Here is a 112,329-nt window from a genome sequence, read left to right on the forward strand (position 1 = left end):
CATTTAGTGAACGTAAGACTTTGAAGTAAAAGCTATAGTTGAATTTTCCCTCATTCTTACACGATTTATCCTTTCCTGGCCTGTTGATTAATATCCAAGCCTCGCAGTGGATAAATATGGTATTACAATTGATACAGTGGAAGAACCTATATAGTACATGGACATGGGGCATACTAACCATCAGTAGTATCATCTATATGTAAAGACATTGGGTATGATTAAAATATGAAAATATAAGCATTCTATTTCTATAAAATGTTTATTGGTTGTAAAGTTGTATATCTTGTACAAATAAGCCAATAGCTATATATAAACTAACAACTGGGTAAATATGAAAGACTATCTATGGTATTGCAAGTCATTGCTAGTGTACAATTTATATTATTGACCTGTAAGATTCAATTAATTTTGTTTTTCAATGTTTAAAAATCAAGATTGCTTATGAAATCACAATAAATTCAAATTAAAAAAAAATAGTGAAAGGAGGACAACACAATATTTACTATAGTTATATCAAAAGTTGCATCAAAGGAGACTTTCTTTTCACTTAGGTAAGGTTAACAACATCATAGTTAGGTGGTACTAGCATCTACATATGCTTAATATATGATATTTTAATATATTCCAAAACACTCTATATATATTTTAAAAATTAAAATGTGCCACTAAATTTGCTTTTGTGAGACAATAGGTCAAACTGTATCTAAAACAACTCATAAAATTACACAGGAACACTTTTTGTAAACTGAGAATTATGTTTTTATGAAAGATTTTTAATACCCAGACAAAAGACTGACTATATGCAAATATTTTTTCTTATTATGATATTTATATTCTAGCTTTATCAACACATAAAAATACTTCTTAAATGTTAACATTTCCTTTCCTAAAGTCTGCAATAATATCAAATGGATCTCAAGAGGTAAACAAACAGAAAAATAAAAACAGAGGCACATCCAGGGGACATGCCCATTACAGCTGAAATATTTCATTTTTGATTGACACATACTTTTTTATTTGAAATAAAATTTAAAATGCAATATTTTATTCAAGATACAATTCTTTCCATTAAATATTTTCAATCTTTTCTATAAACAATCACTAAACTTACAAGCATTAAATCAAATATAAAAGAGAACTTTAGATATTTTCAAATTTTAGTACTACATTTTGCAGGACTCAAGTTTTTTAATTAATATTGCTTAGAAAAGAATTTTCTGGACACAAAAACAAATAACTGTATACTCTGCAGGCAGATTCCTGATACCAAGACAGTTCGTTCATCATTTCAAAAATTATTTAGTAAAAAAAAAGTTCATAATATCTATTATTAAGTAAAAAAAAATCCTATCAAGATATATCCAATCAAAAACAAAACAAATTATAATTAATTATAAAACCAAACAAGCAATATATTAAATAAAACTAAAAATAATAACATCTCAACATGTTTTGTCTCAAAATGTACACTTTATCTCAGTAATACAATTCATCCCAACCAACCTTACATTATCATTGCAGATTAAGTCTTTTTTTTTAATTATCCAAACCTTAAGGAGAGGAAAAGTTGCTATGTATTTCTGGTAAAGAAATAATGTATTATGTCTATTTCAGTGATAGAGGTCTTAAAAAACTAAAAAAAAAATAATCAGATTTTTTTTTTAAATTGTTACTAACACCAGAATGCCTAGTTTATACAATCCTATGTTAATAAAAATAACTCTTTTGGTTATCTTTGCTTTACTTTCCATTATGGCAAAACAGATTTACATAGGACTCTACTCTTTTCATTCAATTTGAAAAAAGCCATTTCAGATAGAATAGACATTAATTATCAAAAGCGGTTAGGATTTTATCACCTTTTACAAATACCATACTTGTAACTTGAATTTAAAGACATTCATGACATACAAAGATTTCTGTAAGAATTTACACAAAAATGGCTTCTGATTTTATCATAATAATTTTACAGACATGTATCATCATTCATTCTCTTTAATATATAAAATGCATCAAATTTGATATCGATAGAAATCTATGTAAAACTACATATTTATTTGCATATTCTATATACATAGCACCATTTATTTTCACATGTTTAAATGAACTAAAACCTCTATATACTATTAAATAAACATACCAAACTTTCCCAAATAAAGCATGTTCAAAAATCAAAATGAAACTATTTCACAGGTGGACTGACATTCAAAAAAACAAAATGGTAACTAATATGAATGATGGTATCTTGCTCTATCTAACTCACTTATCTTTTTTAACTTACTGACACTATCTGAAAAATAGTTTAAGTACTTTATCTTAAAAAAGGGAATGATAATTTTATCAAATTTTTCCTTCAGAAATCTAGTTCCAACAACTGAAAACAACTTTAGAGTGTAGATACATTTGGTAAAAACCTATTTGTTCACATGATTGAGGACAAAGTTTAGCCTCATGATACCAGGCTCATAGTCACGTTATCCAACATATTGCAGTTATACAATTAGCAATATTTAAACTGACATTTGGTGTTAAAGTTAATATTTCATAAAGAAATCCCACGAACAGACAGCTGTATATTAATGCTGACAATAAACCCAAATACATGTTATATTCATAATGAATGAAAAGTGTGAATAAATATACAGTATATGTACCATGCAAAACATTTACACATCTAAAAATGTGGAAAAAATATCAGCAGTCACTAGGTGTGCATATTTTGCTATATCTAAAAAAGCACTAATTTTACATCAAATTAGATGTATTATTCCATGATTACATTTATCAAATTTTTTTATTACTACAAATATAAAAATGCTTGACAAAAAAAACCATTCTTCCTTGTATATTCAACTTTTTTGTTAACAAATCTAAAACAATGTCTTAAATACTTCTTCTAAGAATATGTAAAAATTATTGCAAAATATATCGCTGATCTTCAGTTGTAATGTCTATCAATTTAAAAATCCTAGCATTGGTTTTCTTAAGAAGTAGTGGTGTACCATGGTCTTCTACGATGCCAACGAATCTGGTACCCAGAGTCTACACGGATCTTGATGGAGGCAGCTTCAGCAGCACGAACTGTTTCCTTCACAGCTTGCATCAGATTCTGGGCATTACCAACCAACATTTCAGTGGCTTCTTGATCCTCTTCTGAACCTATAATCAAAGAAAACTTGGTATGATGATTAGAAACAAGAATATTTACTATAGTTAAAAAAATTTTTTTACATCAAAGCAAATTGCTACATTTACAAATGTTGGTCAAAAATAAATAACAGAAATTTGATCATCATTTTAAGGTCATATTATATTGCTTGAGTGATTCAAGTTTAAAAAGTGCTCCAGTCTAACACTTCATGCTAAATATGTGAAAACAACAGTAAAATACACCTGTCCTATAGCTGATAAACAATCTCCAAGCAATAAGCTAAGAACTCACTGACTGACATCAAAGAGGTGTTGCTTGTCTATAAATATTTATCACATGTGCTTCAGTTGGCCAAGATTAAATAGAACTGAGAATTAATTATTATTTTCTTTGAAATGCACTAAATAAAACTTAAAGTTATTGGTTTAAGAAATATTTGTAAAATTATTGACAATTTTGTGACTGAAAGAATACATTATCCATGGTAAATAACTTAGCATAAATTAGTTCAATTCTGAGGTATTTAAACTGGATATTTCGATACTTAAACTAAATTTTTGAACTATTTTGAAGAACAAGAAATCAAGATTGATTCCCTTTTATTTATATTTTTATTTTTAATCAAACTTATATCAAAGGTTTATATCAGCAATTTATTAAACAAATTCGAAAATCTGTTTTTCTTAACTATTGCCCTTGGACAGATGAAATTAGAGCAACACAGGGGCACATGGACTCTGTTCTTTTATTTCACTTGTAAAAGGATGGTTTTCTTAATGGAATTTTAGAATTTTGAACCTGATATTTCTGAATTTTTGTTTTTATATTTATTGAATCAAGAAAATATCAAAGCATTCTAATCTAAGAAACCTTTAATATAAATTGATAAACTTAAAACTGCTTCAGAATTTTCCACTTGAGATTTATTGTAGGTTGTAATAAACTACATGTCTAAGTTTTATTTCATATAAAAGCTTGGTTCTGTTTAGGTGTAAGGATTGTGTACTGAAAGTGAAATATAAACTTTGAAACCCTTCATTTTTTTCACCGCAGAAAGGCAGAAACCTACTGTAAAGGAATTTGTTTTTTAAGGACTTGGTTTCACAAATCAAAATGTGAAATTATTTACTTTATATTATACAAAGCTGAATAATATGTGTATCAAAGTAATTTCAAAGCTGAAAAGATAAAAGATTTAAATCCTTTTGGTCCAAATAAGCTATTTTATCATTGAAAATTTAAAGCTTCTTACATACATTCACTGTAAATAATAAACCACTTGCAAAATTGTTCCATATTTGCAATCATTATACCATTATTAACCAAGCCCAATCTATATAATACTCATTCTTATATTCAATAATGTAGACTATACTCATAATGAGATATAGAAATGGGCAAATTTTTAAAATCATTCACATCAAACAATGCAAGTATAATCTTGATGAAGACTTATCTATGTTAGTCACAATATAGAAATATTCAAGTACCACGTCCAAGTCAAAACAATGCATCATGCTCAACAACAAGACAAATGACATAGCATGCTGGGCCTAGAAACTGCAGTTTTTAACATATACATTGATATATGTCCCTGCTAGAGATCTTTAATGTGTATGATTGGTGCTTAAGGTGGTACATAACACTACAGGGAGATAACTCTGTAAAAATCAGCCAAACTTTTTAATCACGTTCTTTAGATAGGGAAATATCAAGCTTCTCAACGAACAAAAATTAATGTTTGTCAAATTGCTATATATCAAATGATATTTTTCTGACCAAGTATGTAGTTTAAGTTTTTTGAAATTTTCATATTTTTGTCAAAGGGTCAAAGTAAATATTTTATCAAAATATTATGAAAAATGAAACGAGGCAAATTAATTTTAGTCGAGGTGTTTGATGCCACCTTAGCTTGTTTAAATCATATTTTTTTTAAATAAACAACATTCTCAGCAGACAATACATTTATAACTTAACATATACCCATAACCACAATATGTAATGATAATGATTCAGGGTTCTACAATATGCATATCAATATTAATTCACTTTTTTCTTTTGGCAAATTGCATCATTTAAAGTGTATAACATTTACTATAAACCATAACCTCAATAAATTTTACTCCCATTTTCCTGCATACCGATGTAGAATTAAACTGTACAACAGTCCCACACTGTTGTAAAGGTATTTGCATGAAATATGAAGTAAGTAATTTTTTAAATGATAAGAATGCATTTGATTAATGAAATTTGTTATCATCTGATCCCAACAAGCAGCGATAAGTAAAATTAGTCAAGTTATTGTAGAAGCCTGAGTTCTTGATATTCTCCTTTCATTAAATATTAAATACATCACTTGTGGCTTAAACTTACTGGATTCTGTTTCCATGGCAACAGGTTACAGAAGCAGGCAGAAATAAAAACAAAACAAAAAAGCATATATTAGTTGTCAATCAATACAAAGCATTGTACTTTAATGATAAACCCAGCTGTATATAATTTCTGTTTTAAAATTCTGAAATACTTTAATAAAATTTCAATAATTTTACTATTTCAAATTAATCTAATAAATGCAATGGAATTAGTATGCATTTATTAAAACTGATATCTAAAACTTTGAAATCATAAATTAATCTTCTGTTGCTTAAATTTTTGCTAAAATTCATGTAAAATGTCTTGTTATTTTTTCAAGTTTGACAATTTTTAGTTCAATGATAAAAACAATTTGCATAAAGGCTTGATAGTAGGTTTATCATTTAAAGAATTGGCAAAATATATATCATGCATTTAACAAAGCAAAGGCATTGTGTCATTAAAACTGTAGAGCTTGTTGAAAGAAAGTAGTCATCATGATGCTTAATATGCAATGTTGGTTAGTAACATTTGTATTGTCCTGGGTCAACATTCGGGTCAGAGAGTTTCAGTAAAGAATTAAAAAAGCATTAAAATATAAAATTCATACACTCCTGCTCTGTTCATAAATAAAAGACATAAATTATTACTTATTATATACAAATAAGAATATGATATGGAATAATTGCCAAAGAGACAATTACTCCACAGAGACGAAAAACATAAAACTTACAACTTACAACTGACACATAAAATTGGTCAGTTACTATATTTTTTTTTGGATCCACACCAACTGTTTATTTCGATTAACTATTCAGAAATCTCTTCATTCCAATTTCCCTGGTAGATTTTCTATCTTGTTTTAACTTTTGTGTGTAGTAAAACACTGCAACATTTATATCAGTTTATTTTGCTGGGATTGAATATAAATATTAGAAGTGGTATGATTGCCAATCAAACAACTCTCCACTAGAGACCAAAACACACACAAATTAACAGCTATAGGTCACCATATTGCCTTCAACAATGAGCAAAGCCCAGACTATATAGTCAGTTATAATGACAAATGTAAATCAATTCAAACAAGAAAACTGACTATTAATGTACAAAATAATGAACAAAAACAAATATGTTGCACAGCAACAAACGACAACCACTGAATTATAGGCTCTAGACTTGGGACAGGGATATACAGAATACTTAAAGTACAGTAGTTGATATCAATAGAAAATCAGAGCTTTGTCATCGAATATAGGGCCACTTCAACCATGTATTTAACTTAACTAATTTTGTTTGTCTTATTAAAAAGCAACCAAGGGATATAACTAGAACTGTATGATAAATAAGTTACATTACTTGTGTAAGCAGATAACCTGATAGTACCTGTACATAGTGAACTTAATATTTCTTGTTTTTAAAACAAAATTTGAGCAAGCAAAAGTTATATCATTAAGATTTACTTATGACAACTTTTTTTGTGACTCAACACTCTTATTTCTTTATGATTTATACTATCATGCAAGGTGTGTTCAATAAGTGGAATTGAAAAGGCTTATCAAAGCTTTTGATTCCCAAACATTTTGAAACATTTTAGCCCATGCATTCAAGAATTATACATCTTTGCCATGACGGTATTGGATCTGAACATTCCTGATAAAGAATTTCTTTTTTGTATTCCATTGTAGTCAATGACCTTGATAAGGGCAAGATTCTATAGGGGAAGAAAAATATAAATAAAACTCAGGAAGTTGGGAGTATATATTTGTATGGAACAGATGGTTCTTTTGTTTATAAGTTCCTAACTCATGTTGGTTATAGTAATTAAATCAGTGCTATCACATCAATAAAGTCAAATCATGTGAATATTGAATTAGCTGAATATGTAGGAGAAATCACACAACTTAGTTGTTTACCTGATCGCCTGCTGTCTTTGTTAAACTTGGAGGAGGGGAGATAATGTAAAAGGAAATGACACCCACAAGATTTATTTGATTTGTTTTAAGATTTCTTCATATGAAAACAAACAATTAAAGGTCATATCAAAAGCCTGCATCAAAACTTAAGATCAGCTCTAAAAAGAGGACTATTTATATTAACTTAAAACGCATTCAATAATTCACTATTTTTTTTGCTCAACTAACTAGAGCTATTTAAACATTTGTAATGCATAAGAATCATTATTGCTGGGAGGAAACTAAATACTTCTGTTGAATTTACCTTACATTTAACAAACTAAAATAAACTTCATAGCTTTGAAGAGAAAATGCCAAGTGATTCAATACCTAATTAGATAGGAATGATACTGAATATATTCCAGAAAGCATAACAACAAAGGGCATGTTCAGACTATAGCAATAATCAAGTCAATATATCATCTTGAGGTACCCCTAAATACAAAATTTGAACAGTAGGAACATATTTGAAAAAAACATCACATCACAAGGATTAGTGGTGGTCATTATAACGTGCTGGAAGAAAAATCACTGGTCAAAATTGCATTCATTGGTCAACTCTAAATCATCACTACTGACAAACTTTAGGAAAATCTCAATTATTAGTCATCAACTACAAGTCAGGGTCATCCCATGCTAAATTAACTTTACCGCAAGATATTTCACCACCGTCTGGGGCTGGTACAGGTTCTATGGTATAAATAAATCATTATGATATTTTCATTGGTTAAACAACTTTAAAAGTTTCCTTGAAATACAGTAAAGGTCCTGGAGTCCATTTCACAAATAAACTTACAACTAAGATTGATTGTAAGTATAATGCATTGTTCATGACTTACGTTCAATCCTAGTGGTAAATTTTTTTGTTAAACCGAATCCTGATGTTGTAATGGGACATGCCTGCTCCATATTGGCATTTCCTTAAATCTTAAATATAACTGGGTTTATATAAAAAAGAAGATGTGGTATGATTGCCAATGAGACAACTATCCACAATTAATTATTTTCTTTCATTAAAAGTATACTTAAGGTAGATTCATGGTATACCGCCATCTTGGATTGTACAATCACAGTACAAAATTGGTCTAGTTATTTGCCCAAATCAGCAAATTTGGAAACAGATTTGCAATTTAATGGTTAGACTGTTTATTTATATAAAGAAAACTTGCTAATTTATTGTATGATTCAAAATAGTTTAACAAATATCAACCTTTTTGGTTTTTAAAATCATTTTTTCAAATGAGCCATTTAAGGGGAGATAACTCTTTTAGCACAAAATTTATACTGGGCTAATAGGGAAATTTTTTATTTTTACTTGTGGCAAGAAAATAAGTTCGGTGACACCATGTTTTCTTTTTATTTTTTTAAAACATATTATAAAACCTATCTTCTCAAAAAAAATTTCAAAATTCTGTCTCATAGAATTTTTTTTATTCACTGTTATGTGTTTTTTCATGAACAAACTAACCAAATTTAGGCAATTTTCAACGACTCATAGCTTGTCAAATAGCACGGTGACCCATACTTTTTATTATATTTTTGAAAACAGCATAGGAAAATCTTCATTTTGTCAAATTATAAGAAAATTCTGTCTCAAAAAACATTTACTTATGATCTACCTTAAGGAGACTGATTCATTACTTCAGTACATGCAATTTACAAAAACAAAATTCTGATGATTACTTTTTTTTTTTTTTTAATCTTGGTTATAAGTTTGTATGGTAAATTATTCTTTTATATAGAATTCTTTTTATCTTCAGCAACTGCCTTTTTAATTTTCTAGATATATTATGTAACCTGATACACAGAATTTTATGGGAGCATCATCAATACTGACAATAAATAAAACATGGTAAAATAAAAGCTCTATCCAATCACAGCTTAACTTAATAATACCTACAAAACTTCTAATATTTTAAAAGTAATACTAACAAAACAAATATAAATTTTGCACTGTGGTATATATTAGAACTTAGCAAAGATTTAAAATTAATGTAAAAATATTGAAAAGTACAATGTTGATAAATAAGTGTATACCTTGTGCTCCCAACATGGTTGCCTTCACTGTTGATAAAATCTTTAGCTGGGTACCAATTGTCGGAATTCTCTCACAAACTTGCAATAAGTTCTGTTTAAAAGAAAATATATATTTAAATATTTATCAAAGCTTAAAACAATCTTAATGTGATTACTGATATCAAAAACATTGATTAACTTACCAGCAAAATTTACTCAACTGAGAGATTCTTTTGGGATTTAGTATATAAATTAGGTAATGGTGTTAAACTCCATCAATCAAAATTTAACATGGCCAGAAATTCTAAAGGACATTATTTGACTAATTTATCATACTTTATGTTTTTATGCAAATTTAGGCCAAAAAGGGGCCTTTCTCATACTTTTTCCTTTGTCAATATTCAAAAATAGTTCTTCAACATACTCTAGTTGCATGCAAAATCTCGACATATTGCTCTTAACATTTCTGTCACCATTAGAAACAGAAATAATGTAATTTCACAGGAAAACTTCCTTTTTATCCCCTTGATTAACAACCATGATACAGTAAATTTTTATGGGATACCAATTTTCGTGGATTTCGTGGTCTGAGTTGAACCACGAAATTAAATGTTCAACGAAGTAGAAATTCTCTTAAGGCTTGTATAAAGACTTTGGTAAAACCACGAAATCAAATATCCAACAAATTACAATATTTTCTCAATCCACGAAAATTGGTATCCACAAAATAAATGAATCCACAGTATACGATTTTGCTTTTACAAAATATGGCCGACAAAATATTACCAGTCTCATCCTTTTATCTGTACATTCAGCAGCTAACTTCTGTGCCAGTTTGGCCACCTCTGTTGATGACTCAGCTATATTCTTAGCTGTGGCTATCAGATCTTTCTTAGAACCACCTTCACCTCTACAGAAATACAGTCAATTAATTATATAATGCAAATCTTTTTAGATGTTTTTTCAATAATAATCATGAAAAGTAACAAGACAATACATTAGGCACTGAGCAATTTTTCACATTGGTATATATATATAATATGTGCTACACTATGATGAATGAAAATGATTACAAAAATAATAGCACTACTCTATGATATATGATTCAAATAAAATATACAATAATGTACAAAATAAAAGTGGACATTGCCCACATGATAAGTTTTATGAATCTTTTCTTGTTTAAATACTTTTTCTGTGACATTACTTTTTAGCAGTAAATGTATTCTAAGATTTGTATATTTCATATTTATAGCCTTTATGTTTTAGCATGTTTTAACTGTAATTTTATTGTATGCAAAGCCAGAGTTGAGAACAGACTATGACAGAAAGAAAGTTTAATGTACATTTCAAGAAAATAGCCAATCATGTAATAATCGATACAACATATTAAGATGAAAGATTTTCATTATGCCATTCATTTTAAAGCATGTAAAATGTCTTTACATTATAAACAAGACTATATTTGCATATTTTTAAGATTTGACAAACTTTTTCTGCATCTCAAGCATGCAAAGATTTTGTTTACATTTTTCATGTATTTAGTTATTTACAGATCCTCAGATCAATTGATTTAGGGTTCTAACAAGTATTGTGTGTCATGCATAAGTAAGATGATAAAATTTTGAGTCTTTGCATTGAAGTGTACAAGTGACATGTTATTTTTGCTGCATTATTTAATAGTTAATGAAATTACTTTTCAGATTTGTTGTCCAGAACTGTTGACTGGTGTCTACCATTATTGTTTGAGTACTCATACAAAGACATTATCATGTAAGATATAAATACTGAATGTGCACCTGATTTTACACGATGCTATTGTCGTGTGCCTTATATACATTGTTTACACTATTAATCAAGATATATACTGTCTAAAATATTGCCTTCAGAAAATGTAAATTACAGGTTATTTGTTTACATGCTCGTAAGGAGTATCAACTTGTGCTGTTTCCTGGTAAAATGATTGTGACTGGAAGGAAAATCAGAATCAAAGGGAAAGACTAAAACACTTTTTTTAATAATCTAATTTTTCAAACTTCTGTCTAGCTGAAATGTGAAAGGTGGTGGATTTTTAATTCCATAAACGCAACACAGAATATTACAAAATGTATTTTTAGATCACCTTAGCAGGGTTCAACAAAAAATATTTAACCAATACTGAATCAATGGACATGTATTATCATCAATATATGCATTTAATAATTTCTTATTGAAAAAAATATATTAACACTTTGATAAAAAAAAAAAAGCTTTTTTCTGGATTTACCATCTACTAATAGTAAAATAGAATTTTAAATTTTCTTACAACATAAATTATGCGGTATTTAAATGGAATTTTTAAAAATCTTTATGTAATATTCTGAGATGACTCATAAAAACTATTGATTCTTGAATATAAAAGTAAACAAATCACTGCATACTGATTTTATCAGAAGAAATGGCACCTAGTAGATGCTAAATTTGTAGAAAATCTGTTGGATTTTTGTCTGGAAGGATCAAACAGTTTGGGTTTTAACTCTTGTTTTACCGATAGAAGTACAACAGGCTTTGATAAGCATCATGATTTTTCATCTGAGTGAAGAAGATATGTGTGCCACAGCTAAGAAACAAAGAAATTATGATGTTTCGATGCATATATGTTAAATGAGACATTTCAAATAGAAATGTTAATGAAAGACAAATGCCTGAACTAAAGAAGGCAAAAGATTATTAATTTAACCTTTACCTTTCCCAACTGAAAGACATATATATACATATATAATTGACTATAAGTACATGTACATACTAAAATGGTGTGATATAAATCATAGAGAATCATTAAATATCAATCTAGCAATTGTTTTTGAATGTGAGAGCCCCAATATCTCCTCTTTTACTTGGATTTGTACTGAACATGATTTTTTAATGTCATCTGAGCATATACATTAGTAGGCTTCAGTGGAAACTTCTTTGATGCTGTACTACTTAGAGCATTACAAGTTATTGTGTAGGTCTTTAATCACCTCAAACTAAATCTTCTTCACTTTATAATACGCATTTTTGGAAGTAAATCTATTTTTAACCTTAACTTTTAACAACATAAACTTTTTTTTTTGGTATCGATTTGATAAAATCAATATGTACATACAGTATAGTGATGAAAGGCAATGATTTTGAATATCCCAAGGTACACCCTTAACCCTTCATCCCTGAATCATGATCTATAAAGTATTACCTGACCAACTGACTAAGTTTGGCCATAAGGAGAGCCATTCTTTTGGCTGCAGCTATTATCTCATTATCTTTACTTGACCACTGCTTTGTCTCCATATGGAGGGCATGTGCTGCCATCTACAATATAAAACAATATATGATCATTACATAATGATTAAAGAAGCTTCATGATTTTTCTGGGTTTTTTTTTCAATCTGAAATTTTAGAATTTGTGAAATAAATGTGTTCCTTTCACACTTGCAAGTTAGTAAATGTAGTTTCTGTAAAGAAACAATTAAGGAAAAATAGTATTGTTGTTGAAGAGCTGCCACCGTCAATGGTCGCAAATACAGTTTTAATGGTGACGCGTAGCGGAACCGTTAAACGAAAATTTACGACCGTCAAATCAAAATTAACTGTGGCAACTCTTCAACTACAGTATTATTATTCGGATTTTAATGCATTAAAAAAGAAATAATACCCTAGAGTTTGAGAAAATGTATAAATTTGAAATAAAACAAATTCTGTGAAACCTCATGAATGAGTTTGGGGCATAGACGTCATTGCTAAACATGATGTCATACAACTTACAAACTGAAGGTAAATTTGTTACTTTTGCCGTTCAAATTTGGATAAAATCACATCAAAGCAGCCATTATTAGGTTGTTGCTGTTTTATTTTCAATAAGAGGTAAGATATATTGCAATACTCACCATGATGGGTTGATTAGCCTGTGGGACAGGGAAATCTTCTTCATCATCTGTATCAGGGGGTGGGGGTCTGGCAGGAGCAGTCTCATGAGGCAGTGGTGGACGAGGTGGTATATCCCCATCTGGAATTAACATTAAATAAACAATCATATTTCAATTAAATGCTGATTAATCAAATAATGAAATTGTAAAAAGTATACACTGGCTGATGGGGTATATGAAGTCACAACTTATCCCCAATCATAATAAAAAATAAAGACAAAACATTATGATCAAAAACATAAGTAATTCCTATAAGAATTTTTTAGCAATACTGACAACAATCCTATCACATATATTAGTTAAATGTTATATTTCAAAATCACAGAAATTTACAACAAATAAAATTTAACATGAAAATAAACAATATATATTTATTTGAAAATAATAATTCGCTTTTTGCAGCCACTTTGGTTTTATTTTGAAGATGTATGCTCAAAAACATCACTGAGACATCACAAGACAATAATTCAACCTCATTTGGAACTGTATTCATGCAACCTTCACTGAAACCGGTTGCACATTTGTTCGGCACATCCAATGACAGAAACAAAGGTCAACTAACAAAAGTTAAACAAAAAGCCAAGGGAATGTAGCAGCAGGACAATCATTTTTGTTGATTGAATCATTTTTTTAATTTATCTTACCATTATACAATTTTGAGGAAATGTTAACACTTAATTTAAACACTGTTATTTTTTTTTTCTGTAATAAGATCAAACAGAACTAAGAAAATTGACCTTATACTGATGGACATGTTTGTCTGTATTTCTTTATTTACCAGACTTACCTGTTGGTATATATTTATAATCAGAAATGAACATCAACAGTTTTGATGGGTAATGTTGGTTGTTATTAGAAAACATTGAGGTTGGATCGAGTTTTGATTGACTAGGTAGGCATGAATTTGGCAGCTGTTGTCCCTTCAATGCACGTATGTGCTTATCTAAAACAGTGAGTCTAGGATAACCATAAAAACATGGGTATTACTGTGCTTATACAGAATTTATGCCATTTTAGAATATCAATGGTTAAAATACTTTTTAAATAATCAGTAAAAAATTACATTCTAAAAACTTATCCACTAGGCTAAGTAAAAGATTTCAGATCATTGCATGAGGACATTTGGACTAAGTTTTCTTTAATACCCTATAACATACAACATATTAGAATCATTCCTGATTTAATCTTTCTTGAAAAGAATAGCAGAAACACATGGGCTGAACCTTCAACTGAAACGAAGGTAATGTTATATCTCATACTATATAATGTAATGCTCCATCATGAATATGATCCAGACATTTTCATTATAATATAATGTATTTGACTCTTCTGTATCAACAAACAAAATTAATACTACATTAAACTGAAAGGTTAGCAGTATGGAAGCATTACGATATGGGAGGGAGATAGGAAGAATTCATTATATGCACTACAACATGTTCTACTGTTAAAAATAATAAGTAAGTGTCAATATTTGCCTTCAAGTATAAAACAAAACATTCACAAAATTTAAACAAAAATTAATTTCAACCAAACACCTTCTTTTAACATCATGCAAAGTTGTTATGAACAACATATATATCAAGAAGCAGCAAATTTAAAGTCTTTAGTTTACTGAGCCTGAGTTTAAACCCAGGACATCCCATACTCAATTGCATTCTACTATCATATAAAAAAGAAGATGTGGTATGATTGCCAATGAGACAACTATCCACAAAAGACCAAAATGACACAGACATTAACAATTATAGGTCACCATACGGCCTTCAACAATGAGTAAAGCCCATACCGCATAGTCAGCTATAAAAGGCCCCAATAAGACAATGTAAAACAATTCAAACGAGAAAACTAACGGCCTTATTTATGTAAAAAAAAAACCAACACTATAGTTTGTTGATATTGGTGTAAATAAAACATAAGATATTATTTGTTAGATACCAATTTTCGTGAGTTTCATGAATACAGGTTAACCACAAATTTAAATGTTCAACTAATGGCAAATTTTTTACAGGCTTGTACACAGACTTTGGCAAAACAACAAAATCATGTGTATTTCTAACTTCACTTCATTATTGATAAGGAATTGCTATTATGGTTGAACAACCTGCACAATTTCTCCCCTTGGTCCCACTTATGTTTACATTAAAAAGTCCAAATAACATGCCATGCTTTTAAAAAAAACTTCTTGTAGTTTACACATTTACCCTTCAATCAACCTTTCTACTATACTTATAAAGTCTCCTGGAATCCTGCTTTTGTTGGGAGTGAACAGATATGTCAAATTACTGTTAAAGTCACATTTCAATTTGGGGTCCTTATTGTGGTCCTCCTTTAAGTCATGTCGATTTCTTTCAAATACAAATTCAACGATTGGGATCAATGGGGAAAAAAATTGTAAGGATTGAGGAACCCAGTGTCTCGCCTACTTTTGCTGTTAATTGCAGGCAACTAAAATGAGGGAAAAAATCAATAAAAATATTCCGCTTGATGCTATCTTTTGATTGTAAGAAGCTTCTGTCCAAGTTTGGTAAAAATCCAGGATAGTTTATGAATCTAATAAATAATTTAATAATTAAATGCAGACTGGACGTAATGTTAACTAGAAGAAAAACTAAGTCCATTTAAAAGTAAAATACAGATACACAAGTATTAACAAAATTTCCTTCTAGATACTAGCTTTTGATCATAAACAAGCTTCTGTCCAAGTTTGGTACAAATTAAATAAATAGTATAAGAAAATAATCATATTTTTTTTAAATATAACCACAGAGTGAATGTGTTGATTCCTGGCAGAAAATCTAAGTCCATTTAAAGTACCGGTAAAATACGGAAAAAATGGAATTTTCATTTTACAAAATTTACTTCTGGATATTATCTTATGATCGTAAACAAGCTTCTGTTCAAGTTTGGTAGAAATCCAGGATAGTTAAAGATAGCTACTAAAATTTTAAAAACTTTAACCACAGAGTGAATGTAATGTTTTCACACAGAAAAACTAAGTCCATTTATAAGTAAAATACGGAAAAAATGGAATTTTAATTTTAGAAAATTTACTTCTGGATATTATCTTATGATCGTAAACAAGCTTCTGTCCAAGTTTGGCAGAAATCCAGGATAGTTTATGAAGGTATTTAAAATTTTATAAACTTTAACCACAGAGTGAATGTAATGTTTCCCTGCAGAAAAACTAAGTCCATTTATAAATAAAATAATGAAAAAATGGAATTTTATTTTTACAAAATTTACTTCTGGGTACTACCTTATGATCATCAACAAGCTTGTGTATAAGATTGGTAGAAATCCAGTATGGTTTAAGAAAGTTATTTAAATTTCAAAAACTTATCACCACAGAGTTAATATTTGTGGACGCCGCCACCGACGACAACGGAATGTAGGATCGCTTAGTCTCGCTTTTTCGACTAAAGTGGAAGGCTCGACAAAAAAGGACAAATTTAATTGCAGGATAGAGACAATAAATTTTAAGTGTCTTTAAATATTAGCGGTCTTTGTACTAGGCTTGAAACAGGCATAATAGCTCACTGAAGCTAACATTAGTCATTACACTTATTTCGTAGCTACACTTATTTCGTAGCCTCGTACACATACAGTTGATATTTACAGGCACTAAACAGTTATTGTCTATATTCAGAACCAGGTAGTAGATAAAATTACAAAATATACCATGAGGTTTCAGAAGAATTAAATGGATCATTCATTAAAAAAATATGCCTTTAACTTAAAATCTTCAAACCCAATATATAACATAAATATTTTCAAGAAGTTTCTCTCAAAAAACAAACAACAGTAAAGTAAAAATCATCAGTATGCTAAATTATCCTTATTAAATCATTTAAAAGTAGAAATTATTGTGCTTCATTAATTCAACTTTAACTCAAAAATATTTCATATACTGTAAATCTCAAAAAAATCAATTTTTCAAGTTTGCTGAATGTTTCAAGTGCAATGTAAGTTTTCTGCAATCTCAGCAACAGTATTATTGAACACTTTCAAAATAAATCAATTGTCACATCACCTACAATTTCACACATAATTAGCCAATTCATAAAATGTCAAAGATTTTCAACGCCTATAAATTAACACAGGTAGAAAAACAAAAATGTTAACCCACCTGCACAATTTATAAATATATTTATGAATGGAACTCAGAAAAACATGCATTTTTTTACTAACTGAGTAACAGCACACAAGGTTTAAGTATAAACACGTTTAAGTTTTATTCGTGGGATCAACAATTGGTCAGTACCTGCTCATGTAAATATAATAATTGACTAATTGTAGCTAGAATTTACGTGCTTAACTATTGTATAGGTAGCCTAGAATTTGCTTTTAAGACAGTACAGTATCAGGTCCTAACCCTTAACCATTTACAATAGTAGATCAAATTTAAACATATGTTTTCATTTTTGTTCCTCAACTTATAGAATCCCTTTTTCTTTTATTGTAGTTCGTGTTTTGGCCATTTATAACTTATTAAAGTCTATTGACCAACTACTGTTATATAATATCTATAGTTATAAAATTAGTATCTTTTCATCTAAATAAATATTGATTCAACTTTATTAAACCATTGAGGTCCCTGGATAATGATTAAATCAGGTAAAAAAATCAAATCAGAGCGTTCTATCTACCAAAAAAAGATTTGCTAGCTCTTCTTTTTTCTTTAAATGACATTGTTTATAAAAAGATTTAACAAGCTAACCTATTTTTTTGTCACCTTCAGTATTATATAAAACATCCCACATACTCTCACCGTAAAACTCTTTATAACCTTTAGATAAATAATGAGTGTACCGGTACTTTTGTAATTGCACTTTTAAAGGTCACTCAAATATCAAAGAAAATATCAATGTCAAAAATAGCAAAAACATGTCATTTTTAAAATTGTGTTCAATTGGTAGCAACTTTTTTTTCCAACTGACTTCTTGCAACATATTCTATAATTGAATTCAAAAGAAATTTCATTATTATTAGTGGAATAACAAACAATTCTTGAACATGGAAATGTTAAAAGGTCAAGATGCACAAGATAACCTACTCTAAAACCATATCTACCATCATAATAGCCATAATATGGATCCCTTGGGGGTGGGGGAACTGGTGGTGGGGGGACAGGAGGAGCAGCATGTTGCCCCTGATATCCCTTCTCTTGCCTCATTGTAGCTGCAAAAAATTGACAATACACACATACAATTACATTGTGCTAATCTTTACATTGAAAGCAGTATAAGTTGCCTAGAAACATTTCAATATTATTTAACATATAATTACATGGAGTTGTGCATTTTAAAACAAATACAATGCTCTACAAAAATTTGGACAAGTTACAATATAAATAAATGATTCCATATATAAAGCTGAACTATAATAATCTATTTATGTACTAAGACAATTCACTTTTTGTACATGTTTTACGATACAATATTTATGTGCTCAGCTGTTATTAAGTGTCCTTTAGTCATTAAAATTCAATTAATTTCCTTGAGTATTTCATTTCTAAAATGGCTAAATTAATTACTCTGTTGCTGTTATTGATTTGTTAATAACCTGACATGCAAAACTTTTGAAACAAGAGGCTCTCAAGAGCCTGAATCGCTCACCTGAATTTTTTTGGTTTAATCTCTCATCAATGATTATTTTGGCTTTTCAATTTATTTAAATGTTCTTTGAATCGTCCTATTTTCTTCAAAAGCAAAAAAAAATCATTTTCTTCTATGTTCTATTTTAGCCATAGGAGCTATGTTTCTTGACATACAAGGAAATGAAATATAAAATTTATACTAGATACTCTGAAACTCTGAAACTCATTTAGCCTAAGTTTGGCTGAAATTGATACAGCAGTTTCATAAGAGAAGATTTTTTAAAGTAAGTCAACATGATGAACAAATTGTGAAAAAAGTCTTTAAAGGGCAATAACTCCTAAAGAGGTCAATTGACAATTTTGGTCAAATTGACTTATTTGTAGATCTTACTTTGCTGATCATATTTGCTGTTTACAGTTTATCTTTATCTATAATAATATTCAAGATAATGACCAAAAACTGGAAAATTTCCTTAAAATTACCAATTAAGTGGCAGCAAACCAACAATTGGATGTTTGATTCATCTGAAAATTTCAGGGCTGATAGATATTGACCTAATGAACATTTTTACTCCATGTCAGATTTGCTCTTAATGCTTTCGTTTTTGAGATATAAGCCAAAACCTGCATTTGACCCCTATGTTCTATTTTAAGTAACGGCGGCCATGTTTTTTGACGGATCAAAAATCAAAGCACACACTTTGTGCAGGATAATCTAAGGAACAACCATGCTAAGTTTTAACCAAATCCATTCAGTAGTTTCAGAGGAGAAGATTTTTTAAAGTTAGCAAATATGATGAACAAATTGTGAAAAATTGTCATTAAAGGACAATAACCCCTTAAGGGGTCAATTGACAATTTTGGTCATATTAACTTATTTGTAGATCTTACTTTGCTGATCTTTTTTGCTGTTTACAGTTTATCTTTATCTATAATAATATTCAAGATAATGACCAAAAACTGCAAAATTTCCTTAAAATTACCAATTAAGTGGCAGCAACCCAACAATTGGATGTTTGATTCATCTGAAAATTTCAGGGCTGATAGATATTGACCTAATGAACATTTTTACTCCATGTCAGATTTGCTCTTAATGCTTTCGTTTTTGAGATATAAGCCAAAAACTGCATTTGACCCCTATGTTCTATTTTAAGTAACGGCGGCCATGTTTTTTGACGGATCAAAAATCAAAGCACACACTTTGTGCAGGATAATCTAAGGAACAACCATGCTAAGTTTTAACCAAATCCATTCAGTAGTTTCAGAGGAGAAGATTTTTTAAAGTTAGCAAATATGATGAACAAATTGTGAAAAATTGTCATTAAAGGACAATAACCCCTTCAGGGGTCAATTGACAATTTTGGTCATATTAACTTATTTGTAGATCTTACTTTGCTGATCTTTTTTGCTGTTTACAGTTTATCTTTATCTATAATAATATTCAAGATAATGACCAAAAACTGCAAAATTTCCTTAAAATTACCAATTAAGTGGCAGCAACCCAACAATGGTTTGTTTGATTCATCTGAAAATTTCAGGGCTGATAGATCTTGACCTAATGAACATTTTTACCCCATGTCAGATTTGCTCTAAATGCTTTCGTTTTTGAGATATAAGCCAAAAACTGCATTTGACCCCTATGTTCTATTTTAAGTAACGGCGGCCATGTTTTTTGACGGATCAAAAATCGAAGCGCACATTTTGTGCAGGATATACTAAGGAACAATCATGTTAAGTTTCATTCAAATCCATTCAGTAGTTTCAGAGGAGAAGATGTTTGAAAAATTGTTAACGACGACAGACGACGACGACGACGACGACGACGTCGACGGAGACGACGACGACGACGGACGCCAAGTGATGAGAAAAGCTCACATGGCCTTTTAGGCCAGGTGAGCTAATAAAAAAAAAGTTAAACTGGATTTGGCGAACTAAACAAAAATCTTTTACTTTTTTTTTAAATAAATTAAAATAAATTTAAAATAAGTTTCATGCTGATGTTACATATAAATAAACCTAAATGTTATAAACTAAAATAATGTGAAACTAAAATATGGAAAATATAAGTGTAACTTAATATAAATTGTATCAAGAAGCTGAACCTAAGTAAAATAAATGGGTGTCTATAAAGGGAGGTAATACCTTCTGGAGGAACCATGGTGTAATGGCTATCAGCAAACTGATCTGGAACTGTATGATGTAAAGTTGAAATGATTATACAATAAAACACAACAACTAACAATACTGAATTCTCAATGTGCATTTACAAACAAATTACAATTGTCTTTGTCAAATGTGATTGGTTATTTGACAGCCATAAAAAACAAAAAACATTTACACTGCATTGAACCAAGAAGGAACTGACACATGCATATTTTTCAAATCAAGTTGATAATTCCCTATTGTTTATATAAAAACTTTAATATTTATCAACTAAAATAAATTTTCAAGTTTAAGGATGTACTATGGTGAGGTTTTACAAATTTATGTCGGATATTCGTACTCCTTGGTGTTTTTCCATACGATACAGGGTGAAATATTTTGACTGAATTTTAGATTCTTTATTTATTTAATTTCACTTAGGTACATCCTTAAGGCTATCTTGATCCACACTATGTCCGGTACTTTTATCAAATCTTGCATCTATCTTTTTGCGTAGCCAAGAAAGATTGTGTATAATCATCAAAACTTAATGAGTCTAATTCTGCATGGAATTTAAGGTTTAAAATGTAAAATAAAAAGTTCTGCAACACTTTTGCATATCAAAATCTGTTATGAATATGGAAATATGGAATGGTTCAGGTAGAATATTTCAGTTCAAAACTTGTTTCATTATAAAGCAATCATCTGATAAAAAAAATTTCGCGACCAGTCCAATTTATTTTTATCTTGATCAAAAACTGTCTACAAAAATATAAACTCAGGTTCAAGCTGCTTCTGTTGTGAGACCTTGTGTTGTAAGATTATTTGTGATTGAGTCTGAAATAGTTTAACAATGTTTATGGCAAACTGATACTACTCCTGTCTGAGAAGATGATTATCACATCCTTTGGCAAACATGAAGCTTTGGTAAGCTTTATTTCCCAGATATGTGAAAATAGAATTCTGTAAAATACACATGCAAAAAAGGATATTATACTGAAATAAATCTATATATTTTAAGATATATGACAATTACAAAGTATTTAATAATCAAATTTGTAAAGAAAGGTTTGAAAAATCACTCAATCTTTGTGAGAGAAATTCAACAAAATAAAATGTAATAGAATTTTATGTACTAGGATATAAGTTTACAACATATAACAGAATGTATAGCTTATTATCACTATTTTACAAAACTTTCCTTTGATCTTACTGACTGATAATTTCTTTTCTCAGCACAGTAGAGTGATATGAAAAATTATTGCTACAAACTAATGAAGCACGTGCCCGTTGTCAATCAAATTATCAACATCGTCATATGTAAAATAGCGATAAACAGATTATCATTGGTCTTCTCAACTCTATTGCTTTTCTCACTTTCAATGATTCGGCTCAAGGGAGAAAAATGATCTCCTTAATATGAACAACAAGAATTATAGATTATCGTTGATCATCTCAACAAGATTGATTTTCTCGCTTGAGCTGGTACAGCGAAAGTGAGAAAAGCAATCGAGTTGAGATGACCAATGATAATCTGTTTATCGCTATTTTACCTATGACGACGTTGTCAATTTCAATGTCAATTTCGTTAGCAACGCCACGTGGCCTCCTTAGTTTCTAGCGATAATTTTTCCATCTCAAGCGAGAAGCATGATATGAAAATTATCACAAAAAAAGATCAAAAGAAAAATGCACAAGATAGCGATAATCAATAAATATATAATCATATTATTGATATTGTTTACACCTTTAGACAGAAACAGTGATAATTTTCTGTCTTTTAAAATTAAAATGGTAACAAAACATAAACATGCAAAAACACCTAATGAAAAATAAAGGCATGCCATCAAACAATGCTTTAATGTAGAATATCATTTGCTGGTTGAAATGGAATAAGTTAACTGATTTTCATTTTGATAGAAACTCTTAAAATGAGTTATAAACAAATATCTTTTTTTTTAAAGTTTTCTTTGCAAATCAATTTGTGATTCATGAATATTAATATGAAATGACGAAGTAATACACTTCACATGTATATGTTAGCCTCAGATCTATGTTAGTCTTAAATCTGTGTCTTATTTTATTACGTCATAGACGTCACAAATCTATGTCCTTTATTTTCTCAAATCTATATCCTTTTCAAAAAGTCATGAACTGTAGTATGTGTTGAGGTCACAATGTTCAAAACCTCTCCCAAAAAAAGATTTTTCAATAACATCTTCAAGGTCAAACAGTGAAATAAATTTGTCTCTTTTATTTATTTATTTTTCATTTCTATTTTGTGTTAAAGACGTCACAAAACTATATATATCCTCTTCAACAAGTCATACACTGTATTTTTTGCTGAGGTCACAATTTTCAAACCATCTTACAGGAAATATGATTTGTCAATAACATCTTGAAGGCCAAACAGTAAAAGTAACACTTGTCTTTCTCTTTTCTTTCTAGTCTAAGTGCATCATAGATATCCAAAATCTATGTCCTTTCTTTTCTCAAATCTGTGTCCATTTCATCAAATCATGAAGTCTTGTGTGTTGACGTCAGAAGACATCAAAATTTCTTCCAGGAAATGAATTTTGTCAATAACATCTTCAAGGCCGAAAAGTAAAAATAGTTTCATCTTTCATTTTTTGTTTCATAATTTAATTGTGTGCTTTATGTCCATTTGATGAGTCTAGCTCTTTCCAATTAGTTTTTAACAGTTTGTAATAATGTGTTGTTAAACAAGTGCCAGATTATAGTAGGATTGAGCTTTTTAACCCTAAGACATTCTATTTTGCCTGTTCAAGGTCAAGTCATATTACAAAAAATCTCCTTTTTAAAGGAAAAGGATTGGAAAAACAAAAGGCTATAGATTTGAGTGTCATAAAGTCACATAACACAGATCTAAGAAAAGGGGAAACCATTTTGAGACCAGACATAGATTTGACTCTAACATATATATATATGTATGTACAGAAAATTACAATGTGGACAATATGTCTTATACTGTGAACAACACATAAATTAAAAAACACAATGTGGTTTGTTAAGACAAAAAAGGGGTGTGGCACTCAGTGTACACATGCTTGGATTCTACCTCTAGCTATCACCCTCGGTGATTTGGGGGCTACCGGTGGGGGTTTTGGACTATATGCTGTGCTAGGCACTGCTGAAGCTTGTACTGGTTTCTGGCGGTTCCATATGTCACCAAATTCTTGCAAGTCTACGTTTACAACATCAAAACAAAATAACTATCTACATTTATACATTAAATATATATAATAAACATAAACTATACATAAACTAAAATATTTAAATACATAAAAATATACATCAATGGCTGAAAATTGCAAAGACTTCTGGGAAGGCAAAATATCAAATATTTCAGCAGGATTTATATAGCTGCCCAATAGGTAATTTGTGCAATAAAAAAGTTATAGTATTGTTACCAGAAATAGAAATTGGAGAAATTGTCCTCCTTGCTGCTCCTGTAAAGCCATCTATGAGCAATAATATTAATATGAACACAAACAGATTTACAACATAAGACTGTACATTTTGTCAAGCTTTCTGAACATGTTTCACAACAATTTTAAATCCATTACTTAAACAGGATGACAACATTCAATTATTGTTACAGGGAAATATAAAAGTTTGAAGCAGTGAAATGGAATGAAAATTCCCAAGTTAATATCTAAAATTCATGTGTCCATTTCACAGTATTGCCATTTTTAGTTATTATCTAGTTTTTCAGTGATAAGGAAGGTATTCACATTTATATATAGATGACAAATTTTAGATATCAAAAGCTTTCTTTGTAAACATCAGATACATTTTAGTTGATTTGGAATACATCAATCAATTTATAATTGTAAAAGAAGTTAATAGATAATGTGTTTAAGGTGACCATAAAACTTATTGAACACATTTAGTGAATTTTACTTTCCATACATAATTGAAATGTTTAACTTTTTACAACATCAAATTCCGCTAATATTTGTAACACTCCATATTTACCCATAAAGCGATGTATTTAATTACAATGTCTGACTGATATTTTTGACTTACCATATTTGTTTTACGTTATGCTACAAAAAGATCTTACTATCTAGACATAACGCTGCTATTGAGTTGATAGATTATTGAAGATTCAGCCACAAAACACTAAACGGGTTGAGAGAAGGATGGAAGAAGAAAGGGAATTTCTAATATGGAATTAAGACTTGTCATTGAAATGGAGTTGAAATTATAGAAGATACAGATATACCACACTGAATGTATTGAGAAAAGTCTTGGAGAACCAAAGGGAGGGTTCATTATTTCATTTAGACTTGACAATTGCAAGGAGTTGAGAGAACACTTGATATAAGGAGATATGACGAAGAGAAGGGATTTGTTATACTTAATTTAGACTTACCATTGAAATTGAGTTGAGAGAAGGGATTTGTTATACTTAATTTAGACTTACCATTAATATTGAGTTGAGGGAAGGGATTTGTGATACTTAATTTAGACTTACCATTGCTATTGAGTTCAGGGAAGGGATTTGTTATACTTAATTTAGACTTACCATTGATATTGAGTTGAGACATGTCTGGAGGGGGAGGTGGAGGGAACATATCTTCTCCCCTACTCACAGTCACTGCATCCCTTACACCTGCAACACCATTTATTAACTGAAAGGAAAAATTAATTATACATTTCCAAATCTCTTTGTTTAATTCTTACATCTTCCTGTTGACTAGCAAGATATTCCATACATGCTATGCACATAACAAATACAATTAAATTTAACTGCAGCAAGAATGTGTCCATAGTACACAGATGCCCCAATCACACTATCATTTTCTATGATCAGTGGACCTTGAAATTGGGGTCAAAACTCTTATTTGGCATTAATGACACACAGACCGGAAAACATAATGCCCATAACTGAGGCATAATAAATGGGGCATAAAAAAATCATTTTCTAACAGTTAAAGTTACATAACTCTGGAATGACCACCTAAAATAAAATTTCCATATCAAAAGGAATCTTTCTTCAACCAATATTCTTATATGCATTCTTTATCATGTATACGCCTTGTGAACAGACCAATGGATAGTAAAATGGTATATTATAATATGTCTGATCTAAAAAGGATGTACAGAAGTCATTATATATACTATGTTGTGTTGCACAAGGATAAGGGAAAGTCATTTCTTCTTATACAAGAAACTTTAATAAAAGCATTAATAAGAATAGGGACTATTTTCAAAAATATCAGAATAATTTAGTTCAAATCCTTAACACCTTATTCTAATCAATCTGCCAGATGTTTATTTTCTGTTCTTATTACTTTTAAAGTATTCAGTACTTTCCAATGTATATCAATTATCTCATATTCCAAACTAAAAATTTTATTTTGACAGTTACAAAGATTTTGGCGTCAAGCAACAATCACTTTTTAGTTATGATGTCAAATGTTTTGAATTATGATGTCAAAGTTTACGGGAACCTGTGTGATTATATGTAATGGTGGACAAATTTGCATACAAGTGTCTATTAACATATTCATAATATTATCAATTCAAAGTTTCACTGGGTGTCAAACAAACAAGAAATTTTGCTGACCTTATGAAGATTTTCAAACTTGCTAGCCTTTCAATCATTCAATATTATTTAACTGTGTGTCATATTATTTCTGAAAAGTTGTCTTTCTGATATTTCTCTTTAACAAGATAGTTACATATAAGTCAATATTCCCTGTCTATATAATGGAATTTGCCATTAGATTTGTTGAGATATGACTCTCAAAAACAAATTCATCATCCCCAATTTCAAATTATTTTAGATATTCCTGATGCAAATTCTAAATTTATTTTAATCAGTTTAACTATACAAAACTACAACAAGAAAAGAGCATACTAGAGTGCTTTAAATGTAAAATTTCCAATGGGAACAACTTTTTCAAATATAATCAAACCGTGCTGACTTTCCAACCTGTCTGATGAAAAGCTGGTAATAACTTTTGAGAAAAATCTTATCGATCTGATCAATGAAATGTAGATGTTACAATTCATTCATGGATAATTTTACATATGATTTACTTTTCAAAGGTGCAGAATTCTAACTAATCAATAGGAATATGGAATTTTAAAAAAGTAGAAAATAACAACCATTGTTTTGAATATAATAAGTTTTTATATTTCTCCACTTCCTGTTTTTGATTACCATACTATATGATAAGCAATACTCACAGCTTGGTTAGCTTTCCTCCAGTTTGTGGCTGCATTACTATCACCAGGGTTCATGGACAAGTTCTTTGCATGTTGTACCATTGGTGTTATGGCTGAAAACATTTTAAAAAGCTCATTTTTTATACTATTCAATAGTGATTTAAACATTTGTAGGAGTGTTGTAATCCTACTGCAAAGACAATTACTTATTTCACCAGTCTTAAACATGGAATTAGGTAACATAACATAAAATCCAACTGATCAGGTAACTGGAACTGTATTTAGCATGAAATTTAGGCCATAAAAAAAGAATAGGTTTGTTTGCCCAAACGCTACCTACCCAGAAAAAAGCTGCCTACTCAAATTCTTTTATTGTCCTGATATGAAAAAGATTTTTTTTCAATTAGATAGGCATGCATGGCATGAAGACTAATAAACACCTGATACTTTAATTTCTCTTTTAAAAAAAAAAAGAAAATGCCTACCTACCTACCCACTGTCTCAACCTTTGGGTAGGGTTTAGGCAAACCAAAATATTTTTAATTGTGGCCTTAACTGTTATAGTAACGGACCTATATTTAGCATGAAATCCAACTGTTCAGGTAACAAAACCTGTTCATACAAAGCAATCTTTTTACAAGCATTAATATTTAACTGTGTGCCAAGTTAACTTAGTCATATCCCCTCAACCTTCATGTTTGAAAATAATGTGATAAAACTTACTATCTCTCAGTGTATTTGCAGAGTCTCTGACCCTGTCAATGTAGGCAGGATCTTCACTATTTTCTACTTCCTTTTCTCCTACTTGTAATACTCTGTAAGCTCGTCGGGCAATGTTTGAAGCATTTGCCACAATCTTTGGTGGATCTTTTCCTCGGATACCTTCTTCAACCCGATCAGTGTCTCTTAAAATACCTTCCTCTGTAAAACAAAAGTATACAATGCCATTATAACAGATAAAATGTTTTCATTTTGGATATAATTTATGTTTTAATTTAAAGATGATATTAAAAACATATTGCCGGATTCATTATTAGTCATGAAAATTTATATGTATAATGGAAAACATTTTAAATCAATGAAATTAAAATCCACAAAAATACAATTTATCATCAATCCACAAAAATGGATATCAACTAATTTAAATTAAACCACATTATTGAATGGTTTGTAATAACAATAACACTTTGACTTCTTTCAAAGATAAAAAATAAACAAAGATATGACCCAATGTCACCATCATTTCAATTCTTATCGAAGACAAAAAAATAATCTGTCAGCAACACAAAGAGATCTTTCAAATAAATTAAACACAAAAATAAATACCATAAGGTATATATAACTTACCTTCAGCCTTAATGAGGGCAGGAGTATCCACAGCCTCATCAACAAGTGCTCTGAGTCTCTCAACATTACCAGCCCAGCGATTCTTCATCTGATCAAAATGTTCTATAGCAGCCTGATTGTTAGGATTAGCAAATAGTACTCTGGCTGCAGTGATTACTTGTGGTGTCAGATCATTTACCTATTATCATAAGAAATATAAAATTCAAAATTCAAGTTTGGAATTATTGTTATAAAACATGCTTTTAACTTTGGTTGAAACAAAATCATCCGTTTTGATAGATAATTCTAAGGCTCTAACAGCTGTTGGAACTTGTAAAACTCTATAGTACTTTGTTTGAATGATGTGTCTGTAGATATCATAAAAATATGTATTTCAAACTTATAGATATCATAAAAATATGTATTTCAAACTTATAGATATCATAAAAATATGTATTTCAAACTTATAGATATCATAAAAATATGTATTTCAAACTTATTTCACAAGCTTGTCAAGTAAATATTTATCAACTGAAAGATAATTTTTAACTTTATTATTCTAAGTATGCTTACTTAAATCATTTCGATTTTTTTTTTACATTTAATGGCCATGTTAAAAATAATAAACTACAGCAAAGACAATTTGAACCAGTTTACTCTACCTGATTAGAAGTTTTGAAGATTTCCTGAACTGTATGCTTGTTATTACAACCACCCGCTGTGGCAACCATGTTGGCAGTGTCAGCCAGTTTAGAAGCATGAGATTCAAAGTTCCTGGCTCTATCATCAAATTTCTCCTCCCTTCCTGGAACACCTGAAAACACAAGCAAATTTGTTTATTACATTCCAAAATCTAACAACTGTCAACCATAGTCCTTACACTGGTTGGTTCAATTTGTATGTAACTAATTAAAGCGACATAGCATTTGTTTGGCATTAACCCTGCCTCATTGTGTACCTTTACAAAGTCAGACTACACAACAGCCCATGTGGACTTTGCTTTTTCCACATGCCCACTGTGGGCAGCCTAACCATGCCAAACCTAGCTATAAACTCTCTCTTTTTTAAATTGATAACAAATGTTTATCCCCTTTTTTCAATTGATTGTACTTGCAAGTCTTTTGATTCATCGATAAAAATTGCATGCCCACTTCTATGGGTGGGCAGGGTGGACAAGCTAGAAATTTTGCCCACCCAGTGCCCACTCCCACTGTGGGGGAGTGGACAAAGCAAAATCCACCCGAGCTGTAGTGTATCTGGACAATGTGATGGTTCTTGTTGTTTTTCTGTTTGTATGGCCTCTATATTCTTTGTGGAATCAAGTGTTGGCAGTTTTTGTGATTAGTAAAATGTCTACTTTTTTTGTTATACTTGATATTTGTTTGAAAGTCTCCACTTACATTAAGCCTGAATATAAAGAATGCAACAAAGAAATATTATTTGGTTAAGAAATCCCAGCTTGGTTATTTCTTTAAATATATATACTAAACAAGGCCTTTCCCTGGAAAAAAGTACAAGGAAACATTTTTTTGTATAAACTATTGTCCATAATTCTTATTTTCATTTGTAAATTGTAACAGAATTTCATTTGCTTCCATCCTTTTTTCCTCAACAAAAAAAAATCATTTAATGTTCAACCCTCTTACATATTTATTCAATGAATAGCCCTAAACAAGTCTAAAGTCTTTGTCCAAGCATACATTTATCGCTCTATCTTACCTAGTGGTGTCAGAGAAGCATCATGAAGTTGTTTCAGTGGTCCTGTTATATCTATAAAGTCTTCTGCAACCTGTCAGGATAAATACAGGCTGTATCATTATATGTTTCTGTGTAAAAAGTCTTATATTTATAAATTATTTCAAAGAACTTTAAGTCAAATATTTTCTATGTTCAGTGGACGTGAAATTATGTTCAAAACTCTGATATGGCATCAAAATTAGAAAGATCCTATCATAGGGAATATCTGTACTAAGTTTCAAGTTGCTTGGACTTCAATTTCATACAAAAACTACCTTGACCAAACTCTTTAACCTGAAGAGGGACAGACAGACAAATGGACGAACAAACCCACTGACCATAATGCCCCTCTACTATCAAAGATGGGGCATGAAAATAGCAATAGTAAAATACTGCAACAGTTTGGACCTTAAATATCAAAAAATTATTCTGCTTTGCTTTTTTTCACAATGTTTCTGTCAATTCAAATTTACATTGGAAAAAAAATTTGCCATACCTGATTAACAAGTGCCTCCTGTATTTTAGCCTGTAGGTTGTGAAGTTTCTCAGTAAGTTGTCTAGCTATGGCTTTAGCTTGAGGAGAGTCACCCTGAAAACAATTATACATTACTTATTACATGAAACATTTCTATTTAAAGATATTATCTTTCAACACTTTATAACGTAAGCATACTATTACTTATATACATAATTATAAATGATACGAGAATAGTAATAAGGTGTGTTACATATTTCAAAGAAAAGTTTTGATTTAAAGGTGTTTCACAATACTGAAGAAGAAACTGTAAGAAAGGTACTTTATCCTTGCTAATATGCATGCAGGAAAATAGTATGCATGTAATTAGTTAATGAAAAATTATGACAGCAAGTGCCTTGAAAGTTGACACTCCAACCTCAATTTACCTTCTCTACATCTTATCAATGAATTCAATCATAAAGGATACCACTCGAAATGAATGGTTTAAATTCCATGTTTTTGGGAAATACTCTTTGGGTTGAACTTTTCTGGCAAATTTTTGATAAACAAAAAATGACAAATTTTAAAATCAATCAATGGAAGGTTTGGATCAATAAACACTGACTTTACTGATGATTGCTTTGTGCAGAAAGGTTTTATCTAGACAAGAGCTATATCTCTAATAGTTGTAAGGCAAAGCTCATCAGGAAAATACCTGTCCTCTTCTGATTAAATCTGATAACTGATTAGTCAGTATCTCTGTCTCATCACAAAGTCTCAATAATTCAGATCTCTGGGGCCCAGTACAGGAGTCTGCAACCTTGCGACCTTCAGCTACAACTAGTTTAGTTGCTTGTTCACCTGTGGAATAAAATATTATTTCAATGTTTTTATTGTCATTTATTGCTTTACAACCCATGAAACCGTTTTATAAAAGTAATCATTTTCAACATTTAATTCTAAAATTGATTTAAGACCTGAACCAAATTCCTTATTGGCATTTAATAATGACTTTGTTTTGATAGAGGTTTTTTAATAAAGCTCCTAGTCTTATCTTGGTGACCCATATGATAATTGACCAGTAATTGGCCAATATTAAAGAAGTAAACTAACCTAGACCTCTATCATCCAAGGCAGGATTTGCCAACCATTGCCTTGCCTGTTCTACCTTGCCTTCTACTGTTGGTGCAGGTTTACGAATGCCAGACCTTTCTGTTTTCATGGTTCCTGCTTGTGTTAGATTCTGAAGATCCTTCAATTTGTTCTGTATTTCTCTGGCAAGAGACATGGCTTGAGGACTACTTCCCTATAAGCAAAATAAATTTTGAAAAATTATAAACTTCATACTATGCAAATTTATTGATAGAAGTCACATAGCAAGTTTAAAGTTATATGCAAAAGAGAAAGAAAATATAAGCAATGTTAACTGTCAATGTACTGGGTTGTTTAAAATAAATAAAATTATAAAAAATATAAATATGAAATGAGATTTGAAACTACCTTTTATATATTTGTATAGAAACTTGTTTATTGTTGAAGACCATACATTGACCACTTATGTTGTTGCGTTGATGTCTACCAGTAATTAACTATAACCCCACATCTTACTTTTTTCATTTTCAAAATAAAAGACACAAGAAAATATTTTTTTTAAATGTCTGCCTAATTTTGAAATATATACAGTATATGAAAGGAATACATATGACTTTATTGTCATATCATTAAAACTGTACATTGTGGAAAGAATATATGACAACTTGAAATTGCACTAATATATTCTCTTACCTTTCCTTGAACTCTGAGTTCTGACAAGGCATTTTTCATAGAATCAATGTCTCCTACAGTTTTAAGAATTCTGTCCCTATCAGCTGGGTCTGTACATCTCTCTGCAACTTTACGAGCATCTTCTAAAATCTGACTCAGAGCTTTGTCACCTATTTCAAAAGATTAAAATGTTCAGGTTTTCAAAAAGGTCTGAACAGATGTTTAAAAATTTCTTGGGCAAGATAACAAAACAAATTTCAATGTTTATTAATCAGCTAAAAAAACTAGAGGCTCTAAAGAGCCTGTGTAGCTCACCTTGGTCTATGTGAATATTAAACAAAGGAAGAAGATGGATTCATGACGAAATTGTGTTTTGGTGATGATGATGTGTTTGTACATCTTACTTACTGAACATTCTTGCAGCTTACAATTATCTCTATCTATAATGAACTTGGCCCAGTAGTTTCAGTAAAAAATGTTAGTAAAAATTTACAAATTTTATGAAAATTGTTAAAAATTGACTTTAAAGGACAATAACTCCTTAGGGGGGTCAATTAACCATTTTGGTCATGTTGACTTATTTTTAGGTCTTATGTTGATGTACATTATTGCTGTTTAAAGTTTATCTCTATCTAAAAAAATATTCAAGATAATAACAGAAAACGGCAAAATTTCCTTAAAATTACCAATGCAGGGGCAGCAACCCAACAACAGGTTGTCCGATTCATCTGAAAAAATCAAGGCAGATAGATCTTGACCTTATAAACAATTTTACCCCACGCAAAACTGCATTGTCCCCCTATGTTCTATTTTTAGCCATGGCGGCCATCTTGGTTTGTTGGACGGGTCACCGTACACATTTTTTAAACAAGATACCCCAAAGATGGTTGTGGCCAAGTTTGGATTAATTTGGACCAGCAGTTTCAGAGGTGAAGATTTTTGTAAAAGATTACTAAGATTTACGAAAAATGGTTAAAAATTGACTATAAAGGGCAATTACTCCTAAAGGGGTCAACTGACCATTTCAGTCATGTTGACTTATTTGTAAATCTTACTTTGCTGAATATTATTGTTGTTTACAGTTTATCTCTATCTATAATAATATTCAAGATAATAACCAAAAACAGCAAAATTTCTTTAAAATTACCAATTCAGGGGCAGCAACCCAATAACAGGTTGTCCGATTCATCTGAAAATTTCAGGCCAGATAGATCTTGACTTGATAAACAATTTTATCCCTGTGAGATTTGCTCTAAATGCTTTGGTTTTTGAGTTATAAGCCAAAAACTGCATTCCACCAATATGTTCTATTTTTAGCCATGGTGGCCATCTTGGTAAGTTGGCCGGGTCACCGGACACATTTTTTAAACTAGATACACCAATGATGATGGTGGCCAAGTTTGGTAACATTTGGCCCAGTAGTTTCAGAGGAGAAGATTTTTGTAAAAGTTAACGACGACGGACGACGGACGCCAAGTGATGAGAAAAGCTCACTTGGCCCTTTGGGCCAGGTGAGCTAATCAAAGCCTTAAAGGCTGTAAAAGCAATTGCTGCCATGTTAATGTTTGGGGACTTTTATTTTTCATCCACATATATACAAGAATTAAACCTGACATGAGTGTTGTCTAGTTAAAAGTAAGAAGGTTTTAACTTTATATAAATAAAATACTTTAGCAGAAAGTCATTTTTAATATGTTTTATATTTCACAAGGAGACAACACGTTTACCAGGCTAAAGTTGGGGTCAAATATACATGTGCTATAACATATAACTCAAAAAGAAATCATCATGGATTATCCCCTGGTAGTGTTTGTAACTGGGCAATAATTTCCTTTATTGATTTAATTTTAACAATTTTCATTATTAATTTATATTTAACCATTAACACAAATGATTAAGTTAAAACATTTCAACTTTCCAGATGCAAATGTTAAAAAACGGGAAAGAAATAAAATATCTTACAAGACATAAACATGTAAAGAATAAATGTATATTTCAGCTTAATAAAAATATTTTCATAATGTTACTTTGTCATCATTTTTAAAACTAAGTTCCAAACATTATTGCTCAGTTGATATGTGTCCTTCTGATGCGGTACGAGCACAGGCACTTATTTCTATCCATAGGAAGGTTGATTATCCATATAAATAGTTTTATATGGATAGTCGACCTTCCTATGGATAGAAACAAGTGCATGTGGGTACGAGATAACTACAATTCTCATGCAATCCCGAAAAGGGGGGTCATCACAGACAAACATGACATTAAATCGTTATCACTGAACTAGTATATATATTGTATAGGGGCCAGCTGAAGGACGCCTCCGGGTGCGGGAATTTTTCACTGCATTGAAAACCTGTTGGTGACCTTAATTCTGCTGTTGTATGTTTTTCTAGTGTCGGATTGTTGTCTCTTTGACAAATTCCCCATTTCCATTCTCAATTTTATTATACGAACAAGAACAAACAGCTCTACGTTGCTTTGATATTTATCAATTTTCAGGAAACATTGCGAAAAATAATCTTCAATATTTCGAAAACATGTGAAATAAAATTGCTAACACGGTGGACCGTCGAGTGTCAACAAACGTAGTAGACTTGTTCACTGAAAAGACGAGGATAATAGTTTCATCTGACATTTGTTATGCAAACCCAGTTTTGATCATGATATTTAAAAAGACGTACTTTTTTTCAATCTATGTATTAATAAACTAGAAAATTCCAAATTGTAAATATCTCTTCATCTGGACCGACTTGGCATCTACTACGTTTGGACGAGTCCATTTCATTAGTAAGGTGATCGATAAATATTACAGAGTTTTGACCGAAAAGGAAAACGAACTTATTGTTATGTGTTTTCAACAAGGGTTTCGTTCCGCTAAATTATTTGCGCAAATAAAGTTTGTCTATTTTTAGATTACAGGTAATAATTTGACACTACGCATTAACCTGTGTAGTGATTTTGTTTTACGATAAATGTATGAATGAATGATAATTTTATGAATGAACAAGAGCACCTGACCTCTTAAAGAAACACAAATTAAACATAAAAAACCGTATTTATTAGGAGATAATTCAGTTAAATTTTCAATACTAAATCAACAACTGAAATGAATCCATATTTTGTTGAAACATCGTACGAACGGCGGAAAACGGAATCGCATTTATAAAAATGTACTTTTTTTCACTCGGACTTCTATGTTATTTGATAGTCAAACGGTTGACCCTTTAAATACAAAAATACATCTACAAGAACATATTCTGAAACTTCTTAAATCCACTAACTTTTTTTTAAAGTTTCAAGCTATGTACTGCATTAGAAAACATAAATAGGTGTTAAAGAATGACTGACCAGGAGCCTGTTAAACAAAATACTATGGCTTGATCTGGGCGGAGTCTCTGATCTGGGTCACAAAGATGGCCATACGTGACGGCATAAAAGCAATTGCTTTAAAAATGTGTTTCCACTGCCATGTTTGAAATAATTGAGATGAAAGGCAGATAGGTAAGTTAGTTTTTTAGTTTGTTTCTTATTTTTATCAAAGTCCCTACACTTTATCAATCTCAACTTATACACTGCTTAATAAACAATGGTCATATTAAGCTTGCACTATGCACCAAAAGTAGAATCATTCCTGATAGCGCTATTCCAGGGGAAAATGTATGGTAGGGAACTACACTTTTTATAAACACCAACCACTGGAATAACCTTAAGAAGAAACCTAAGCCTATATTTTTCCATACCTGAGCTACCAACTAAAGCTGCTGGATCAGCTAACCAATCAAATGCTGGCTTCATCTTTTGTTCTATTGCATTCTAAATATAAATATTCATTAATTATAACAATCTTTGATTTATATTTGAATCTTTTAAAAAGATGAAATATCAAATACACTCAAGCATTCATAAGAAATAATCCTAGATAAGACCTAAAAACTTATGTGACAGTTGTAGAGCCTTCCACTTTTGTAAAAAAAAAAGCGAGACTAAGCGATGCTTCATTCTGTCGTCAGCATTGTCATAGTTGTTGACGGCGTCTAAAAATATTCACTCTGTGGTTAAAGTTTTTGAAATTTTAATAACTTTCTTAAACTGTCCTGGAATTCTACCAAACTTGGACAGAAGCTTGTGTATGATCATAAGATAGTATCCAGAAATAAATTTTGTAAAAAAAAACAGTCTAATTGTATTTTACTTATAAATGGACTTTCTGCCAGTTAACATTACATTCACTTTGTGGTTAAAGTTTTAAAATTAGAATAACTTTCTTAAACTATTCTGGATTTATACCAAACTTGTTTATGATCAAAAGCTAGTCTCTAGAAGAAAATTTTGTGAAAATATATTTCCTGTTTTTCTGTATGTTACTTATATATGGACTTCCAGTAAAAATTACATACAGTCTGCAGTTAAATTTCTTTAAACATTTATAAGATTCATAAAGTAGGTGAGACACTGGGTTCCACGGAACCCTTACAAATTTTTTATCAATGGAGCATATATTCCACAATCTATAAGGTCATATTCATGAATGGTAACTTCTTTAAGCAGAATTTCCAATATTAGAAAAATGTCACAGTAAGACATATTTGCAAGATCCAAGAGTTTTAAGCAAAATATCTGAAAAACCTTGACAAGCTTTTATCAAAGTATGGTACTGGAAATAACTTTTCACAATGAAATACTGTATTTTGAAAATTTTAGTGATGAAATTGACGAAACTGGTTTGAAATACTTTCGTCTTTTTTTTAAACTGTTTTGTAAATTGCGAAAATGATGAGCGCTAGCAAATCACTGAAATACAAATATTAGACCAGTAATTGTCACATATTAATGGTTGATGATATGGCATTGCTTGTTCAAAATGCTGCATCCTTTTTAAATGCTTAAAATGTTTCACTTTTTGAACAAGATATGTGTTATTTTTGTATTTAGGCATGTCTTCACAATTAAGATTTCACAAAAGAGGCAGTCTTTTATCATTGACTTCAAATCCAATTACTTGTATGTTTAAAATTTTTTTTTTTAAATCATGGACTGGGAAAGGAAATGAACAAGACATTATACTAACCACTGATTTCTTCATGACAGTGACATCATCAGCATCCCATTCATCTTCATCGTAAGTTGTCAGCTGTAGGACACGGATTATCTCCTGTACCTCGTCAGACATCTTACGGACAATGTAATCTCTGTTGGACTGAGCTTCTGGGGCACCAGCATCTATTATCAAACATTGAAAATAAAAATTATGCTTCTTAAAACATAAGACTGATCAACAATGCTACCGAAAGTAACAAAAAAATGCATTTTTATTTAAACAAAAGAAGATACAGTAATCACTACTAACTAAAACTTAGGTAAATAAGTGTATAAATAATATATGAATAAAATAAGAATAGAAGAAATAGATAAATGAAACAATAAAAACAAAAAAATAATAAAAAACTATAAATAGTAACAAAATTAACTAAATCAAACAAATCAAACAGATAAACACTCATATGCATCTAAAATATTTATGTTCCTTATTTTGTTCATTTTAAATGACACAGATCTATATCAGACTTGTGCTGCTAATTATTGATTTAGAAAAAAACAATTAGCAGTGTTAACTGTTCAGTATGAAAATTATGTACAAAATTAGAACAGATATTTTCTGGAAGATATTTCATAAACTTAGTTCATGTTTTCTTGTAAATATTGTTAGTTTAACATTAAAACAGCCATTCAAAAACTTAAGCTCATTTTGTGTATTGAAACATTTTGATGTGTGGTTTACATAATACAAACAGGCTAGGTTCAGCACCTCCAATTTTTATTAACAAGATAATAGAAAGAAGATTAACTAAAAATACTCTTGTTTATTAAGAAGGGTCAAAAACTATTTAAAACTTTAAAATATCATTTTCTGATTAACAAAACAAGGTTCATCTATAAAGAAAACAACTAAATCTGGCTACTAAAAATTCATTCATGCTTTATATGATTCTGTAAAGATTCTAATTGAAATTAGCAAATTTTACATGAGAATGACTTGTTTTTGTACGACTTCAATAAAGGAATATACTTCATCAATCTCCATTAGAAGGGATAAATTCTTACTTAAGGGTATTAAAGGATTTTGATCATTTGTTGAATTATATGTTCTATACCCCAAGTCATTAGTCTATCTTGGCATATTAGCTATGGCAGTATGACACATTGTTCATATCAACATAAGATCATAATGTTGATGGTGTAGAACACATCATAATTCACAAAATTTTATAAATTTCAAGTTCTTTTTATGATTAACTTAAGGTACACAGGGTGGGTCAAGGACAATCAGCATAAATGATGGCAGCTGTAAACAAATAATTTTTAATTTGATGTAATAACATAAGCATTGTGACAAAGGAAATGAACAGGAAAATGCATGAATATGAAAGTGGTCTGTAGTTAGGCTGTCAGATGATTTAAAGATTTGAAGACTTATATTTTTCTTCTTTTATAAGGCAAGCTTAACGTTAATTCAGTAAATACATATCAAATCATAATGAAGAGAAATATGTATCTTATCTTAAGGAATATAAAATCAAATTCATTAATCTCTAAACAAAGAGGGACAACTCAATCTGAGCTGAGTAAAACTTGCAAGATATTAAATTTCAAATACTTCCACAAATCCCACTTTCTTACTTTAAAGTCTTCCTGAATGCTTTGCAGCTTATAAAATTGAATGTATTATTTAGTATAATTTTTTTTTTAAACTTGTTGTACCAGATGAACAAATATTAATATATTTATTCATATCTATCAAGGAATGTCCATTTTCTTAATACAGGGAACTACTCAAGAGTCAGAACATATTATTCAAACTAACATTATTTGATACTAATTTTATATTATTTATATACAATGTACTAGTTGCCTTATCATATATGAGCCTAAGTTGGGGGCAATTTGACCACTTGTATGGGCTATTCTAAAAGATGGACCAGATGTTTTATGCTTATTAACTCCATGCTACTTACCAAGAGAAAATTCATCAATGACTGGCACTATCAATATTGTTATAATGATAAAATATTTAAAAACAAAAATAAATAACCATGATAGTTCATTTATTTTCAAGTTGAACTGCTTTCACATGTAAAAGTATAGAGATTTTCTTAAGATTTATAAAACTGTACTGTGAAATAAACTACTGAAATAAGGAAATTTAGGATTGGCATCCTGAATGGAGTTCATCTATGAAAACTAAAAGTATAAAATGTTTTTCTATGTCAAGTTCAGAAAGGTCTGCACTAGATTTATTTACAACAAGTTCCTAATCTGTATCATATTTAAACTTACTTGTGTGTTTGGCAGTAATAAACATCTTAACAGCACTGATTAGGACTGGTGTTAGATTCTTGACTTCATCCAAAGAACGGATCAGCATCATACGATGGACTTGATGTGTTAGTTCCTTTTCTCTACCATCCACAAGTTTTGTCATGTTAGTTAAGACTGGACTTAAATTCTGAAAAAAACAAAAATAACACAATATCAACAACAGTGGGGAAAAATGCAGTTATAGATAACCCAATAGTAAAGTTTAGGCCTAAAAACAACAAATTTGTTTAGTGATGGAAAAATCAGGGTACATGAATCAGGATTTTTTTTTACCTCAAGTCTACATGACTTTACATGAATTGGGAAAACATAGTCACTTTCATATCTACTGCCTAAACATACTAAACGAAAATTGTAAAAAAGAATAGGGTACTTTTCTATTCAACATAATTTCAATTTTGACCTTACCAATAAACATGATAAAGACATTCTGAGTCTATGACTATGTATTATCTTGAACAATTGATAAAATATCCAAACATGGTTATTCAGTAAAAAATAATGTGCTGGTAACTCTTCACAGAAATACTGGTTATTTTTAGCGATTCACTTTGAAGAAAATTTTGTATCTCTGTTATAATATTATACATTTAAATTTAAAACTAAATATGTAAATTAGAGTGTTTTTACACTCCATCACCAGCAAACCTCCAGTTTCACAGTGGTTCAATAAACAACAGCAAAAGTGATTTTTTATACAAACCCCTTGTGTGTGCCATTATGCCATATTTTAATCACTTGCTTGATTTATAAAATTAACAGCACTACCCTAAGTTAATTCAGTAACAAACTTACATTACTACCATTATATTTAAATCTGTTTAATAGATCATTCAATTATCTTTAACTTATCTCATCACCATTTCAAACTGTACATAACTGAAGTATACCTTTACAAATGTAACTAAGTCCTCCATACTATCCACCACTTCTGTAATAGCCAGGTATTCCAGTACACCTTTACAAGTACGAATTATCTTCCTTACTTCAGATTCATCAAAACAAAATAAAAGCTGAGAAGTACCTTGTAATATACCTGTAATTCATACAACAAAAATTATATTAAATGTTATTACAATGAAGTATATTTTTGTAAAATACCTAATTCTAGAGCCTTTTTGAACTGTTTAAAAGTTAAAGATACTTTCAAACTCTTGTTCCATTTTCTTTTTCTTATATATTCGTTCCTCTCCAATTATTTCCACACAATATATCTTGTTGTAACGCTTTATTTTATTATATAAACTGTAACTTATTCTTAGTCAGCATGTGTATCATAATTAATCTTTGAGCTTTGTATTATCATTATTCAGAATCAGAACTTTTTTGGTAGAAACATTTATTCATACCCACATTCGAAACCACAAGTTTGTTCCATCATTTATGGTACCAATTCCAACTCTCTATCCCTATCTGCTAAACCACAGATACAGCATTCATCAAAACATAAAGCCCCCTTTTTGTTTGGATACCTTTTATCCTAAATTACTTTTTCTTATGTTTAAATTTTAAAGTACTCATTACCAATGTGTGCCTTCTATAATTACAAAAATATTTACATCTATATAAACAGGCAGATAAATGTTAAAATAATAAGTTATTTGAAGGATATCATGGAACATTAGTCTAGTATTCTTTACAAAATCCAATATCTCTATCGAATCTATAACATTTAAAAAATATTTTAAATTTGTGATTCCTTAGAAGCTGCCTGTTTTCTTGACAGTTAAGATAAAATTGAGAATGGAAATGGGGAATGTGTCAAAGAGACAACTCGACCAAAGATCAAAAAACAGCCGAAAACTTTCTCATACCTTCTAGCAATTTTGAAGAGTTTCTTAACCTATCAAATGTATATAATAATACTGACCTCTTGATCCTTCAATCAGCTTTTTCCTGGCAGCAGCAGAGAAAGGGTCTGACCTAAGCATATCTGAAGCCTGAAGAAGGAACAGGGAGGCTTCATCCACACGATTAAGGCATGGTGGCATGTCTTGTTTGAGAATCTGGTCATCACTGCTATTACACGTATCATAACCAACCTGTCAAATAAAACATGTGAAATGCAAACTTTTTTAACAGTTTAAATGAGCGTAGATGTAAAATATTACACTGATATAATAGTCCTACATTTAAATACATTACAAAATTGTGCATAAGAACTACAAAATCACTAGCTAGTTTAAATTGTATTTTGAATGTTGCATACAGGTACCTGAAAATACAACCACTGAATGTCTATAAGCATAAATTGAATAAGCATTACCAATTGTAGATCAGTAAACTTTAAAACATTCAACTGAAGTGGCTTCAGAATAATATATATGTAAAGAATTTCTTTTCTGTTTATTAAAACCAATAAATTGACCTTCTTGCACTGCCAAATTTTCATGTTTTCCTTCAGCAGCGTAGGTTCCCATTTTTTTCTCTATAAAATATCCAACTTACTCGAACTAGATTTTCTACTGCAGTCTTTACTGTCATAACAGGCTGACCGAGGTCTGGCATGGCATTCCCATCTTCTGCTTCCTCGTGTAAAATAACCAGTCTTGAAACCTATAAATAAAGATATGGAACTGATGAAACAGACTTTGTATTTATTTATTTTCGTGGGTACCAATGTTCATTGATTAAGGAAAACTTACATATTTGTTGATATTTGATTTCCTGGTTTTGCCGAAGTCTAAATACAAGCCTATAGGAAATTTATTATTCATTGCACATGTAATTTTATGTTTCTCCTTACCCCCGAAATCCACGAAAATTGGTATTGAACAAATAATAATACTGAATCCACAGTAGTTACCATGTTTATTCATGGTTCTTAAATCTTGAAAATTGATAACACAAATTTGAGTTAAACAAGTTAAAAGATGTTCAACTTTTTTCCAGTGTTTTCCTTAAGACCGTGCCTGAAGTTTAGAAACTGTTGGAACTCCTCATTTTCAGAGATATTCAAATGCATCAATAAAACACCATGGCAAAAAAAAATTAAAAAAAGAGGAGAAAAAGACAACAGTTACAAAAGCAGAAAATAAACTTAGATTGAGAAAAACAGAGTCAGACCACAAAAAAAAAAAAACAGGGAGTGATCTCAGGTGCAACAGAACTTCAAGAGAAAGAAGGGTAAGCAGATCCTGCTTCACATAGGGCACAACAATTTAAGTTGAATATTTGGAAACGACATTATAAGGATTTCACAGTGACAGTTCTAATGACATAACTGTACTTAAGGTTACCAAACAATGTTGAATTATTCATTATCTATTATAGGGACTAATCCCAGAACCTACAAAAGGTTAATTCTTTACAGTATCAAGGGGTCAAATAATTTACTCCCATCAAACTACCTCCTTTAAAATTTTAGTAAATTTTGAATATGCTAAATTTGTACTACTACATGTACATATATGAGGTTATATATATAAAAGAGGAAGGAGTCTTGTATAAGAAGCTACTTAAAATAGCATTACTTTTTTTTCAAAATTACCTCAATATTTACAGTTAAATAATTTTCAATCTTATAAATATAAAAATGAATTGTCCTACATGTACATCATCAGCTTCATAATCTAAGTATTGAAATTAAAAAAATGTTGTATTTTCTAGTTTCCAGTATATTTTACACACTACATATACTGATTTTTATATAGACAGTTCATTTTCAAAATACAAAAAATAATAAAAAATACTACATTGTACAATTATGATAAAAATTCATATAAGCAGGTTTAAATGCAAACAAAAAAATAGATAAATAAGTGTTAGTGTGACTTGAATGCAGAGCTGTCTTATTGGCCCCACCTTCTTATTTATATTAACATGTAAGCTACAAGGATATTATTTATGTATTTATCTTTTCCATTTTGTATGTGGACTAATTATGAATAGGATGCACTTAGTACAGGCATACCACAAAAATATAAATTATTTAGTGGTTTTTTAAAATGTTGAAAGTAGACTTCCTGAGTGTTTCCTTCTGAAATATTTATCTGTATACAACCAAAATTCTTAGCATGAATAGTCAAGAACAAAAAAATATTTTCTTATATATGCTAAAAAGAAATATTTTATTGTATCATTTAACATTCAGCACAAGAACAATTGTTTTATTTATACACAAAAAATCCTGCCATGGAACTTTCTGTTTATAATAAATTTTCTATTTTCACTCAATTAATTGCAAGAATCGGATGGATGAATATACACTTATTTGTTTTATTTGGAGTTTTAAATTCAAATATATAATTTTTAATTAAATCTAACTATTTAATTTTTTATCTAAATCTTGCTTTATTCAGAGTTTAAAAGAGAAGAAACCATGTGATGTATATCTCTATACCTAAGAGTTTTTAAAACACGTTTTCTAATGTACAAGAATACATGTATATGTATCGATATTGCATGTATTGGTCCTAGTCTATTCAATTTAATGACTATACGTAAAGATCAAAATGATATATACAAACACATACAAAAAATTATCTATAACACATTTAAGAACTGAGTAAAGCTTTATTTGACTAAAAAAAAAGGTTGGTCAAGCTTGAGTAAGAAGTTATTTAAAAACTATTTTATCATCTATTTTGGATCAATGTACAATATATATAAATATGTAAAATAACCAGATTTCCTATTCATAAAGAAAGTATCCCACAGATTTAGTGAAAAAAAACTCTGTTGGGGTATATCACAAGTTTAACTGTACAATAAACTTATTCAAAAAAAAATAAACAAGTCTGGATAATAGCCTCAGGAGTAATTCCCATATCATTATTTCTGACTGACCTAGTATGTTACAAATGTGTACTTCTATTACAAAGATTAATTCGTAACTTTCACTAATAGAAAATATAAGGTGTGAAAAACGCATGTTTAAAACCAACAATTATTTGATCATTACGCATCCTGAATTAATATTAAACACAGCAATAAATTTAAATTCTTTAAGAGTAGAAAGTTCCTAATCTTTTAAACTTCTTTTGAAATTGACAATAAGAAATCTTTTTAATGACTGGTTTGTTTGATCATACACAATTCTAATCTGTTATTTTTGTAAATGACAAATAAAATAATATTAGGATCAAATGTCAGTGGTTATTTAACAGTCCAAACCTAATTCACACTGTAACACTCCATGAAGGGATACAGTCAATGATTTAACAATTACCTTTTGTGTATTTATAATTTTTGGGCAATAACATGACTTTCAACAAAATTCTTGGTCAACTGCCTGAAGAAATATTTCAGAACAACTATACATGCATGTAATTGTATGCATGAACTTTGGAGCTGCACGAACAGAAGCAAATCTGATATACAAATAGTAGAAAAAACTTTAAAAATATACATGTATGTAACATTCAATCTTTTTTTAATTTATAATTTCTAGGCTTGACCTTCTAAATTTTAACTTTTTTAAAAGATCCATGGAACCCTGCATCTTACCTGCTATTGCTGCTGTCAGCTGACTAGAAGTGTATTGTTTGCCACCAAAAACTAAGATCATTTATCAGTAAAATACTGTTACATTAATAAATAAATGAAATTCAATCTTTGTTCTTCAATGTTATTTCTTGATGATCATTGTTGAAGAACCATCTGTCAAGTTTCATTACACTCCATAAAAGTTTGCCACAGTATAAGTAAACTATTGATGTCTAAAATATTTATCCAAGATTTAATCTAAATTTAAACAGCAAAAATACAATGTCCATTTATTATTTATCATACATGTAGTTCAACCTTGAGGATCCATTTGTTCATCATTACAACATTTTCTTAAATACATTACTGTGTTGTTTTTTCTATGGGAAAACCTAGCCAAATTAAATTTCAAAAGAGGGTTAATGAACCAGTTTCATGGGATTGGGGTGGGTTACATGTATTATAAAAGTAATCTCAAGAGGCAAGTGATTGTGATAATGTGAAGGCTGTGAGAAGGTAGAGGGGCAAATTAACTCAGCATATTATCGGTTGCATATACATTTTTTTTAATTCTTATTTTATTTTTTGGATGAAAATTCATCTTCTTAATTCTTCATCAAAGGTCAATATACGGGCATATAAATCAACATGAAATACATAATGTAGCATCCATTCGCCAAATCAACTGCACTATATCATGAAAAACATACACACTACTTTAAACACTAGAAAACAGGGTTCTCGCTAAGGATTTTTGAAGGCGAGTCCAGGGACTCATCATTTTAAGGTATGATGAGTCCAGCAGCAAGAAGAAAATATTTTATTGCAATATAAAGTAATATTTTAGTCTCCATTTCCTAACAGAGCTATGAAATCAAATCAAATTCAGATCACTTTTAAACTTTTGCTATAAAATGATGATATTTGTGTTTTAACTGTGTTCAGTTTATACAAAATATTTTAATCTTGATGCATCTGTGGACCCACCAGTTTTGAAAATGGTGATTCCAGACAGATTTTGATGAGTCCAGGACTCATGGACTCGCCTTAGTGAGAACCCTGAGAAAAGAAGTAAAATATCATGGAGTTCCAACTTCAAATAGGGTACAATGGAAATTAACCGAAAGAAAAACACTTTATACTTCAAGCTGCTTCTTGCACTTTTAGGAGCACAGTAGTACTTCAGCAGATTTGGAATTCTTCAAAAACTCCAAGCAAAAGTAGGTAAATCCCAAATATCATCAAAACTGCTCAAAACTAATCATAAATTATTTTACTTCTTGCTCAGAATTAGCCTGTAATACAATGTTTGACATGCATCATTTGCCTTTAAGTCTTCAGACAAAACCGAATAACATGTCTTAAAGACGGGCTTTAATTTTGAAAATCAAAAAAACTCTCCAACTGAATATCATGCATAATCTTACATTTTTAATTAATGTATTTAAATCACTTTAACAGTTATCATTTGCCACCAATTGAAAGATAATATTTAGAAGTTTGGACCCTATAAATTGATACCTGCCATAGGAAAATTAATTTAAATATAATATGAACAAGAATGTGTCCTTACTTCACGGATGCCCCACTCGCACATTTCATTTTCTATTTTCAGTTGACTGTGAAATTGGGGTAAAAACTCTAATCTGGCATTAAAATAAGAAAGATCATATCATAAGGAACATGTGTACTAGTAAAACTACCTTGACCAAAAACTGTAACCTGAAGAGGGACAGACTGACGGACATGTAAACAGAACCTGATGCTCTGCAGGGTGCAGCTTTATACGACCTCAGAGGTCCAACCCTGAACAGTTGGGGCAAGTATGGACACAACATTTAAGCTTGATACAGCTCTGAATTTGGATTGTGACTAAATAGTTGAGTCAAGTTGACACAACATAGGTTTCTGACACAGAATGAATGTGGTCTAAGAACTTAAACTTAATCAAAGAGCAGATTGTTCTGAGGGATACGATTGCCATTGTTTTCATTGACACATGTATACATGTAGCTGGATAATATTATTTTCAAAACAGATTCAACTGCACATGTAAAATATAAGTAATCTAAATAGTTACAAAATAGCCAATCCCGAATAAAAGTATGTGAACAATATACTTAGGCCTATTGTGTTTTAGTTTGTACTATCAATTCTAAGTTTACTCAGTTTCCTCAGCAGTCACTGAGACTCAGAGTGAGAGAAGGTATTTCACTTCGTATCTTACATGTATCACCTATTTTCCTACGTTAATTCTAGGAGGAACCCCATTCCTAACTCGTTAAATATTTAATTTCCTTTGGGTCGGTGATCATGACTTCTTTCCATACACATTCCTTCATGTCCTTGGTTTAAATTGTGATCGTTTTTCAACAGAACAAGTTTATTTTTCTCAAAGTGTTGTTTTGATTCAGAGTTCACAGAAGTTACTTCCGGAAGGGAACATAAAACAAAGTTTAATTTTGGACCCTTTTGGCCCCTAATTCCTAAACTGTTGGGACCAAAACTCCCAAAATCAATCCCAACCTTCCTTTTGTGGTCATAAACCTTGTGTCAATTTTCATAGATTTCTGTTTACTTATAAATACTAAAGTTATTGTATGAAAACCAAGAAAAATGCTTATTTGGGCCCTTTTTGGCCCCTAATTCCTAAACTGTTGGGACCAAAACTCCCAACCTTCTTTTCTATTTTCATAAACCTTGTGTTTATATTTCATAGATTTCTATTCACTTATACTAAAGTTACAGTGCGAAAACCAAATGTCTTCAGACAACGACGACGCCAACGTCATACCAATCAATATACGACCAAAAAATTTTCAATTTTTGCAGTCATATAAAAACAGCTTGACAAACAGATAGATGAATAGACTTTCAGAACAGAAAACATAATGTCTATAAATGGGGCATAAAAACCAATAATCATACATGTCATAAAATCTTTGTAAATTGTACAGTACTGGTCTTTCACCTAATGGGACCCTGTACATTGTACAATTTTGTATGAACTTATAAATTACAGTGTACATATACATTCAAAAAATGAGGATGAGTTTTCCCACATCATGCACATTGTGCAAATTATTAATCATTTATTATTTGATTGTGTATAAATGATGATTGATCACTTAATTTCTTTCCATCACTTTAAAATGCTAGTGTTACCCGGTATCAGGTCCGTTCGCGCCCAATACACTTTCGCACCCTACACATTCGCACCTCGCACGTTCGCTCCCAAGGTCCGTTCGCACTCTACACGTTCGCGCCCAATTTTAATTCAAATTCCATTGAATAATTCGAAAATCATGATTGTTGTTTTAAATTGCTTTGGTGTAAATACTGAATGTATTTATAGCTTGGTATGAGTAAAACATTGAAGATTTTAAATGAAAAACACAAAAGATAATTGTTTTTAACAGCTTGGTCCCTTTGATCTGAAACAATGAAACAATAAAATATAGCAATACACAAATTATAACCAAAACATGATAAAATTTATTCAACACCCCAAAAAAAACGTACTAGTCAGAATCTCAATTTATTTTGAAACAAGTCAGTGAAACAAATTTATAGCAATACACTAACCAAAACATGATTGAGAGTTATTAAACACAAAATAAAACTTTGACAGAATCCCACTCATGACTTTTTTTAGAAAGGATTTTTTTTTTTTTAACAATACACTTTCCGAAACATGATTAAGATTTATTCAACTAAAAAAAAAAATGCTATCGCACTTTATTTTGAGACAATGGAAACAATTATACTTATAAGAATACACTTGCCAAAACTTGAATACAAAGTTATAAAACACAAAACCAATTAAAATTGGGCGCGAACATGTAGAGTGCGAAAGTGAAAGGGGGCGAACATGAGTGGGTGCGAACGTGAATGGGTGCGAATGGACCCGGATTCGTGTTAGCCTAAATTCATAACAGCTATTTATATAAACAGCTTTCAAAGTTATGTGCATTTTCCCATAAATTTTCTGTTATAATATCACAGAAGGAACTATGACGTCATTAATGCTCATTTACCTAGCATCCATGCTACTGGTGCAATTCAATCATAACAACAACAAAAAAAAAGATTGGTCTATAAGGTTTTGGGTACCCAAATTAAATGAAGACTTCTGAACAAACCAGCCAATTTAGTTTACTTTAAAATTTGATATTTTTTAATCTCAATAAATGCATTCATCTTGTAATGAAGGGGGAATTGAAAATATTCCAAGAGGATTTGTCCAAGTGGGTCTCATTTGGGTCTATAAGCGTGATGTGGGATTAGTTTTTTTTTAGTTTGCGTGACTTGTGAAAATCAAATTATTGTGAATGAAAATGGGTAATGGAGTTGGGCGGGACATATGAAATTACAAGCGTTAACATAACAATAATAAGAGGGATAGGGTAATCTGATAAAAAAACAACAAATTGAATTCTGGATAAGACCCCCTTCCAACACTAGAAACAGACAGTCCAATATCCAACTGGCAGCAGACAGTTGAATAATGTTAAGGATTACTATGTTACTTTAATCTTTATTTCACACTGGAAAATCCGATCTAGATTTTAGAAAAGAAGAACATTAAAAAAGAGAAAATTAATAATGTTAGTATTTGTATACAAGTATATACTTGAGATGAAACATGAGTCCCCAATTAAAACTTCTTGAGATCCCGGTAGCTGATTTCTCAAATAATATTTTTGCGTCTGCAACCAGATACCGACGCCTCAGATTTCAGCCGGTTATTTTCTTGTAATTACCTGTTGTGCAACTGGTTCAAGAATGCTTTCAATTGTCTTTGTGTGAAACACCGGCATTTTGCCTGTTTCACTTATTTACGCTGTTTCTCCTGTAAATAATCAACAATATTCTTGGTCCGATATTGATGACAAATCTGTTCTGCTCCGAAGTTGTTTCCGGAAGTCAGCAGTAAAAATTTTACGGTAGTTTCGTATTCCTTTACGTGGAAAAAACCCATTTACTTTTTTTTGAATGTGCTTTTCCACTTTAGCTTTAAATCTAAGCTTTTATAATGCATTTTCTTTATTCTCTCAACATTATGACAAGTATTCAATGATTTAAATTCATTTCCGTAATTTGAGCCCTTGAAACAAGAGGCATTCCATAAAAGGAAAGGAGTGACCTTGATTGTGAATAATAGCCAGTTGCCTACTGTTTATTGTTTTTAATAAAAAAAAATCTTTATTAATGAGTCACGAATTATGTAATTAAGCGTCGGGATAGTATCAACTAATTAGAAATTTATTATTAAACAACAGCCATTTATAAAGAAGGAGAACAGACACCTTGAATAAAAAGAGAGCTAGACATACTAATTTTAGCAGTTTAGAGGTGGGAAATGTACTTAAATATGATTTCGGCATCATTGCGCAGGTATTTTTCTTTCTTCAATAATTTTCTAAATTGGCTTGATTTGTGTCCATATTCATTAAAGATTTATATAGAACAATATCAACTCTCAGTGAATTTTTACTTTAAAAAAAAACTGAAACGAGATGTTACCTGCATCAGAGACATAGATACATATGTCTCTGCCTGCATTTGATAAATTCCCGGTCTATTATCGCATTACCATTTTAAAATACCCTTGTTCCCTTCGATTTACCCAAATTAAAATGCGGTAAGGCAGCTAGATCTCGAAAATATCTTATACTAAAATAAATAGCCTGAGCCAGCTAGGTAACTGGGCCACATAGCCAGAAACTGTTGTGACTGCATAGATATGTTTGATGGCCGTCCTTTAGCTGTTTAGTGTTAAACTGACTATCTATTGATGTCATACTCGATAGCTGTGGCATAGACAGTTAAAAAACGTTTAAATCATAAAAAGCTGGGACCTGGGACTAATACATTCACATAATAGATAATAGAGTCAATTAAAGTGCCGGCAATTTAAGAGAATGCTAAAAGTAGAAGAAAATAAATTACAAATCGAATCAATTCATTTGCCGATAATAGTTTTTTTTATTATTATTTTGAAGCTACGGAAATATGTGATTGATTTTGTTAGATTGTATAACGGTTTTATCAAATTTATATGCAATGCGATTTTTAACTTTTATTTTTATACAACATTTGAGAATTTTTTTATTTGCATTAAACTGGGTTTTAGAAGTACGTGGTGATTTCAAATGCATGTTTCGATACGATTTCATTATGACTGCAAAATGGATGCTCAAGATTTTTATTTCTTTTTACAGATTCTTATTTTCACTTTGCCTAATAAATAGTTTTAAACGATTACCGTATATGTTTTTAAAATAGGGGACTCGGTGCCTCCTTGGTCACAGTAGTCGAACTACTACATCTGTAGCCTGTTAATACTGATGTTGTGAGGTTCATCGGGATTTCGCATGAAGCAGGTGCACTAGAATGCAATCTTTACTGACTAGGCCGGATTGTCAGCTTTCCTACCTAAAACCCAGTCGGTGCATGGTTCTCTACGGGCACTTATGGCTTGCTCCGTCAATATGCACTAACCGACACGAAACTGTTATGATCTTATTTTACTATTTGAGTAATAATTTGATTGTTGGTGGCGCTGGCAAAATAGCGATATCAATAGAAATGTGCCTTTAAATGTTTGCTTGCTTTAATTTATTTACTTTAGTCGGAGCCGATAAAATAGTATATTTTTTTTCTATTTTGCCGGCACCGGCATAGTAGTCACTGCCTAAATATTTAATGAATGATCGTGGCTTCTCACTTTGTGTTTTAAAAATACATTATACATTAGTAGCAGGCCATTACTAGTAATGGACTTCTAACCTAATACAGACTGAATGATTTATACAAAAGTCTCTCGATAAAATAGACGATGTACGCAGCTTATTTTTCTCCGTTATAGTAGTATTGGAAGAAGTTTTGTTGACGCTAGTTTTTCTATTTCGAGAGTCAAGCTCTAGATATAATTCATACTTTGTATAAAAAAATCACTCTTATTAATTAAAAAATTGAAAAATTCTATTAAACTGTCAATTTCACTGAGACACTTGATTTCTTGATTGACAACATATCTCTTCCAATAGGAACAAATAGTGCTTCTCTTCATGCTGATTTGTTTCTTTCCTTATACAAGAGCTTCGTATATGAAGAACGAAAAAGAATCCGTTAACTCGACGTTCCGCTTCCAATCTAATTAAAATATAGATCTCCGATTTCGTAAAATCAGAGATCTATATTTTAATTAGGTGGTTCCGCTTCTATTACTAAATTAGTCAAAGTTAGGTGATTATGTTGAATTAAATTAAGAATGGAAATGAGGAATGTGCCAAAGAGACAACAACCAGACCAAAGAGCAGAAAACAGCCGAAGACCACCAATGGGTCTTCAATGCAGCAAGAAACTCTTGCACTCGGAGGCGTACTTCAGCTCAGTGGCCCCTAAACGATAATGTATACTAGTTGAACAGTGGTAACGGACGTCATACTAAACTCTGAATGCATCTTTCTAATCGAACTTACATGTAACTGAAGTAATAAATACAGTTAAGTCTGTCTCATATCTTGACTTACATCTTGAAATTTACAATATCAAATGGTAGTTTGGGTGCAAAACTTGACAACAAAAAAGATGATTTCCGCTTCCCGATTGTGAACTTTCCATTTTTATGTAACAACATTCCAACAGCACCTGTATATTTCGGAGATTGTTTTTCCTATTAAGATCTGCTTGATCTATGTTGAAGGTTGCTTCTTATGAGGAAACTATTGAACCAAGAATTCCAAGTGGTGAAGTTGAAATCATCCCTGCAAGGATTTTACGTTCACAATCATGAGGTTTTTTTTTACTGTTATGAAATATTTGTTTTACAGACAACGGATAAGTTCACATTTTTTTAACCATGCACAATCCAGTCCTCTTTTTCTCGAATGTGACCTACCGAAGTAGACTTATAACCATGCAGGTTTGAACTAACATGACAGACACGACGGGTGCGACATGTGGAACAGGATTTTCATACCTGAGATCAAACCCGTTTATTTTTTTGTGGATTAGTGTTGCTTATGCAGTCTTTAGTTTTATTTTGTGTACTGTTGTTTGTCTTTACGTCATTTTGCATTACTTGTCATTGCATTGTCAGATTATTTTTCACTTATTAGTAAAATTGAGAATGGAAATGGGGAATGCGCCAAAGAGACAACAACCCGACCATAGAACAGACAACAGCCGAAGGCCACCAATGGGTCTTCAATGCAGCGAGAAACTCCCGCATCCGTAGGTCCTTCATCTGGCCCCTCAACAAATACATTACTAGTTCAGTGATAATGGACGTCATACTTAACTCCGAATTATACACAAGAAATTAACTAAAATTCAACATCATACAAGACTAACAAAGACCAGAGGCTTAGTTTGAATATCTCATTGTTATTTGTTGCTTGACTCTCCCTTCAAAATGTGTTTGCATTTACTTTTTTCTAAACGTCAGATTCCAAACCTAAGTGTATATCCTAAACAAAAGTTCAATTTGAACTCAGCAAACTATTTGCTTCACCTCATAATCCCTTTTGTTACACTTGTGTTCCTTGTTCATAGTCTCAGACTATCTAGAAACTTTACTATTTATTCTGTCGTAACTTAATTGCGACAGTCTACACCAGTATATAACAGAATTTCATTTCACATTATATCCGCTTGGTATGAAATTTATAGACAACAATAGTTTGTCAAATTCTCACTAAATTGCCAAGAAGATACAAGTCAAGGTAACATAAAAATATGATACTAAAAGAATTGCATTAATTACAAAAGAGACAAGACCAAGTTCATCGACAAGGTAAATTGTTCATGCATTATCCGCATTCAGTCAAAATTTCACAATTGGGAACATGAAAAACTAGTATCCAACACATATCTCATTTTATCGCAGCATTTTGATGCGTAAAATTGAGAATGGAAATGAGGAATATGTCAAAGCGACAGCAACCCGACCATCTTTGCAGACAATTTAGATTCGTACATACATTTTCTAACTCCTAGAAAACATCTATATCTATACATGCACGGTATTGAACATATTTGTGCTGTAGATTTTTTTCGTACGCCATATTAAAGCACCATCCTCAAATACTGGGCTAAAAAAGTTGAATACTGTGGGAAAAAATATACATTGATAGCGATAAATTATACCATGCACCACTCGAATCCTTTCAGACATGCATTACGTTAGGTTTATGAACAGCAACATACCATAAAAACGATATATTATAAGCTAAAGAGACACAGATCTGAAGGACATTTACAAAATTTGTTACTTAAAAAAAAAAAACTAATGTAACTTGTACACAGGGTAAGCGTGACTGTTTCTATTTTAAAATGAGTCCGTTACCAGTTCGATACTGGATCCAAAATTGTTCTATTTACAAAATATATATGTAACAAGTAAACTTTACCTATGAAATAACGCCAATGAACCAAAACATGTACAACTACTCTTTGCGTTCTCTAATAAATTATCTATAAACAATTCTTCCTTAAATATATACAACTGGTACAAATTTGTACTATGAAAAATTTGTCCTAGGTCAGAAACAAACTTGCGTTCTCTAATAAATTATCTTTAAACAATTCTTCCTTAAATATATACAACTGGTACAAATTTGTACTATAAAAAATTTGTCCTAGGTCAGAAACAATCTTGTCCTCCTGGTACAATAATGTACCCTACAAGTTTACACATTTGTCTTTGTTCTGTTAGTACAATTATGTACTTTACAAGCTAGTCACACAGACTCACACTTGTCCTATACGGTACAATAAGGTTCAGCTTGTAAACGTACAAGTCCGTATTTCTAACAGACACCAACCTGTTCTTTATTACCTAAGTGTATTAATAACTCTTTACTAATATATAAGAGACAGCGATCTGGTATATATATCCGCGTATCGTACCTTGGTCTTCAGACTTATGACAATCGACCCTGAGAAACAACTGGAAGTGTTTAACGACCTTGACTGGCTATACAGCCCTTGCACGGTCGGCTCGGTGTCCGAAGGCGTTTGGTGAGCATTTAAATATTTTCTGCAGTGGTTCAGAATCAGGTGGAAGACGCCATTTTGGTAGGTCGGCATCTTGGTTGTGCTGAGTAGTTTTTGGTTTGTTTACTATTTTGATGTTTCTTTACAGTCGATACTCCACAACGGCTATTTTCAGGGCCAGTTGATCAGCTGGGCAGCCCGCTAACCACGACGATGTGTTGTTGGTAGATGAATCATTGACTCTGTAGTAGATGACTGCAATTCTACAGTTTACAATTGCAAAACTACTACCCCGTTCACACTATGCATTACAATAGCCCTCGGACGTCTCGGCAGTACGTGACACTCACCCATCCACAATGGTTTTCAGAGTGTCGCTCACACGGGTCTACTGTAAGGGACCGTTCTCAAGCCTACTAGTTTGTCGTTGAACCATCTGAGCAGCGTAACATGTTGTAGCCAACGGGTAATCAGGATCTGATCCAGCACGTCATTTCAGCTGTAAGGACTGAGACGTGACTGTGAGTGATGACCCTGAGCAACAAATGGAAGTGTTTAACGACCTTGACTGACCCTGAGCTAGGAATCTCTCCTGCTTATATACCCCGATGAAAACTGTACCATTCTTGGTGGAGGGGTGTTCTGCCAAAGTGTCTCGTTACTCGTTTGGACAGTTGCCTCAAATTTACCCGCGAAACATTTTATTCTTTTCTATGTTTATTTAGATATATTCAAATACATAAAATTAGAATTCTACGGAACTGTTACTAATGTAAACAATATAACCTAAGATACAAAATCATCACACGTCTAACGTAAAAGCTATTTAATGCAAAATATCACTGACTTTTTATTAAATTTACGCTGTTCGAATCATACTTCCTTAATAAATCTCTCAGTACTCTATATAGTTGTGATAAAATCTACAAAAATTATTTTAAAACAAGCATGCGATCTATCTCCCTGTTGTAATTGATAGTACAGAACACAAAATTTCATGGTGACTCAAGACTTCAACGCCTCCAAACAGGCGCCGATTGAATCAAATACAAAAAAAAAATCACTAGGTTAGATGGAACCAAGAGATCGTCATTACTTAGAAAAGAATACTAACAATAGGAATGACAAGTATTCTCGTCTATCATTATTTTAATTTTGGTATGGAAATTTTCATGTAATACTATCTGTATTTTTGTATTTATAAAGACTGTCTGAGTTCTCTGGTTGGTACAACTTATTTGTATATTTTTATTTGTATATTTAGAAAAATATCAACAAAGAGAACACAATGGTCATCATCTAAATATCTGGTTGTATTGTTGCAGTTATGGAATCTATATGTTTCAAATTATGAAAATATATTCTGTACTATGTTTTTTTAAATTGATAAACATGGACAGAAAGTAAAAAGTATAGAAAGTATTAGTCAAACAGATCGTATGGTGTCGAGGCCCTTATACAAGTTACAGTATTTTAAGATAAAGTGTCACCACGCAATGACTTATATGATACCCCTGACGGTGGACATTGCCATGCTCAATTGGCCTATTCTAAATGTCTAAATAAGTGTTTAATACGCCTTGTGGTCTATGGAGTGCTGGGATAGGATTTGGGTCCGTGTAACACTTATCAATTCAAAGTTTTAAAAAGTTTTGAAACTTTAGATTTTTGGAATTTTGATCAAAGTTTTAAAATATCAAAATTTCAAATTGTGTAAAAGTTTTGAAATTTTGAAATTTTAACCAAATTATCAAAATATTAAAATTCTAAATATCGTTTATAAATTTGATAGTTTAGGAATTTGATCAAACTTTTAAAATACAAAACCCAACGTGCAATTTTGATTATTTCACTTTTTGAAAGTTTGATTTTTCAAATTTTTGATTAAAATATCAAAAATAGAAAAGGGGCGAAAAGAAGGGTGCCTGTAAACACTGATGTAAACACGGCTCTGATAACAATCATTCTTAGTTATAGATAAATAGCGCGAAATATATCAAATCATTTTTAATTACAAAATAAATAATGAAAAGCCTTTTTTTTTTATATATAAAACATATTAGACATCACATATGATAACAGTATCCTGAAATTTTAAGGTTGTGCATCTATCAAAAAAAAATTGTTAAACCTATTTAGAGGGGGGGGGGGGGGCAAGGGGGTCCCAATAACAGCAAAACAGCAAATTGATTTGGCTCATAACAGATAACAAGGAATTAAAATGGACAAAAACAGATAACAGTAAATGAAATATTAAAATTATTCGGTCTTTGACAAATCAGTATTTCTTATTACGGATATAATCCTTTGTAATGCTTTCCATTTTTTATGACTATGTTTTTAGTATTAATTTATGTATCTAGAATGTGTTTAAATTACTACTCAATATATTATAATATTTTTTATACGCTCGTTTACGGAACGTATTATGGTATATTGTTGTCCGTCTGTTGTCAACATGTCGGACATTAGCTCAAAAAACTCTTTAACCATTTGCATTAAACTTTGGGAAATTGTTTATATCTATTGACGTGAGCTCCCTTTTTTTTTTTCTTTTTTTTTTTTTTTTTATAAATTTTAGATTTTAAGTTTCTGGGTAATGGGTTTTTATTCAATAAAATTGGTGTTTTTTTTCTCAATTTTCTGATAATATCTCAAAAATGCTTTCACAAAGCAAGGAATTTTGGTGAATTGTTTATATCTATTAACATGAGGTAACTTTCAATTTTTATAAATTTTAGATTTTACGTTTCCGAGTGAACGGGTTTTATTAATTAACAAGAATGTGTCCACAGTACACGGATGCCCCACTCACACTATCATTTTCTATGTTCAGTGAACCGTAAAATTGGGGTCAAAACTCTAATTTGGCATTTAAATTAGAAAGATCATATCATAGGGCACATGTATACTAAGTTTCAAGTTGATTGGACTTCAACTTCATCAAAAACTACCTTGACCAAAAACTTTAACCTGAAGCCAAAAACTTTAACCTGAAATTTGCACTATCATTTTCTATGTTCAGTGAACCGTAAAATTGGGGTCAAAACTCTAATTTGGCATTTAAATTAGAAAGATCATATCATAGGGCACATGTATACTAAGTTTCAAGTTGATTGGACTTCAACTTCATCAAAAACTACCTTGACCAAAAACTTTAACCTGAAGCCAAAAACTTTAACCTGAAATTTGCACTATCATTTTCTATGTTCAGTGAACCGTAAAATTGGGGTCAAAACTCTAATTTGGCATTTAAATTAGAAAGATCATATCATAGGGCACATGTATACTAAGTTTCAAGTTGATTGGACTTCAACTTCATCAAAAACTACCTTGACCAAAAACTTTAACCTGAAGCCAAAAACTTTAACCTGAAATTTGCACTATCATTTTCTATCAGTGAACCGTAAAATTGGGGTCAAAACTCTAATTTGGCATTTAAATTAGAAAGATCATATCATAGGGAACATGTGTACCAAGTTTGAAGTCGATTGGACTTCAACTTCATCAAAAACTACCTCGACCAAAAACTTTAACCTGAAGCGGGACAGACGGACGAACGAACGGACGAACGAACGGACGAACGGACGCACAGACCAGAAAACATAATGCCCCTCTACTATCGTAGGTGGGGCATAAAAAGGGGTGATTTTCCAGTTTTCAGACATTAACACAAAAATGTTTTCAGCAGTTCTCATGAAACGTTGGTGTATTGTTTATATATATTGACTGAAGCTCCCTTTGTTGCTAATCAAAAAAGTGACCTCAAAGAGTTTGAATATTCTGACTTTTTCTAAATGACCATTTAATGAGGTGTGTGAATTTTTCTTAATAAAACTATGAGGCAAAGTGGTATATTGGGTAGAAAAATCAAAATCACCAATTATAAGCATGCAATTTATCAAGTACCTTTTGACACTCTAAAAGCAATTTATTCCACTATTTTCAAAGGCCTTATTTGAACAATTTTTTATCAGCTGAGGTTTTTGATTGTACCAAGTGTACTAGTAAGTAGAATACATATAGTTTAGTAGGGAAACAATGGCTTGAAACGAAATAAATCTTTGTTTGTAATGAGTTATGTGCAGCTTCGGACCCAAGTACATGGTTGGAACTTTCATTGTACAATGCATTTGGTTCTGCTTTGAAAAGAATCACAGAGCTGAGTCTATGTGCCATATTATATAAAAGGTTAAGTGGTTGTTAGGACCTAGTCCTTAATTGAGATCCTTGTCAGATATTCCTGGCCATATGTTTTCCTTTTTGTCATATTAAGAATTGTTTTAATTTAATATGTTCGTACGGAAAACAAGGAACATTATTCTCATACAAAAAATTAATATAATTCTAAATACACATTCATAAAAAAAAATGGAATTTATTACAAAGGATAATCATAAGATATACTTGAATTGTCCTGGACCACACTTCTGTGATGGGTATATGTTAATGGAATCCTTCTCTGAATACGAGACAAACATATCAGTAGTGGTAGACCCCAATGGCCAATGATCTTCAATTTATACCGAATATTGACTGTCAAAAAAAATGCTAACATTCCAATTTTCAATAACAATTAACAGCAAATACATTATCACAATAACAGATAACAAAAAAATTAAAAGCCCAATAACAGCTAACAAAGAATAAGACAATAACAGCTAACAGCAAATATATTTTCAAAATAACAGCTAACAGCAAATATATTTTCAAAATAACAGATAACAAAGAATTAAATTGCCCCATAACAGCATAACAGTTAAACCCCTTGCACCCCCCTCGTGTATGGCCAAATATGGAAAAATTTAACATGCAGCTGACACTTTGGCTTCTCTTTACTCGACCCATTCTGACTGAATGTACCTGTGTATTTTTAGGTTGCTAAAAGTCGATTGTCGTACGATAACTTTAAAAATGTTCAAATAACAAAATGCAAATACGGAACAATAATATCCGTTAATACAAAAAAAATCCCTTTCCTTTTATTTACCATTTAAAAACAGTGGTTGATTTAGGACCCATATTGGAGCTACATGCACGTATATGATAACCAGTCCAAACGTTGTCTATAAAGGAGCAACCATCAGTGGCGGATCCAGAAATTTTCATAAGTGGGGCCCACTGACTGACCTAAGAGGGGGCCCGCTCCAGTCACGCTTCAGTGATTCCCTATATAAGCAACCAATTTTTTTCCCAAAAGGGGGGGGCCCGGGACCCCTGCCCCCCCCTAAATCCGCCTCTGACCATTTAACTTTAAAAGTGGGGTGTTGTTGTTTTGTCGAAGCGCTAACAATTTTATTAAATTATGTATATCGCTGATATAAACTTTAATTTGAAAAGAATTTTCAATTTTCAAAATGCCGACACCTACAAATAGATAGATGGGCGTTTAATGTAGTACAGCGGCAACAATTACATACATATGAACGCTGAAAATAATGTTTATGGTATACGTTTATATATGATATGAATGGTAACATTGGTTTCAACTTTTACAAAACCATAGCTATAAGTTTGATATAAATAAAGGCAACAGTAGTATACCGCTGTTCAAAACTCATAAATCCATGGACAAAAAACAAAATCGGGATAACAAACTAAAACCGAGGGAAACGCATTAAATATAACAGGAGAACAACGACATAACACTAAAATGTAACACATATAGACAAAATCCCACGAGAATAACAAATATAACATATATATATAACATCAAAACCAAATACATGAATTTGGGATAGACAAGTACCGTGACACGTCTTATCGCAATGTGAATTTACACTCAAAAATAAGAGAAAACAAACGACACAACGTAATAATGTAATACACACAGAAACGAACTATAATATAACAATGACCATATTCCTGACTTGGTACAGGGCATTTTTAAAGGAAAAAATGGTGGGTTGAACCTGGTTTTGTGGCATGCCAAACCTCGCACTTTTATGGCCATGTGAAATATAACATCAAAATGACAACACAGGACTACAATATAAATAAATTGGAGAACACAATTGACAAAGAATCACACGAACAACAGCCAACAAAAGGCAACAAGTTCAAAATTTTAATACGCCAGAAGTGTATTTTGTCCACACAAGACCTATGTGTGACGCACAGATACAAAAGTTTGAAAGCCGAAACGAGTACAAAGTTGAACAGCATCGAGGACCAAAAGATCAAAAAGGTTGTGCCAAAAACGGCAAGGGTTTTCCGTTAAGTTACCAGAAAATCCCTATAATTTAGAGTAATTTATACTTTTGCAAACAGTAAATTTAAACGTTTAATTTATTTGGCCTTTTTAATTTTATTTGACTTTATTTGCCTTTTTAACTTGATTTGAATCGAGCGTCACTGATAAGTCTTTTGTAGACGAAACGCGCGTCTGGCTCAAAAACCGGCAAAATGTATATCCCGGTATCCATCTATGATGAGTTTATGTAGATACCTTGTAACAGTACCTTGGCTCCAATCTACTTATATTATGATATTATTACGTAAGTATTTCTGTATTGGCCTTGTTATTGGTCCGAGGCTTGCTGTATTGGCCTGAGGCGAAGCCGAAGGCCAATACAGCTGGCCGAGGACCAATAACAAGGCCAATACAGAAATACACGTAATAATATCTTTATTAATTAACTACAGTGTTACAATATTTTTTTAATTTCATTTCAAAAGAGATAAATATTTTTACCTTGAAGTGGAACTATCCAAATCTCAGTTTGTTTCTTTTTATTAGATGCAATACATAATGATCTGGTGCTGTTTCCAGGTGTCTTCAGCATTTTCTCATCTGATGAATTTTTCTACCCTTTTCAGTTACTATAAAGTGTTACAACTTAAATTTAGACGCAACACATAAATAGTAATTGGAAAGGTACTGCCATTGCATGTGTAATGCAGAAATTAATTTAAAATCGATGTGTACAATCGTGAAATTATGAGGTCGTCAAGAAATGAACTTTGGGATAATCTACTCGTTCCCCAAACCTGAAATAGTTTTATCGTCACGTCACGTCTGCTTTCAAAATACCTTTTAAATGAATGTGACCGTCTTTCGCCTGAAATGTATGCCATACTGACATTTTCAGCATGTTTAAGATAACTAAATGACAACTGCGTCTTCAAAACAACTGTTTACTTTCAATTTGTGTTTATCGTGACTTTCGATGTAAAACCTAGAGACGTTCCGAAATCCTGCACTTGTGTCAACTCGGCCAATATAGAATAACCCGGCCAATACAGAAAAAATCTGTATTGGCCTAGTTATTCTGTATTGGCCCAGTCTACACATTATATTGCATAGGCAGTTTTCATCATATTAAGTCCAATAACAGTGCAGTTAATTAATAATTGGTCTTATTACTCTTAATTTCAGCGTAAATAAAATATAAATATATCAAACACCTCCCACATTGTAGACTAGCACAACCTTATTTGGGACACCATGCATTCAGTATTCCTACCGTACCAAAAAAAAAAAAAAATATTAACTAAAATCATTGATACAAGGCAATATAATTATGATCGTCATAAAATCGATAAAAATGAAAACATAACGTTAAAAGTTACGACCGAAACTCTTTTCTGGATCGACCTTCTTAGGGAACGCTCAAAGCTGAATATTAAGGGCCAACAACTTACAAAGAGCAGATTAAATGATATATTCTTTAGCCAACATGATAGCAGAAAGTAAGAAGTCGTAGAGCAAAACAGAAAAAATTGAAATCAAAAGAGATAATACACCGTGTATTGAGCCTTTCTATTGCTTAGAGTTCAGTAGAAAAAAAATATATACATGCTCAACCTAAACATACTATTTGACCTACTGCGAGTTGTTCAGTTTTTACTGTTACTCCTGTTTCTTCTTAAATATGGGTGCTAGAAAAACCAGCTAGTAAAATGGCCAATATCAGATCCGTACGTCTTGTTTTGAAATGAATTCTCTTCTTTTGAGAAATATTTATTTTGTCATCCAATTTTTCACCGCTTACAACTGTCTGTCTGGGGTTTTATTTCATACATTAACTTTTAAGTATCAGTATGTTTTCAATTCATATTGTTTCGTTTCGTTCCGCTTTTATTTCGTTTCGCTTTTTACAGGCACCCCTCTTTTTGCCCCTTTTCTGTTTTTGATATTTTAATCAAATATTTAAAAAATCAAACTTTCAAAAAGTGAAATAATCAAAATTGCACGTAAGGTTTAATATTTTAGAAGTTTGATCAAAATCCTTAACTATCAAATTTAAAAACGATATTTAGAATTTTAATATTTTAATAATTTGGTTAAAATTTCAAAATTTCAAAACTTTTACACAATTTGAAATTTTGATATTTTAAAACTTTGATCAAAATTCCAAAAATCCAAAATTTCAAAACTTTTTAAAACTTTAAATTGATAAGTGTTACACGGACCGATTTGACTGCCGTGAATGATTCATTGCAATATTAAAATTGGAGTAAACTTTTTGCATTAAAAGGGTAGCGTTTTCTGCTTTTTGCAATAGACCTGCGTTTTTTTTTTTTATTGTTGAAAATTCCACCCTATTGCCACCTCCCCCTCTTTTCTCATGTACTATTGTGTATTGTAATCTGAAAAAATAAGTTGAGACTTTAATATATATTTATTTTTTAATAAAACATAAACACAAAACACGGAAATATCTAGGGGATCCATACCAAAACGCATGTGTTGCGAAATTATTGCATGTAGATGAGTTAAAAATATTAAAAAATACAAGCTGATTCAAGTGCATCCTACAAGTTTAGTTCCGAGAACGGTTCCGAGAACGGTCACGAATTTACTATTACTATTGATATTTCCGGTTGGAATGCCGGTTTGACTTTCACAGAAATATTGACGTCTGTTTACAACATATTGTGATTTCAGGTGGCACGGTAGTATTTCCTGGCCCATAGGGATAATGATAGCCTTTTTAGAATTTTCACCACTTTCTAACACTGCAAAAAATTCTACATTCACAGTTAACTGAAGTACTTTCATTTTACTATTTAGAAATGAATTTGAATATGTATCATGACCGTTTACTTTTTTTGCTATATTTAAATACCTAAGGCCACTAGTGTTTTTAGGTCTTTTATGGTGCAGTGAATACAAAATTAAAAAAAATTCTCAAAAATTCATTTTCATCTGTATGTAAAAGTATTTCATATTTTTCTACACCTGATTCATCCCTCAGTTTGGGAAAGTATGTTCAGTTGATACTGTATTTTTTGTCCAATCACACTGTTTAGATACATTAACCTAAGTAGGGTACACAAACGAGCAACCTAAATTCTGGAATGCAAATACTACCGTGCCACCTTAACCAAGACATAACAAACCTGAAACCAGTCATGACACCTATGATGCATAGACTTCTTACTTTTGAACATAGTACAATAAAGAATACTTGTCTGCACTCATTTCTTACCAAAAAAAAAATGAAAGATTACAACCCTACCCCATCTGGCAGATTTTCACTTTTTTTTTATCTTACCATTTTAACCTAAGGAGTGCACAAAACCCAAATATATGATGTTTCAACAAAACACAGAAGGTAAACCTGGTGATTCAGGAGGAATTATTGGATTGCCAACTCTATTTATGGTTAATCTGACTAAAAGAAACAGTTCAAGCACCAAATCATGAAAAATGATATTAAAGTCCATTCCACATTTTACAGCATGCCTTATATTACTTTAAGCATTTCCAGATTATAAAGGCAATACAACAAGAGTCTTTAGATTACAGTTAACTATTATTCTAAAATGTTTTTGACAATACATGTACTAGAACACATCTCTAAGTTGACTGTTTGTCTATTTCTCATGTATGCATTAAGTTAAATTATGTCCCCTTACATAATCAAATTGCCTTTATTTTGCTTTTCACTGTCAGAAAATCTTAACAATTAATGGTATTTGCATGGAAAATGAATCAACCATTTAATCATGCTGATATAACATTATAATTACATTCTTTGTCAAAAATAATGTCTTGTTAATGTAAAGCAACCCCTATTGCTATCTCTATTTCAGCCAAATATGAGGGCTAAATGAATAAGAAGGACCCCTTAACCACTTACTGGTTCCCAAAATGTTCCTACTGGTGTCATGATACCTCAGAACTACAAATAAAACCTGAAGAAAACTAGTATAGCTGTACTTGTGTTGAAAAAAATAAGAAATTATGCAATTTATTTATTTCGGTGAAAATAATAGGATGTACATGCAATCAAAGAATGTCGCGTCTCAAATTCCAGTGGTTGCACATGTGTCAGACACTGTGAAAAGTTAAACCGAGCCTATATAATTAAAAATGTATTGAAAGTTACATAAAAACAATGAAGTCCTACTTTTTAGGTAAATTTTTACATTATTACCAACAGATCAGGCAAAATTTGCTGAATCAGCAATTTTTACTCTCAGGGTGGAATTTAAGGCTTGTTTTTATCATAGTTGCCCTAAATCAAATTTTTATTGATAAACTTACAAATTGCATAGGTAAAAAAATTTCTTTTATTGATTTAGTGTAAAAATAAATATCCCCCTTAAGGTGGCACGGTAGTATTTCCTGGCCCATAGGGATAATGATAGCCTTTTTAGAATTTTCACCACTTTCTAACACTGCAAAAAATTCTACATTCACAGTTAACTGAAGTACTTTCATTTTACTATTTAGAAATGAATTTGAATATGTATCATGACCGTTTACTTTTTTTGCTATATTTAAATACCTAAGGCCACTAGTGTTTTTAGGTCTTTTATGGTGCAGTGAATACAAAATTAAAAAAAATTCTCAAAAATTCATTTTCATCTGTATGTAAAAGTATTTCATATTTTTCTACACCTGATTCATCCCTCAGTTTGGGAAAGTATGTTCAGTTGATACTGTATTTTTTGTCCAATCACACTGTTTAGATACATTAACCTAAGTAGGGTACACAAACGAGCAACCTAAATTCTGGAATGCAAATACTACCGTGCCACCTTAATGGGAGCAGTTCACGCAAAAGTAAATACAATATTCTCCCTCAAGAAAGGATAAGGTCCATTGGCACTACAAAGTGTCGTTCCGTGACTGATGAACGATTAGATAAAGGGGGGGGGAGGAGGGGGTGGGGGGGGGGGGAGGGGGGGGGGAGTCAATTAATCTTACTAATTTACTAATTTTCAATTACAGTTTTTCATAATCATTAGGTAGTCTTGATTTTAAGTACCCATTATTTACTTATTAGTATTATATAAAATGGTTATCTGATTTGTAGTAGAGCACTGCAAAATCATTTTACTATTTACTTAGTATGAGAAGTGTTTCATCTATGTGTCGATGTGAGCATGAATATTTTTTTTTTTTATCTAGGACTGTGATCATATGGATTTGGCAGCTATACAGTCAAGTACACATTGAGTTGAAATGTTTATATCTAGGACTGTGATCATATGGATTTGGCAGCTATACAGTCCAGTACGCATCAAGTTGAAATGTTAATAGACATTTCAACTCGATGTGTACGCTTTCATGTCGATCCGGCCCCACGACGATCCGGCCCAACGTCGATCTGGCCCATATTTAAAGTCGATCCGGCCCCAATATAAAATATATTTTTTTAAGGAATAAAAATAAAGATATATATTAATTGTAATTCATAAATGTTTATGAATTTTATTATAATGTAAAAGGTGTATGGTAAAAAAAAAATGTTTTCACTACAAGTTTTCTAGATTATTGGGTATAATTATATTAAAAAAATATAACAGAATTTAGGACAATCAACATTAATCATCAGTATTAAATTATCAATTTCTTTCAATTGACTGTGATCTTAACAAGTCTTTAATCCTGTGTCATAACAAGTCTTTAATCCTGTGTCATAACAAATAGTTACAGTCACAACGGTACTAGCCGATCCCCAAGCTGATACATACAAACTTTGTTTTTGTTTGAAGTTCTGAAAATTCCTCACACTTACCTGTTGTCATCCATCATTGATACTTTTTACAAATTCCATTTATACTAATTAAAAGTCTGTATAGTTTATTCCTTATCATTTATTATGGGGCCGGATCAATGTGGGGCCGGATCGACGTGGGCCGGATCGACTTGGGACGGATTGACTTGGGGCCGGATTGACTTGGGGCCAGAACGACCGGATACTGATGTGTACATGCCACTATCCAACCTCATATTATGGATACACTTACTTTTTTGAAACACACATGAATGATAATGGGCTATGCCTATGGACGACAACATGGGCTTTGTCTTTTTAACTTATTTTGGTTTGGGAACTACATTTAGCTCATGAATCAGTGATATTGTTTGCCTCAAATTACAGCCGAAATTCGGCCTTTTCCCCTAGAGAAAATTCCCAATTACTAAAAAAAATGGCTTAAAATTCCTCCCAAAAAGTTTTACGTTTTCCCCAAACAGTGATGGCATTGGTAGTAGTGTTTGTAAATATCGTATTCATGTTATTATTTTGATATTAGAAAGCACTTTTGAGATCCGGTTTTCTGATCAGAATCATCATGGTGTTTGAAACACATGTAGTTTTCAATGCATTAAGTACCATCATTGCTTCTGTTTCTTTCCCCTCTCCGATAAGTACCTTTCAGGTGAAAATGTCTGACAACCAAAATATACATGAAAAAACAGTGCAAAGGTCAGCAAAAAATCGAAGATGTGTTTAGAATAAAATATACAAATTTCTCAATTTCAATAAAAAAATATGCATTTTTCCCAATAAAAAACGGTAGAGGTAGTTTTGAAAAAAGACAACAATATCACTGTGAATAAACACAAGTCTTATGTAAACAACATTTTAAAGCCAGAGAGAAATAAACAAAAGGTGTTTCTGGACATCATTTGTACACTTTCTGTATAATAAACATATTAAAATAAACTGAATGACACATACATTGTATATATATATATAAAATACATATGTATCTAATTATCTAACAATATGTTCTGCGTGTCCTGTAGACAAGTCCTAATGACTGCACTGACCTCCAAAAAAGATATCGTCGGGAAAATTCCAACTTATTTTTTTTAAATGTGTACTCAAAATTCAAGGCCACCTATTGATTATGGCAAAAAGGAATGTGATAATCATTTTAAGTTCAATGATATGGTACATCTTTCAAAGAGGAAAGTTTTGCCTGGGTAAAAATAACAGACCAAGGTTGCTTCTTTAAACTTATGTCAAAATAAAATAAATCTGAAAAAAATTAGATGAAAAAGTGCCCCTCTGTCGTTAGATTCTAGCTAAAATATATATAAAAAAAGAAGATTGAGACAAATCTTCAGAAAAGACCAAATGACACAGAAATTAACAACTATAGGTCACTATATGGCCTTCAGCAATGAGCCAAGCCCATACTGGATAGTGAGCCAAATACATGTAAGGCCCCAAAATGACAAATCTTTAATGTAAAACCATTCAAACTAAAAAATATTAAATGGCATAATTTATGTTCAAAATAATGAATGAAAACAAATTTGTAAAACAGCAACAAAAGAAAACTACTGAATTACAGGCCCCTGATTAAGAACAGACACATTCAGAATGTGGCAGGGTTAAACATGTTAGCTGGTTCCAAACCCTCCCCTTACCTGGGACTGTGGTGTAACAGTACAACATAAGAACAAACTATGAAAATCAGTCGATAAAGGTTTAACTGATCAAATGGATACAAATAGAAATACATCTAAGATTGTTCAATAGAGAACTACATACATGACATTTATATTACTAGTAGTAACTTGAATATAATTAATGAAACTGGAAAGAATATACGGTTTGTTTAACTAAGAGTCAAGTTATTTTCTGTATTATTTCAGGCCCCTGAGACCACAATGGATTCACACAGAACACAGTTTGAGGGACCATCAAATGACACAGATCCAAATTTTAATTTTGACATCAGAACAGTGCCAGTAAGTTGGTTTTTTTTTTGTCGGAATGAGGGTTCATTCATTCCTTTTAACATTCATGCTATGGACCTATTTCTTAATTTTAGTACCAATTTGAATATTTGGAAAATCTTAAAAGACATGAAGCTGAAAAAAGATTCTGGAATGAAATTGGCTTTGGTAAAACATTGCATGCAGGGTCCAGAGGAGTTTGTCTATTTACTGAAGTTTGGCATGAGATAAATAATCTCAAAGAAAAAAATTATATGAATAAAGCAGTTAATACCTTGACCTATAATGGTTTATTTTTATAAATTGTTATTTTGATGGAGAGTTGTCTCATTGGCACTCAAACCACATCTTCCTATTCATGTTTCTAAAAACTATAGAAAACTATTAGATATAATATACAAATGAATGAGAAAAAAAATAAAATCTTTTTGCTTTCAGGTGAAGGTTGACAGAGTTGTAATTGATGGAGTAGGGAAAACCAAAAATGATATCCTGGAAAAGACACTGAAGCCAGTTTTGTCAGCAACAAATTTCAAAGAGGTAGTGTATCAAACAACTTGGTCTTTATATTTATGCTAGACTATCTAAATGTTTTAATTTGGTAACATTTATTTAAGAGAGTTTGACATTCCTACTTATATATTATTAAGATGAAATTTCTATTATTCTCTAATTATTAACAAATTTATTTTGTACTTATGTACCATGTATTTTATTAACATAAAATTTCTCTAGAATTATGTTATATCCTAGGCCATATAGCATGTATAGAGTTTAATGAGGGGGGAGTTCGACCTTTATCGGGACTCCGAGTTCAGGATCTGGAATTAGAATTTCAGGATGTCAGGATTTTGATTTCTTTAAATTCGGGACTTCGGGATTTCATGTTTTTAAGCCCGGGATTTCGGGATGAGGATCCCTTCTACTCCCCTCCTTTAATATATTCAATATAATTTTCATTGCAGATGGTTGAAAAAAGTACACAGGCCAAAATAGTCTTGGAAAAATTAGAATTGTTTAAAAAAGTTGATATTTTAATAGATACAAGTAAAGGTTAGTATTATGCCTGCAAATGAAATTAGACTAACTCTTATATGTATATATATATATATAATATATACATGTTTTGAACAGTTCATTTATTTATGGGTTGATTTTTGTGCTCAAGTTTTATATCTTTTACATTAAACAATTATTTAAGATTTAATTGTCATTGGGATTTTTAAAAGGAAAATTGATATGTTCTGTGAACAGATTTACCCTGTAAGCATCAGATGCCTTTTGAACATACAAATTATGCTGTATAAAAACTATATTAAGCAAAATTGGTAGGACTGGTTGCAACAGGTATAAAGTAAGAGTAGTATTAGGCTCTGACTCTGTCTCAATAGCTATTGAGCCATGGTAAAGATGGTAATTGATACCACACTACTTGTACTTTTGCAGAATATAAACAATACATAAAGATATAAATGACTGAAATTCTAAGAATTCAAACATAGAAAAATACTCAATATTTGATGGAAATTTACATTTATTCATGATTGCACATACATGAGTGCTTGCCTTAATTATCTGTGTTCAATCAATATATATATATATTTCTTGATATTTGGTTTTGATAGTTGAATTTATGGATTAGTTATTCTATTTATTACATAAGCAATAACTTCCTTTATGGTAATAAAATAGAAAATACAAGGAAATATATCTTTTTTTTAGCATTCTCAATTATTTTTATTAAACTTCAAAGAAAATGTCTCAAGAATACCGGGGGATTACCCATCGCTGTATGATGTCAGAGAGGTGAAAATATTGAATTTTATCTCAATGCAATTAACATTTATATTGTTTTGCTATGTTAAGTAATAAGTAAACTACACAAGGCACACACTTTATATAAGAGTCTATTTTTTTTCAGGAAAAAATGCATCAACCAATGGATATGAAGTGCAATATCATGTTGAGGAAAGGAAATATCCTATTTTAAATGTGAAAATGGAATTAGGAGCTCATTCAGCCAATGAAAGTGATGTGGTAAGATAAAATATCACTGGCTTGTTTTCTTATAAAAAATATTTAAATATGCAGGAAGTGAAATGTCTGTAATCATTTATTGTCACATAGGTTCTATGAAACTTATTTGTTCCCCACAAGACGTTTAGAGGGGACATAAAAATCCATCTTTCTGTCAGCCCTCTCACTGGTAGCATTCTTCCTAGATTTTTATCAACTTTATATCAGAGAGTTTTATAAACAATGGTTGAACAAGTTTGAAAATCAGTGCCAATGAACTATTTTCAAAAGCGGTATACCCCTTTGAAATATTCATTATTTACAAAATTTAATGATTAGCTAAGCACTCTCAACCATAAAATGTTTGTGCCAAAAACATTAACATGGATTTTGTATGTCCTGATAAGTTATTAAAATATACATATCTTTATAGGTGGTAAGAATGAAATGCCCCAATATGTTTGGTCGTGGTGAATTATGTACTCTGGATTACAGCAGAGTTTTCAAAGATGATGGAGGGTATGGCTTTCAGTTTTCAAAACCCATCAATGGGGATCCTGATATAAGGTAATTATTTTAATTTTTCCAAGATAAAAACTTAAATACACTATATTATAGAAATACAAAGTATATGGCATATCCATCCATGACACACAATCAGTACATGCACAACGAAAAACACACAAAAAGCCAAGGAATATAGTGCTGTTATTGCTGTTCTTCATCTCAGAGTCATAGTGAAGTATACAACATGAAGCCCAACCACTAAACACACACACACACACACACACACTTTTTTTGAAATCCCAAATGGAAACATGTTACTGTGGACTTATTTATTTTTGTAGATACCAATATTCATGGATTGCATGAGGAAAAGTTACATTTTTGTAAATATTTAATTTTATGGTATTGCCAAAGTCGGCATACCCGTACAAGGAAATATTAAAAAAATTGTAATTCATTAAACATTTAAACAAAAATTCTTTCAAAAACTGAAATCCACAAATTTAAGAACCCATGAACAGGCAACTTTTGCTCAAACCATGAAATTTGATACCTACGAATAAAATATGGAGGTATAAATCATTATATGTAAAGTGAAAGAGATATATGATTTCCAATATAAATACTTATATTATATTTGATTATTTTTAGAATTGGTGCTAATGTATATAAAGGCTATGCAGAATTTCCATGGAGTAGTTTTAAAGAAATCAGCAGAGGAACTGCCTTACATTTAATGGTAAATTAATCTCTATTGCTGTTATACATGTATTTTTAATTTTAGTTTCTTGTGTATAATTCCGAGTTAAGTATGGCGTCCATTATTACTGTACTAGTATAGATATTTGTTTAGGGGCCAGCTGAAGGACGTCTCCGGGTGCGGGAGTTTCTGGTTGCATTGAAGACCGATTGGTGACCTTCTGCTGTTGTTTGTTCTATGGTCGTGTTGTTGTCTCTTTGACACATTCCCCATTTCCATTCTCAATTTTATATCATTTAAAAAATATTGTAACATATATCAGATGATCAATGGATAGAATGTTCCAAATGTACTGAAAAGAAAAGTTTAGAAAAGGTAAAAAAAAAATGCACACATAACACCTAATTAATCTGTCAGTTATAATCTACAGCTACATGTATTTACAAAAAAAACTATTTAAAAACAAAACACAAACACATTCTTCAATGTGATCTTTCATTATAAATGACTCACTGATATTGGAAAAAATATCTCTATATGATATATGTTTAAATGAGAAAAAAACATAAGGTAAACAAGAATAAAAAAGACAGATGATACCTGCTGTCCTTGACATTGATCCTTCCCTAAACCTTATATCATGTTCTAAATCATACAAGTTGTAAATGAACATATCAGAAATGGACAAAAATAAAAAAATATGTTTTTCTAATTTATATTACAGTTTCCAACTATATTAGGTTCCCATTGTTTAAAGTGGGAAGGAGTGTGGAGAGAAATGAGAGCTCTCAACAGAAACACATCATTTGCTGTCAGGGAGCAATCAGGACATACATTAAAGTCAAGTATACAGGTATTTTAGTTTATGTTTCTTAAATTATTGGTATTTTAAGGACCAATATTGACAGATGATTTCTTATAGGAGTTTTAGCCCTAAAATTACATTTTTTCCATTTTTTGTTAATTTAGTTATTATATTTAAACCTACAACAGATTATGAGAAATTGTAAATGAAAAAATAATCAGCGGGACAAGATACAAGAAATAGAGCAAGTTGTGATACGGTCAGATAAACTTGATTTGCATTTGTTAATTAAGTTGTGGACATTTGGTATTTAGTTGCATTAGCATTGATACATCTGATGTTGCATTAGCTGAAATTTTTCTGTAAGTTTTGCCTCATTCTCCCAGTAGTTGTCCATTGGTAAAGGAATTGTTTTCAAAACAAAATGGAATTAAAAAGAGATGACTATATTATGTTTATTGTTTTAGCATGTATTAATGAGAGATAGAAGAGATGATAAGATATTACCTACCAAAGGATATTTAGTCAAGTTAACACAGGTAGGAATATTTTTGATTGAATATTAAGAAATGTTTCTGTTGACACAGTGGTTATTCGTCAGTTAAACCAACATAGGTAGATATTCCAATGGGCAACACTTATACCCCTTTGGATACTTTTGAATCACAATTTATGACCAAACTTAGAACAGATCAATCTATAATACATTTCAGACAAAACTCAATAACACTTACCTTTAACTTGATCGTGTTTTGCTTTAAATATTCCAGAGTTCTCTTATTATACTCTAGAAATCGACCCCAGCAAACTGACTTTAAACGAGTCTAATATGAATAGCAGTAGTTGCCCTTTTCTTGATTGGGATATTTCAGTATCACACAGGAAGCGTTATGCTATAATAAATGATATAACTTCAGCAAGCACAAAAAAAAACAAACATTTGAAGTTTTAAAAATTCTGCTTACAAACTTGCATTCAGTGGCATTGTGTCCAAAATGTTTGCATTTTACTGCTCTTCTAATGGCAGGGTACTACTTTCATGGATCAGGTGTCATAAAAAAAAAAATAAAAATAAAAAATTGATAAAAAAAAAATCTGGTTATGTGTATGCTTTTTCTATATTTCAGGAGTATGCTGGTCTTGGTGGAAATGTAGAATTTGTCAAGAACGATGTTGAACTTCAGTATAATTTACCTTTAGTGTTCGATTCAGTAAGTAAATAAGTGTTTTTATTCCTCTTGAGAAGGAAAATTCACATTATATGTACAGAACTTAACTTTTAGGACTTTGTTTCATCTAATGATCAAATTTTTACTACTTTATACTTTAAGTATAGCTCTTTTTCTGAAGTTTTCAAGATTTATGAAAATATTGAGATTACATGTAGTACTGAATGTATCATGTTATTTTCTTCATTAAGATAGCAATAATTTACTGCAGTACAATCTCAATAATACATAACTATAACAATGCATTGCAGGAAACCAGTGATACTCACCTTTTGACTTATATACACAGATATGGATAATTTACGTTAAATTGAAAATTTACTCTAACACGAATCATTGTCCATTAAAAGTGGAAGGGTAGGAAACAAAGTTTAAAATTTAGACATTGATCGTAGGTCATTTATAGTTGATTGTTCTTTAATGTATGAATCATATAGTACTTATTACCACCATACTATGAAAGAATAAGGTGAACTACTGCACAGTCTTTTAACAATGAGAAAAACCTATGCTGCATAGATTATAGATAGCTATGAAAGGCCTCTACTTGAAAAATATGAAACAATTCAATTAAGAAACCTAACAGTCTAATTTATAACAAATAATTTATGATAAACAAATATGACACATGAACCTACAACGAAAACCAAACTACAGGCTCCTGACTTGGACAGGCACATAAAGAATGTGGCAGGGTTTAGCATGTTTGTGATGGCACACTTCCCCCTATCCTGGGACAGTGGTGGAACAGTACAACATACTTTCTTCAAAATTCAAATCACAGAATAAAGAGTTGCACAGTTTTAAGATTTATTCATGAAGATATTTTTAATTACAGATAATACAGTTATCATTAGCCGGTGGAATTTTAACAAAAATAGATCAAAACAAAGACATCAAAATTAATGATAGATACTTCCTTGGAGGCCCCCTGACACTGAGAGGCTTCACTGTAAATGGTGTTGGTCCCCATTCTGATGGTAAGCTTTATATATTCATTAAATGTTAGATTATGCATATTATGATTATAGGGGAAAAATATCTGATAAAAGTTTTAGATGTGATTTCAAATTTGCCTTTCTTAAAACAAACAATTCTGTCACTTTGGTTTTGTTTGTTGCATTAAACTTTAATGATAAAAATGTAATAAATCAGCATTTTTAAGAGCTGAATGAGGTCTTAAACCTGACATTTGGGATAAGACAATGACAGGTTTTAAATGTTTTATTGTTTTTTTTTTCATTTCTAGTTTAACATATTATTATTTATGAAAGTCTGGGTTTTGTTAATGTAAAATTCAAATAAAATTATAAATCATTTGAAAAAAATAGTCTGTATTTTTCAGACTGACGTTTAAATAAAATCCTGAATAGTTATGAGGAGAAATGGGGATGTTGTTTAACCTCTGTAACTTTTGTGGTCAATGCCTTGCTATGATAACTGTTTTTTTTTCCATATGATTTATCTTATATAATTGTTATATTTCAGGTAATGCCTTAGGAGCAGATGCCTACTGGTTGAGTGGTCTACATCTATATACTCCATTACCATTCAGACCAGGAAAAGGAGGATTTGGGGAAATGTTTAGATCTCACTTTTTTGTTACAGCAGGCAACTTAGGGAATGTAAATCTATGTAAGTTAATAGGTTCAAATCACTGTTTTTAAAGCATGTCATGTGATAGATTAAGTGTATGTTAAATGATGTATATAATATTTAATCTTTGATACTTTTTATAAAAAGATGTGGTATGATTTTCAATAAGACAACTCTACACTATAGACAGAATGATTTAGATGAAAGCAACTATTGGTCACTGTAAGGCCTTTATCAATGACCGAATGTCATACAGTATAGAAAGTTATAAAAGGTCCCGAAATGAGAAAACTAACATCCTGACTTCTTTACAAAACCATTATAAAAAAAAAACTTATGATAGATTGCAACCCATGACAATCACTGAATTACTGACTCATGTATTAGGACAGGTGTGTGTGCTCAACCTGCTCCCAACATGGGCAATGGTTTGACATATCAGATCAGCTCAAAGCAGAAATAACAAACTAAAGACGGATTGTACTCGCAATTACTTAAAACTAATAACAATTGATAAATAAATCAGGTTTCCAAGATTTGAGATCACAAGATACAGTAGCAAGTAATAAACTAATCAAAGGTGTCTCCAAATGTCCTAAAATTCAAATTGAGTAAAAAAAATCTCATCAAAGTTTTCCTGGGTTTTATAAAAGTAAATGATTTTATATTTGAATTGCAGCTTGATAATGTTGAGTTGTACATGTAAGCAATTTTTACATCTGCCATGTAGCCACTTTCTTTTTGCAAATAGATTTTTGGCTCAAGTGAGCTTTTCTCATCACTTGGCGTCCGGCGTGCGACGTCATTGTCTTTAACTTTTCGAAATCTTCTCCTCTGAAACTACTAAGCCAAATTTAACTAAACTTGGCCACAATTATCATTTGGTTATCTAGTTTTAAAAATGTGTCCGGTGACCCGACTAACCAATCAAGATGGCCGCCATGGCTAAAAATAGAACGTAGGGGTAAAATGTAGATTTTGGCTTATAATATCTCTGAAACCAAAGCATTTAGAGATAAACTGTAAACAGCAATACTGTACAGCAAAGTAAGACCTACAAAGAAGTCAACATGATCAAAATGTTCAATCAACCCCTTAAGGAGTTATTGCCCTATAAAGTAAATTTTTAACAATTTTCATAAATTTTGTAAATTTTGTAAATTTTTATTCATTTTTGATATGCACATAGACCAAGGTGAGCAACACAGGCTCTTTAGAGCCTCTAGTTTTTTAATTTTATGAAATCTTTCTACCTTGAAAATTGTTTCTTGGCTTTTATGGAAGTGAATTTTTAGAAATCATTTTCTTTGGAAATCATTTTTATCAGTTATGCTTCAGTACACTTGTTACCTCAATCAATTGCATGTAGCAATGCTATGCCTTTTATAGCTCACTATGCAGTATGGACTTTGCTCATTGTTGAAGGCCATACGGTGACCTATAGTTGTTAATTTCTGTGTAATTTTGGTCTTTTGTGGATAGTTGTCTCATTGGCAATCAAACCACATCTTCTTTTTTATATAGTCCAGATCATGGTTGGTCTTGTTTTCTTTTACAATCTGTTCTGTACTGCTTTGAGATTGTTTTCCTATAATTGCAAGAAGAAATCAATAATTAATTCCCGTCTTCTATTTTTCCTATATATGACTTTGTTGATTCTTACATTGACAACAGCACTTGCTCTCTTTGTTTCTAGCGATAACTTTATGAGCAAGTTGCATGATATGAAAAATTATCACAAAAAGGAGAAATGCACAAAATAGCAATTAAATTTATTATTTAAAAAAATGGTTAAAATTGATATGTGAAAGAAAAAAAAACTTTTTAAAAAGAAGTTAAAATCAAATGTATAAGTCTTTACCTTGCCTGCAAGACATTAGGGAAGCCATTAGCAGTTGCACTGTTGTGAATATAAATTTGATAAAAAAAAAAAAAAAACATATGTAGATGCGTAATAAATTAGTGTATTTATACATGTTTTCTGTTACATTTTAAAACAGCATGAACTTAGGGGGAACAAATGTGGAAATTACTTGAATCTGCAATTCTTTAGCACTGATATTCAATGATAATTTTTTGGTGACTTAGTAACATATATCAGTACAATTTCTACAATATTCTCAGTTATAGAGATTTAAGTATTAATTATTTTATTTTATTCAAACATTGCTAAACTATTTAAGTTTATTCATATTTTTTTTAATTTTCAGTGGAAACTGCAAAAGAAAATTTTAAAAATCTCACAGAAACATTTCGTTTATCATATGGACTTGGTGTTGTGTTGCGATTAGGTGGAATAGCTAGATTAGAAATAAATTATGTGATACCAGTGCGATCTCAAAATGGAGATAAGTATGTATATATTTTCTTTCTTTTTACTTTTTTACAATGTAATAACAATTTACTTAGTTCTTCATGTATATGTACAAAAAGAGGCCTTTCGATCCTTATTAATTAAAAATTAAGAGAACAACAAGATAGTTTTCTGTTTTCATTTTTGTATCTATATGAAAACATGATAGCAACCCAAAAACTATTTAAGTTTATAAACAGTATATGTATCCTAGTTAAAACATCAATTTCACTGAAAATTATTTATATGAATAAATGAGAGGCATGGTGAAATTAAGTGAGAGAACAAGCCAGCTATAAAACCTGGTTTAATCTTTCATTTTTTACTTAAGGAAATGCCTGTACCAAGTCAGGAATATGACAGTTGTATTCTTTTCATTTTATGTGTTTGAGCTTTTGATTTTACCATTTGATATTTATTGGAGTTCAATATTTAGGTTATTTATCTTTTTAGATAATTTCAGCATAAAATTAAGTATGTAATAACATTATTTTATTTCTTTTTCAGTGTTGACAGAGGTTTTCAGTATGGAATTGGAATTTCATTTTTATAACAGATTTAAAAACAGTGCTTATGAAATAAGTCTTATATATCATGTTAAAATATCATTTTTAAACATTTGTTACATTCACTTTGTTTTGTGTTTTCACTTGGCAAGGTTTTCATATATTGTATGTCATATAAATGATATGTGGTATGAGTGCTAATGAGACAGCTCTCCACCAAAGTCACAATGTATGAAAAGCAAACAGTTATAGGTCAAAGTACAGCCTTCACCACAGAGCATTGGCTCACATCTAAAAGCAAGCTATAAATGCCCCAAAAGTGACTAGTGTAAAACAATTCAAACAGTCAAACCAACCATCTAATCAACCTGGTATATAAAAATTGAGAAACAAGAAACATACTTACAAACAACAACTGAACAAAAGGCTCCTAACTTAGTGCAGCAGGTTTAAACATTTTAACATGTAACGTTTTAAATCTTGTGTCTACTTATTCAAATTATCAAGTGAAACAAATGAACTGCCTTGATGGTCACATGGTAGGGTGTTGGCCTTGACTTGAGTGTGGGTCTGCTAATGTGGGATGTCTTTGGGTCGTTCCCCAGCCAAACCAAAGACTCAACTAAGCATGCAGTATTTAGGAGTTACTTACTTATTTTCCTGGAATGCCATTGGCATGTAGCGCAGCAACAAAGTTTCTCCATTTCTGTCTGTCTTTAGCCATCTTTTCTACTGTTGCCAATGTGTTATTCATGGTCTTCAGTTCTCCTTCTACAGTATGTCTCCATGTATTTTTTGGTCTTCTTGCTTATGCCTTCCTTCTGGAGACTAATGTGATGCTGATCTAGTGTATATGCTCAATCCATTTCCAAATCCTTTTTATTAATATTGCAAAGACTAGCCAGGTTAATGTGTTTTGGTAGGGTTACCTGTCTTCCCACAGACTGTTACAAGCATATTGAAAATCTGGCTCAGGGTGTTGATCTAGTACAAAGCAGGGTTCATATTCAAATCTCATTAAAGTGTTCTAATAATGGTATGTCATTAATATTTCTCATCTAGTACTATAATTGTCTTCAATGGTACAGTATTGGACACTTAAGAGTCTGTAATATGAAGGTTCTTCTTCATGTAAAATATCCCATAAACTTAACATTACCAATGATCCATGTGATGTGTAGACAATTCGCAAACCTTGACATTCAGATCAACCATGGCAGAAAGACGTGTATACATTACAATCATTCCAAGAGTGCACATGCTGAAAATTGTTAAAAAAAAATCTATTGAAAAATAATTAGTTCAAGGTCAAATGAAATCTGCCAGACAGACATGTCTACCTTGCAATAATTCCATACACCAAATATAGTTGACTTCTGGCTTAGTGTACCTGATACACTGAAAAGACCATGAAATATTAACGTTGACCAATGAACCATGAAAATGAGGACAAGGTCCGATGAACCCTGCCAGACAGACATGTACACCTTGCAATGATTCCATACACCAAATTTAGTTGACCAGCTGCTTATAGTATCTTATGAACTGACAAAACCATGAAAACTTAGCATTGACCAATGAAAATAAGACCAAGGTCAGATAAAGCCTGCCAGACCAATATGTACACCTTACAATCATTTCCATATACAAAAAAAGTTAAACTTATTCATATAATCTGAGATGCACCACCCAACTTTCAATGATCACCAATTCATGAAATGAGGTAGATGTCAGGGGAATCAATGTGACAGACATGTTAATGTTGCAAGGAATCCATATACCAAGTATACTTTTCCCATTACTCATAACAAGTGAGAAATTCAAACACAAAAACTTGATTTTTTTTCAAGCAGTAGCTGAAATATGAAAATGAACTCTTAAGACAATGGACATATGATAGATAAACACTTGGTTACATAAGACATCTGCATACAAACTATGAAGAATCTAGGTTACTTCCCTCTAAATGTTAAGCTTTATTGAATTCGTTTACACCTTGGATGTATTACAATCCCTATGGCTTGCACTCTGCAACTTTCTCCACAGGCTCGACAATAAACTATATATAGTGGGCATATCCTCATAGTACCTGAGAAACAGATCAAACCAGGCATTATTATTCAATTTGCAATTGACCAATAAACCATGAAAATGAAGTCAAGGTCATATAAATCCTGCCAGTCATGATTTGCTCATTGTTGAAGGCCATACTGTGACCTTTAGTTGTTAATTTCTGTGTCATCTGGCCTCATGGGAGTTTTCTCATCGGCAATCATGTCACATCTTGTCTTTATATAAACATATACACCTTCCACCATTATAGTTGACATATTGCTTAAAGTATTGAATAATCGACAAAACCATGAAAATGAGGTCATGGTAATATGAAACCTACCAAACAGACCTGTACACCTTATAACCATTCCATAAACCAAAGAAAGCAGACCTCTTGCTTCAAGAATATGAGAAATAGACCTAACCTCTAAAATTAAATATTATACATAAATATGAGGACACGGCCAGATGGACAAGTAAAACTTAATCATTCCATACACCAAATAGCGTCCATATAGCATTGAGTAACTAAAAAATGGACCAAACCACAAAAACTGTACATTGTTCCAAGAACCATGAAATTGAGGTCAAGGTCAGACATGTGCACCTAACAATCATTCCATACACCAAATATAGTGGAGTCAATAGCCTTGATCACTCATCCTTGAATAACCCCCATCTTACAGGCAATTTGACATTGCAAGGAACCTGTATACTAAATCTAGTTCTCCTGTTACTCGTAATAAAGGAGTATTTCACTTGACAACAAAATCAAAAGCATTATGGACATATGACAGATGAAAAATTTGTAATACTAGGTATCTGCATACAAAGTATAAAGCATCCAGTGGGGTTTTCTGAAATTTAAAGCTTTATACAAATAGTTGCCCATCTTGAATTCTTTGACTTTCATTGCTGGCGAAGCAAAACGGGAAGCTTAATACAAAAATTTATGGTAAAAGAGATGACTTTTCATTTCCTATCATTAATTAGCCATTTTTAGATGGTGTTTATATATCTCAACTTGTACTATTCGCTCGTGTATGTAACAATTATTAGATTTTAGGGAGAGAAATTTATGTATTACTGAAAAATTATTACATCAGGGTTTACTATATTTTATCATCGCATTGGTTGACCAATTGGTGACCTTCGGCTGCTGTCTGCTCTATGTTCCAATTTCCATTCTCAATTTTATTGAAATCCAAACTGTATGCGATCAACAGATCAAAAGTAGAGATCTGATTTCTATTTCAAATGTACCTTCCTAGACAATCTTGATGGTCAGATATAAATACCAGAACTAAATGTACCTTCCTAGACAATCTTGATGGTCAGATATAAATACCATAACTAAATGTATCTTCCTAGACAATCTTGATGGTCAGATATAAATACTATAACTAAGGAGAACCGTCAAGTTTTCACTAGGCTATTTATATCTACACTTCATATGTTAGAACAAGGATGTAATATTATTTAAGGTAAAACATGAGTTAAACCTGAGGAGTCTGATAACCAATTGAACATTAATAGTTACTTGATGACAAAGTACTCAATTAGGGATGCCAATGAGACAGCTTTTACTCAAAGATCAATGAATTTTTATCACTCATATAATGTAGTTGGTTTCATAAATAATAAACAAACACTGATTCATTTCAACACTTCATTCATTTTTTCTATAAAATATTTCAGCACTATAAACAGTACAATGTACAATAACAGCAAAAACATTTGTCACAACAATGGTTATTTTAAATAACAAGAACTATAATGTGTGAAGTTGGATGATAACTGGAGTATACATAGGTTAGAAATGTTCTTAAGGATGTTCAATAATATTTTACAACTTCCTTCAAATTTCTTTTTAAACATCCCTTATCAAACATCAATTCTCCAAAAAAGCACTTTTTTTAAGACAAAATATATTTTGAAATTGACATTGTCTTTTAATGATATTTATCGTATCTTTATTCTTCAAAATTTTAATTTCAAATATATTTATTGTGAAGTTAATTTTTTCATTCTTTTATGCATATTGTACATAATCTTAATGAAAAATGCTTAAGATCAATTCAGTTTATTTTCCCTTATAGATAATTTTTTATCAAAATAAGCTATACTCAAAAGGTCTATACATATTTAAATCAGAAATAAATGCTGTCAAAAAATAAGTAATGTCCCACATGAATTGACAATAGTATCCAGATTGGTAATTTAAGAGGTGCATATTGAAATCGTTAAATAGAACAATTGAACATAAAATTCATTTCTTCTGAAACAGTTTTATACTTACTTATACATAAATGTTTAAGCAAAAAGATGCACACTATAAATTAATCACGAAATGAATGATATAAATAGAAATGGGTTATAAACTTCTACTGAAATTATCCATTTAGACCAATGATTTTTTTTTTTACTAAAAAATCTGCTTTTTGGGGGGCCTTTTAGGCTTTTGTACTTCTCTTATCTGATTAAAACTATTAGCTATCTAATCAGATGCCAATTTGAAATTCATTTGGTATAAATTCAAAATTTTAGAGACAAAAGGAAAACAACATGATACGATTCCCCCAGTAATGCAAGGAAAGGGGAATTATTATATACATAACTTACATGAAAAAAATGATGCATAAAGATTTTATACTATACTATCTGTCTGAAACTATCAATATCAAATGCAGATTTTTTTTTTACTGCTACATAGTTTTTCAAAGGACAAATTTACTGCTAAAATGTTATCTAAAGAATTTAAGTATTAATAATTGCAGTCAGAAAATTGATAATGCCAGACTGAACTTACTGGATAGAATATTTTGATGCAATGATAATGAATAAAAAACACTCTTAATTGCAGCTTTCAATAAAATTTACTATGGCAATCAATACATTATTTACAAGTAAAAAACAATAAATATTAGTGAATCCTTGTCAGTTCTTCTATCATCTTGACTATATCATCTACAGTTGACTCTCTCTTCATCCCACTACCGTCATCCATCTGAAAATTTAAATTAAATCTGATTAACTAGTGACAAACTCTATTTCAGGCAATTTTTTGGCTCTATTCTATGTGAAGCCCAATATATCTAAAAATAGGTGCTCCGCAGGGCACAGCTTTATACGACCACAGTGGTCGAACCCTGAACAGTTGGGGCAAGTATGGACACAACATTCAAGCTGGATACAGCTCTGAATTTGGGTTGTGATTAAGTACTGGTTTTAGTAGTTGACATATCATATTTTTCTGACACAGAATGAATGTGGTCTTATGAACTTACAATTTTTTTTTTTGCTATTGAGCAACACACTTTGCTGTTGAACATTAATCCCCTAAAAAAAAGTATTTGTAGAAAAATTCTTTTTAATTTCTGAAATCTGAAATGAGAAAAATTTTACACCCCTACCCCCCACCCCCTTCCCTGATTTTTTTTCAATTTCCCTGTTTCCTTATTAAAAATATTTTTTTGCGGTTGTATAAAAACCACAACCTGTCATCATTTGGTATATAGCAACATGTGTTATAAATTCTAACACAAATCCTGTGATTAGTGCAGGATTTCTAGTTGGGACAATAGAAAGGCGATCTGGCTAAATGTTTTATACATGACCTGCAATTTTAATATTTTCAGAACATAATAAAGATCATAATAACATGTTTAAATGAGGGGTCAGTTTTGCTTTCAAAACAAATAGCAAAACACTCTGGTATTGAAAACACTGCAGTATTACATCTAGGTACGTTTTGGAAGCATAAACCCATTCTATGAGTTTGTTCTGTAATTACAAATTTAAATCAGTTCATGGGTTTAAATTTTCTTTTTGCATATGAAAATTCTGTAATTACCTGTAATGCTTGTACAACTTCTTGCATTTTGTCTCTATTCAGATCTAAGAAACTTTCGATTAAATCTCCGTCTATGAATCCAGTTGATGGTTCTGTTTTTCTCTCTGTGTGAAATGATCTCCAGCTGAGTTCCTTGTTAAGGTTTATAATTTAGCATTGTGTGATTAAAAATAAGTAAATATTATATCAATGTTACATACTTGGCCTCAGAAAAATTCCAATTCAAAAGTTTATACTACTAATTTTCCTGTGGCAATTGTCCACTAATCCATCTCTATTTCTTTGGAGTATAATCTGTACACATCCTTTTCTTGTTCTGAAAATTCTTGATGTAAACTTCATTGTCAATTAATTTTTCATAATAACACTTCAAATATCTTCTACATATATATAAGATCAATGTAATATAAATTCAACATCTTACAATAAAGGGCTGCGTTTTAGCGCATGATACGCCCGTTGTTTGAAAGACGACGGGCGTATAAAAATGGCAAAAAAGACTACAATGACAATGAGGAGCAGCAAGAAGATAACAGGTAAAGTGAAGATGGTGAAAGTGACTCTACTGAAAGTTATGATCTAAATGAGGAAGTAGGTGATGAAAGTAAGGATTTCATTGATGATGAAGATAAAGATTTCATTGATGATGGAGATGAGGATTTCATTGATGATGAGGGTGAGGATTTCATTGATGATGAGGAGGCCTCTTCTGAGAATGAAAATGAGGATTTTTCTGATGATGACAGTGATTACAGTGAAGAAGACACTGATGATTAAACCTAGTTCAGCTTTTCAATATTTAGCATAAAAAACAAATATCATTAACATTGGCATATAACATAGAAGTCTTCAATGCAATATAAGAAAAGTGATATATATGATTATGGGTTTTAGTAATTCTATGGCTGATTTCCAAATTTTATAGTAGTTTGAAAGAAGGTAATTTTCTTGGGGTATATTGCTCATAGTTAGATTCTGTTGAACACAGTAAGGGATCCATACTAAATTATACAAAGATGTATGCAAAAGTTGTTCAAATGGTGCTTAATATGGTGGATAATGATTATTACCTTTTTATTGTTTAGAATATTCACAAGATGATCATATTGATAAATGTTTAGGAGACTTGATTTCCTTATTTTTTTAATAAAATGACACCCTTTAACATTTAAGGAATATTTAGTCACATGTTAGGATTTTCATGTTGTCACTAGTTCACTTATTATGTGCTATTGTAAACTAGTTATGTTTTATAACATTTTTTATTGCGCTCAACCCTTCCACCAAAACCGAACTCTATAAAAAAGCTGCAATGCTAAGGTATCATTTGTGATTTCAATTGCAACCAATTTTAACAAGAGTAAAACATCCTATATGCAAAAACAGTATTTGATTTTTATCCATAGCTTAGATAGTAAAAATGTTATCATAAAATGATATATGCCTCAGGGAACAGTTAGTATCTCAGGGACTGCTTATGTGTTTTCATCCTTGCAACCATTCAATAATAGTACAAACGTATGACATTCATGGAACCTATTTTTTACAAGAAATTTAATGTTTTAAATTGAACTAAAGATTTTACAAATTTTATCTAAAGATTTTACAAATTTTATCTAAAGATTTTACAAATTTTATGTTTTCATCAAATTTTATTAAGTATTATTTGTTACATCAATAGATATAAACAATTCACCAAAGTTTCATGGACATTGGTGAAAGCCTTTTTGAGTTATTGTCCGAAGTGTTAAAAATCCCCCTTTTTTTATGAATAAAGCCCCATAAATCCAAAACTTAAAAGCTGAAATTTATAAAAATTGAAAGGGAGCTTACATCAATAGATATAAACAATTCACCAAAGTTTCATGGACATTGGTGAAAGCCTTTTTGAGTAATTGTCCGAAGTGTTGAAAATCCCCCCTTTTTTAATGAATAAAGCCCCATAAATCCAAAACTTAAAATCTGAAATTTATAAAAATTGAAAGGGAGCTTACATCAATAGATATAAACAATTCACCAAAGTTTCATGGACATTGGTGAAAGCCTTTTTGAGTTATTGTCCGAAGTGTTGAAAATCCCCCCTTTTTTATGAATAAAGCCCCATAAATCCAAAACTTAAAATCTGAAATTTATAAAAATTGAAAGGGAGCTTACATCAATAGATATAAATAATTCACTTAAGTTTCATGGAAATTGGTGAAAGTGTTTTTGAGTTATTGTCCGAAGTGTGGACGACGGACGGACGGACAACGGTATACCATAATATGTCCCGTCTAAAAGACGAGCGTATAAAAAGGATACAATGAATGATCTATTTTCCCCACACTTTTGATGACCTTGGCCAGACGAGCCTGTATCTCAGACAAGAAGTTGAAGAAGTCTTGAGGAACTTGTGTAACCAATCCTGTAAATAGATCATACCTAGTATCATGCATGTTGTATTGGAGTGAAATATTTATGATTTCAACTATCAGTCAATTATCATATGTTATGTTGTACAAAGATTGCATGTAATATTAAGTATTTATCCCAATATTTGATTACTCTGTTTTGGCTTTTCATCAAGTGGGACAACATCCCTAATGAGCCTCGAAATGAAGAACTCAAAAGTCATGTGTAAAGAAAAAATCTCTGTGTGAAATATTGAACAGTTTCTATTATTTACAAATGACTATGCTTAACCATTTGTGGTGATTAGGAAAGTAGAGGAACATAGAATAAATGTGTAAAAACTATGGAGCTATTAAATGTGTTCAAAGTATTAAATTTTCAAAGAACTTATTGTGTTAAACAGGGGATATTTTACCACAAGGAGCCGCATCACGAAAGGATGTTCGGGGTATGCTAATTTACAGAAAAAGTAATCTCACTTCGTACCCCGAAAATGAAACCACGTGTGAAAATGTCACAGCTTAGAAACGAGCTGTCATACAAATCCATGTTTACGATATGGACCGAGCTACATGAAACAACGTTACCATTACCGCCTATGTAAAAACAATTAAAGATATTGACCGAAGTGCAGCACAGAGTAAAGTTTGATAAAAGAGATAAAACAAGATACACAATATATTTTAAATCAACTTCATGTGAGGAAATAACAAATTCAGTTTCACTTACTTTTAGTACAATTACAAAATTCATAAACTTAATAATTTTATTGTTTCTTATAAATCATGTCAGTTCAAAGCATTATGATTAAGGCACGAGTTTAAAAGCATTGGCTACTTGGAATAAGGTACCCCTCTGTTCTGACTTCTGATTCCATATTGAATAAATATATTTTCCTTCAAATTTAAAGTAAATGCAAGTAATTTAAATATTACCTATTGCTCCATTTACAGTACCATACAAAACAGAGCCTTGTGTAGGTGTACTGCTCTCCAAAGCATGCTGCATAACCAAGGAACCTGTAACAAGGAAGAAAATTATAAATAACAAATCTGAATTTGCATTTATCAATTGAGAACCGTTATTTAACATGTCTTTTGGTTTAATAAACCAACACAACCAGAACATTTAATATTTATTATATACTCTACATCTCCTTTAATCATATTGTTCTTTAAAAGGAATACATTTTGATAATTATGTGTAAAATATTTTGCAGGTGCCCTAAATTCATATCATGTTAAACTATTATGCTTTCTGAAACAACTTTTACTATTCATCCCCTTACATTCTAAACAAAACTTACCATGTCTGAAAACATTTACAAATTCACCAAGGTGGAACAATCCTACTTCTTGTAAGTTTTGTCGTTCTTCATCTGTTGTTGCAGCACTGTTTAAGAAATTAAAGTTAAAAGAGTGAATCCAATGACATTAATAAATATTTTATTCTTAATCAAATATGTAAACTAGTATTTTCATGTAAAGCAGGCTACTTGTAACATAGCATATCAAGCAAATTTCTTTTTTCCATGTCAAGTTTTCATGGACAAGCCATAATTTCTATTATCTATTCATTTTTGATATCACTTATTAAACACCTATTAACACTAACCTATCTTTCTGACATGTAAACAAATTGAATGAATTCTCAGCTCCTAAGAAATTATCATCATCTAAGATTTCTACAGCTGTCATCCAGTTAGGATTGCAATCTCTAGCAATCTGAAATTAATCATTAATATATATGATAGATTATAAAACTAAAACAATTTAAAAGAGCTTATTTAAAAAAAAACAATCATTCATATAACCCCTTATTAAAATTATATGTCATTTACAATTTGTAATGGTGATATTTTAATTTAATAATGCAACAAATACAAAACAAGACATGAAGTTCCACTTTGTAAATACAGCTGTTTCACAAACCATGACTCTTTATAAGGAAGATATATAGTATTCATAGATGATTAATTTGGTTTACGTACTGGTTCCCAGATATGATCTCTATGATTCATCTCTTATAGACATAACTTAGGAATGTTACCTGTAAATTAACATATGCAAAGCGGTCAAATTGAAATATGTGGAAAACCTTAAGTCAAGGTAGGGGTGATACAGAATTTTAGTTTAAGTTTTGAACTCTTAGAAATTTAAACGTTGAAAATATGTTGCAAAGCCCTTTATTTCAACTTTTGGAAAAAATAGTAGTGCATAGTAGTGAACTTTCCATTCTAGGATACAGTTTTTTAAAAACGTTATAGTAAAAGTGGTACAGTTTTTTAGCTGTTAAAGGAGTTCCTATTGGAAATTGCATTGCCAATATTTACAGAAATGCAATCTTGTATCACATTTTAAATTTTGACTGCACTATTTGTCTGAGAATAATTCATTAATAAGCACTACTTTTTTTGCAGGTATTCAACATTTTCATTTAATCAGGAATTTACATTGGAAGGCAACATTCTAGGTCTCTTAATAAAAGTCCTTCAAATTATAATATGCTGTATCAACTGCTCCCTTCTGACTTTTACTTCAATAATAAGTTTATTACAAAGTACAAGTACCAACCTCCTCAAAGCATCCTTCCATAGGTTTATACAACAACAAAGTGATAGATCTCATTAAGTCTCCGACCAAAGCAAAATCTCCTTTAGTTTTCAAATACAAAGCTATTATGTTGTTAAAATGGCTACATTCTAATCTAAGTTCCTTCTCAGCAGTCCATTCAAACAATCTAACCTGCAAAAAAAAAACACTTGATTTTATACCAGCATAAACTATGTAACAAAGCTTTGTTATCTAAATGAGCAATACATTCTAACAATCCCTGACTAAAGTTTCTACAAGGTAAACTTGTACTTACAGTACTATTTATACTAGCCAGTAATTTTCCATTAAATTCTACCAAGGTTAACTGGTACTTACAGTACTATTTATACTAGCCAGTAATTTTCCATTAAATTCTACCAAGATTAACTTGTACTTACAGTACTATTTATACTAGCCAGTAGTTTTCCATTAAATTCTACAGATTAACTGATACTTACAGTACTACTTATACTAGCCAGTAGTTTCACATTAAATTCTACAGATTAACTGGTACTTACAGTACTATTTATACTAGCCAGTAGTTTACCATTAAATTCTACCAAGCTGTATGCTGCTCCCTTGATGTCTTTTTCTGCAACTTGATTTAATTTACCTAAAACATAAATTATTAATTTCCATAAACAAAATTTTAATGGCATGGCAAGAGTCTTTAACCATTCATAATTGACATGACTTAATTAAATTGATAAATTTCAAAATTGTTTTTATTAAATTGGTAGTCATACAACCGTACAAGCTTTTTCTTTTTCTTTTTTGTCTTTTTAACTTTGAAAGGTTTTTGAACAAAACATAATTTCCATTACAACTCCATTCTTAAAAAGCAGGACTGATAATGTATAAAACCATCCGGATAATATTACTCAAAAATAAAATTTACAAACTCAAACCCAGTTTGTAAAAAAATTGATCTGCATTCAAATCATTACAGCAGATTTATCAGTGTCAGCAAGTCTTTACATCTTTGCATTCATCCAATTTTTGACATATGATCACCTGCTACCTATAGAACTTTAATGTACATCACTTGCTACAAGCAACCTATAGAACGTACCATCACTAAAATCAAAGATGATGATCCTTCCATTCTTAGGTTCCCCTTCCTCTGGGTGTACAAGAGCTGTTCCTACTACGTAGTAGGTTTTTGGATCATCTCCAAACTTGGCCGAGATCAAACTGGTTGCAAACTCATTTGTCATTAGCTGATGGGCATGATGTACTACAGAAAAAAAATGTCATTCAGATATTTAATTTGGTATCAAAAAGCATTTTTTATGTACTCTTATTCTTTTTTCATCTAACAAGGAATTCATGTGTATTATTGTACTCCTGGACATATTTATACAGTTTCATTTAACTGTGAACCATAAAATTCTTCATTAAATTTCATAAGTGAGTACAATTAAAATTGATAATTACTTTTTACCAATTGACAAAATTTCTCAATGAATTTTGATTATTTGTTTTTATCTACTTAAATAACCAGTTCAATGGCTGGACCTGATTTGCTGATTGTAATAGATTAGTGCAGTGTGTATACAGGAGCATAATTGATCATTACTCATCATTGAAGCAAAGAAAACTTTGATGAAAATTTTCCTTGTTCAAATAAGTGTTGCAACTTTTTTCCCCCTATTTGCAAAATGGAAGTGGCTACTTTTGAGAGGCACCTTGTGACTCCTTATCTGCCCAATTTTTTAAGACAGCTATTTTAAATGATGAATATTATTGCTGTTTTTTCCCCCTCATATATCAAATATTATTTCATTATTTAGTAGTCTCACTCCTAAAAACCTATAAATTACCCTCAAACGTGTGCTGATCTATAACTAGCAGAGTGTGAACCTCAACCTCATCTCCACAATGTTCTCCCATTGTACTTGTTCCTTGTGTGACCATTTTACCACTAGAACTTGATGTTGTCATGGCAGCATGTGTACTAGCACTAGGTCGAGTAGGAGTCATACCACTGCTGTCTTGAAGGTCAAGTCTCATTGATATCACACCAAAAGTTTGAGATGCCTCCTGGTAAGCTATACGCCTATAATTAAAACATTTAGCATTGAAATTTCTACTTGCAATTCCTTTTTAGTAACACTAAAAAATATTCAACACATTTTTTACTAGATTTTTTCAAGTCCATCTCTGCAGTGTTTGTGTAAAAAGTTTTAAGCTTGTTACATAATGCTCATATTTGTTTTCTGCTTTTGAATCCTGTTTCATTAAAATAAATCAAATATACTGACATATGTATGTGAATAAATATCCGACAACCATAGCTTGTGTCTTTATTTATATTTTTTTATCTGTCATATATGTAATATATGTTTTGATTGCCATAGCATGTAAATGCTTTTTGCAAATAAATAAATTCATTCATTTATTTGTTTCATAAACGAAGTTATACCCATATTTATGCGGTGACAACAAGTACGGTGACAACATGGGTAAGCTAATCTAAATAGCTAGGATGTCGCTGTTTAGATAGGATTTATATGTATATTGCAATAAATCAGTCATCTTCAACATTTGCAGAAACCTGAAAATTCTAGATCTTTCCTTAAACTTTCAATGAATTATTAATATGGACCAAAAGCTACATGAACAGAGCTGGCACAGTAAACAGGCAGTCATACACGTAATCATCATATGTAGACATTTTCATCAAAGCTCTGCTATCCTACTTACCTTGGAGATTCATACAGTGGTATTGTTCTTATGTGTAGTTTTTGGATTTCATCTATAGTTCCAATTGTTAATGTGTTGTCGTTTGCCAAGGCTAAACTGTAACAGAAAAAAACAAACTTGTTCCATCATACAGCAAAAATATAAAGAAATGGAATATGAATTAAAATCCACAATTTCACAATTTCATATATAAATGTATGTGTTATTTGTTTTCTTATTACTTATCATGTTACAATGGCCAGGGGTGTCAAGTACTGTGAAATATTTTTTTATATTGAATGGATGAAAATTTGTATTTTTGTGGACAATTGACTTTGTGCATTTGCTAAAGTCTCAGAACCAGCCTAAATAAATGTGTACTGCATTGCATATCTAAATTTGTGGTACATTATATTATTATACCTTTAAAATCCAGGAATATTTGTATGCCATGAACACTTCAATCACTTTTAAAATAATGCACAGCAGATAGGTCGGACTTGTGTTTGCTTTGAGATATGATCAAGACTGGCTTGTGATTTGTTTTACAACTTCTAGTTTGTTGCTGAAAAGTTTATCCCATCAATTTCTTATAGGGTGCACAATTTTTTCCTTGATGAAAACTAATATTTTCAAGATTTAAATTTTTAGTTCTATCTTTGTGATGTGCTATTGTGTCATCTAATGTATATATGTGATTGCTGCATTAGTAAACAAAACAAAATGCTTAAGCACACTTTTCACATGTACATAATTTGTATTGATCATAAGAGAGCTTATCCTAGTAATATTTCATGTTATTTTTTGCAGTACAACCCTACATATATTAATTTCAAACAGATGTAATGTGTGTGCCAATGATTAGAATCTTTGTTTATTGATCACTTAATATTGTCTACTTTTAATAATAATAATTAACACATGGTATGTGGTAGTATTCTGTATAATAGTTAATCAGTAAATATGTGTTTTTACAAAGACACAAATAACAGTATTTGCAGAAAGACTTTGCCAGTAGCTTTGAAAACACTGCACTTATAAATCTGCATCATAATAAAGGTACATACCTATCCGGATATCCTTCAGAATTTAATGGACACATATGATTCACTTCTTTAAGATTTACATTAGAAAATACAAGTTTGTGATTACTAGAATAAATAACAGTTGGACGATCAGAACAAGCGAAAACATTTGTTGTAGATAGAGATTTAAATGTCCGTAACACTGTAGGCTGTGTACCTAATGTCACTTTTCTTTTATCACAGAAAAAACCTGAAACGACAAACAAAAACTTTTGGTTTGATATATAATATAGCATTTTTTTTTATTTGACAATAAAGAAATGTGAGTTGGGACAATACAGAATCATAAGCAGAGTAACCAAGCTAATTTCAAATTATCAACAATAAGCCAATAGATTGCTGAACATTGCAATTTTGAAGATATATATAATTAGAAGCAGCCTAAGGTTGAGGCTAATTGGTCAGTAATTGAGACAGGCAGAAAATAGAGGTGTTATATAGAGATTAATACATGGCCTTTTCCATATCAGCCTGGGTATCATCCCGAGACCCCCATATCAGCCCGAGACGGAGACACATTGTACAGCCGCCTATAATTTTAATGAAGCCTTCTACTTCAATTTCAAGCTAAAGCCCTGAATAACTAGAGGACTTTATATCACTGAAGTTTAATAAAAGTTATTATACATGGTACCTCTAAGCGGTACAGGTTTTGCTCATTGTTGAAGGCCTTACAATAACAATAGCTGTTACCTTCTCATTTGGTCTCAGGTGGAATTGTCTCAATAGCAATCATACCACATCTTATTATTTTTACATAAATTTTTATATCTAATGTAGTCATAGAACTCACATAGCTATATGTAAATAACTCATTTAAAGTTCTGTGGATCAATTTAACTAGATAGATTGAAGTCTGAGGATTGCAGTTTTAGTGGCATTGCATAAGTCTGTATAAAATATGTTTACTTACCAGTATCCACATTTAAGTTAAAGTAAAACAAAGATCCATCACCAAGAGCACACAATAAATACTGAATGTTCTCAAATGTTGACATCAAAATAGAACGAGGAATTATTTCTGAAAAAAATAATAATATATAAAATTACACAAGTGTTATACAGTATAATAAAATAGACAGGTCAACTTTCCCAATGTGGAGGATGAATCCCCAAAAACCAGTGTTAATTGCATCATGTTCTTGTACTTAAAGCCTTGCAAAGAATGATGATAACATTAAAGATTTGTTTTAGTTTACCACGAATTCTCCAAAGGTTATTGGTAAGGTTCCAGTTACCCAGTCTAGAGTTTTCTGTATAGTGTTTGTCTTAATAGCTTTTATCTTTTGTTTATGACATGTTTGGTTTTTTCCTTTCAAATCTATAATTTGAAAATATTTGCACACCAGAAAGATGGTTATTTCATTTCATGTTTGTCACTTACAAAATATGTTGTTCAATTATGCGAATTTAAATCATCTTAGCTTAATATCTAACCATGCAATAACTCTTCTCTTTAATATCTCGACCATCCTCATAAACTACAAAATGGCTCATTTAATACACAATTTTACATAAGGACTTGCTTGCATCTTATAAATGAAACATCTAAAACATGGCAAGTTAATATTTTACCTCCTCCAAGCATTTCAACATGTAAACTTTCAAATGAAGGTAGTCGTAGAACTCTGGCTGAAATATCTGTCCATAATCCTACTGCACATAAATCTGATTTCTCTTCACCATCTCTAAGGGGTGTAATATCAACACAAGCTACCTCATGTTCCATTGCTGTTTTACTGAAATATAAAAGCCATTTTATATATGCTTAAACGATTTTTTTTGTAATATGTTTTAATAATAAGACTATTATATTCATAATACGCCATGCGCTACGTGTACTATCATATGTCCATGTTCAGTTAATAACAAATCTAGATCATCAAATTTGTCCTACAATTTCAGTACTGTAAATAATCATGCTGTTGATTAATGGGAATTATGTGAATGGGTAGGTATCACCATTATAATAATTCAATACTAGTTATGCATTTTTGTCCTTTCTACAAAAATTGCAATAATAAATGTACACAACAATTTCAAGTTCATCTTAACATAAACATGTGAACTAGGTTTCAAGTTGATGTGACCTAAGCTTCATGGATAAGAACCTTAAATCATCACTTTAACCTATGTAAGCTCTAATTTCCCCAACAAGACATTTCGATGTTCAGTGAACAGTTTAATTAGGGTCAATGTACTTTATACTTATACTTTAAAACTTTCACCCAACAATGAACATGCATACTAAGTTTCAAATAAGGGTGACAACTTCATTGCAAGCTACCTTGACAAAAAACTTGTCTCATCCCAACATTGATTTTTATAACTTGGGTGCTCAATGAAAATAGCTGGGCAGAATATATGGGTTGAACGATGAAAACTGAACAAGTGTCCTCTTAAAAAGAGATGTATCATAGGGTAGGCATACATTTCCAGTTCTACACAAGAATCAAAGAGCAGAATGCTCTGAGGGATACGATTGCCATTGTTTTCATTGACACATGTATAGCAGTTCTGCCAACTTTTCATAAAGCAAATGCGTGAGATTTGGCCAAAATTGAAAAGATCAAAGAGAAAAAAAACAATAGATCAATGGATAATGCCACCCATTTTTTGACAGCCCTGGTATAGCTGGATAGTATTATTTTCAAAACTAATTCAACTGCACATGTAAAATGTAATTTTCGTAGTCTGAATAGGTCCTCAACTCTAAAAATAGCCAATCCCGGATACAAGTGTATGAGCAATGTACTTATTGTGTTTTATTTTTGTACTATCAATTCCAAGTTTACTTTCAACAGCAGTCACTGAGAGTGAGAGAAGGTATTTCACTTCGTATCTTATCACCGTTAATTCTAGGATGAACCCCACTTCAAACATGAAGATTATGAGAAGAACATTACAGGAAAGTTGTTTAAGTTCAATCCTTTTGTTTGTTTTTACCTTTTAAAGCAAGACAATCTTAAGAATCTGAGATGTTCCTTAATGTTTAGAATAAAACGGTTGATGTGAGGGCATGGCCCTGAGTCAATGGTATAAGTCTACAGATTGCTTGAAAGCAATCGTATCCCAAAAATGTCTAATACCATTTATTTTTGGTTTAAACAAAAAATCCTTCATTGGTATTGCTCCAACAAACATATTCATTAGTATAAGTTAATAGAAACCTACCTTATTTGTCTAACTTCTCCTGGTAGTATATTTAACAGGAAGAGTTCACTGCCAACAGCTATTATAACCTGTGATATATTACAGCTGGCAAGACTTATGTTCTTCATTGAAGGATGTTTCCATTCACTCACTAATGCTCTACTTTCTGTGTTTATTAGCCGAACTGCTGACTGTGTTACCTGTATAATAAATTATTAAATATAAGTGAGGAATGTTTTTTAACTCAATACTTTTCATATGACTGTAGATTCAATTCTTTCCATGAAGGAATAATTGCAACTTTGTAGATATTTGATTTTGACAGTCCACATACAAGCCTGTCGAAAATTGTTAATTTGTAGTACATTTAAATTGATGGTTCATTTGTATACACAAAAATTAGTATCCAACAAAGAATAATGAATCCACAGTAAAAATGAGTAGTCATTACAAAGTCAGTTTCAACCAGTAAAATTGAACTGCTCATCCAAAATCCCTTTTAGAAAATATCTCTTATAATGCAAAATATGATGTTAAACTATAACACTTACATCCTATCCCAAAAAGTAAACATCTTTTTTTCTCTTTTTCTTTTTAAATTCTTCAATCAAAATCTATTCAAACCCTAGTGATTACTAGTGATCTTGATGTTTTCAACTAAAATTTATATTTGAAAAGGGACATCTTAAATCAAGAATGAAGAAAATCTATAGCTCTGCGAGTGTAAATTAAACTTTTGCATGAAACATAAACATACATTGTACATAATTATTGCTCAAATTCATTTTTTTCTGTGGGTGGTGGGGGTTAAAAACATGCCATCCCTGGGGGGACAATATATATTCTGGAACAGTCCTAAAAAGACATTATGACCTAGTTTACCAGATTATAAGAACAATACCTGTAATATTTGACTGTGACAAACATTGGCACATAAAAATGTCTGTTGATCTGAATCAAAGCCTGCCAACTCTGTCTCTTCTACTTCCTCACCATTCAACATCAATACTCTGAAATTATAAAATATATTAGCTATGAAATTTCTGTTAATAGTATCTTCAAAATTTTGCTGGAAAACCCTTCTAAAATAATAGAAGAGAAGTTTGAACACAATTTATTATAGTTTATCCAATATTATGTAATTTTACTGGTATAATTATTGAACACAATTTAGCAACTGTCTCAGTCCCCCCTACCCCATAACAATGCCTAAATGTATTAGGTTATGAATAGTACTGCCTGCTATTTTCTTTTCTTTTTTTTGGATGACTTGTAGAAGAGTACTATATATATAGCCAGAGGTAAATTACCATATATTTAGTAAGTAGAATGTCACTTTTAATGATTAGATTAGATTCCCTACCTGGTTTGTCCAACAAATGACAGAACAATATAATCATCATAATCTGTGGAGCCAATCCTTAATGACCATATACCTGTAAAGAAAATTCAATTATTATTCATTAATGTGTAGTGCATTTTAAAAACAAGATGCTGGCCAAAGGCTGTAATTACAAAGTTGTATTTAATATGAGAAAAACTTAAACCAATATAGCATCATGTACTGTTTTACAACTCAGATAAAGCAGACTGGGTAAGGCATAAATGGACAAAACAGCTATTTTAACATTGATGGGCTAAATTTGAGATAAATCAAATGTAAATAACAATTTGAGTATGAAAGTCCTTTAATTTTTGGCATGTACCACAAAATTTGTGTACCTTTAATTCCTGGTAAATCTATACTGGCATGTTCGTGTATACCAATACCATTCCTAATAATACGTAATGATCCTTCCTTATAGGCTCCAGAGCATGTGACTAACTGAAATCATAAAAGTTATTCTATTAGTTACAAATATTGAATGAGAACATTAAACTTTTTAAGGCACTATTCAGTATTTCAATCTTAAAACTTTAAATTTCTCTAAAAAAAATAAGTGCAATAATTTGCAAAATTTTGTAAGTATTCTATTAAAAGAACTTGAGTTACCATGAATGTGAACACATTACAAAGTATAGTGTAGTAACTTGAAGCTTGCTATCAAATTTTAGGAAGCACGATTACTTCGAAAAATGCAAAAAAAATGTCATGGGATAGACTGATAGAGGATAGAGGGACTGATGTAAACAAGTAAACCTCCTTTGGAGCAAGGGTATAAAAAGTGAACACATAAACTATATGAATACATGCAATATCTTTATAACATATAATAATGGGAATAGATCCAAAAACAATCATTTTTATAAACTAACCTGTCCCTGACCTTGTCTTTCAAGGTCAACAACACACATGTCCAGGATAGGCCCAAGGTTGGTAAATCTTTCCATTTCTGTTACATATGAATTATTATCATCGCATTCTACATTTAACTGCAAAAATTAACATTATACTCAAAAGCATTATTACATAGTACCATTTATGAAGGAAATAATGAACAGTATTAGTGAATTGGAATACATAACGACTTCTCATCATTAATTGCATACAGGTTTAACGCATAATTTTCTCCTGCACCAAACCATTTCCTATTAACATAATATTATAACCAGGTGCTCTACAGGGTGTAGCTTTATACGACCGCAGAGGTCGAACCCTGAACAGTTGGGGCAAGTATGGACACAACATTCAAGCTTGATGCAGCTCTGAATTTGGATTGTGATTAAAAAGTTGACACAGCAAAGGTTTCCGACACAGAATGAATGTGGTCTAATGAAATTAAATTATTTTTTTGGCTTTTGAGCAATTCAATATGCTGGTGAATATTAATCCCCTCAAAAAAAAAATATTGAAGAAAAATTCTTTTTAAATTTCTGAAATCTGAAATGAGAAAAAAATTAACCCCCCCCCCCCCTTCAATTTTTATCACCTCATCCTTTCCCTTATTCCAAAAATAATCTCAATTCAAATTTCTAATGGAGTTGGCAACAATAACTACTCATTTAAATACATCATAAAATATTAAAATATAAAATGACATAGTCATGGTTAAAATAAATTAATAGTAACTTCTAAAAATAAATTGACAGCTACACACACATCTCAAGACAATCATCATTTCTTAATACACAATTTTCAAGCAGTGTAAGGGAGATAATCAAGTAATCAAACATACATATAACAGTAATCTTTAAGTTTTAATTGGATTACCTCCCTTACACTGCTTTTAAATCGTCTAAATTGTCCTTTATCCAGAAAAAAGCCTGGTTTTTCCCCCTTTTATGCCCCTAATTGCTTAATGATTTGAGCCATAACCCCCCATAACCATCCATTAGTAGTATGGAAACTTGTGGTAAAATTTCAGAGAGATTATACACTTAAACACAAGTTATTGACTGAAAACTACAAAAATGCTTATTTGGGTCCCTTTTTGGCCCCTCATTCCTAAACCTTTGGGATCATAACCCCAAAAATCAATCCCAACCTTCCTTTTATGGTTACACACATTGTTTTAAAATTTTATTGATTTCTATTCACTTATACTAAAGTTATTATCCCGAAACCATGTGTCTTAGGACGACGCTGACGCCATGATACCAATATACAACCATTTTTTATTTTTATTTTTGCGGTCGTATAAAAATTCAGTTATTTGCAGACTAAAAAAAATGCCTTTTGGTTTATTTACAAAACTTTAGAATTTTTGAAATACTAAGGCTTTTCTACCTCAGGAATAGATGACCGTAGGTGTATTTGGCCAAACTTTTAGGAATTTGGTCCTCAAGGCTCTTCAACTTCATACTTTATTTGGCCTTTTTAACTTTTTTGGATTTTATGAGCCTTTTGTAGACGAAACATGCGTTTGGCGTTAATACAAAATTTAATCCTGGTATCTATGATGAGTTTATTTGCATACAAAAATTTATAAGCTAAATGTGCTAAGATTTATCAGGCCTGGTGATCTAACAACACTGAACCTTAAATCAAATTTACCTTGACAAGCTGTGAATCTCCTAGTCTGGATCCTATATAAACAACACCATTATCTAAGTAGGTGATACATTCAGCTATCGTTGTCTACAAAATACATCACAATTAAACAATCAAATATTCTATTAAAAGTTATCAAATTATTCAGAGCTAAGAAGCATATGAAGGTTACTATTTAAGCATTGAAAAGTCATAAAATAGTATTTGCTGCCAGTTTTGGTAAACATTAAAGCTCACACAGTTCCCCAAAATGCAGTACTCAATAATGCACTCAGTTACAGTACGGTAACATCTGAAAAATCTTTTTTATACATAACAATTACCACTAATTAGAAACAAAAAGTAATAAGTCAAATTATTAAAATTTGACTTTAGGGAAAATGAAACTGAATTTGGCCACTTCTGTCTATTTACAAATGATTTATAGAGTTAAGTGAAATAGACAGATGATTTATAGAGTTAAGTGTTAATGTTCCTATCTATCTGCCAACTTCTTCTAATTTGTTATTTTTAAGAGTATTTAGTACACAGTGTGGCATTGTTAGTCATTTTGATACATGATTTTATTATCTCCTCTGTGTCAGTGTGTGGAGTGGCAGTCACATCAATGTTCATCCTAAATGTTGGGACATATTAACAAATATTATTAATTTAAATAGTCTTGCTGATATATTTATAAAACATTGCCTATTAATGTTGCCAGACAAAGGACAAAATTACTTTAATTCTATCCAATACATATCCTTAACTGTCAATGTAAACAACTAAACAATTGGAAATATCTTACCTCACCAAGGAACTCTACTTTGAGATCTTTTACGACAACAGTATTGTCCATTTTTTCTTCCTTTTCTAGAAGCAACAGGAATAAACGACCATTCATATCACCAAGGAGATACCGGGATCCATTAGCATCTACTTTACCATAACAAGTTAGAGTACTTTGCTAAAAAATAATACCATGCAAATATGTACAACACATTTTGTGAATATCCTAAAACTTTCAGGAAAATTACATTGAAATTTTACATTGATTGGAAAGGCAAAGATGTTGACAGAAAATGCAGGCGTTTTTTTTTTTATTGATGACATCCTTTTATTCTACTTGTGAATACTATTTTCATAAAGTTATTTGCTTTTATCAAATTAAGTTTATACTCAATGAAAAATAATAGCAGAGGCCCAGTAGCTATTGCTACTGAAATTTGGGTTTGGCCCCAAAAACTTTATAGAAAATGCCCAAAGTGCTTAGCTTAATTTTCATATAGTGGCAGGTTGGGCTCCTTGCCAGAAAACATTAGTCCTATTCCTTATGCATGCGAGGTTATCCAGGTATTCATTTTATAAATAAAGTATACCTTTATAGCAGGTGGTGCCACAGGTAAGCAGTTATCTCCCTTCTGGTATGTGATGGATTCCTGTCCTATAATGAGGGCGCCACCAAAAGGCTCTGGCACTGCAACAGGTAAAGAACAAGTTTAAATTATTCTAAAATGACATAACTCTATACAGATAAGTTTGTTTTTTTTATGTCATAATAATGAATATGGTATACAGTAGACTCCGGCCAATCGGATACCCAAAATGTCAGCTAAAAATATCCGATTGTCCGATATATTCAATTAGCCGATGAACGTATATTCCTCCAAGTTTGTTTTTTTTAAACTGACAGACACAACCCTAAGATACCAATAGCTCATTACAGCTGCTTATTAATGGAAATTTGTAACTAATCTCATTGTTTTTTCTGGTACAAGTTCGGATAATTCGGTTGATTGAGTAACAGATCGATCAGTTGATTATAATGTATTTTGTTTATCTGTCAGTCTATTGATTATTAATTATTAATTATGTGTTGATTATCTGAATAAAATATGTACCATTTAAATAATGTGACTTGTTGTTTTTGCGTGATTTGTTTCATTTGTGTGTTAAAACAGGTAAAAGCTAAAAATAGCTATGAATTCTCGGAAGTAGGCCACAGGTAAATTCTATTAATAGCTACGAATTCATGCCGACTATAAACTTCTAACTGTAATCGTACTCGGATCTAATTTTCTACAGTTTTTTATTTATGAAACCCATTTCCAATTTTAAGTAATACAACTATGTTTATGAATATAAAATTTGGCATCAAGATGAGTAAAATTAATTTTGCTTTTCTATCTTATCTGTCGTGGTTCAAAATAAAAGGCTGAATATTATGTAAATTAGGAAAATGGCGTACGTGTGTAAAAGTTACATAATTCTATTTCACCATGCTATTGACACACGAATCCTTGTTTTTACACGAGACTTCTATATATATTTTAATAAATTGTTGAGAAAGAGGTACATTTCATTCATATTTAATAAACATTGATGAACATCACGCACAGTTTATCATTTCTGTCGTGTCGTTGTTTGTGAAGTAAATGATAACGATCGCATTTGGATAAACACATAACAAACACATCTTGGGCAGAATATAATATCAAATTCATAAAATAAACAAGACAATAAGAAAAAATATGTTTTATTTGACTATGAAAGATCGTTTTTATTAATAAAATGAAACATTTCTGTACTGAAGTTTTCTTAAACTTCGTAATGGCGTAACTTCCGGCTTCGTTTCCTGTCAAAAAAAATATGAAATTATTCAAAATATTCGATTGTACATGGTTTTCACACATTTTCCATGAATATTCCTATCCAATTAGCCGATATATTCTAATAACCGATATTCGATTATCCGATGTTTTTTGACTGAAATGTATAGGGAATGGTTCGGTGTTTTGAAATAATATTACAATAGCCGATATATTCGATTAACCGATATCCGATTAGGTGGAGTCTACTGTATCTAGAGAGTGCATATATGAATAATTTGAACATAATCTGTATCCTGTCAGTTATCATAAATATTAGAACAATATTTTATTATTTATTTAATGTTTAATATTTAGCAACATTTAAACTGAAAAATTTAAACTTATATTGCAAATAAATCCAACAGAGGAAACATATTTTAAATTCCCATATTTACAATCTAACAAAACGGAGCAATGAATTTTACATAATTGCATATACAAATTTTACCTGCTATAACCATACAAGCTTCAGTTTCCACATTATCTTGTTTCCAAGGACCTTTCTGAAATTCCTTTACACTTAGATTGATCTCATAAGTCTTTACATGTCTCCCATGGGGGTCCTACATCATAAATAAAACATTATTAGGAAAAAAGATAACATGTGAAAGTTCTAATCTGTATATAATACGACACCTTTTATACTCTATTGTAAAATCATTAAAATTTTATACTGTAAATTCCGAAATGTACAGAAATCATTGCAAGTTTTTAGTAATGACAATCATACTAATGTGACTGGGTGAGTTTCGCACCAATAAGTAATATGGTACTATGCAGATCTTCCTTAAATCGCAATTTAGTCTATACTCCAAAAATTGCAAAAATAAATGGACGCAATAACTTCTGAAATTAAAATAGTTAGAAACAAAAGAGACAGACAAACTCATTACATTGAAAAAAACAATTGGTTCTTTTACATTTACATCATGTATCTGAAAGTGTTCACCGATTAAGACCTAAGTATATATGCCTACCTGATGAATAAGAATAAGAGTAGGTGTTGTACAGCCATGTAAAAACTGTATATCTATAACTGTCAATTCTTCCAGCCTGCAATACAGTACATGAAAACATTATTTCTTAAAACATTTGTAGGTCATGGACTTAACACAACATGACACATAAATGAGAAATATTATAAAAAATTTGAGTACAATTTTAACCATTTACCAATATTAAGAAAAAGGAAACAAAAAACTAAAAGATTTAATATGCTTCCACTTAACTCAAATCATACTCCTTTCATCTTTTTTCCTATCTCTTTCAAAATTTCAAAAATTCCTTTGTATATCAACGAAATTCTCAAAAATGTTAACTTGAAAGTTAAATTCTGTAACTAAGAAGATATTATGAAATTTTTCAATGTAATAAACGTCTGCTTTTCATTTAATTTCAATTGAGAATCAATTTTCAACATACCTGATATTAAATGCTTTCAGCTCTTTGTTGTCTCTGTCAAGAGGAATAACTTTAAACAGACCATCATAGAGCCTGAGACCAATCACTCTACAAAGTGGATCTACAATTCCAATAATACCAGTCTCTGAAGGTCTTCCAATACGATCCTGTATAATAAACACCATTGCATATTAATCTCACATTTCCATATGAGCCTGAATGGGTTTTGCAATTGACAATCATTTAAATCCCTCCTTTCCTGATATTTTTTTATTTCTGCTAATCATGATAATATGATGCCTTGAAAAATATTACCACTCAATATCTTCCCTAGAAAGAATTGGCAATTTTTTCCCAACTTTGATTGTGAATCTACTATCAATGTAAAATTCATTAAAGCTGAGTGATAAACAAAATTTGCAAATTCTAAAACAAAAATTCAAACAGCAATGAATGAAGTCAATACAGTTTGAAATTATCCTTTTTCACAATATCAAAGTGTTTATAAAGTAGGTTTTACAGTACCTGTACATTTCCATGTGTTCTGGTAATGATATCTATATTTTACTAGTACGTTTCCATGTGCTCTGGTAATGATATCTATATTTTACCTGTACATTTCCATGTGCTCTGGTAATGATATCTATATTTTCCCCATCCTGCTGACATTCTAATATCATGGCATTGTAACGCGAGGTCAAGATAAACATAACATCCTTAGATTCTCCCTGTAGAAAATGTTAACACTCATTCAAACTTTCATGAATACAATGCAATGTTTAAATGTAAAATTTATCATTCATTGAATACCAATTATTGTTGGTTTTGAAGGTAAACATGGTAAAGGTTATTGAGTTTTAAGTCTTATTTCACAAAGTACAAATTTATTAAAAGCTTGTGTAAGATTTTGGGAAATCTAGCATCCACAAAGTACATCTCCCCTAGCCTTACTCCATGAAAATAAATAATTGCAAAGTAAAACATTTTATGATCATTTCATATTTCTACTTTCAAATTTTCTGAATCCATATTTTGATTAGATTAATTTATTTTACATGAATGTATTAAGTGATTAATTATGGGAATAGCTCAAAGATTCTCAAAACTCACAAATACAACATGTACAAGGTTGACAAAAAAACTATGAACAGTGGAATATCATCCATATAACAATATGAAATTGTGTGCAGATTAAAATTGAGAATGGAAAATGGAAATAGGGAATGTGTCAAAGAGACAACAACCCAACCATATAACAGACATGACAGACAATAGCAGGAGGTCACCAATAGGTTTATTTCTTTAGTACTGGTAAATGATACCACATTTCTCATACAATAACACCAAAATTACAATTATAATTGTTTGATCTTGCCTACAAATCCAAAAAGTTTTTTGATACAAATCTGTTCAAATTTTTCTAAAAGTTTTTTGCATGCTTACAAATTTATCTTGTCCAACATGTAAATTATGTTGTTGGACCCAAAAACTATACTCCCTACCTACTTACCCAACCCTACCAAGCAAGATATTGCATCATCAAACAAATAATTTGCTAATTGTATCAAACTTACATGTAGATAACTTTATTGCTAAATATAAAACATTTTTAAAAAACTCTTTGGTTGGCATTAAGTAGTATTTGGACTAGATTCAATATCTTCACTTGTCATACATTTGTACTTACAGGAGGTCGGAATAGTTCCATAACATCAATTCTTCCATTTATGCCAACTTCTTTTATTGGTCTTAATCCCTCAGGTGTTACAACATATATTTCCATTCGAGTATTTCTGGCAATAATGAGATTAAGGTCATCCGAAGATGTAAAGTTACCTGTAATATCAAATCAAAATTTGTTTAACAACAACTTTTCAAATATCATACAATTTAATGCAAATCAAAATAACAGTATACCAATTTATTAACCGTCTGCAGGCCTCGACAATAACGCTTGTCCAATTGTCCGGTACCAGAGGGAAAAAAGATCGGACAAGTTAAACCTGTATCAAGCTTGTCCGTCGGACAGAAAATAAATTTAATCCAACTTTGATAAACAAAGTAATTATAAACAAAAAACAAGAAAACAAATTTTAATTTGACATGTTTCTTTCTGTATTCTGTTTATTCAAATGCAAAACCTTTTTCGTCAACATGTTTACTTGCAATCGATAATTTTTAACTGGTTCTTCGTCAGGTACTTTTAAAAGGTAAAAGACTATTCTCAGAAACCAGTCTTACTGATCCGAATCAATGATGCGCTTTGTAGATAAGGTAACTTTACAGGACAGTTTGACACCTCAACAGGTTTAGCTCCAAGTTTAATAGACAGTTTGGCAGCGTAGGAGACATATTCAGTAGACATGATTGATAGACAGTTTGGCAAGGCAGAAGACATTGGGACCAAGACAAATCAGTACCTCATTTTTCTACCTTATTCTGTTCCTTATAACATATATAATAAATACCATACCGGTAATTTTTTCACAAAAACATTTTTTTTTCTTTACCATAAAATTCACAAAATCATATTTGATCATAAGTAGAAAAAAACAATACTTGCAATATGGTGACCTATAGTTGTAAATTTCTGTGCCATTTGGTTTGTAGAGAGTTGTCTTATTGGCAATCAAACCTTATCTTATTTTTATTGATTGCATTTGAATAAACTTTTTTCAACTTAAAAAAAAACCGGATACAAATCCAATGAGTGTACAGGCCTATCATATGGTGCCTCATGTGCAGAGTCTGATGAGACTAGCATTGATGAGAACTAAAACTTAAGTCCTGCGACATGACTAGATTCAGTTGTACTTAACTCAAATTTTTGAAAATTATTTCAATAGAAATACATCAAATTCTGTTCTATTGTTTAAATTGGTTTTGTTCCTTTAATTAACTTAAGATGTAAAAAGGTTATTTTTAATAAAAAAAAAATTGGACAAGTAACAATTTCATTTGGACAAGTAAGTTTTGGTATGTACTTGTCCTACTAGACAAGTTGAAAAAAAAGTTATTGTAGAGGCCTGGTCTGGAATTTCAATATAGTCATCTTAACTTTTCCCACAAAAGGGGGTGGAGGCCTGGGCCACCACCAGGATCCGCCTATGTTCAACATTACAACATGGAGGAAATGCCTTGTTCCCAATCGGGAATATTTGTTTTCTATTCATTAGATGTATATTGAGCTTTTGATTTTGCCAAAAGATAAGGGGCTTTCAGTTTTTGTTTATTCCTTTTCAAGTTCAATATTTGTGTTCTTTAATTTTGGAAAACACATGAGAGAATCTAAAAGTTAGGAGGTATTTCGATAATACTGACCAATTACTAAGGCAGAGATAATGTTCATGCCACTGATTTTTAAGAGAAAAAACAGTGGGATTAGTTGGTGTTACCTAAGCCTTCATCTAACTGTATGGTCAACAATAATATTGCGTAGTCACCTACACGGTTAAAATAGAAGTAGTTCGAGACATCGCATATGTTTTCTTTTTGTCGGTATTTCAAGGTCAGAATAAAAACTTGCTTCAAGCAAGCAATAATGTCACCATTTCAAGTTTTCAGACATGGTACAACAGTTAAAACAATATTTTCCGATTTTAACCTACTTTTCCTAAATTATCCCAAAACAACCCCAATTTTATCCCCTTGGTTCATAAATAGCATGTTTTCAAATGTAAACAAAACCTAGCTAGAAAAGAAGGTCAAGTCCACATGGTAATGACACAATTGTTAGATGTGGGGTGACGTCTCTATGGAAAAAAACTATGGAACACAGTAAGGGCCATATCTTCTGAACTTTAAAATTTAATTCAATTCAATTATAAGAAAAGTTATGCCCATAAACATTGTTTCTGCGACAGTAAAATACAAATAACAGCTGTGACAACTTCTTATAACGTATAAGAAGTGGTACAATAATTCAAAACCATCTAAAATATATAAAAAGATTATTTTAATATTCAATGCATTTTTTGTCCCTGAGTGAAAATTCAAAGAATATCTGTAAAATTTGACATAATTGATCGATAAAACTATGTCTGTTTCTAGAGACAAATGATACTTAATTGATACTTTTCTTCAATTTGCGAAATTTTAAATCTTCTATTTATATTAAACATGCTTACCATACTATACTTTTCACAACTATCAAGAACTGATGTACAGTACATAATGTCAAAAATAGAGTACGACAACAGATGTTTTGATTTTTCTTGAATTACGCAAGTGAAAATAGCGAGCATAATGGGAAATGAATAAAAGTATCTACTAAATGAACATAATCAACTTTGACCACATTTATTTGAAGAACTGGCCATACAGAGCAAAAGTTTGTTACACTAACGAGAACCGTCTGCTTTGAAACATTTGCAGTGACAGTATGCAATCATACCATAATTTGTCAGGTCTATGGTGGAACAATGAAAAGGTTATTAAACAAGGATGCTACGGTTTCAAAACTGAGCTCTATATTCATCAGAGTCAAAACCCTAAAGTAAGTGACAAAATGAAAAGTACTGTCTTTTCATTAGAAGACCAATTAGTTCTAAACATAAATTATATCAGATAATAGCCCGGCTAAACAGAAATTATTATCTCCCTTCATTTTTAACATTTTGTTTATGGAAGTAATGAAAGACTGTCGTTAAGCTGTAAATGAGGGTAGAGAATAAGGAAGAATTTGTTAACCTGTAACACATGCATTGACTGCCGTCGGCTTATGAGCCGTTACAACATAGTTATGTGCCATGTTCTATATTTTCAGAAGTCAGCCTGTAAGTTTTATTTCAGCGCATGCCTGGCGGGAAGTCTTTGGACATTAGTGGCGAGCATATATAAAATTTACGGGTGAAACGAAGAAACGAAAAACTAATTAACATCTACATCTACATCTACATCATACGACGATCCATCATTACATTGATGAGTATACCAATCAATGTGCAAAAACAAAACAAAAATTAACACATTTACATTATTTACAAATAGGTTAGATATCTAAATATACTGACGCTGGATCAGTATTTTAAACTGATACTCTGGATCAGTATTTTAAACTGATCCAGGGAGTTAACACTGATGACGTTTTGTGGGAGTGAGTTCCACAGTACAACTGTGAATGGAAAAAAGCTGTACTTGAAGTAGTCTGTTCTTGTGCTAAATGTTTGGTATTGTAATGAATTAGTGAATCTGGTGTTTTTGACTGGCTGTGGTAAAAGGTAAAGGTTTGGGTCTACTGCAATGAGATGGTGTGAGATTTTGTAAAGCATAGTGACTCGATTGATGTTTCTGCGAGTTTCAAGTGACTTCCATTGAAGATTAAGAAATTAAGAAATGATACATATAAGAAATTCCATTTTTTAATATTCAAAATTCAAAATTATTTTCTTATATTTAAAATTCATTTTCTAATATTAATACATAATTTTTTGATATAAGAAATTAATTTTTCAATATTAGAAAATAACTTTTTCAATATTAGAAAATAACTTTTTCAACATTAGAAAATAACTTTTTCAACATTAGAAAATCATTCTTAATATTAAAAATGATTTTCTAATATTGAAAAATAGCACTTTTTGATCATTTTTACTTGCCATAAAACTATACACATTCTGGGACTATTATAATAAACATATATTCTAAATTGTGTCCTAGATACATTAGATAATAATAACAGTTAGAGGTAGAGAACAGAGATTAGAGTTTTTTCTTGCAGGAGCAAAAAAAAGCACGACTGTCCTTGCCAGTACATCCGGGTTCGTGGCTCATCAAAAGGGAAGTTTATGGTATCATACTCTCGAAACCCTGTACTTTACTGCATGAAACTATTTGTTGTGGCAATTGATTTCAAATTAACCACTGCTAGCGAATACAATGATTGTTTATCATAACTGTCTTTATAGAAATGTTTGTATTTGATTAAATGATTGTGGATTGCTATGTCTGTTTCTATGTCTAGTGAGATCAAAGGGTTGAATATAGGGACAGCAACACTTTTGTTTATATACAATTTTGTAAGAGAAACCAAGTCTGTATCTTAAACGCCTACTATGATTTCAAGTGGGTATCAATTGATATCTGTCATCCTGTCAGTTGCTCAGCTGGTGTCGTGGAAGCGCTTGCATGTGACGCAGGATGTTCTTCTTTGTATTTTTTTCAAATCAAGTTGATCTTAAATGTCTGAGTAGCACTAATTTTCGTTGGACAAGGGCTATCAATACACGAGCTTCAAATTTAGTCGGGTGAGGATATTTTAAGGTTTCTGCCTATAAATCCAAGAGACAGATTTGCTTTTGATTTCATGTTATCGATATGTTTATCTCATTACAAGTTTGATTGGAGAGTTAGGCCTAAATATTTTGTATAGTAAACTTGTTTAAGTGAGTGATTTTGTAATTTGTATGAAGTCTAAAGGTTTTCGTGTTTGTGTTGCGCTGAGAATGTTGCATTTATCAGGGCGAATAATGCACGAGCCAATCCCGCTCTCATGGCATCTACTGGCCGCTTCTAAATCAGATTTATGTCATCCAGTTTCTTAATTTCCACATAAAAAATGCTGTCATCTGCGAACAATCTTAATGTACCATGTATTGTTTAATATATTCTGCAAAATCATTCATACATATTTAGAATAGAATTGGTCCAACCACACCTTGTGGTACTCCAGTTGTAACATGCGTTTTATTTTCAGGACAACTATTCGTGTTCTGTTCAAAGTCTTAAATTCAATGTCATGCATTGCAACTTACATGATAAAAGCCGATTACATAAATGAGGTGATGGTGATAACCCTTTTCAAATATTTGTGCAACATCCATTATAATTGTCAATTTGACTGTTTTCCTTATTTTACTTGCTAGATCTTGAAATTGATAAAGACTGAATTTTAAACGGAATGGGATGATCGAAAACCTTGTTTTTAATTTAATATAATCTTTTTTTTTATTTGTGTTTGTTATATGCATGGATTTTTTCATTAGATCGACTAATATCTGGAGTACAATGATTGCTCCTCTACTAAGTGTCCACCTAGTTGGAATTTTCTTCAGTTTCCGGGGTTAAAATGATAATACCGTTCGCTACCCAAATCTTTTGAAACTCACCACAATGTCATGGACTAAAACACAACACTAACCTAACTCGTATTAGTTAAATTATAATCCTGGTACCTTTGATAACTATCTTAAACATAACACAAACCTTATTACATTAAAACATAACACTAACCAACTACTCTAAAACATAAAACTTACACATCTTTAAAACATAACACTGACCTTATTACTCTAAAACATAACCCTTACCTTAATGTTTACTCTATAACATAACACTAACCTATCTCTCAAACATAACATTAACCTTATTACTCTAAAACATAACACTAATCTAACTCTAAAACATAACACTAACCTAATCACTCTAAAACATAACACTAACCTAACTATAAAAC

General features: G+C 31.0%; 3 protein-coding genes across 15 annotated transcripts; 1 reads left to right on the forward strand and 2 right to left on the reverse strand.

Moving 5' to 3' along the window:
• Window positions 1-240: 240 nt before the first annotated feature.
• LOC143082612 (vinculin-like) lies at window positions 241-50,421 on the reverse strand. 13 transcript variants are annotated; one of them, XM_076258376.1, is made up of 27 exons: window positions 50,212-50,421; window positions 42,470-42,577; window positions 41,892-42,063; window positions 40,912-41,057; window positions 39,980-40,148; window positions 37,713-37,864; window positions 36,385-36,457; window positions 32,663-32,811; window positions 31,991-32,183; window positions 31,593-31,738; window positions 30,917-31,009; window positions 30,403-30,472; window positions 29,346-29,497; window positions 28,705-28,882; window positions 28,081-28,278; window positions 27,379-27,470; window positions 25,709-25,814; window positions 24,236-24,361; window positions 21,157-21,204; window positions 18,489-18,596; window positions 13,377-13,495; window positions 12,686-12,801; window positions 11,999-12,070; window positions 10,258-10,381; window positions 9,493-9,583; window positions 8,107-8,145; window positions 241-3,159 (listed from the first exon to the last, which is right to left on the reverse strand). In XM_076258376.1, the coding sequence occupies exons 1-27, from the start codon at window positions 50,266-50,268 to the stop codon at window positions 2,984-2,986; spliced, it is 3,273 nt and encodes a 1,090-aa protein (XP_076114491.1). In that variant the 5' UTR covers window positions 50,269-50,421; the 3' UTR covers window positions 241-2,983. The 13 variants fall into 13 exon arrangements, with proteins under 13 accessions (XP_076114491.1, XP_076114493.1, XP_076114497.1 ...); XM_076258378.1 differs by lacking the exon at window positions 21,157-21,204; XM_076258382.1 differs by lacking the exon at window positions 24,236-24,361 and having other exon boundaries at window positions 50,212-50,420.
• A 16,031-nt stretch (window positions 50,422-66,452) lies between these two features.
• Window positions 66,453-79,223, forward strand: LOC143082613 (sorting and assembly machinery component 50 homolog). The gene is made up of 14 exons (XM_076258390.1): window positions 66,453-66,470; window positions 69,303-69,398; window positions 69,825-69,926; window positions 70,352-70,439; window positions 71,308-71,423; window positions 71,836-71,969; window positions 72,561-72,648; window positions 73,334-73,462; window positions 73,882-73,953; window positions 74,542-74,625; window positions 75,482-75,623; window positions 76,132-76,278; window positions 78,450-78,591; window positions 79,100-79,223. The coding sequence occupies exons 2-14, from the start codon at window positions 69,318-69,320 to the stop codon at window positions 79,143-79,145; spliced, it is 1,371 nt and encodes a 456-aa protein (XP_076114505.1). The 5' UTR covers window positions 66,453-66,470; window positions 69,303-69,317; the 3' UTR covers window positions 79,146-79,223.
• A 4,659-nt stretch (window positions 79,224-83,882) lies between these two features.
• Window positions 83,883-109,690, reverse strand: LOC143082614 (DNA damage-binding protein 1-like). The gene is made up of 28 exons (XM_076258392.1): window positions 109,566-109,690; window positions 106,564-106,712; window positions 105,488-105,604; window positions 104,898-105,043; window positions 104,453-104,528; window positions 103,924-104,038; window positions 102,204-102,301; window positions 101,633-101,791; window positions 100,849-100,932; window positions 99,171-99,287; window positions 98,637-98,739; window positions 98,278-98,350; window positions 97,816-97,924; window positions 96,936-97,114; window positions 95,337-95,500; window positions 94,675-94,782; window positions 93,744-93,951; window positions 92,698-92,793; window positions 91,815-92,050; window positions 91,064-91,228; window positions 90,510-90,604; window positions 89,971-90,141; window positions 89,012-89,121; window positions 88,704-88,789; window positions 88,333-88,416; window positions 87,308-87,410; window positions 85,007-85,130; window positions 83,883-84,160 (listed from the first exon to the last, which is right to left on the reverse strand). The coding sequence occupies exons 1-28, from the start codon at window positions 109,624-109,626 to the stop codon at window positions 84,077-84,079; spliced, it is 3,420 nt and encodes a 1,139-aa protein (XP_076114507.1). The 5' UTR covers window positions 109,627-109,690; the 3' UTR covers window positions 83,883-84,076.
• Between the last annotated feature and the right edge of the window lie 2,639 nt (window positions 109,691-112,329).

The sequence above is a fragment of the Mytilus galloprovincialis genome, chromosome 7 (assembly GCF_965363235.1).
Source record: "Mytilus galloprovincialis chromosome 7, xbMytGall1.hap1.1, whole genome shotgun sequence".
In the NCBI taxonomy this organism is placed as follows: domain Eukaryota; kingdom Metazoa; phylum Mollusca; class Bivalvia; order Mytilida; family Mytilidae; genus Mytilus; species Mytilus galloprovincialis.

Excerpts from the sequence above, each read along its gene's own strand:
- LOC143082614 (XM_076258392.1), bottom strand. The coding sequence starts at position 109,626 with ATGGCACATAACTATGTTGTAACGGCTCATAAGCCGACGGCAGTCAAT. Across the intron at positions 92,794-93,743 it reads TCTGAAGGATATCCGGATAG|TTTAGCCTTGGCAAACGACA; the intron begins GTATGTACCTTT and ends TTTCTGTTACAG. Across the intron at positions 85,131-87,307 it reads GGGAAAATAGATCATTCATT|CTGGAGATCATTTCACACAG; the intron begins GTATCCTTTTTA and ends CAAGGAACTCAG.
- LOC143082613 (XM_076258390.1), top strand. The coding sequence starts at position 69,318 with ATGGATTCACACAGAACACAGTTTGAGGGACCATCAAATGACACAGAT. Across the intron at positions 70,440-71,307 it reads TTTAATAGATACAAGTAAAG|GAAAAAATGCATCAACCAAT; the intron begins GTTAGTATTATG and ends ATTTTTTTTCAG. Across the intron at positions 75,624-76,131 it reads TGTTGGTCCCCATTCTGATG|GTAATGCCTTAGGAGCAGAT; the intron begins GTAAGCTTTATA and ends GTTATATTTCAG.
- LOC143082612 (XM_076258376.1), bottom strand. The coding sequence starts at position 50,268 with ATGCCGGTGTTTCACACAAAGACAATTGAAAGCATTCTTGAACCAGTT. Across the intron at positions 25,815-27,378 it reads GGAGGAAAGCTAACCAAGCT|TTAATAAATGGTGTTGCAGG; the intron begins GTGAGTATTGCT and ends TTTTCCTTTCAG. Across the intron at positions 13,496-18,488 it reads ATATTATGGCTATTATGATG|ATGGGGATATACCACCTCGT; the intron begins GTAGATATGGTT and ends TGTTAATTCCAG.